The sequence below is a fragment of the Gopherus flavomarginatus genome, chromosome 6, assembly GCF_025201925.1.
Source record: "Gopherus flavomarginatus isolate rGopFla2 chromosome 6, rGopFla2.mat.asm, whole genome shotgun sequence".
In the NCBI taxonomy this organism is placed as follows: Eukaryota; Metazoa; Chordata; order Testudines; family Testudinidae; genus Gopherus; species Gopherus flavomarginatus.
In genome coordinates, this window is record NC_066622.1 from 131,484,752 (window position 1) to 131,628,930 (window position 144,179).

Consider the following 144,179-nt stretch of genomic DNA (forward strand, 5'->3'; position numbering starts at 1 on the left):
CAGCCTGCACTTTTGACAAAGACCCATTCACCTGTCAGTCACTAGAAAGGGCATTGGTTCTGCTGGATAGTGAGATGGCTGAGTAATGCGGCATCTGTCTATCCTTCCATGGAAAACTGTACTGGTCCAGGATGCAATGGTTCCTGACAAAAGCAGCTGTTTTTCTCTGTGTGCGGAAGAACAGAGACTGGAACTCTTACTATAAAACATGCAGGACCTGACCTTGAGGAGGGTGGCCTAGGCATAGACTGTCCTTAACAGCGCTGTGGTTGATGTGAATGAAAACACCTTTAAAAAAAAAAAGCGCTTAAAAAATGATGCATCAGACATGGGGGTATGTCATTAGCCAAACTTTAAATGGCAAATCCACTCTCCCTTTTACTATAGGAAAAGTCTCCACCATAAAAGCATTTTGTCACTAGCCATTTTCTCTGAAGCGAATGTCGAGCAGAGGGCTGCCAAAAATGAAACAGTGCAGGCTGATCCACCATTACTGTAGAAAACACCTCTGCCTCAATTAAAGCTAGCTTGTCTCATGGGACCTTTTAAAAAAAAGGTAAAACTAATTGACATACTGGAACTCCACATGAGTTATGTGAAAGTGATATATTCTTGATCACTTGAACTGCATTTAGGTAATGTACCTTTTCCCTTCAATGTGCTCTTAATGACTACTTTTCCCAAGCTCGACAGCCTTAATGCACTTGGCTGTGCTATCAAGCTGTCAGTACTGTATTAGTACAGATAAGTGTCTTGTTAAAAAAACTACATGGGATCCTTCTGCAAGCAGAATGCTATAAATCACTCCTGGACTCTCATGATGGTTGCAAGCTGAAATGGGGGGGGGGGGGGATTGAAATAACCAGAATAGAACTAGAGCTGACCAGGACAGCACTGCTAGTAAATATCAGAGCAGTCACCACTTTGGCAGGTCCTGTCTTACCCAGGGCCAGCTCCCGGCACCAGCTAAAGAAGTAGGTGCTTGGTGCAGCCAATACAAAGGGGTGGCACAGCCAGGTCTTAGGTGGGAATTCAGCGGCGAGTCCCTCTCTTCCTCTTTGAGCTGCTGCCGAAGAGGAAGTGAAGGACCTGCCACCAAAGAATGGAGCGGTGCATGCTGCCAATGCCTCCCCCCATCACCACCACTTGGGGGCAGCAGAAAACCTGGAGCCAGACCTGGTCTTACCCATTAATTTTAATGTATTTCTGACTTTAAGCTTGGGTTGACAGATGCAGAGTAGTAATAAAACCTACTAGGTCTCAATAAAATTTCATAAAATTTATTTGTATGTTTTAAACAAGTTAATACAGATATCCACAAACAAAATTATTTTTAAATCATGAAAAATGCAACATTTTTGCAGCACTATCCCCATGTTATAAACAGAGATGGAGTCAGCAGCTGTGTTTTGTTTCAAAGACGGGCTTTTATGAGTCAGCACCAATCAATTGTGTGGTGTTCTTTTTCTCAAAGTAGCAAGTGGCTATAGCACCTGTGTAGTTACAGCACAAGAAATAAAATGTTCAGAGGAGCTCAGGAAAAAAAAAACCTCATGAACACTGCAACAATCACAAATAAACTCACATTGTTAGATACACCTTAGAAAAATATTTTTCTGTCAGCAGATACACATTTAATTTCCAAACTGCATCTCCAGAATAGTAAGATAGCATTATGCTGACACATAAGGGACTGTGTATGTTTCCCATCTTAAAGCACAAATTGCTACAGGAAACCCATAATCTAGTACAGTCTAAAACAGATTCTAACATGCAGATTGTAACCTATTGGTAAAATTGTAACAGCACAAACTTGACTCACAAATCAGAGAGATGGCTCTGTACATAGGGAGAAATATTTATGCTGTATTAGTAAGAACCCACTTCTATTTCCCTTCCAAGACAATAGAAAAACTCCCATTGGCTCTATATGCATCACTGGTTTTTGGAAAGAATAGCAAATTTAAATTCTGTGGAGGACAGTACTAGCCTCACGTCAGCTAGGTTTTTAAAAATAAAACAAGTATTTTTGTCAGATGCTTCAAATATTGAGAACAAAGCACTGAGGCCCTAGGGGAATCATATTGGCTATTGTAAATTTTATGGTCCAGATACACATCCATTCCTTTGTTTTCTAACTATGCCAAAGTTTGATTGTCACTTGACTTAGAGGTCTGAAAATACAAGGAAGGCCCTTGTTCAGCTTATAATTAAGTTTACTACTATTCAGAGCTGGCTGGAAAAAGATGGAAAATGTTTATTGGTCATTGACATTTCTCAACCAGTTGTATTCAGCACTTAAATGGTTAGAAATATCTTGTAAAACTCACTCACTTGTGTTTCGATCACTGAAATAGTAAGTATGGGACAATAGGGTTTCTCTTTCCCTTCAAACAAGTCATGCTAGAATATAGATAACTTGGTGCTCATATTGCTCTTTGCATACTTTTGATTGCTGGGACTGGATGATGGGATGGATCACTCAATAAATTGCCCTGTTCTGTTCACTCCCTCTGAAGCATCTGGCAGTGGCTACTGTCAGAAGACAGGATATTGCGCTAGATAGACCACTGGTCTGACCCACTAGGGCCATTCTTATACCTGCTTATAAAAATATTTTATTTAATCTCTAAATGGGTTAGTTTAAATTCAATATTGGCAAAGTGTTTGTGTAATATGCTAAATTATATGCATTTCTATCATCCTGCTGTTAACGAGATCTGCTTAAGCAACGTATTTTTAGTGTAAAAATATCAACACAAAACTAAACCCCTGGAGATGGTGTGTCATTTTATAACGGGACACTAGCACATAGCTAAAGTTCAATATTTAACCTACCTTACCATGATCACTTGGTCAAGTTAGGCGGAGAGAATGTTTATCAGAGGAGGTGCAAAGTTTTACGAAAACAGTTGTTGATGGAACATGCTTGGAAATAATTTTTCAAACACTTTGGGAAGAGGAAGCAATTTTTAGACCAGACTCAGCTAAGGCTCTACTCCTCAGTGAGACTATGCCCATGCTAACTTTCAAACTTGAGGTGCTTTTGTTGCAACCCTGTTAAAGTGTGGTTCATATGTTTCTTTTTACAAGGCAATAAGTGTATATTTTTGCACCCTCACATCACTTCAGAGGAGTTGGAGGGATTTTTCTCAAAAACTTCCAAAAAACAAATACCCCTAAAACAACCAACTGACCACCATGCCACCAGTAGGGAGAAATCAAGTTTGGAAACTTACACCCAAAAAAAATTTGAGGGGGGGAGGGGCTTCAGAAACTTCCTGTTTTGAGGAGAGGGTTAAATGGAAACTTTTCTGAACATAACCACAGTGAGTGCTATGAGTTGCTTGCTAGAATACTATTATCCCAAAGCAAGTTCTCTACATGATCTATTACCATTAAGTCTGTGTGGAAGTTGAAACCATGATTGTGACGTTAAAACCACCATGAAGATCAGCTTCTATTGTCCATTCTTTGGCTTTCATCTTTACAGCTAAATGGGAGAGTCTGCAAATGTTCTTGGAGGTCACAATTATCTGGCTGGGCCAAATCCATCCCTGCTGTAATGTTAATCTCCATGGTGTGTTATAGAAGGGATGAATTTGGCCTATTGTGCATTTAGAAAAATGACTTTTGTCTCAGTAACATTTCTTTTAACAGTAATTGGAATCAAAGGCAGAACAGAGAAGAATACAAGATCTGGTTGGTCTGAAGATTGCTATGTTGCTCTCTTGGGTCCTTTGCTTGGTCAGATGTACTGGGAAATGTGAAAGTGTCCTCTAAGTCAATAAAATGGGGCTTGAAGAAGGGAAGTTCCATATAACCGTATGCTTTAAACTCCACACCACTACTGCCCCTAGCGTTTGAACTAGTGGGACTCATTGGTTTTTACTCTTCTCTTCTCATGTGATTGCTTGATTTTTGATCCATTTACACTGTATTGTTCCAGCATTTCTGAGTACACTTCACAAACCCATAATAGCTACCGGATGTTTTGCAGTATGGATTCTAAATCACCAAGAAATATGCTGACACCAATCAATGTCACCCGACTAGCTGAACAGACTAAGTAACATTTAGCGCTCGCCCCTTCCCGCCCCCCGAGTAGTACTTGTTCAAAGCACTGTTCAAACATTATCTTAATCCTCACCACATGGCTTGATGTAGGGCAATATCTATATTTACAGATCAGGAAACTGAGGCACAGATTAAGTGATTCACCCAAGACGAAAAGAGTCAGTGATGTGCCCAATCCACTAGACCGTGCAACCTCCTTTTAGCAAACATGATGTTCATCTGCAGTGGAACAAACTTGCAGATTAGGGAACTTTTCCACCATTATGTGGTCCCAAGAAAGTCAAGAGGCGTGCTCATAAATGGCAGCAAAAGAGAAGTATAAAGACAGACTCCTAACTGGAAGCACCACAGGGTAGGCTAGGTGAAAAAGATTAATTTCTGATGCAGGAACCTGAGGTACATCCCTTCCGAAAACAGGAAGGTCCCGTCCTTGTAAAATGATAATTCAATTGAACAATGTTTTCAAAACGAGAATGCTTTCCATGTCTGCTGACCCCCCTCACATCCCATCAATCCTGTTTCCTACAGCAGTAGGGAATCAGCAATCACCTGGCTCCATCCACCCGGCTCCATCCACCCATAAGAAGGGTGTAGAATTCTAGGTGCAAACTGAGAAAGATGTGGTCAGCAAAGGACAATGTACAGGCTCATAAACATGAAATTCATCCTGCCAGCTATGTTTCACAGAGCATGCAAGATATTGCAATAAACAAGAACAAAGAGAAAAAAGAGGAGCACTGGTAGGGTTATCAGTAGGGCCCTACCAAATTCACAGTCCATTTTGGTCAATTTCACAGAGATAGGATTTTAAAATTTGTAAATTTCATGATTTCAGCTATTTAAATCTGAAATGTGATGGTGTTGTAATTGTGGGAGTCCTGACCCCAAAAGGAATTGTGTGCGTGTGTGTGGGGGGTCAAAAGGTTATTGTAGGGAGGGGGTTGTGGTATTGCTATCCTTATTTCTGCACTGCTGCTGCTCCTGCATGAATGGCATGGTATGGTGCTGCCACCCTTACTTCTGTGCTGCTGCTGGCAGGCCACTGCCTTCAGAGCTGGACACCTGGCTAATAGCCGCTGTTCTCCAGCCAGCCAGCTCTGAGGGCAGTGCAGAAGTAAGGGTGGCAATACTGCAAACCCCCCCCCCACCCCCCTTGCAACTCCCTTTTGGGTCAGGACTCTCAATTTGAGAAATGCTGGTCTCCCCCATGAAATCTGTCCAATATAGGGTAAAAGTGCACAAAAGACCAGATTTCATAGGGTGAGACCAGATTTCACGGTCCGTGATGCGTTTTTCATGGCTGTGAATTTGGTAGGGTCCTAGTTATCAGCCTTCCAGCACACAAGATACACAGTGTCCGGCCCCAGGTCAACATTTCTAGAACTCTCCACCAGAGGGACCAAACTTAATACACTCTGTATCTACGGTCCCTACACTGCAAAGAAAAAACCCACAGCACCGTCTCAGAGCCGAAGTCAACTGACTCGGGCTTGAGCTGTGGGGCTAAAAACAGCAGTGTAGACATTCCCACGCAGGCTGGAGCCTGCGCTCTGAAACCCAGTGAGGGGGTAGGATTTCGGAGCCCAGGCTCCAGCCTAAGCCCGAACATTCACTCTGCTATTTTTATTCCCACAGCCCAAGAAAAGTGAGTTGGGCTCTGTGACTCGGCACTATGGGTTTTTCTTTGCTGTGTAGACACCCCTCTATGCTACCTCAGAACCTCAATCTCTCTGTCCCACTAGTAAGATACGGCAACGCCCATTTTTCAAGGGGAGGTGCGCACAGAAGTCTGGATCAAAGTTATTGTATTAGCTTCAAGTAAGCAGCCTACCTAATCTTTTAATGGTGAGCTTCTCATGCACATCTCTACTCTGGGGGTGAAATCCTGGTTCCCTTGCCATTGACTTCTGTGGGGTCAGGAGATCACTCCTGGGGACTGCAGCTACTCCCAGGTTTCAAGGAGAGGGAGTATGCCACGGAAATACTGGAACTCAAACATAACAAAAGTTATGACCCTGACAAAAATATTATCAACTTAGAGCAAGTAACTACGGGCCTATCCTGCTCCCACTAACTTAATTTTGAAAACTCTCATTCATTTCAGTAGGAGCAGCCCAGGTCCTAAGGTAGTTCAAAGAATGAGCAGCACAAATGAAGTCTATGCATACAGCACAACAAGCAACCTAAGAGAAGATCAGACAACAAGGTGCTGGAGCTTGCAGCTCAGAAGCAGACCTTGCCAAACAAACAAGAAGGTCAGAACTAAATTCCTCTGCACACGAGTGTCTAGGATAAAATTTAGTTAAAAAAAAATGTAAGTTAACTCCATTTTTCCCTACCTACAGGTCTCACAAGATAGATCACTTTGAGGCTACCTTCTGTCAATGACATACCTCAAATGGAATGGGCTTTAAAATGACCTCCTCCAAAGAGTAATCATACCAAATGCAGCAAGCCACCCATCCCCCCACCTCATTCTCGGACACAAGATGACATGCTGTAATGTATTGTAATGTATGTCAAAAGAGGGAAAATACTGGATCGCCTTTTTAACAAGTTTTTCTGTAGCACAAGGACCTTTTAGAGACCTAATTTATGCGTAGAGGACTCACCAGTATGAGCTTCTGGGGGAGGCAGCATATGTGGAGGGTAACACGGATGGGATGATTAAAGGAAAGCCACCTTATTTCTGTAAAATTTAGTAGAGGATGGATTTGGAGCTTGCACTAGAGACTGTGTGGTTCACAGAATCTACAAGCCCAAGTAACTGCCACAACAAAAAATAACCTTATGTAGGAAACAAGCCTGGAAAAACATCAAGGAGGACGGCTGGTCAATTTTATGAGGACTAAAGAGATAGTTTGTGACGCAAAGTGCTATGTGATGAGAATAGGCAAGTTTAGATGGAGGAAAAGGAAACGTGTGTCTGCCATGTGGTGGTAAGCAGAAAGCTGATACTGCCGCTAAATGGATTAAAGTGGGAATAAAGTGCTTTGGATAAAAAGGACTCAATTCTGTTCCCACTAAAGTTAATGAGAGTTTCACTCTCTGCTGCTAAGGGACTAAGATAAGGCTTTAGAAGAAATGAGATAATGATGCAGTTGTTTATAGGGACAATAAAGGACTATGTGATTGGCATCATAGCAAAGGGGGCCTATAAGATAACTGACATCTTCTAGTCAAGGCTGCACCTTCACTTGACTCCATGGATTCCCCTGCAGACATACCAAACCATTTGGTGCCTGACCTTTCAGGAATGAACAAATTGCATAACTCCCAATCTATGCTACTAACCTACAATTTAAGAATTCCTGATCACAAATGGATGCACCACCAGCTCAAAAGGCAACACTGAAGCACATGTATCAGAGCTACATCCTCACCTAGACACAGGCATCCTTGAACTCTAAGGCATGGAAAGCACAGAAGGTTTTGAAGTAAGTCTGAAGGAAGTAAATGTAGCTTCATTATCAACTTTTTTGTTGGGCAGGAGCTCGTCTAATGAGACTTTCCTGCTCATCTTATTGTAATTCAAATACCTCAAGACATGCATGTCTGACAACATCTTCTAAGCCCAAGAGTAAAAGTATCTTACTCTGCTGTATCCTCTCTCACTTATACATGTTTCAGTAGCATCAAAGGTCACCCTCATCTGATGCTCCAATGAGGAAAGAACCTCTAGCCATAAACTAAGATTATACTTGACCAACATGCCTTATTTGCCATTTGGGGATTATCATTCACATAAACTCTGTTGAAGGAGCTGCACGTACCCAAGTTACAGTCTTGGGCACTGAAACCGTGGAGTTTTCCAGGCTCAGGGCCTCAATTACCCAACTCTGAAGGGGAGAGTGGGTATAACTAAAAGTGGTGTTCTGGGGTGGAAAGTACCTTTGGGACAGAGTTCAGACAATGCCTTAAGGAGGTTTATGTTGCAGAAATTCATTCTGGAATGGATTTGCTGTAGCTTCTCAACTTGGACTTAACCATATTGGTTAACAAACCTATGGAAACTATATGGACCCATCAAAATTCCTGCACCTTCTGCTATGCTTCTAAGTATGTAGCCAATATCTGAAATGTCCTCCAATCTCTCTTTTTTTTTTTTTTTTGGAAAAAGAGCTGCTTGCACAAAGAACAATCCTGCTCTTCTGGGGGTTGGATCTGATTTCTAAAATGCAGAAAACTAGACAGGGGGGGGGGGGAAGTCAGGATGTCAACACACACATAAAAGCCTTGATCCCAGACTTATGTTGACATAGTGGATTCTCGGGACAGTAACTAGTCATGGAGTTCCATCCAAGTGTGCTAGCACAGACGGGTAATATTAAAGGCTCAAATGTTTCAGCTTTGGATGAACAGTGTCTTAAGACAACAAATGGGAGACTTTCAGGAAGAACTGCATTACATAAGTCAGCTGAAGAAATTACTGCTATCTCAGTAATAACAGAATAGTACATGAATAGGTACGAAGACCAAAAGCTTTGGGGGGCATTTCTCAGTTCTGAAGAATGGGGAGAAGTAGATGCATAATTTTGACTTGCTTTGCTGTTCTGTTGGAGCTAAGTGCTTTGGTGGAACCAAGGATTTCTCTACACACCCTGTTTTGTGAACTAGTTACATGCAGTGTTGCCAATTTAGTGATTGTTTGGAAATTTGAATGGCAATTAAAACATTAATACACACTTTCAAAGCATATACAGTGTATGATAAACTGTGTATCTGAAAAATTATAATAGATTTGAAAAGTATGAACATAGACTAGCTTTCTTATACAGCTGTTGTTTTTTATGACAATGTCAGTGCATTCATTTCGGTGATGTTGGCCAACCTAATTTCAAATTATGATTTGTAAGCAGAGTCTAAATGAGCTCTAATCTGACAGCTAGTGATGATCTGGGGAAAAGGCTTCAGGACCAGATTATATTTACAGTCACACCTAATCTACCTAGGTATTCAGAAAACAGACCTGTGTTCCCCAAGTGATAGATTTTGGCTGGGGTTGGGTTACAAATTACTTTTGTGGGGTGTAATTAAATATTGTTATTCTTATTGTATGAGTAAAGGGCAGTAGAACTGTACTTAGCCTGTGCTGATTGAGTGCATCAAGAGAGAGCATGGGATCAGGTGTTGTGCTTGATGGTCTCCCTGAGTCACAAGTACGATTTGACCTGCTCCTCTCCACTGTTTAAAGAAAGAGCTGATTAAACTCCTTAGACAGTCTTTTGTTTTGTTATGTGACCATTACAGCTAAAATCACTGATAATCAGGTCTAAGCAGACAGTGTTTCTGTGGAAGAGACAGCCCAGTCTGCACTAACAGTGAGGTTCCCCCACTGAGAGCTCAGCTGAAATCTCTGAGAGCTGGGTGGAACCTCAAGAGACCAACTCGCAGAGGTCACAGTGGCAGGTGACAGCAGAAGGTGATGGCGCAGGGCCATTGGCAACAGAGCCGTGGAGTTAATAGTGGCAAAATGAACAACAGTGGCTAGAGCGAACAGTGAGCAGCTGGAGGAACGAGAAAGGTGCCTTCTTGCCCCCGCCTGGGAGGTCAACTCATGAGAAAGCACCTCTGAGCTCTGAGTCTCCACTGACCAAGGACAATACTGGTGAGTGTTAATGAGGCTGTTAAGAATGCTGGAGACACAATGCAGTTCATTCAAACAAACATGTCTGTGGCATCATACTTTCTATTTAAGCAAGAGATATCACACACTAAAAACTGGAGGCCAAGGTGAAATGCATTGTCACTTGTTCATCCTGAAGTTGAACACTGGTTCTGAACAAGACCAGCAAACGCTCACTATCTTTCTGCAAGACACTCAACTGACTGGCTAGAAGCATGTGGTGCAACAGCGAAAGACTCAACAACTGAAAAAGTGAAGAACTCTTTCACCACAATCAAAAAATTTGCATACATGGCTGATGAATGCACTGATGCAAATAGGCATAAGTATTAGGGCACTGCGTACGTTATCTTGATGTCAGTGGTAGGCCAGTAGATGCATTTCTAGATGTTCAAGTTACAGAAGAATCGGTGACAACCCACATCTTAGAATTAAATGCTTGTCAACTGGACCCCAAACAGATGGCTGCTTGTTCATTTGATGGAGCTGCAAACTTCTCTGGAAGACATGGTGGAGTACAAGCTTTGCTCAGAGAAAAGTGTAACCCTAATCTCTCCTATACACACTGCAGAGGCCATCTATTCCAACTACTGCTAGTACAAGCTGCAGACTCTTCAAAAGACATTTTAAAAGCTATAAATGTAATGTCTTCATTATATTCTTTTTTCAGCAAGAGTCCAAAAAGACTGAGTATCTTGGAAAATACAGAAGATACACTGGTACTCAAGTTCAAAGTAGTCCAACCTGGGAAAACCCTCTGGCATTCTCATGAACGATCGTTGGCTGTTGTCTTAAAATTACTCCAGCCATTATTACTGGCTTTGGAAAGTATCTACCAAGATGGGATGGATCTAAGTAGTGAGGCTGGTGAATTACTTTCACTACTACGTTCGTTCTCTCTCTTGTAAGTCTACTGTTGAAACCACTTGGGTCATTAAACAATGCCATCCAGGCATCTGCTACAAAATAGTAGATCTTTGTCCAGCAATAGAAGCTACATTTGGATCAGAGAGCTATCCATTGAAAAAGTACTGGAAGATGCAAAGACTTCAGTCCAGAAGTTGACTAATGAAGGCATTTATATTGAATCCTTAAGTGAAGAGGACAAGAAGTGTTTGTTGACAACTGAAAAAGTACACAGACTTGATTCTTAAAAATCTACAACAGACACTTGTAGATTCTACTCAACCTCTATGTCACTTTTACAGATCCCTGTCCTATAAAACACCAACAGTTGGGTGGAGTGAGGCACTACCAACAATGGGGCTGCCATATGCTCAGGACAGGAGAGAGAATTTGAACACAGAGTGGAATATCATACGACGAATGAATGAAGATTTGACTTCAACTTCTTTTTTATTATCACTAGTGGTTCAACTCAATCTTTATGCTATATTTCCTGGGATGAAAGAAATAGGAATTCATCTCTTGCTACTCCTAGTCACAACAGCCACAGTTGAGCATTCTTTTTCATTACTGAATAGAATTTTGCATTCAGAAAGAAGTCACCTTCTGCCTGATCATGTGAATGAACTAATGAGCATATCAACCGAAGGACTGGAAGGACTGGACACATGAGAACCCACCAAAGATGAACTCATTGCATTCAAGAAGTTCATTAACAGAGTTGTGCAAAAATATAACAAGAAACCAAGAAGGATGTAGATGTCGTGCTTCACAGAAGACTTGAGAAGCCAACTTTAATTTGTGTGATGATTTTAAAACGAGTTAAATCTAATAAAATGGTAATGAAACGATTTTCAGTTTTTACTACGGTGCCATACAGCCCAGCTTCACCCTCATGGTCTCACCCCTCATCATCCCTGACACACACACCTCCCGTAAATTCAAACACCTCCCCTAATTTCAATTCCTGGGGAAAACAAGATCAGACATGCTTCCTTGGATTTACATCTCAAGCTGATGACTCTGTTTGAAAAGACAGAAGGGAATTTAGCAGCAACTGATATTTTTAAGGCTGGTGGTGATCTTTAAACAGATCCAAAACACTAGACTATTCTGGCTTATCACAAAGGGGACGATTACTTTGATTTTTATGTTTTATAACCAGAAGGGACCGTCACCTAATCTGATTTACATAATATAGGCCAATTAGTTATGATGATCTGCTCGATCATTGATGGTGGCTTCTCTGGGCCAATCTGCTGTCTTGGACATTCCGATGCAAAAGGCTAGAACAACAAAACAAAATAACTAACGTTAGCTTAGTTTTTAGAAGAAATTATAAAGAAAAGCTAGTGCTAACAATATAGTATTAAAGCAATGAAAAAGGGATTGAACCAACATCACAAAGCAGCTGTGGAAACATTTCTCTCACACAGCAGATCTTCCACTAATGTCCAGAGGTATGAAAGGAACTGAAACAATGAAATCCCTAGAAGGGACTCAATCACCAATAAGCAGCCAACTTTTGTCATTAACTACTATTATAAAGATTTGTAGGATAATTGTGTTTGTCCTTTAAAGGCTCTCTCTATGAGGACACTGATAAGTGACCCACCCAATGAATCAGCAAGTAAGACAGCATAGATGGAAGCTACCAAGTGGATTACATTTCCCTCCCTTCCAGCTGCACTATTTGGAATTGAAATTTCCAGACATTTCAAGACCCTTGACTGCACTCCTAAAGATGACAGCCAATATCAAAGTGATCCCAAAGGGCATACAATGGGTGGCTTTACTGGAAAGCCTTTCAGAAAAATTGGTTCCAAGAACACACTCTGGGATAGCCCTACTCTGCCAGGACTGCCCAACACTGATTTTCTTCCTTTACAAAAAAAATTAAAATAGATAAAGTTCTCTAACTTTTATATTTCTCAAATGTGATTTATTTGCCAAGCAACCTTTTTACCATCGCCCACGTGTACTTTTTGATCCAAAAAATACACAGCCAAAAGAGGAAGAACCAGAAGGCTGTCCAGGATGGCTGGAGTTCCCTAGTGATCGTGAATAGTGGGACTCATCTCCAAAGAAGCTGACCACCACAAGAGTCCATCGACAGTAACTGAAGATCATCCTCTGTCTGTGTTAAATTCTTTTCCACCATTTCATTGCTGCAGTGAGACTGCCACAAAATAGTGGCTATCAGAGCTCATTTGAACAGTGTCAGGTATAAATTCCAACTGTTGATCATTCTAGTATGGGCAAACATTGGTAGTTGTGGGGGCTCAGTCAATGATTATCAGTTCACACGTGATCCTTCAATCTTTATGCACTTGATTTCTTCTTACTAATATGAGTAGCCCCATTGACGTAAGCTGATAAATACATGTAACAATCCATAGCTGCCTACATACAGGTTCTAGAATTGTTATCAAGGATCAATTCCATGATATGCAGCCTGAAAATAAAACAAAGAATCTCCAACCCCAATTCAGCTGAAGGAATAACTCCATTAACTGGCCGGTTTGTATTGCTGCTGAGGACAGCCATCAAAGCATGGAAAGATTATTCCTCCACTCCATGAAGAGGGATTTTGTCTCTCATACTGTATGACGTCATATCACAGGGGGGATTTGGTAACATAGGAATGTTCAAACACATGCAATTTACAGAAATTAGACAAAATCTACATTAAATGATTCAGGATCTTCTTTTCGCGGGATTAAAGGGGAATACACTTTTTTCCCCTCCAGGTACAAGAAGAGCCCAAGAATGAACATGTGTATGCTAAAGTCATATGAGCAACCAAGACGGAGGAATACAATTCATTTCAGATCCAGAAATATTTAATGGTGTTAAAGTGCTACTTTAATGTGGGACCATATTCTAACATATAAACACAATTCTACTGCACTGCTAAATAAGGTTGTCTTCATTTTTTTTTTTTTTGCCCAGCCCTACCAAAAAACAATAAAAAAAAAACAGGACTGAAATTAACAACCCATTCAAATCAGCAATAAGTTATGAATTTTATAAAGCATTTTTTTCCTTTTATTTTTTTCCTTAGTAATGAGAGGGTAGTTAAATTACTTAAAGGTATACAAAATTTCAAACAATGCCATTGGTGAGGTCTCTGTAAGAAGGTTTTTAACCTGGAAAAGAAAAATATAATTCTCACCATTAAAAAAAAAAAAAAAAAAAAGACAAAACAAGAAAGCAAAGCCCTCAAAGTGCAGGTTAGAAATCTCACCTCCAAGAAAATTATAAAATATTCGATACAATAGCTCTCAACAGCAACAGCACCTGCACAGGTGAGATACTGGATACACATGGGGATGTGCGCAGGCCAAATGTTACATTAAGATGAGACAAGTGCTGAGCTTAACTATGTTAACTATTGAACTATGACTACTGTAGGGGATCAGGTGCCTTCAAAGTTTGCAAGGGGAATGACTAAAAAAAAGGAAACCAAAAAACTCAGCAACCCTGACCTTTCCAAGCCAGCACAGACCTTGTTTGTTTTGTGCACGGCAAAGAGCATTTTTGTGTTTCACCAGGTCAAGTGCTGCATCAAAACAGATACCTTTTCAGTGGCGTTAATCCATTATAAAAGACATCTAAAAAGACGTGTCACATTTGGAGTGTTTTTACTCCCAACACATTTACAAACGTTTATCAAAAGATCTTTAAATAAAAAAGGTCATAGTGGCTCAGAATCTGGGCATGACTTTCCACACGCTGGTTTCTTTCTGTCAGAGAGACAGAGAGAGAGAGAGAGAGAGAGAGAGTCTCTCTCTTTCTCTCTAGGGGAGCACTGCTGTTGGACTCCACAACGCAGCCCGCCACGTGCTGGTGGATTACAGTTTAGTACCCTAGTGCTAGCAGTGTGATAAAGGTACTTGCTTTAAATGATGTCCAATAGAACGTTGAGCTGAATGGTGATTTCTCCTGAAAAATCTTCACTGTTGCCTCTCTCTCTGGGCATGAACTGAATACCTATTATTATTCATAGGTTGTGTGATACGTCTTCATGGCCAAGCTGCTGTGACTTCCTGCTATGTTACTATAATGCCTGATGGTGATCACACATTAGGACAGAGTCATTTCAGGACCAGGAAAGTTCCAGAAGGGTCTAAACCAAGTTGTTCTATCTGAATGCAGTATGAGAAAAACTGGACGTTTCTCAGATCTAATGACAAATTGAAAGAGAGAGGGGCTGAATCTCCACTATCCTCTTTCAAATAAACAAAGTCAAAGCAAAGTAATTCATCATGTAAGGGCCAAATCCAAGTCTCACTGAAGCCAACTGGAGTTTTGTCACTGACTTCAGAAGGGCCAGGGTTCAGTCTCACTACACTAGGGGAAACCAGGCTTCTGCAATATGAACCAATGGACATACATGGGTTCCTATGGAGGCCTCCTATTGCCCAAGGGGTACATATATATAGGTCTGTTCCGGTCTAGCTGTTGACATGTCATTTCTAAAAGAGGATACTGCATCTAGAATCCAGTCTGAACTCCGATTACTCCAGTGGAATAATCCGCCCTGCATTGTTGTCTCACTTTGTTCTAGGAAGCGAACGAGAGTTTGACGCTGGCACTGGAATAACCCTCGTCACTTCCAACACTCTGCAAGCTGCTATGATCATCAATGTCACTGATGCTGGTTGTGCTGATATCGTCCACTTCTCCATGGGAGAACTCTGTGCTTTCAACATCCACTTCAATCTCCTCTGCAAAGAAAACGACACACATGCAGGTTAGTGTCATCGCAGGCAGCTACGCCTTGAACTCTACAATCCACAAATGATCAACACTCCAGGTATAAAATAAGCATCACACGGTACAATTCACAATGATTTCCAAAAGCCGGGGGTGGGGGGGCAGAGTGCTTGTTTCAGCAAGGAGGATGCTGTCTCAATGTGTTTCAAAGGCATTACTAAACTTTTTTGCTGCCAGCCAACCCCAAACTCCCAAGCTAGGAACTGGGTTCAAAAAGGAATTAGACACGTTCATGGTGGATAGGTCCATGAATGGCTATTAGCCAGATGGCCAGGGACATAATCTCATGCTCTGGGTGTCCCTAAACCTCTCACTGCCAGAAGCTGGAACTGGATGACAGGGGATGGATCACTCAATAAATTGCCCTGTTTTGTTCATTCCCTCTGAAGCATCTGGTAATGGCCACTGTCTGAAGATAGGATACTGGATGAGATGAGATCCAGTATAGACATTATGTTCTTAAGATGAAGAACTCAGCAGAGTTTGGATATATCATTAGTCAGTGGCTCTGCTCTGCAGGGCTGTGGAAGAACCTGTGTTAAGCAGCACCACAGCGTTCAGCCCCGGTGCATGGAGTCTAGCTACTTTGCCATCATTGCCACCCTGGTTCTGCGGGCCTGGGCATTCCCCCAAGCTTGGATTGACTTTATCACCATGAGAGCAGACTGCTTTCAATATCCTCTGCAACTCAGATATCAAGATGATGATAAGCTCTTCCAGGTCAGGGGCTGTCACTTTCTGTGTTTGCACAGTGTTTAGCACAACACAGATCTGGGTCTTTCAGAGACTACAGTGACAAATAGCAGCACCGGGAGACACCTTACAGTTGTGATAGCTGAGAGAGCTATATAGGGTACTGTAGTGTGTTTCTGTAGGGATACAGAGTACCATGTTGAACAGCACTTTGGTGACTTTGGGCCATCAATGTCAATAAGACTGAAGCTCCCAAGTCACTGAAATGCTTTTGAAAATTTTACCCACAGACCTTAAAAACAACACCACTAAAAAATAAATGAAAAATATTGGCAAAAACAGTGAAGCTCACAGATCACTAATAAATAGATGGACAATCTCTGTGCTCTTTGTTGGTTCTTTATGATTAAGGCTATGATTTAGGAACGGAGGTCATGGAAGTCACAGATTCCATGACTTTACTGGACCTCTGTGATCTCTTCAGCTGCCCGCAGCTGAAGCCAGGGCTGGAGCCATGGTTGGGGCAGGAGCCGTGGCTATGCTCCCCACATAGCCCCGCTATGGGGGCTGCAGGTGGGCCATGTGCTCTTGCTCTGCAGCGGGGGTTGCATGGGGCTGCGCATCTCTGCCACGTGGCTTGTACAGTTATTTTTAGTAAAAGTCACAGACGGATCATAGGCTCCTTGAATTTTTGTTTGTTGTCTGTGACCTATCCGTGACTTTTACTAAAAATAAATATGACAAAATCTTAGCCTTATTTATGATATATAAAGGAAGTCAGATTTTTTTTTAAATACTTCTGCTTCATCTTAATATCACACCTCCAAGTCTTCTCTGCCCTTTTTTTCCTGAGAGAGACTTTTATGTCCAGTTTGAGCACTAGTAGGATTATATCATCACAGATACCAAGCAAGTGGTTGAGTAAAACTTTATGGTTTTGTTAAAAACATATTTAACTGCAACACTTGCCACACAGTTGGGAGAAAAAATCTCTGTGTAAGATTCAACATTCCTCCCCTCCCTCCCCCCTTCAGGGTAGGGAGGAGAAAGCACTTGCTTCATATGCAAATCCTTCAGAGGAATTGTCCAATAAAATGGGAAAGACAAGTCCTTAACTTAGAAATAGCAGGAACAAGCAGAAAATGGAACTCTGATTTCTGAAACTTCCTTCTAGGCATTCGTTTTACATTATAAAGAGGAGGAGCATAATCCATGTTTATACTTTGAAGCATGTGTTTGGTTACTGACTTGGGATCATGGATCTTTGTTTTTAAAACAAAGCGTTTGCATTCGGACAACTGTTCAAATACAGCGGTCAAGTTCAAATGCCACAAGAATCACCTGAATCCACAATCACGACCCCTTTCCTCAACTTAAGCAAGACTGACCAATAACTGAGGCAGAATGACATGACAAAGCACACATCTTTTGCTCGGCAAATACAGAGACCCATTCAATGGCAAAGCAAAGAGGCAAGTTTAACAGGAAGAGCACAATGGAAGGAAGGAATCAGTCGCCACTCTCTCAAATTTTCAGGAGAGTTCAGTGTTTATCCTGATGCATCCCTTTTTGTAGATCCACAGATTCTAAGGTTAGAAGGGTCCACTGTGGTCATCTCATCTGACCTCCTGTATAACACAGGCCATAAGATTTCCCTAATTAATTCCTGTTTGAGCTAGAGCAGATCTTTTTGAAAAGTATTTTAATTAAGCTGGACACATTAGAACACCTACCTCGCTCTGAATCCGAGCGATCAGAGGAAATGGTTGAGCCAATGCTGTCCATTCGTATTCGTTCTATCTCCTGAGGACCCTGCAGTTGTTCCAGCCTTCTCTTTAAGAATCTTTGTTCTCGTTCCAGGTGTTCAAGCTGGTGTTGGCTTCTCCTCTCGGCCTCCTCAAGTTTCTGACATGATAAAATATGACTTGATTATGACTTTAATTCTTGTTTTCTACAGCGCAGCCATATACTTTGCTTCAGATTTTCCCATGTTCTGAAAGGATTTATGCTCAGATAAGTATCGGATCAGACTGCCCTTCAGTCACTAGTAGAAATGAAGTCTACTTGTGTCTTTGTTGGTTTACACCTTTGCTAGATCTTACATAATTGTACAAGGAGGATTTTGAGGGGTGAATGAATACAGGATTTTTTTTAAATTGTTGTTCTTTATAAACGTGAAATTAACCAATAAGCTGCATCACTGAGTTCATCCACCAGGGGGCCTCAATTCCCTTAATTAAACAGATTCTGCATTTGTTATGATCACTTGTAACACAAAAATTTACCCTGGGATGTTTGGCTTTCTTGTTGCTTGGTTTAGTAGGTACTTCTCAGAAGCAGTTTTCCATTTAAATAGCAATTTATGTAACCTGCTACAGACTCCTTTGATCACAGCTGGGAAATCTACCAGACCAATGTTTTTTGTTTCCAGATGGCCAACCATTTGCATAAGATGGGAGTCATTTCAGGCTAACCCTTTCCTTTAAGCAGGGCTCCCTCCCTTACCAACCCGGAGCTGCAACAAAGGATATAGGTATATTCTTGATCCCCACAAGACTGGATTTTCTTTTTACACTTTACTTTGCCAGAAGCAATCTACGAAGGGCTTTGGGAAGGTTGGAGAACCACAGATGAAAGACGATGGAAACAATAAGACATCAACCCTGTTTCACTCTAGAGGCCTATACTGATTTGCCAGCAGGGGGAACGCACTGGAGTGACAGAAGTTACTGCAGCCCTTCAATCACATTAGATGTGTTTCTACTTTAAAAAAGAGCAAGATCTGCTACTGTCTTTCCCCAATCATAATACAGAACAGGTTCCTTGCTTCCCTAATCAATCATTTCCAGAGTTAACAGAGTTTATTATGGACTCTCCGAACAACCCATGTTGTAATAATGGATGATTTAACCGAAGGAGCAATACATTTGAGAGGTATTAGTCTCAGTGAGAGCTGATTTACCTCTGGACAGTGGGTGAGTGATTGGTGCAGTTAAAAACAGTCCAGATAGAAAGCATCTGGGAAGCTTGGGAAAAGCAGTGCTTACCTTGATGTGTGCTTTGGCTTTGTTAAGCAGCCCAAGGGTTGTGTGCCGGGTGCAGTCTGGTCCTAGTGGTATCAGAACCTTTAAACGTTCTAAGCACAGGCGTAGGTGAGCACGTCTGGAGGGGGAGAGACATTGATTAGGAGCTGCAGCCTTATAAAGGACAAAAATCAAACTCATTTTCTCCCCAGGCAGGCTTGATTTTCCAGCATCACCCTGTTTCCCTCAGATACCTTATGCCCTGCCATTAAATGTTTATACTGCAAACACTAGTCACTCAACAACATTAGCCCTATTGCTAACCTCTGACAGACAGTTTATTTCCTTGTGCTCACACCTGATAACCTGTCTCGGCTGGATGAACTTTGAGGAGAAAAAATGCACTGAGGCAACAGTAGTCTGCTTGGTTTCACATAACTTCAAACTGACAGCTATTTGCAGTCTACTACACTGTGTAGACTTGTATATCAAGGCACTTTCAAGTGCCGAATGGTGTTACACACTAGCACATTACTGGTTAAGGAAAAAACCTAACTTTATATATTGAACTATGTAACATTCACTGCCCATCTTCCTCTTTTTCCAGCCACATCAGGCAAAAAGGAAGCCTAACTTACTGCAGCAAACTCCTTACCGCAAAGTGACTGAATTACAATCACACTCATTAAAGGGTCAGATCTGCATGCTTTGGACATTCTGACTGCAAGGAACACAGGGCTGCACATTTCCTAGCCTGGTGTTTGAAATCTTGCTGTCAACACAGGTTCTCTGGGAGCAGAGACCCTTTGCCTATTTCTGCTTCCAGCCCTTGCACTATATTCATAGACTCTAGGACTGGAAGGGACCTCGAGAGGTCGAGTCCAGTCCCCTGCCCTCATGGCAGGACCAAATACTGTCTAGATCATCCCTGAAAGACATTTATCTAACCTACTCTTAAATATCTCCAGAGAGGGAGATTCCACAACCTCCCTAGGAAATTTATCCTACAATAAACAACCCCAAACAGTACAGTACTACTGTGACTATTTTGTTTTGGACCATTATTACAGAACACTGTAGTTTTGTTTGTTTTTTTAAATATGGGAAACTGCTCAGAGAGCAATCTCAAAGCATAACCCCACTCAGACTGCAGTAAAACTAGTTCTGTTTTCTCTCATGCTGAATTATGTATTCAGGAATTAACAGTAAATTTATGGTAAACAGTAAAGTTATTTTTTTCCAGACCCTACATTAATGATTTATGTCTGAATTTGTAATCCCAATCAATAGCACAATGACATCAGATGATCAGTCTATACTCAAGGTATCCCAGTGCAAAGATTCTTGAAAGCCTTTACTAGCCCTGTTTGGACACAAAGGGATGGAATCTAAACTCAGTCCATCTGAATGCAGAAAAACAAATTAGTTTGGACGGTTCGTTTACATTTTGTATTTGAAATTCACTATTGTTTGCAGTTTGAAAGGGATGGGGAGAGGAGTCTGTAATCATGCAATTATGTCACTGACAAGCAAGGATGATTAAGGGTAGAAGGGTCAGGGGTTTAGCTGATGAACTGTCAGTACAAGAGCGGCACCCGCTAGCACCACTATAGTTATGGGTTTGTCAATGTTTCCATTATAAAAACCTCTTACAAAAGGTCTATAATTCAGCCACAGTAACTGCCTCTGGGCTAAAATTTGGACTTTGGCTGAGGAATGTGTGTTTCTAATGAAATATTTATTAAGAGATTTGATTTTAAAAGTGTCATAAACATAAAAAAACCAAACCATGTCAATGTCACCCTCCCGCTCAGCTTTTTCTACAATGAAACCCGCTGGCATTTAATCCTTATTGCTGACTAAGAGTTTTCACTACTTGGGAAAACCAATTTCAGTTGACAGCCATTTCGTGTAGATAAACAGCTCTTGACATGGTCAGCAATGGGTGCTCTGCTAATCACATTACAAGGACGTTTCAAACCAATGCTGGGCAAACCTGCAATGTAAGGATCAGCAGGGCTCACACTGCCACCAGTCTGTAACCTCATCTGACTGTCTCCAGTGACCCGCAGAGGTTGTACCACCACAGGAAGTTCCGCCTCGAGCTAAATTGACTGACAGTTGTCTTAGCAATCCCTTACACAAGTCTATGGGGTGTACCAGGAAGTGTTCAGGCAACAATGTGGATCCCCAGATAGCTACCATGACAGTCCCGCATCTCTGCCTCTGAGATCCCAGTATTGACCTCGGCTCCAAATTGCATCTGGACTCCCGACTGATCCCTGGAATGCCAACACTGATCCTGATACATGGTACTGACCCTCAGCCTGATTCCTGACCCTCAGCTTAACTCTTGACTACATGCCTGGCCCTGACCCCTGGCTTCTGAATTCCTGCCACTAGTCCTGCTTACTTCGTCCAGGATCCTGACATGAACAGGTTGGGAAATGGACTTTGGTTTAGTTTGGCATCCAAAAGTCTGAATTCTGACCTGAAGCTCCTGCAAACTAGCCTATTGTTTATGAACCCACAAAACTGGGCTGGACATTTTGCAAGATACCAGCCTCTCAGGAGCTGTCAACCACTGCCACTTCCTGTTACAGCTGGAAAAGCTCAGAATGGCCTCTCTCATAGCATTTCACCACTGCACCAGAAAGGAAGAGTGGCTTTATAACACCTTTTCATGTTCTCTGTATGGGTATATATATCACCTTACTATAGGTTCCATACTATGCAGCCGATGAAGTGAGCTGTAGCCCACGAAAACTTATGCTCAAATACATTTGTTAGTCTCTACGGTGCCACAAGTACTCCTGTTCTTTTTGTAACTAAGGCACTGGACTGGGACTCAGGGGAGACAGAGTTGATTCCTCCTTGTCTTCACTGTAGTGTTAGCTTGAGTTATCTACACTTGAATTAACTCCTCTCAAGTAAACCTGGTTCAACTGAGAATGAGCCCACTACAAAATGACCCTGGAGCTGCAGAGTGTTTGCATTATCAGCACCTAGTAGCCATGTCCTCACTGCAGTACTAGCTCCAACATCAGCAGCACTTGAGCTTCAATCCATCCCCCTAATGGGACAGCTAGGTTGAGGTAAAAGCACCAGTGAGAGATGTGCATGTGTGGATGGGGATCAGATTAGTGGCAACACTCAAGTTAGACCTTAAGTTAACAAGGCAGTGAAGGCAGGTCTGTCTGTGGTGTCCCACAGGGATAACACTACTTCCTTTCTCCCATCCTTTACTCATCTTTAACTATTTAGACTGCAAGCTCTTCTAGGCAGGGACTATGGGCTAGTCTACATGTCAAAGGCCTTTACAGTACACCTATACCAACAAAGGCCCCTCATGGAGATACAGATTATATCAGCAAAAGGAGTTATTTTGCTATTATAGGTAAACCATCTCCTCAAATGACATAGGCTATACCAACAAAATAACTCCTTTGTTAATATAAGATGCATCTACGTGGTGGGGGGTGGGGAAGTGTGCTGACATAGCTATGCAGGAAAACCTTTGTAGTTTATATCCAGCCTCTCTCTCCCTATGTCTCTGTACAGAGCCTAGCACAAATGGGTCCCAGTCTTGGTGGGGACTGTATGTGGAGTTATCAAAATTGAGGTAACACCAACTGCTACCACCTCCAGTTCCATTCCTAACAGAAACCTGAGGTCACTGTCCCAGAACAAGGATGTTCTAGATGGTTTACCCACCACGGCTTAATACGCACAGGTGGGCCTGTCCAGGTTGCCATACAAACTCTGTGCTATGCATCGTTACTTAACACTCCTGGGGAAGTTTGTGTTCTAAACCCCCGCCCCCCCTTTTTTTTTTTTATTGCCAGGATGAACCTAGGAAAACACTAGAACTGTGCTAGGAACCAGTGAAGAGTGTAGACACACAAACTTCGAACATGTGCCAGGCAACTGCCTCAGTACCAGATATCCCTGATGGCTGGGAACAGGATATCAATGTTTGACTTCTCAATAACCGGTGAATTTCAGGAACTCTCAGACAGGCCTTGGCACGATATACCATGGCTGTTAGCAGGGGGAAAACAGAATTACACAAAATTAAGCAATGTAAAAAATCTCAAAGCCATGGACACTGAGATGACAACATTTTAATTTCTTTCTGCCCAAGAACAGTGGAACACAAATGAAAGCAGCTGCTGTTTGGAGACCTTTACAAGGTCTTATGTGGGATAAAGCAGTCTGAGGACCTGTCCACATGAAAAAAGTTACACTTGGATAATATAGAGGGTGTGAATGTAAAGCAACAGAATCAAACTGGTGCAAAAGGTTCACAGGTCTTTTTAAAATTGGCTTCTTCTGGTTTAACTTGAGTCAGTTAGGAACAGGTTTAACTGAACTCTTATATCAACATAAGAGCAGCCACACATTGGTTTGCTCCAATTTAACTCTGGCTTGGTCGACACACAGGTTTTGTACCAGTAGAACTGAAAGTTAAACCAGTACAACTCCTAGTATAGATGCGTTTATACTGGTAAAACATTGCTAATACCAGGATAGTTTATTCCCCTCTTTCCTATGGGAACAGTAATCTTGGTGTAAAGCACCTAAATACCCATATTGCTGCATCACATGAGTGGGTTGCACTACATACTAGCACAGTTAAAACACTACAGTTTGTGCATGTGGACAAGGCCTAAATCAACTTAAAAACTGATTTAAGTTACACTGTGCAGCTGCCCCCATGTAGACAAGCCCTTAGTCTCAACAGGCCAATTGTTCCCACCTATTCAGCCAAGTTTTCTCCACTTCTCCCACTCTAGCCCACCTCTCGTAGCCTAGCACATTTTAATGGGGTTTAAAGAACGTGTCTGTTTTTCTCCGCAAATATCTTGCATTTCAGCTTCCAAATGCTGGCAGGTGCGTAACCTGTTAAGTATTTTTTGCTTCTGTGGGCAGAAGTCAAGCTGATCACTGATGTTAATTAAGAGACAAAATGTGAAAGCAGCTCTGATTCATTGATGGGAGGCTAAATAAAACACAGAAATCAGCTTCTATCAAAGCCCAACTTTTATCAAAGCAAGAAACTGACAAGGAATTTTATCTCAGCTAGTCAAACAGAGTTTACAGGTATCACTGTCCAATCTACAGTCCCTTATCAAAAAGTCCTGGAGTTTTACCTGGGCAGTTATAATCCCATAGTCTAGACAAAGTTATGTGTCTCCTTCCCCTTAATCTACCTGGTGCTTTATTGTAAGGTGGCTTTAACATAGCTTCGGGCTCCCTGGCACTTAGCGAAAATACCAGCACTGCCCAAACGTCACACAAGAAAGCCACACAACTTTCCATTTAGACCACCGGATCATGCTAATAACTGGAAAAACAAGTCTAGAAGCATTATAGCTTTATAAAGGGAGAATTAATTTACAGTCAGAGGGAATCCTTAGGGCATTAGAAGATGGAGATGAATCAGCTTTCAGGGACTGCCAGTTTCAAAGTAGATCTGAGCACATGTGCACTCATTGCAGGAGTGACAGGTAAAAGTGGAGAAGTGGGGGCAGAATCTTCATAGTCACTCCTGTCCCTAGGAAGGAAAGATGCTTCAGAAAACAGGGCTACCACAGAGGTTTCTGGTCCCTGTAGATGAGACGTAGTAATAGACATGCCAAAACCCTGACCCCGTGCCAAGATGAATGCATGAGTATGTGAGGGAGGGGGCTTTCTACTCTTCCTTAACCAGCTGGCCCTCTCTCCTTCATTCCAGTCTATTCTGGGGGACACGGGGAGGCCCACAGGGTGCGATGGCTTGTCTCACACAGCAACAGCCAGTGGGTGGTTTGGATTTGTCTGGCTGGAGACACAAAACCCACAACTCCTGGGAAGCAGGAGCTGAGTGCTGGGAGGACGGAGGGCTGAGGAACTTGCTCCTTTGCCTGGCCCAGAAAAAGCACAGGGCAACATTGCCTCTTACTTGTCAGGCTGGAAACACTGGCCTGGTTAGAGCTACAGCCCACAGAGTGGGGCTGCTTGCCTTAGCTTTTCCCTTTTGAGACGCTGGGTCAAATTCAGCCCTGGCAGAAGACAGTCCAACTGCACTAAATTCAACAGACTCTACTGTTGCTGCATTCAGATGAGCTGCACCCGACTACATCAGGGCTGAAGCTGGCCTGCTGTGGTCCTCCTGTGCAACTGTTACGTGCAAAGAAAGCAAATAATGGAATAGCTGGGGCTCAAGTATCAAGAGCCTGGCCTGTCAGGCTGCAGCCCTGGCCTGGGATGTGCTGCTGGAGTGGGAACGCCAGAGTCAGAGGATAGTGCCTTTCTCAGACTCACTGAGAGTGAAATTCACCCCAGCTCGGAGGGACTGGCCCCAGTGGGGAGATATGCAATAGCCCCAAACTATCCAGTGCAGAGATTTCTGGATAGGAGGAGGAGGAGGGGTCAAGGAACAACTCCAGTCAAACTCCAAAGCCCTGCATATATGTTACTGCAGCCTACTGGTGGGAGTATTAACCACAGAAGGGCTGCAGTACAGGGGTAGTAGTGTGCATGCGCACGTAGTCTCATTCCTTCTCTCCTCGTTAAGTGGCTTTCACAAAGGCAGGGAGAGTTTCACCCTCAAGGCTGATTGCATTTGGATTGGTATTTCACCCCCTCCTCTCCAAGCTCTAAACCCTCAGGGTAACTCCCCATCCCCTGTTTTGCTGACAAGTCAGCCGGCATTCTAAGCGACCCCCTCCAGACGCTATAAGAGTGTTCCCCCGCCTGCTGAGGGCTGTAATTTCAGAGCCTGCTCTTTGCAGTTACCAGTGACATCACTGTCTCTGATTATATAAAGCTCTGGTGGGAAGCATATATTTGTGTGTTTGCTTCATAGCTTCACTCATCCTGCTGTACAATATGCATCCAAGTCCTGCCACAAGAACTGCTTTGCCATTCCTCCCTCCTCCCCTGACCCAAACTGCAGTGTGGGAGAGAGATTTGGGGGCACAAGTCTCCAGGTTTCAGGGGATGGGTGTGTTTGCTGATACCCCGAGGGGTAGGGGATAGAATTCTACAGCAGGCACTCTGCAAAAAGCCTCTCAGGGAAGATCAGTGAGACTAGTTTGTCCCACACAGATACATGAGGGACTGAGGGCCAAACACAAGGGCACTCCCCACTCCACCCTACACCCAGAGAGCAGGCAGCCAGGATCAGAAATGCTCCTGTTATTCACCTCCACCCTGCCCCAGCTCTGTGCATGCAGACAGAAAAGCATGTGGTCACTAGAGAACAATCCTCCTTCCCCATGGGTGGGCTACAAGTCTGCTGAGACATGGCCCATGACCCTTCCCTTACAGGGGTAAACACAATGGCAGCAACCACTGCAAGGGAAAAGGAGGCTTCCCTCTGTGGGAGTCAGAAGGGAACATTTCAAATGGACTAGTCATGGCAGACACTTGGCAGGGATGGGGCAGGTGGATGACACATCAGGCTTGCCCCTGAATTTCACCTTGGAACCTGCAGACCCAGCTTTCAGCCTGGTCTAAGCTAGTCAAAAATGGGCTGCAAGAAAATCTTTTACTTGCAATCTCTGTACAACTCCACTCACAAGAGCCAGGCTTGGACTTTTTACATGAGGTCTTCAGCAGGGCTCTGATGCAGATGGTAATAGTTTTCCACTGGCATGGCCTGGAAGCCGTAGGTGCTGCAGATGCATCAGGTCAGCTACATCTAATTCCATGCCTCCCATTTGGAAATCACTCTGAAAGCTACTGGATGCTATGAGGGCAGGTGCTTCAAAAACCCCAGAATGCACTGGTACATGTGGATGGTTCCATCAAAACCAGAGTGTCAGTGCAGATGTGATATGGACAAGCGAGGCAACCTGCTATATCAGGCATCTACATCCCTGTGATGAGCTCCTGGAGTTGGGCCTGATTGAACTCCCACTGAAGTCAACAAAAAGATTCCCCTTGAATTCTCTGGGAGCCAGGTCAGGCCCTTACTGTAGATACACCCGCCTTTACTTGTGCTAATTTATTCCTTTTCATTACAGATGGGGGAAGAGGGGGACTGGGACTGAAATGAATAGAATAAAATTCTCCTCCATTAAGGCCCTGATCCTGCAAAAGCCCTTGAGCACATGCTTAACTCTAAGTCTGCAGGCAGTATCATTGAAGTCAAAGGGACTACTCATGCTTTAAGTTAAGCATATGCTTCTGTGCTTTGCTAAACCAGGGTCTAAACTCTTGCAATAAACAGAGAGACTTGGAACAGGCTACAGGCAAACCTCCATGGAAAAACCACATCTCACTCATGGAAGGAAAGGGGCCAGCAAAGGAGTAACTTTCTAGAAAGCAAAGAATTTCCAAATTGGATTGGATTGGATTGCATTGCATTTTCTTTTGATAAGAATTAGACAACAGGGATAAATGAAAAAGCCAATTCCCAGATCCCTAACGCCCTACTTCAACAAAGCAGTTTAGTTCATTCTTCACATTAAGCACATGCTTAAGTCCTTTTGAGGTTGAATCAGGAGCTTGCGCCTTTTAAAAAAAAAAAAAGGAGGAGGAGGATGATCTCCATGTGGAAGTGAAAAATTAATTTTATCCCCCCTCTTATCAATGAGTTGGGTCTAATTTAACCATGAAATTCGAAACCGGCAACTTTGCTTGGATTTCACAGTTACCAGCTTGTTTAAAAAATTCAAAGAGATCACTGTTTAAAGAAAACAATTCCAGGAAAATGGAAGTGACCCTGTATCAATAATTCATCAGGAGACAATGATTTCGGGAAGTAGTACCAAGAAGCATAGGCATAAAGTGGGGACGGGGGAAACAGAGTTTCTTTCTGTAAACAATTCGCAAGTCATATGCCTACTTATCTTTTATAGCCATCACATGACAATGTTTTTCCTCTACTCATGCCTCTAGCCCAAAAGAGAACTATCCCTCCCGCTACAGCCCCAACAACCTAACACCTATTGGCTGGGGCAGTTTCAGAGCTCCTCTTTATTGGATGATTCATCCTTTAGCAGAAGAAAAAAGAAATCTAAGATTTTGCCAAGTAACTAAATCAGAAATTGAAGGCAGTCAAGTGCTGGGGCCTGTATTTTCTTTGCTGCAGAGTGTTATGTAATTGCTCCAAGCCCTTGAGCCATGCACAGTAAAGCTGTCATGGCGTACAGCCAGTTTTCAGTAACTCCACACACACAATTCCACATGATGGCCGCTGGCACGTTACCCTACACTTGATATATATTTTTAAGAGAGAGACTCTGGTTCCAAAGGATATACTTAAAAACAAAACAAAAAAAAATCCTCACCTGTGTTACTAGATCTTTTAAACCAAAGAAAAGATTTTAAAAAACCCTCATTTACTTCTCACTATTCACAATGACTGTTTATCTTCTGTGTTTCACTCAAATAGGGACAAGAAAGACAGACTTAGTCAATTTCACTTCTGTTTCGAGTCAGTTTCACTTGCTGGTTCCCATGCATTATGAACAGTGGTGCTATGTGTTTGTGTTGCAAACTCCTCAGGAGAGTGTGCAAATTGTTATATATCTATATATAGATATATAGCTATCTGCTGGTCTTACGTTTTATAAAAGCTTGTTGTTGTTGTAGAAAAACAAAAACTAAACCCGACACAAATAAAGCAGCTCCATGGGCCAAATTTTCAGCTTGGTCTTAACCATACCTCATTTGCATGCACAAATAATCAATGTAGATGAGTATGTCCCTGACTGTAACTGCATCGCAGAGACAGGGTAAAGTTAAGTGCAAAAGAAGTGGTCAGTCAACAAAAGTCAGGCCTTGTGACTTCCCTCTTATTTTTTTAGGAGTAACATTAAGCCTACCAGGGAGATTTCTATTTGTACAGAGCCCTGAGTTCAGTTAGGACTTCCAAATATTACCAAAATACCAACAGTAATAACATTCTTTTAGTACATTTTAGGAAACAATGTACATTCTATCCATTGTAAACGCATGGGACTATTCTACAGATCACTGAGATCAGCAAGATAGAAGCTGTCAATACAAGGGCCAATTTCACAGCTGTTTAGTTTCCTTAATTCCACAGCTGATACAGAATTTTTACAATGCCAGATACATAACAGCTTCAAAAAACAGTATCAGTTTCCTCCAGGAAAAAGGGAAGTCCATTCAACTACTATAGAAGAGAACAGCACCTAATACAAACCCCTACTATTCAAACCCCAGAGAGACAATTCAGAAACTTTTGGTATTTGGTCCAGCAGGGCTTCTTTCAGGGTTTGGCACCTGAAGCAGAAAGTCTGCCCCTGGTCTCAACCGGGCCAGCAGCTTATATGGGCTCGAGGTGCTCAAGCACCAGGAATATTCAAAGCTGGGGGCTGTGCTCCACAGCTGGGTTTCTCCCCTGCCCCTGCCTCGGAGCTTCCCTGCCTGAAAGAAAACAGCCAGTGAGGGCTTGTCTACATCACAAAGTTGCAGCGCTGGTGAGGGGGTTACAGCGCTGCAACTTAGGAGGTGTACACATCTGCAGGGCATCACCAGCGCTGCAACTCTCTGTTTGCAGCGCTGGCCGTACTCCCGTTTTGTCTCGGGTGTAGAGGATCCAGCGCTGGTGATCCAGCGCTGGTAATCAAGTGTAGACACTTACCAGCGCTTTTCTTGACCTCCGTGGAATAAGCAGGTATCCCAGCATACCTGAGGAAGCCTCTGGTAATCAAGCTGGTCTCCTTCCCCGGTTTGCTCTCGCGTTCCCCGAACCCCGAGCAAGCAGGTCTCCTTCCCTGCGGTTTGCAAGGTGGTTCGGGGAACGCGAGAGCAAACCGCGGCGAAGCTGGTCTCCTTCCCCGGTTTGCTCTCGCGTTCCCCGAACCCCCGAGCAAGCAGGTCTTCCCTGCGGTTTGCAGGGGGGTTCGGGGAACGCGAGAGCAAACCGCGGTGAAGCTGGTCTCCTTCCCCGGTTTGCTCTCGCGTTCCCCGAACACCCCTTGAAGCCGCCAAACAGCGCTGCAGTGTGGCCACATCTAACACCACTTGCAGCACTGGTTGCTGTAAGTGTGGCCACTCTGCAGCGCTGGCCCTATATAGCTGTACTAATACAGCTGTAACAACCAGCGCTGCAAAATTGTAGATGTAGACATACCCTGATTGTGCTGCTTCTGCCTAAGGCTATAGAGAACAGCAGCAGACAGCCTCTTGGAGCACCAGGGGGAGGGGAAGAGGGAGAGAGGAGGGGGAAGGAGGCACACACGTGCTTGGGAGCTCTCTCCCATGCCCCCCCCCCGCCCCGTCACCCAGAGGCAGCAGCAGGGGTGGGGACGCCACACATGATGGCAACCCCCTGCCCCGGTACCCACCATAGGGGAGGTGAGTGGGCTTTCTGGACCTGAGAGAGTCCCTAGGAGCATGTACAGTGACTGTGGTGCAGAGTGAGTGTGCTGCGGGGGGGAGAGGAGGGGTCCCTCCCCTGGAGCTTGCTGCTGCCAGTAAGGATGGGGGAGATTCCTCTCTGGCCCTAGCCCTGGGGAAGCCTGTCTGCGTCCCAAGTTCCTTATCCCCAGCCCTGCCCCACCCCAGAGCCTGCGCCCCCAGCACCCCAACACTGAACACCCTGCTGCACTGTGAACCCCTCATTCCCAGCCCCATCCCAGAGCCCTCACTTGAGGGGAAAAACGTGCAACTTAAATTTGATGGTCAGTTTGGAGTATCATTGTGTTTAGCACAATACTTGATTATTTTACACCCTTTAAAGTATACAGGTGTTACAAAGTGGGAATGTTCTTAATGTTTTCTCGGAATACTGTGTGGGTGCCTAAGTTTCCCCTCTGCATTTCGCAAGGATCTAGATGGTGGGATAAGGGTGTGTGATTGTTGCAGAGTCCTAGAATGCCAGTGTGATGTTGTCTGCACAGAGAATGGCTGAAACCCTGTCTCCGAGCAACTGATGCCATTGGTCGCTCTCCTGCAAGGTGCTAACTGAAGGTGTTGGAGAACAAAGAGATCAGGTGGCCTCCTAATGCCTGGAAAAGAGACAAAGGCCAGAGGAGAGAGTGTCAGTGCCTGTGTGGACTTCCGGGAAGTGCATGGTGTGGAAGGGGATGCAGGGATGCTTTGGAACTACTCCATACAAAGCCAGTCAGGACTCTGGGGAAGCCTCCTCTCTCTGAGCATATTGGCTCCAGGCCAAGAAGCTTACCCCTTCCTGGGTCTGACCCCTGAGCATGCAGCATGCCCTTCCACACTGTGCGCTTTCTGCAGCGAGTCTGCCCAGGCAGGTCCTGGGGCAACCAGAGGTCCCTGCACCCCAACTCTGCAGTCAGACATGACTCTCAGCCAGTCGGTAAAACAGAAGGTTTATTAGACAACAGGATCACAGTCTAAAACAAAGCTTGTAGGTACAGAAAACAGGATCCCTCAGTCAGGTCCATCTTGGAGGGTGGAGAGCCTAGACTCAAGTTCTGGGCCTCTCCCCATTTCCCCAGCCAGCTCCAAACTGACACTCCCTCATCTAGCCTTTGTGTCTCTTCTGATCTCTTTGTCCCCAGCACCTTAAATTGGCACCTTGCAGGAGAAACTGAGGCACCCATACAGTATTCAGAGAAAACATTAAGAACATTCCCACTTTGTCACAACAGGTGCAACAAAATATAATACCGTATATTGAAGCAGGCAAGTGCTGCTTCTGACTCTCCACTTTTAATTGACTCTTGTAATCTTGTGGTGCCGACGCGTTGTAGCTTCATTTTATATCGGCTTACAGGGCGACAGCGGGGAGGGGGGTGGGCACCACCATTTTGGGCACCACCAAAAATTATACAAACTTGCTACCTATGGTTTCAACTTCAGTACCAGAAGGAGTCCCACACAGCCCCGAAGTGTTGGGAAGGGGGTCATGATCAGGCCAGCCAAAGGCCTGGTCTACACTACGCGTTTAAACCGATTTTAGCAGCGTTAAACCGATTTAACGCTGTACCCGTCCACACTACGAGGCCCTTTATATCGATATAAAGGGCTCTTTATATCGGTTTCTGTACTCCTCCCCAACGAGAGGAGTAGCGCTAAAATCGTTATTACCATATCGGATTAGGGTTAGTGTGGCCGCAAATCGACGGTATTGGCCTCCGGGCGGTATCCCACAGTGCACCACTGTGACCACTCTGGACAGCAATCTCAGCTTGGATGCAGTGGCCAGGTAAACAGGAGAAGCCCCGTGAAATTTTGATTTTCATTTCCTGTTTGCCCACCATGGAGCTCTGATCAGCACGGGTGGCAATGCAGCCCCAAATCCAAAAAGAGCTCCAGCATGGACCGTACGGGAGATACTGAATCTGATCGCTGTATGGGGAAACAAATCTGTACTATCAGAGCTCCATTACAGAAGACGAAATGCCAAAGCGTTTGAAAAAAAAATCTCCAGGCTACACAGTGCTGCGTGACAAGCGTAACGGGAAGCCAGAGACTCAAACAGACGCTCATGGAGGGAGGGAGGGGGTACTGAGGACTCCAGCTATCCCACAGTCCCCAGCAGTCTCCGAAAAGTATTTGCATTCTTGGCTGAGCTCCCAATGCCTGTAGGGTCAAACACATTGTCCGGCGTGGTTCAGGGTATAGCTCGTCAATTTACTCCCTCCCCCCACCACGTGAAAGAAAAGGGAAAGAAATTGTTTCTTGACTTTCTCCAATGTCACCCTATGTCTACTGAATGCTGCTGGTAGACGCGATGCTGCAGCAGTGAAGAGCAGTATCCGCTCCTCGCCCCTCCCTGGTGGCAGACGGTGCAGTAGGACTGGTAACTGTCCTTATCAACCCGTGAGTGCTCCTGGCTGGCTTCAGGTGAGGCTGGCTGGGGGTGCCTGGATGAAAATAGGAATGACTCCTGGTCATTCTCAGTAGATGGTACAGAACGGCTGGTAACCGTCTTCATCATAGCAACTGGGGGCTGATCTTCAATCAGCCCCCTCCCTTTCATGTGAAAAGAAAAGATTCTGTACTGCCTGGACTATCATAGCAGAGGGATGCTGGGCTCCTCTCCCCGACACTGCTCGATGTCCTGCCTGGACTATCATAGCACCAGGAGGCTGCCTCCCCCTCATTTTATGTCACTAAAAACCCAGTGTTTCTTATTCCTGCATTCTTTATTACTTCATGACACAAATGTGGGTGGGACACTGCCACGGTGCCCAGGAAGGTTGGGGGAGGAGGGAAGCAACGGGTGAGGTTGTTGCAGGGGCACCCCCCGTGAATGGCATGCAGCTCATCATTTCTGTGGGATCTGACACAGAGCAGCTGTACTCTCTGATACACTGCTTCTCTAGTAAATTTGCCCCATATTCTAGGCAGGACTGACTATTTTTAGAAACCATAAAGGAGGGATTGACTCGGGGAGTCATTCCCAGTTTTGCTTTTGCGCCCCCGGCCGATCTCAGCCAGGGGCACCCGTGATAGCAGCAGACAGCACAGAAGGACAGATAACTGTCATCTCGTTGCCAAATTACACTGGCAGCAGACGGTACAGAACAACTGGTAACCATCTCTGCTATCATGCAAAAGCAAATGAATGCTGCTGTGTAGCGCTGGAGTATCGCCTCTGTCCGCAGCATCCAGTACACATATGGTGATGACTGTAAAAAAAAAAAAAAGCTGAATGGGCTCCATGGTTGCCGTGCTATGGCATCTGCCAGGGCAATCCAGGGAAAAAGGGCGCGAAATGATTGTCTGCCGTTGCTTTCCCGGAGGAAGGAATGACTGACATTTACCCAGAACCACCCGCGACAATGATTTTTGCCCCATCAGCCACTGGGCTCTCAACCCAGAATTCTAAGGGGTGGGGGAGACTGCGGGAACTATGGGATAGCTATGGAATAGCTACCCACAGTGCAACACTCCGGAAATCGACGCTAGCCTCGGACCATGGACGCACACCGCCGAATTAATGTGCTTAGTGTGGCCGTGTGCACTCAACTTTATACAATCTGTTTTATAAAACCCGTTTATGTAAAATTGGAATAATCTCGTAATGTAGACGTACTCAAAGAGTGTGAATAATAAACAGTTATTATTGCCCTCCATTCTTCGCAGAGATAACCATTTCACTCTACAAGTCCTCGGGAGTCAATAGATTCAAGAACAGACCACATAAATATTCTTGCTGTGTGTTTTATTTTCAATTAACAACAAAATAAAAGATGAAATAGAATAAAACACACCAACAGCAGTCACAAACCATCCATCCAGGTTTGTTCTCTCTATCTTTAGGTCCCTTTAAAATAGCTCATGCAGGTCTCCCCTCAACTCGAAGATCTGTCTGATATAGGGTTGCCAATTTTGGTTGGATGTATTCTGGAGGTTTCATCCCATGACATAATCTTTAATTTAAGATTAGTCTTTAATTTCTGGAGACTCCAGGACAATCCTGGAGCATTAGCAACCCTAGTCTGGTATCACATGTTTTTATACCCATGTGACCATGATTTTCAGGATCCAAGACAAACCCCAGAGCAGACCTGAGTAGGGCACAAAAGTCCAGGAAGTTTATCAAGGCAATTCCCTACACTGCCCCTGGGCCTGGGTTTTCTGCAACAGTCTCGTTAGGCCCCGTAAGCCCGTCCCAGACAGCCCAACAGTCCTCCTGATAATAAGTCAAAGAAACAGTCCCCAAACCAAACTCAATAGTCCTGTGCCAGGCCTACCTTCCTTCAGAGAGCTCTGGCACCCATATGTCTGAGATCAAAGACTGCTTTGCTCTCTGGGTTGAGTCTGTGCTGCATTCCTCCTAGCTCTGCTCAGGAGACAGCACCAGGGCGAGGAGCAACACAGTCCAGTGAACAGGAGTCAGAAGACCTGGCTTCTATTTGCAGCTCTACCACTGACCTGCTGGGTGATTTGGGCAAGTCACATCACCTCTTAGCATTTCTGTTTCCATCCCACACTTTGTCTGTCCTGTCTATTTGACTGGAAACTCTTCAAGGTAGGGTCTGACTCTTGCCATGTGTACATGCAGTGCCTAGATCTTAGTAGAGGCCTCTCAGTTCTAGCATAGAACAACAGCACTACCAGTCCCAACTGTTCAAAAATTGTGAGTCAGGACCCAAAAGCAGGGCTGCCCAGAGGATTCAGGGGGCCTGGGGCAAAGTGGGGGAGTTGCAGTGCTTGTACTCACCCGGCGGTGGTCCAGGTCTTCGGTGGCATTTTGGCAGCGGGGGGCCCTTCAGTTGCTCTGCATCTTCAGCAGCACTGAAGGGTCCCCCGCCACCGAAATGCAGCCGAAGACCTGAAGCGACTGAAGGGCCCCCCGCTGCTCAAGACCCAGGCCAGGGCTTGCGGGGCATTTTGGCAGCAAGGGGCCCTTCAGTCGCTCCGCGTCTTCGGCAGCACTGAAGGGCCCCCCGCTGCCGAAATGCCACCAAAGACCCGGAGCGGCTGAAGGGCCCCCCACCACCAAAGACCCAGGCCAGGACTCGCGGGGCATTTTGGCAGCAAGGGGCCCTTCAGTCGTTCCGTGTCTTCGGCAGCACTGAAGGGCCCCACACCGCTGAAATGCCAGCCAAAGACCTGGACAGCCACTGGGCCAGGGCTCGCAGGGCCCCTGTGGGGGCCAGGGCAAATTGTCCCACTTGCCCCCCGGGCAGCCCTGCCCAAACGCCATGATATTAACTTAAAAAAAATGAGACTGTTTTCAAATACATTTAGGGATATTTTTATTTGCCTTGTGGATTCTGATCCTGGCAACATAATTTCAAGCTTTTCTTTGTAGCCAAGAAGATCTGACACTTAAATAAAAGCTGAAATTCTCATGCAATATCATGATTCCAGCAGCTGAGGCTTGCAGAAAATAATAACTCATAAAATAAGACTCATAATAAACTCACAAGATGTGCAAAAAGGATATAAATGATATAAATAATAAAGGACAATCCTAAAGTGAGGTGCCCTATCCCAGAACGAATCTCTCTACTTGCAGTAATATGACCACTGATGCTTTTTACCATACTTGATTTCTCTTTAGAGACAAGATGTGAAACTTAAATTTAGTTTCAACTCACTAGAGAAGGCCAGGTATTTTTGCACATTTCATAAACAGAAGGTGAATAGCTCAGTCCAAGTGGGCATCTAGAAAGGAGAAGACTCAAAGAAGTTAGTGACTTAAACAAAAAAAAAAGCACTTTTTCTCATTCAGTTCTAGTATAAAAAATTGTTAATGCTTTGTGTTAGAGCTGTATGAATAATGGATTTTTTGGTTCACTGATCATTCAAAAACATTTAAAACAAAATTTGTTTTGGGCCTAAACGTTTTGTTTTGACCACTGAAAAACCTTTTAATTTTATTAAAAAGCAAAGGACGTTTTTAAAGCAAAGTATTGTTTCAAATTAAAAAAAAACTCACAAAACCTGATTTTTTTTTCTGATATGCATTTAGATTTTTTTTTTAAACCAAATTCAGTGAAACTTGCATGTATTTTGGAAATGTTTCAGGGTCACCAAATCTTACATTTTTTGCTGAAAAAAAAAAACTGTTGAAAATTTTTGCCTAGCTGCAGGGTTCAGTTTCTCTCCCCACCCCCCAACCTCCCCGTCCACACAGAGTGTTTCCTCTTCTTTGTACACAGTGGAATTTGGACATCCCTGGAAAGCTTTGGAGAAAAACAGTGCATTATAGTGGACATTCTGGAGTGGAGTCTATTAATACCAAAGCTAAATGTTTTCCTAAGATTGTATACTGAGGGTCTACTAATGATTATTTTGGCTGTTAGCCAAGTGTTTTAATCACTGATTCTGATTAACTGAACATTATTGTACAGTGGTGTGGTGCAATATATGATGTTACATGCCAAATTCTTTTAGGCTCAGCTGCCTATTACAGTATACTAAACCCTATAGTGATCATCGGCTCTCAATGCTCACTGCATCATATTGTTTTTCTGATCTGAAAACAAGGCCTAGTTCCTGCTGGTATGGTTCATATTGGTAAATCCTAGACAAGACAATGTGGCACTAATCCTTGGTCATGCACTCCTCTGATAATGCAAACATTTTCCAGCAAGGTTCTGGAACTATGATACAGTTACATCCAGGCATTTGGCTGCTTTACATGCTGTAGAGGTCTTTATCCTTAAAAAACAAACCATCTTGCAAAGCAAGCATTAAAAGGCAATATGGAGACTACCCACGTTAATTACAAAGCCAAGATTAGACTAATAAAATTCTGCCTTTAAGTTAAAAAAAGAGGAGTGCTCTTTAAATAGCCAACTCTGTTTTATACCCTCATTCTTGCTAATCCCATTATAATTACTCTCCTCAGGATGCACCCAATGCTGTTAGATGCAAAGCATGACAAACACTCACAAACGGCAGGAATTTACACCTCTCCTCCACCAACTGCCCAGCAAGGCATCTGTGCAATTCTACAGAATGCTGCCAAATCTGAGCAAAGATGAACAACTGACATTCATTAACAAACCATTCTGTCACCTCTAGACATGCAACTTTACTGCCTCAATGAGGTCCCAAGTGACAGTGGCCAAGATTTTCTGAAGCAGCTAGTGATTTTGGGTGCCTGATCGGGGAGAGCCTTTAAAGAGACCTGATTTTCAGACAGTGCTGAGCCCCTGCCCTCTGCAAATCAGGCTCCTTTAAGGTGGCACCTAGAATCACTAGTTGCTTCTGAAAATCTTGGGTGATGAGCTCTGTGGAGTGGCTGCCAATTTGGGCAAGGAAGACGCCACTAGCTTGGTACAACCAGCAGTCTCTTTGAAAGGAGCCTAGGACTGGAAGAGGCATGTTGCCTCTTAGAACTGAAACACATTACTATTGGTGATCTGTGGAGAGGCTCGAACAGCACCTGTGTGTATCATAACTGATTCAATTCAATGCTATTAGTCACTTTCCGGAGCATGCTTACTCAGCCGCACTAAAAAAGCCCAAACATTGCAAAATTTTCTACAAAACCCACAACACTTCTCAGCTTATCGCCCTGTATTCTCACAGTATTCTCACACACAGTATTTCTAGTTAGAGTCTCATTTTCTTAAAAATATTATCAAATGGATCCTGGTGTTTTATGCATAGACATATAGAAAACACACACTACACATGCCAGAAGCAAAGCACACACAACGCAAACATAATTTCAGACTTTTAAAATAATATTACTGTTAAAATCAATTTAAGCAGCAAGGACTTGCTCTATAATAGATATGTGACTGCTGATGAAAGAATAAAGGATGCTATCAGCCAATAATTTGGGTGTATTCATATTTTCAAATATATTTCCTGTTTTGTAAATTACAGGTAAGGAACATGCAGAGTATCACAGTTATATAATGACCTTGTATTAAGAGTCAATGTCTGTAATATACACAAACGTGGATAAAAAAAGTGTGCAATTCTCTAAATTACAACGCTAATCAGCAACTTTGAAAGCCAAGATGTTGTTAATGCTCATTAATATGAGACTCAAGATTTACCCCTTCTTTTATAAAACCATATTTGGTCATCTTCAATTGGGGGATGAAAAAATATCACAATTGTTTGATCAGAATAACTACAAATGCGGCAGCTGGGAATGTCTGTTTACACCAGCAGTTCTCAAACTGTGGGTCGCAATCCTGTTTTAATGGGGTCACCAGGGCTGGCGTCAGACTTGCTGGAACCCAGGGCCAAAGCCCAAGCCCCATCACCTGGGGCCAAAGCCTGAGGGCTTTAGCGCTGTGTGGTGGGGCTCAGGTTACAGGCCCCCTGCCTGGGGCTGATGCTGTGGGGCTTTGGCTTTGACGCATACCTCTCCTTCCCCCTCCACATGGCGCATGAGGCTTGGGCTTGGGCTTTGGCTTTATTCCCGCCTGCCTGCGGCGACGGTGCTTGGGCAGGCTCAGGCTTCAGTCCCTCCCCTAGGATCGTGTAGTAATTTTTATTGTCAGAAGGGAGTTGCGGTGTAATGAAGTTTGAGAACCCCTGGTTTACATATAGGGTTTTATACCACAAGGAAAGCATGTGCTCTTAATCCAATGCCTCTTCACACTGTCAGAAATATTTAGGTAGCCGTCAAATATCTACTGTACCATTTGGCTGCAGAGGGCATGCATCTGGAACAGACGAAGCAGTGCATGTAATCTAATCTTGTAGCTATAAGCCATCCCAGGAGAAAAAAAAAGGTTACCAATTAAGAGAAAAGCACCATAAATATAGCAAATGTGTGGTTGAAAAACAGCATTGTAATTGGGCAAAGGTATTTAAAGAGACCCTAATACCATTATCTCCTATTAGCTATGGATTTCTGTAGATGAATTAAATCAATGAAATACTGATACTGTATTTTAAGAGTCTGGAAATTCCTCACACTCGGTGCCATGTTCAGTGCTGATGTTAAGTTACTGCGCATATTACACAACAGGGGAAGCCAAACAGAAAAAAAGACACATCAGTGGCAAAGTAGTGTACATCGCACCACTTGTACAGGAGATCAGGACCTAGTGCCAAAGTGTGTAAAGCCTTTGATAAAAACCCCTGTGACCGAGAACAGAATCTGGCCTAGTGGATCAAAAAATGCACATTACTTTTTTGTCATTCCCGGGGAGCCAGTTTCAGACCTGCGTGCTGGTGCAAATGGGATCAGTACTCCCAAGAGCTGAATTTGCCACCAAGAAAGTCAGGAACTATGTGGATCTAAGCAGAGTTCTATCTTATTTAATACCCATCTTCTTCTGCACCTTTGACCTGCCAAGGGAATAGGACTAAGGCTGCCTCCTACCATTGCTCCAGCCTCAGAACAATGGAAATGCGTGAAACTGACCATCTGGGAATCATTTTCTTGGGCAACAAGCAAAGCAGATGTATTGATGGGAAATGAAAATCAGTTGTGTTGACTTTGTTTTTTCTGCTCAACAATCCTTCCCATGTGATTCAAGGAGTCACTTTATTAAGAACAGATTCTTGCTAGTTGAACCCTAGATCTGCTGTATAAGGTTACTCAAGGCCCTTGTATCAGTAAGTGATACAGTGAAAGACCACAGTTCTAATTACTAAAGAACAAGGACAGCTGTAGTCCACACCACTAACATTTGTGGAAAGATTAGATGCCATGTGTTCACTTGCTCAGTACCCATCCTGCAATGCAAGGGTCAGTATTCAATCTGGGAATAAATCAGGAGACGATTTTGGAAAGGGGAAAAAATAAAAAAGGAGCTGTAACATGTAACCCTTATGTCTGTTTATACTTGTTCAGTATCAAACTCTGGGGTAGAACTTATCAAACAAAGCCACATAAGTTACAACTACAGAACTATCTTCAATAATAATGCATTACATATTACACACACCCTGTAAAAGTAAGGCACTGGCAAAGCACATTACATACTTCTGTACTGCTCAGGAGAACCTCCAAGTAGTGTTGTTAATTTGGAACACAAAAATGACTCTCCATACACTACCACCATTTCCATGCACTGCCTACACTACACCCACTCCCTGCATGTATCTCAACTAAATCTGATTAAAAAAAAAACAAAAAAAAACCATTAAGGAATTTTGATTGAAAGTCATCCAATCAGGAACGGCTTTTAATTCAGTTTGATGTGCGGCTTACCATCATGAAAAACAAATAACTAATCTCTGAGTGCAGACTTATAGCCTTTCCCAGCAAAAGTATGACCCGTTTGGCTGGATTCTGATGTGTTTTTAGGTCATGTAAAGTGGCAACTCCAAAGAGCAGAATTTTCAGCTGACTGCATGGTAGAAAGGAAGCATGATCTAGTGGAAAGGGGCCTGTTTTCAATTCCCAGCTATGCTACAGACTGCTTATGGGACCTTGGGTAAGTCATTTAGCCTTTGTGTGCCTCAGTCCCCCATCTGTAAAGTGCAGCTAATACAAATTCCCTACCTCACAACAATGTTGTGAAGCTTAATCCATTAATGTCTGTCAGATGCTCAGACAGTACAGTGATGGTGGCCACATATAAAGCACCAAGAGAGAGATGCATGGTTTGAAGTGTTAATTATTTAATTCAGTATTCACACGCCAGGTTAATAACCAGCACTGGGTGTGCATGAGTTTTAACAGATCAAATCCAAATTAACACTATAAAACACACACAGAACTATACCAACCTCTGAAAAACCTCTTCCTGCAGGCTGTACTTAGGTGGAATTTATACTGAAGTCGAAGGGATCAGTCTGGACTGCACGATCAGGCTAATTTTGCTGATCCAGCAACCATAAGTATTTACAGAGCTTTTCTTCTTTAAACTACCAGTCTTCCCTGCATTAATGCCAACCCCTCTTGTCCAAAAAATAATGAGTCATCCCCATCTCAAAGCCATCTTATCAGATTGGCTTAGAGAGTCGCATGGTTTTTAAAAATAATAAATGTGGGGATCTTTTTAGTTTCCTTCTGGGTTTTGAATTTTTAAGTTACATTTGAGTCATGTGTTTATGCTTTTCTCTGAAGCCATGAGAGCAAGAAATTTTTTTTATTTTTTTTTTTTTAAATATGAAAGCAGAGTTTCTCACTTAAGAATGCTTGAGTCCAGGCACTGGATCTTTAATAAAAGCAGCAAATATCAGACTTAAGATAAATATGAGAGTTGGCAACACTGACATTATCTTCATTTAAAATCCTTTAATTGTTTTAACAAATGCTCTTTATTTTATTCTTTAAAAACTGGAAAATCCAATCTGGCTACCCAGAATGACTTAGGGATGAGTCACTAGGCAGCACTTCTGGATAGCACATTTTAAACACCAATGACTCTGGTGTGGAAGGTTTATGGAAATCCACTGCTTCTGCTTTGTGCATTTTCAGAAAGCTTGCTGCTTTAGCAAGTGCTGATTATTCACAACCCTGCTCAGCCCACACCTTAAGCCCTCCTACGCCCACAATACTAAGTTTTCCCACAGATCACTGGGAAAAAACTTTCCATCAACAAAACCCCAACTTGAGTGTGTGACTCAAGAGGACCTTATCAAGGCTTTGTAAAACCACAGCAAATAGAGGCTGCCCTCCCTCCTGAAATCTCTTTGCCGAAATGTATCCCCATATGTGCTTTATCCAACAAACATCAAGCCTGTAAGCTGCTTTTCTAAGCCAAGAAAAGTTTAGAAAGGGTCACGGTGGAGAGCACAGTCACTGCACATTTCCTAAGAGGGTCATATTACCCAGAATATCCTACAGGGACAAAGTGTTCTTCTGATCTGGATTCCTACTTCTTCAGGCATCAAGTGAGGCACGGGGAGAGGAAGGGGCAGGGGGTGGATGTTGTGTTTTGTGAAACATCTTCAGTGTCTAAATGAACATTCACACTCATCCTTCAAAAGGTAATTATATTTGCTCAATATTCAGGCCTTTCCTCTTAAGGTACGAAAGACATACGGAGGTTGATTTTTATCCTGATAACCAGCAATGCTAAAGCCATTCTCTCACTGAACCATTGTGCAAACTTTAAAATACAGCTCAATCCAGAGCCTCCCGTTCTCCATCTAGTTTACAGGATCTGCAAGTGCTACAAAGGCAGCCTGCTGAGACTCTGGAAAGTAAAGGACAGTTTTGCATCACTCAGCTGTGACCCCACCAATTGACAGAGAGGCAAATGATTACTTTGGAAAGGGAGTTCCACCTGACCCTCCCACAGCTGGAAAGCAATGATGCATGGACGGGAGTAGGGAGATTGAAGTAAGGAGGGGTAGGGGAGAGGAGTTTTTCAGTGCCTTATGCTAGATGCAGCTTTTTTTATGAAGAGAAAAATCCCTGCCCTTAAAAGCTCACAACCTAAACAGATGAGGCAGACAAAGCTTTGTGGGGAAGGGATATGACACACAAGCAAACTGAACACTGGGATGGTTTGTGAACATCACATTAGCGCCAGGATTTTAAATTTTCTGGGTGGGATTTTACTGGGATGGAATTAGCTAAAGAGAGACTAAGGAAAAGAGGGGACACTGGAGTTGGGAGCTAGATAGAGTGAAGCTGAAGTGAAGAAACTGAGTTGGAGCAAACACTCAATCAGTACAGAGGAAAAAACATCCAGAGAAGAAACTGGAAAAAGCAGTTGGACACTGACGACATCATCAGTGTCTGAAGGTCCCTCTCCAGTTGCTCCCATTCATGATCACACAGACCAACTCCCCCTCCCATCTGTGATTGTACAATGTCCCCAGAGGAAGAGCAGAAATTGGTTACATCAAAGTATTTTGTGTATTTTTAGCTTCTTTTAATGCAATTTAACAGCTGGAAGCAAAGGATAGCCAGCACCATGTGACCGGCCAGCTCTCTACAAACCACCAGCAAGTTTTCTGCAGGCCACCAGTAGCTTACTGATGTACAATAAACCTAGCACAATGGGGCCCCTGGGCCTCAAGGTGCTACTGAAATAGTGGGAAATAATTATATTTTCTGAGATCGTTTTAGATAGTGGAAAAGCAGGGAAGCAGAAGTGCCATCACTAAAGACATTTAAAACCAGACTGGACAAAGCACAAGTAAATATTCTGCAGGGAGCAAGTCTGAGTTAGCAAGAGAAAGCACTAGAAGACCCAAGAGACCAGATAGCCTTTTTTCAAATGAACTATATTAATTTCCTACCTTTTCTTCTTCAAACTCACTCCTGCCTGAAATTCAGAGACTCAGCACTCCCCACATAGGAACTGGCTAGTAACCACACTCACTATTGAGCCAAACCCCAGTGTATTATGCAGAGCAAAGGATTCAATGCGCTGAGTATTTAAGCAGCGTGGGAATGTCTCTCCTGGGAGGAGGTAGTGCAGAATGTACCATCCATCAGCCTCCCAAGTGCCATGTTGCTGGGAGAGCCAAGCAATCTCCGTACCACAACATATCTGTATTTGTGAGTGCGGGGAAGGGAAAGTAAATACAATTATGCAACAAAGGAGAGGTCTGGCTGCCTAGAGAGCCTCAAAGAGCACTGCTCTAGGGCCTTGATAGAGCTGCAAAACATAGTGGTTGCTTAGTTACAGCTGTTCCAAGTTCTGAGGAACTTACAAATTCCCCTTGTGGAGACATACTAGCTTCCAAAGCGCCTCCTGTTGTCTTCTCCCATTCCTACCTCTCAGCCCATAGCTGAACATCTACCTAAACTCCCCCTACACCTTCAGAAACTTAAATCAGACCTGGCTTAGTCCTTAGAGATATCAGTACTCTTCTTCTCCAACCAGCCAGTCAGGTTGGCACAGACTTCTGCTCTTCTTCATCCCCACAAAACACTGGTCCCATTCCCCTTCATAATTAGCACACCCCCTTCCTTACACCAACAGTGTCCTCTCCCAACATGGCCACATCCCACCAACTCACAGATTGGGGATGGGAAGGCAGTAAGATAAGACATGTAGATCTGGGTTCCATCCCCAGCTTCTGCCACTGAGTCACAGTGTAATGTTGGGACCTTTTCTGCCTCACTTTCCCCTGATCTGTATCCATTTTCTGGGAGGTAACAATCTCTACCTTTGTAAAATGCTATGAGACCTACAGATGAAAAAAAGTACTATATACATAAATTATACAAGAAAAACATTCAATACTTCACTGGACAGAGGCTTAAATCAATGGTTTTCAACCTTTCCAGAGTACTGTACCCCTTTCAGGAGTCTGAAGCCCAAACCCTGCCACCCAGGGCTGAGGCCAGAGCCCCACTGCCTGGGGCTGAAGCATGTTAGCTTTGTGGGGCCCCTGTGGCATGGGGCCCCAGGCAATTGCTCTGCTTGACACCCCATAATGCTGGTCCTGCACTTGCGAACCCCCCCTCCCCAAAACCCATCCCATGACCCCCAGGTTGAGGAAGTCTAATCTAGATGAGTGGATGTAACCCTTAGAACAGAGGTGACCAAACTACGGCCTGTGGGCCACATCCAGCCAGGCAGCGCGGCTGCCAGTCCTGCTGCTTTGAGCAGCATGGTAAGGGGGGGGGGGAGGAAGTGGGGGTGTTGGATAAGAGTAGGCGGCGGTTGGAATAGGCAGAGGTTCGGGGGGGGCAGTCAGGGGATGGGTAACAGTGGGAGATGGATAGGTGTGGGAGTCCCAGGGGGCCTGTCAGGGGGAGGGGTTGTGGACAGGGGTTGAGGCAGTCAGGGAACAGGGAAGGTTGGATAGGGGGTGGGGTCCCGTTAAGGCAGTTAGGGGCAGGGGCAGTCAGGGGAAAGGGGTGGATAGGGAGCGGGAGCCAGGCTGTTTGGGAAGGCACAGCCTTCCCTACCCGGCCCTCTATACAATTTTGGAACCCTAATGTGGCCGTCAGGCCAAACAGTTTGCCCACCCCTGCCCTAGAAGATCTCTGTGTACCCCCAGGGGCATGCATACCCTGGTCGAGAACCGCTGGCTTAAATTAAGGCATATTCCCATTAGGAAGAATTGTGCAATTAAAAAGAACAGCAGAAAAGGGTATTCCTGAACATACAGGTCACAACTACTTTAAATGTAAGCACATCAGAATACAAGCCACTCTCTTTCCCTTTTTACGCCCCCCCAGACCAATGTTCTCTCTCATGTCATGTCCTTCCTTGTCTATGCTAGTTTGTAAGCTCCTTGGGGCAGGAATCGTGTCTGCGGTCTGAGAAGGATCAGGCATAACTACGGTGCTGTATAAATAACAGGCATGTAGTTTTCAGAAGTACTTATGTGATTTAGAAGCATAAATCCCTGTGAAAGTCAAAAGTCAGTGGAATGCGTACTCCTGAGGGTGCTTCTATATTGCAAGAAAAGAGGCACAGCAGCACGTCTCAGAGCCCAGTCAACTGACTTGGGCTTGCAGGGCTCATGCTACAAGGTTAAAAGCAGCAAGGTAGATGTTCTTGCCTGGGCTCTGAAACCCAGGGAGAGAGGAGGGTCTCAGAGCCTGGGTGCCAACCCGAGCGATAACTTTTACAGCGCTGTTTTCAGCCCTCTAGCATGAGCCCTGCAAGCCTGGGTCATAGCCAAGTGGTTTTTGATTCTGGTTTTTTTTGCAGTGTAGATGTATCCTAAGTGACTTAGGTGCTTTGAAATGCCCACCCTAGATCAATAATAGGTCTAAACACACAGACAGTAGATTCTACTTGACTTTACATTAATATCTAGATTCAATGCAAATGTTTTATTACTTACAATTATAGTACGTAACATAGCAACTTATAAGAAAATGCATTTATCAGAAGTAGAACATGTGTTAACCCAAAGATACAATTCACAGCAGCTATTTCTAGGAAGGCAACACTGTATTTCAAGCTTCTATCCTGTTTCCTTTGGTGATTTTAGCATGTTTGCTATCTAACTTTACTTCTATTGATTTATCAGTCCAAGTGTCCTGCCACAGGGTTGCATTACACAGTCAGTTATGAGTTGGTATAAACCCCCCACCTCCGGAAAAGCGTGTATGCTAAAGCTAGTCTCGCAACTTTCCCCATTCACCACAGTCCCCCTCTCAAGAAGCTAGGTCTTCAGCCTAGATTCCTGGGCAGAGTAATAGCAAAGTCATCTGATGCCTGCAAGAGCATTTTTTTAAAATAATGCATGCTGTTTTATGTATTTTCTCTCAAAGATAAATAATTAACAGGTGAAGAACAATCTTATTTATAATCAATCATAGTGAATTTCAGGCAGCGTAAACTACTTGATACAGGCCACGCTTGAAAGGCTGCCACAAATATTTTAAACTCAACACACATTGGAAGAGACACATGGGTCTATGCACAACACTGGGATCCAGGATGTCCCGAGTTTTACCCAGGCTCTGAAACTAACACTGTCCATAGGTTCGGGCAACTCTCACAACATCTGTGTCTTAGCTTCCCTTCTGCAAAAAAGAGACAATACCAACCTCCCAGGGGCATCATGAGGATTTATTAAGTGCTTTGAAGATAAAGAGCATTGGGTAAGTGATAATACATGTTTCTGGACAAATAAAATCTCAGACAGACAGTTACAGAGCCATCAGCCTTCCCTATCACACTCTGCTGAACGCCAGGTGGGGATGTGGCACTGGTATAGGTATGGCCTGTGTTATCGGATAGTTGCCCTTGCTAATGCTGCAGGTGGTCTCCTCGGCACTAAAGGATGGGAGGAGAATTCCTGACCCTTAACTGCACATTGCCCATTTAATTGTTTTAATGTTGTTGCATGTGCTGTTTGGGAATCAACCTGCAGGGTCTGTTTATCCACAGTTGTGCAAACCGCTTTTGTGCGAGAAAGAGTTGCAGGTAGTGATATGGAGACACAAAGATCAGGGAAGGACAGAGCTATTCACAGCCAAACAACCTCAACTAGACTAAAATAATGTTAAGGGGAGGTTACTTCTCTCCCCCGCACTATTCCAAGAATCTCAGTTACAGGGAGAGTTTGCTTAGATACCGCAGCTCACGGGATGCATAAACCACCCAAATTTTTGGCCCCCTAATAAGAGGACAAGCTCAGCTCTAGCATCTAGACCCAGAGGCTTCATACTTGTTCTCAGCCAGGAAAAGAACCGGTGTCCACTCATGGCCAAGAACAGCTAAAATGGGCACATAGGATGGAGGACTGCTCAGGAAGCACAAAGGTGGGGGAGTCTTTGGGTCAACTGTAGCCCTGTGGCCCCTGGTAGTGAAGGAGGAAAGGGGACTCAGGGGACAGACAGAGACGCAGGAGGAACATAAGAACTGTCATACTGGGTCAGATTAGTAGTCCATCTAGCCCACTATCCTGTCTCTGACAGTGGGCAGTAACAGAGATTTAGGCAGAGTGTGCAGAACAGGGTAGTTGGAGTGATCCACCCTGTCTTCTCCTCACAGCTGGGGTTTAGGGTTGCCCCAAGAAATGGGCTGCATCCCTGACCATCTTGGGTAACAGCCATAGATGGACTGATTCTCCATGAACTTATCCAGTTCTTTTCTGAATCCAGCAACACTGAGTCCTGTGGCACCTTAAAGACTAACAGAATCCAGTTATCCTTTGGACCATCACAACATCCCATGGCAAAGAGTTCCACAGGTTAGCTGAATGCGTGGAAAAACTACTTCCTCTTGTTTGTATTAAACCTGCTCCCTATTCATTTCACTGGGTGACCCTGGTGTTTGTATTGTGGGATTGGTTTAACAACACTTCTGTATTCACTTTTTCTAAACCATTTATGATGTATAGATCTCCCTCATATCCACTTCTACCTCCTTAGCCATCTCTTTTCTAAGCTAACCCTAATCTTTTTAGTCTCTCCTTGTACAAGAAGAGAACGAGAAGGAAAATAATGAGGAAAGGAGAATATTTTAAAGAGGGAGGAGGAGCGGTGGTGGTGAGAGGTATGTAACAAAGAGAAAAGGAAAGGGTTCAGTTATGGTAAGCGTGCTAGCCTGGGACATGAGAGCTCAACCTCTGCTCCACCACAGACTTCCTGTGCAACCTCGATTTAGTTACTTAGAGGCTGCTCTACACTGGAAAATTAGATCAACGCAGCCACATCACTCACAGATGTGAGAAATCTACACCCAAGATATATAATTAAGCTGACCTAAGTCCCCATGTAGACAGCGCTAGGTCAACAGAAGAATTGTTCCACTGACCTAGCTACCATCTCTTGGGGAGGTAGATTTACTATTGCGACAAAGAACCGACAGTTGCACCGCTGCAGCTGTAGCATTTTAAGTATAGACATAGCCTAAGTGTCTCTGTGCTCCTGTTCTCCATCTGTACAATGGGGATAATAGCACTGCCTATATCACAGGGGTGTGGTGAAGATCATTGAAAGATTGTGAGGTGCTCGGACATTATGGTGATGGAAGCCATATAGGCACTTCAGATAGAATAAAACAAAAAGGAGAGAAAACTTTCTTGCCTACATTTTCTTATTCCAAATTAAATCCCCTTGTTATCACATACATGTGGGGTAGCTGCATTAGGGATATTACAATTCCCCTTGGCATTTTTGTTCTGCGCTGCTCTTATTATAAACAGTGGCACGCAATCCTAACTCCTGTCAGAGCATACAAAGCCCTTAAAGTTGTAGTTAACTGGTAGCCCATTTCAGAAATTATGTTCATTACTTCATCTTCTCTGAGGCAGGAGTTCCCGTGTGGTTTTTAGCTAGTGCCGCTTATGGACCCATGAGTAATATTATTCACTTGAACAAGGCAAGTCATTGCATCAGAATCTCTGACTCTCAACACTTCAACAAACAGCACTTCAAGCTATATAGGAGGAAAAAGCCTGGGAAGCCTCTGGAGACGGATTTGGGAGAGCCAGAAGAGATGCCTGTCTTCCTGTATTATTTCTGTGCTTGCAAAACTACACTTGGAAAGCAGATTGCTCATCTGTGTATCTAGGGACATACTTCCCTAGTGTAATGCTATCAAGTTCTGTGAGGGTTCACCATCAATGAATTTGGCCTTGGTCTTCATTTTTAGGCCCATCCATAGATGTAACAAAGACAGGAGTCATCCTAAAATAAAGTCTTAGCAACATGCTTAAATGGAAACTTGAAGATTCAAGTTTCGGCAGAGATTCAAGATTCTTGATCCAGAGCTGGCTGTGGTGCATTCCAGGTTAGATACCATCTAGGTACAGATTATGTCTTCCATTTTTCTCTACACAGCTCCCAGGCCTTTCCTGGGCCCCTTATGACAATGAACAAACAGCAAGCCACCATTTCATACTTCTATTGACTGCAGCAAAAATTATATCTAGAGTGCTTTCAATGCAAGAAGTCAATCCATAGGAGGTTCGTGCTTTATAACTGCAGGTTTCCTCCAAATGTGTGGGCTCACTTCTGGGACACAAAAGAGGAATGAATATATTTTCTACACCAATTCCTCACAGGAGCGCTAAGGAAGTGGTGGTAACTTTTCTTTCTACATATTTGCCTTGACTTGATAGTCTGGGCTCGGTATCTCTGAATGGTGACCTGAAGCAATCTAAGCCAGGTCTCTACAGTTACTGTTTTGGAAGACTAATCACAAAGATTCCATCTAGGATTTGGGAGAACTGTAACCATAGGAAGGTGCTCTAGGTTACATCTCTAGCTCCCAAGATCTGTGCATTATTCAGTAAGGAGATGGAAGCAGCTGTGCAAGAGCTCAGGAAAGAAAAGCCAAAATGAGGAGTCTCCTAGTCAATAGCTTTATTTGCTCCTTGTCCTTGATGATGTATAATAAACTCCTGAAAGGTTCCCGAGAGAGCAAGCTCGCTCATGTTTTTGCTTACTTTTAACTTTTAAAGCATCAGTGACATCAAATCTCACCTTCCCCATTTTTAATGGAAGTCTCTTTGGAGGATCAGAGAACAGGTGCAGAACCTTTCAGAAGGCCTCAATTTAAAGGGGTGGGGTTACTGAATGTTTCACCAAAATGTATTTTCTTCCCCGTTTGTCAGATGTTTATTTTTGCTACCAGCTACTTAACTCAAAGTATGGTTAATAATTCCTTCCCCATTCACACTCTCAGTTTTACTCTCTGGGTATTTGTTGTACCTAGGGCTGTTGATTAAAATCGCAGCTAACTCATACAATTAACTCAAAAAAATTAATCGCGATTAAAAAAATTAACTTGTAGAACACAAAAATTAATTAAGGTTTTCTTTATATAGCATTTTAACCAACATGCTTTACAATAGTTAGCTAATGGTACAAACAACATTTGGAAAGATCATTAAGTGGTCCGCTGACACCCTCAGCTACTTTCAAGTGGTCTGTGAAAAAAAAAAAAAGCTTGAGAACCAATGCTCTATGCAGATGAGGACACAGATGTTCCAACAGATAATGACAACACCATGTTGGTTTACCAAAATTGCCACTTTACAAAAAAGCAAGGAAGTCATCTCACAGCCATGAAATCGTTCGTTTACACCACAGCAACCACATCCTTCCAATAACTCGAGAGACTAGAAATGTTTAAAAAGTAGAATGTCAGTTACACCTGCTGTCTTTATAACATTAGACTTACTACTAAGCAAATCTAGTTTATTTTTTACATTTAAGTCTGAGAAACAGAGAACGTACTTTCACAACTGGATCCTAATAAACTTCAAAGCTCAACAGTCAGCTTTTCAACAGTTTTTTATTCTGCAAATGACCATTCTTTCCTCAGGGCCAGAATTTTAGGGGAAAAAATAAAGGAACTAAAATGTGCTGCTAAAACAACCACCTATGCGTTCTTATTTCTTTAAAGGGGATGCTTCTTTTGAGATCAACATGCTTTCACTGGGAATCTCTTCACACTTCCATTGCACAGCCTTTTGGAAGTGGACTAGTTATTTTAAACACTCTTCACTATTTGACAGCCTGGGGGCCAATTCCTGAACTCTTTACTCTGGTTCTAATTAAGGAAAAAATCTCCAATCAAAAAAGCACTTAAACACATATTTGTGTCCCACTGAAATCAAAATGCTTGGTATTGTGCATATTCTATAGTATTTCCTGACTCAAGTCCTCGTACATTTGGAATTTAGGATTTGATTGTGTATTATTAATTTCTTGAACTCCAATTAAGCTACAGCACTCGACCCAAGGTTTAAGAATCTGAAGTGCCTTCCAAAATCTGAGGAGGATGAGGTGTGGAGCATGCTTTCAGAAGTCTTAAAAGAGCAACACTCCAATGCAGAAACTACAGAACCCGAACAACCAAGAAAAGAAAATCCACCTTCTGCTGGTGGCATCTGACTCAGATGATGAAAATGAACATGCATCGGTCCGCTCTACTTTGGATCGTTATTGAGCAGAACCCGTCATCCGCATGGATGCATGTCTTCTGGAATGGTGGTTGAAGCATGAAGGGACATATGACTATTTAGCACATCTGGCATATAAATATCTTGCGATGCCGGCTACGGCAGTGACATGAGAACGGTTGGTCTCACTTTTCAGGCGACATTGTAAACAAGAAGTTGGCAGCATTGGCTGAAGTAGGACTGAATGGACTTGTAGGTTGTAAAGTTTTACATTAAAAAATAAAACAATGCAGTTATTTTTGTACATAATTATACATCTGTAAGTTCAACTTTCATTATAAAGACACTGCACTACAGTACTTGTATTAGGTGAACTGAAATATACTATTTCTTTTGTTTTTTACAGTGCATATATTTGTAATAAAAATAAACATAACATGAGCACTGTACACTTTGTATTCTGTGTTGTAATTGAAATATTTGAAAATGTAGAAAACATTCAAAAATGTATTTAAATAAATGGTATTCTATTATTGTTTAATGGCACAAATAATTTTTTTCATCGCTTGACAGCCCTACATATAGTTAAAGACAGGGATTCTTTAAGTTTCCTAGCCACCGAAGACCCAGATATATTACAGAAGCCCAAAACAACTATACCAGGGGTCAGCAACCTATCAAAAGTGGTGTGCCGAGTCTTCATTTATTCATTCTGATTTAAGGTTTCCCATGCCAGTAATACATTTTAACATTTTTAGAAGGTTGCCTTCTATAAGTCTATAATATGTAACTAAACTATTGTTGTATGTAAAGTAAATAAGGTTTCTTATAATGTTTAAGAAGCTTCATTTAAAAATAAATTAAAATACAGAGCCCCTCCAGACCGGTGGCCAGGACCCGGGCAGCGTGAGTGCCAATGAAAATCAGCTTGCGTGCCGTCTTCACGTGCCATAGGTTGCCTACCCCTGAACTATACCATAAGATTACCATCGCTGCATGCTCTCTACAGCTTTTAAACCTTACCACTGAATAATCTGAGGGTAAGATGTACTCTTCTATTGGCTGAACCTTGCTGCAGATAAAAAACAGTAACTGGTTTCCACTTTATATGCAAGATATGATTCATCTCAAAGGGAAACAAAAATACTCACTTATTAAATAAAAATGCACAAACACAAATATTTCCAACATGGGTATTAAAGACAGGTAAGTACAAATTAACTTTAATCTTTCATAAATAAAAAACCACCATCACCCCGACAAACTTCAGCACAATCACTTTACGTAAGAAACCAAATCAAAGAACATTAGGAAGGTAAAGATCACTTGAGCATCAGAGTTATTTACTTGGGTACCAAATCCACAGCCTCCTTATCAAATCTCTGTGGTATTTTTGGACCATTCGCCCTTCCAGAATAAAGTAATGTACATTCCTAGCTCAAATATTTTCATTATGCTTTTAACATTCAAATGCTTTCAGACATAAAAGAGAAACAAGACTATAATCCAGATATAGTTTAATTTCCTCTGCCCTGCAAAAATTGAGCTAGAGAAACACAGTGTATTTAAATGCAAGGATTAGTAAATGTTCTCTTTTTTCAGCCAGTACTCCTGTCCGCACTTGAAAGCAACTCTGTTTAATTGCTGAATAGGTTAAAGTAAAATTTAACCACGTGCTAGACAGACTGCTGTTAGGAGGGTGGAGGGGAGAGAACCTGAGTAAGGGACCTAATAGTGGACAATTTTGAAAATTATAGTGTGTATCAGTAATGGGAGAGAACACTGAGATTCAAAAGGAATAATCTGTAATAACAGAAAAAAATAGCAATGGTCAGCAACAAAGCTATTTGTACCAGGGCATTTACCTTTGCCATAGCTAAGTCTGGAGGTAGTGACATGACAAACTTAGGGTACGTCTACACTACGGGATTATTCCGATTTTACATAAACGGGTTTTATAAAACAGATTGTATAAAGTCGAGTGCACGCGGCCACACTAAGCACATTAATTCGGCGGTGTGCATCATGGTCCAAGGCTAGTGTCGATTTCCGGAGTGTTGCACTGTGGGTAGCTATTCCGTAGCTATCCCATAGTTCCTGCAGTCTCCCCCGCCCCTTAGAATTCTGGGTTGAGAGCCCAGTGGCTGATGGGGCAAAAATCATTGTCGCGGGTGGTTCTGGGTAAATGTCGTCACTCATTCCTTCCTCCGGGAAAGCAACGTCAGACAATCATTTCGTGCCCTTTTTCCCTGGATTGCCCTGGCAGACGCCATAGTAAGGCAACCACGGAGCCCATTCAGCTTTTAAAAAAAAACAGTCACCGTATGTGTACTGGATGCTGCGGACAGAGGTGATACTCCAGCGCTACACAGCAGCATTCATTTGCTTTTGCATGATAGCAGAGACGGTTACCACTTGTTTTGTACCGTCTGCTGCCAGTGTAATTTGGCAATGAGATGACGGTTATCTGTCGTTCTGTACTGTCTGCTGCTATCACGGGTGCCCCTGGCTGAGATTGGCCGGGGGCGCAAAGGCAAAACTGGGAATGACTCCGAGTCAATCCCTCCTTTATGGTTTCTAAAAATAGAGTCAGTCCTGCCTAGAATATGGGGCAAGTGTACTAGAGAACCAGTGTATCAGAGAGCACAGCTGCTCCGTGTCAGACCCTGCAGAAATGATGAGCTATATGCCATTCACGGGGGGTGCCTCTGCAACAACCCCACCCATTGCTTCCTTCCTCCCCCAACCTTCCTGGGCTACCGTGGCAGTGTTCCCCACCATTTGTGTCATGAAGTTATAAAGAATGCAGGAATAAGAAACAGTGACTTGTTAGTGAGATAAAATGAGGAGGAGGCAGCCTCCCGCTGCTATGACAGTCCAGGCAGGACATTAAGCGGTGCGGGAGAGAGGAGCCCAGCATGCCGCTGCTATGATAGTCCAGGCAGTACAGAATCCTTTTCTTTACACAGGAAAGGAAGGGGGCTGATGGAGCTCGGCCCCCAGTTGCTATGATGAGGACGGTTACCAGCCGTTCTGTCTCATCTACTGGGAATGACCGGGAATCATTCCTATTTTTACCCAGGCGCCCCTGAGGCCAGCCAGGGGTATTCAGCAGTTATCAAGCACGGGCTGATGGTGACAACGGATAGCAGTCATATTGTACTGTCTGCCACCGGGGAGGGGAGAAGAGCGGATACTGCTCTTCACTGCTGCAGCATCGCGTCTACTACCAGCATTCAGTAGACATAGGGTGACATTAAAAGAAGTCAAGAAACGATTTCTTTCCCTTTTCTTTCACGTGGGGGGGGGGGAGTAAATTGACGAGCTATTCCCTGAACCACCCCGGACAATGTGTTTGACCCTACAGGCATTGGGAGTTCAGCCAAGAATGCAAATACTTTTCGGAGACTGCTGGGGACTGTGGGATAGCTGGAGCCTTCAGTACCCTCTCCCTCCCTCCCTCCATGAGCGTCCATCTGAGTCTCTGGCTTCCCGTTACACTTGTCACGCAGCACTGTGTAGCCTGTAGATTTTTTTTTTCAAACGCTTTGGCATTTCGTCTTCTGTAACGGAGCTTCGACAGAACAGATTTGTTTCCCCATACAGCTATCAGATTCAGTATCTCCTGTACGGTCCATGCCGGAGCTCTTTTTGGATTTGGGACTGCATCGCCACCTGTGCTGATCAGAGCTCCACGGTGGGCAAACAGGAAATGAAAATCAAAATTTCGCAGGGCTTTTCCTGTTTACCTGGCCACTGCATCCGAGTTGAGATTGCTGTCCAGAGGAGTCACAGTGGTGCACTGTGGGATACCGCCCAGAGGCCAATATCATCGATTTGCAGCCACACTAACCCTAATCTGATATGGTAATACCGATGTTAGCCCTACTCCTCTCGTTGGGGAGGAGTACAGAAACCGATTTAAAGAGCCCTTTATATCGATATAAAGGGCCTTGTAGTGTGGATGGGTACAGCGTTAAATCGGTTTAACGCTGCTAAAATCGGTTTAAACGCGTAGTGTAGACCAAGCCTCTGACACAGCAAATAGAATGTGATGAAAATCTACACTGGAAGTGAGCCTCTTCTTTCAGAAAACATTGCTTTGGAGCCCAGAAATATGTATTTCCAGGATGAAACTCATTGTCCTATTCCCAGTAATATATACTTGGATGCAATGACAGCTGCTAATTAGTTTTTCTATATCTGTAGCTATCTAAAGGATACCCAGTTATATGTAAGTCACTGAATAAAAACACTACCTGAATGAGAAACTAGGAGCCCCTAAATAAACATGCACCAGTTTTCATTCCCCGTGACAATTTACATGCCACTAATATTTAAAATAGGTGTTCTTGATCCACGTGTCCTTTAACTTGCCCATCACAGAATCTTCCACCATAGATTACAACAGTATTAAAAAGTGGCCTATTGCTAGCTCAGTGTCAGCTTCCAGGGGAATAGGCTCTCTCATGAGTTCAGAAGGTTCTCACAGGAACTGAAAATACCACAAACAGGAGACGTAAAAGCACCGCAGACATGAGACATACAAAGCATGGTGGCAGCTACATATAGAAGGGCCTGCTCAGAGTTTGCTTATGTGCACTAGTCCACAAGGCCATTCTTCAGTGGTTCTTTCTCTAAAAGAAGAAAACCATGCGGCTTGCAGTTTCTAACATGAGCAGCCCTGATCTGCACTGACTAGGGAAACAGTTGAAACACTATTAGTAGATTTTCAGAAAAGACTGATTTTATTATGGTGGTAGCTTTCATCCTAGGGGAGATGGGGAATACGGAGTGTAACTTTGGCACAGCAGAACGGGGGTGATAAAGATCATACCCTACCAAGGTGGAATAGTGGGCAATAAGGAAGGTTTGAGAGAAATCACAGGAAACCAGCGTGTGATTTACAGAACAAAGAAAATTAATTCTGCAGATAAAGAGAGGGGAAGGAAACAAGGGCAGTATGTACTGTGAGGTGGCCCTACAAGGGACCCAAGAAGGTGGGGGGATGTCATCTCTATAGGTCTGGTTGTGACACAAACTTGGGCTGGAGTTTCCTAGATTAACCATACCTCACCCCCATGCTCTCCTCCATGAACTGACGGGATGATGCAGCAACGAGAACTCGTCTGTACACTCAAAGTAACCTACCATGTGGGTTTTTCCACAGGACAGGAGCAGCTAGCCTAGAAGACACTCTCTGCTCCAACTGACAAAAAACCAAGATTAATTTATAATGGAAACCCCGACACAACCTTAACTATAGCATCCTGACTGCAATGCTATAATCTGATCTGCGTGTGAACTAACTCCCATCGTCTCAATAGTATTTATCTTACGTTAACTCCTGTTACAAAAGGGTTGAGTCATATAGCAGAGCTAGCCAAGAAATAAAACTGCAGGGCTTGCTAAAACTCTGACTCAAGGATAAACAGGCTCTGTCCTAAAACAGGTTATGAGAGCGACACTCCACAGGAGCATTGTTAGCCAGACTTCAGATCCACTAAACAATGGCGTTTTCTTTATGCTGTAGAGAGTATTACAGTCCTGCCAAGAAAGTGGTGAGGGGAGAAGCAAACCACTGCCCTTCAGTTCATGATAACACGTATTAACCAGTGCCTGAGAAACCAGATACCTTAGCAACCTCATGTAGGGACAATGACCCAATCAGATTTCAGTATCAGGAGAAGAGGAACAGTATTTACTCTGCATACAGATTAGTTGCAAAACTGGGTCACTTCTTGCCTTTTTTTTTTTTTTTTGCGGGGGGCGGGGGAGGCGGGGGAAGGCTTCTTTTTCAAATCTTTTAGAGTCTTTGCCTGGACTTTAAACCTACTTGGTGCAGGGTAGAAATCCCCAGCTGTCTGAGCTGACGAAATCATACCTGCATGTGTAATGTTAAAGCATGTTACATTGACTGGGCTTTGTATTTCTTAGAATTCAGCTCATTAGCTACTTACCGGTTCTTCTCCAGTTCGTTGTGTGTAGACCTGGAAGACAAACAAAAATTTGGATTAGCTCCCTTCAGCCTCCCAGCACAGTAATCCAACTGCTGCAAGACAAACATTTCCAACAGTACAACTCAGCATATAGTCAACCATTTGTATATATTAGAATATTCAGCCATAATTCTCCACTCTCTCTTGCTGTGAGACACACTTCCCATGCCAGGTCTATATTTACTTGCTGTTCTCAGATGCATTACTGTAAATTTACATGAGATATTTAAAAACATCCAAAACCCAGAATTGAGACAATGGTGAGAGCAGAGGACTGGGAGTCAGGAGCCCTGGGCTCTATTCCTGGCTTTGCCACTGACTCCATGTGTGATCACAGTTGAGTCACTTAACCTCTCTGTACCTCAGTTTGCCCATCTGTCAAATGGGAATATTGATACAACCTACCACACAGGGCTATAATAAGACTTCATTCATGTTCCTAAAATGTTTTGAGATCTTCAGATGCAAGTTGCTCTGTAACGCAACGTTGGACAAATCATCCAAAGAGTCACTATTAATATCTTTCCCACTTGCTGCCAGAGCCGAAAATTTGCCCAGCATTTGGGTATGTGAAGGTGGGACGTACATACAGGGATAGGGGTAGAGGAATGCTTCCTCTACCATGCTTGCAAGCACTACGGGATTGAAGCAGTGCTTGCGGGATTCAAATATGGTTCCCCAGCTCACCTCCAGCATCTCTCACAACTGGGGATACTAGCATCCTCACAAGACTCACAGTAGAGCATCTGTACCCTAAAAAGGTACTTAGCCTCATACTTACATCACTAAAAACACCTGAAAATGTGTGTTCTTGTCTTTATACCTGTATACCATCAAGCACACCACTGCTATTCAAACAATAACTCACAACTGGAAAATTAAAGAGTGTAAAAACAAAATGGAAATCGACTAATCTGTTTTCACTGTTTGTGTGATGACAATGTGAATAGACAAAGTTAGGTGATGTGTACACTTGAGACCTTACAGAAGCACAGCTGTACTGATGCAGCTGTGCTGCTGCAAGATCTCTCATGTAGCCATAGAGATCTCCCGTTGATATAATTAAACCATCTCCAATGAGCAGCAATAACTAGGTCAGTGGGAGAAGCTCTCCTGCTGATATAGCACTGTGCAAACTACCACTTATGCCGGTGAAACTTATGTTGCTCACGGGGGTGTTTTTTTCACGGCCTTACATATTAGTGTCTTTTCATAAGTGTTTATGATCTGCAGTGTTATTAACAGCCCACGTAATTTTATTTTAAAATATACAAATTTTAATCTAACATGTCCCTTTAATGTAAGGTCATCTTAAAATAGGAATAAATGAGCCAAGAGCTTAATAAAAAGGATCTATTTTCTGTAATTTGGCATCACATTTCTTCCGGAGCTCTGAGAAGATTATCCTCTATCCCCCATCTGGAGAATCCTGACAACAATTCTCCAGTTAGGGAACTGAATGAAGGTTCACAGCTCCACGGGAAACCCTCTAGTAATTAGGTGCTTCCCAAAAAAGGAGGGAAAAAAGTGCTGAATGGGTATTAGGAGTTCAATAAAGACCATAACTAAACCTGTAGACATTTGAGAAATAAAACAATTTTACAGAAACAAGCCCTGAAGATTAAAGCTTAATTAGCCATGGTTCAGAGCCTATAAATAGATGGACAAAATCTTTAAGACATGTCAGTGGAATGTGTCTGATTTGGTATTGGACACTGGTCTCTCAGGGTGTATCTGCATTTCAATCTGGAGGTGTAAATTCCAGTTTGAGGAGATACACCTGCACTAACCTGACGAGCACATACCCACTTGCACTGGTGCAGCTACATTCTACTTTTAGCAGGCTGGCTTGTTCAGTGCTCCAAGGCTGGAGCACTCACAGAGAAAATTAGCAGGTGCTTAGCACCCACCAGCAGCCAGCTCCCCTGCTGCCTCCCCACTGGCAGCCCCCAACCACCTCCTTCCCATCCCTCCCAGCACCTCCTGCATACTGCAAAACAACTGTTCGGCGGTGTGCAGGAGGCACTGGGAAGGAGGGAGAGGAGCAGGGACAGGGCACGCTTGGGGGAAGGGGCAAAAAGAGGCAGGGAAGAGGCAAACTGGGGTGGAGTGGGGGTGAGGCCTTGGGGGAAGGGGTGGAGTACAGGTGGGAAGAGGCAGAGCAGGGGTGGGTGCTTGGGGAGAGGTGAAGTGAGGGTGGAGTATGGGGCGGAGTGGGGGTTGAGTACCTCTGGGAGAAAATTAGAAGCCGGCACCTGGGCCGCCAGCTCAAAGTGCAGACATACCTTTAAAGGCACAGTATACTACACAGACTCCTGAAGCTAGACAAGCTCCCACAGTAACTGTTTTAATTTCCACATCATGCAAAGCCCTAAAAAGGGGTCACCCTCAAAGTGAAAGACAAGCAGCAACTTTTTATTCTCCTGGTTAAATGATCAACTAATGCTGGATGTTGAGTGTACATTTTTAATTTTATTTTTACATACATCTTTCGACAGCTGATAAACCTAAACACTAAGGATCAAGTTTCAAAATGTGACCTTCACTTGGCCATGTGTGACTGTAGATAGGCAAGTCACCTGCATGCGTATGGTTAGTGGAAGTCTAAGTGCCTGTACTACTTAAACTTCTGCCATGGAGGGGGTCTCTGCGCCAGCCCAATGTAGGCTGGCTTAGAGAGTAGCACTATTTAGGACAAACAAGGAGCTGACAGGTTCATAATTACTTGGATACAGTGGCCCTAGCAGCTTCAGTAACTGACACAAAAGGCATAAGTCTGCCAATTACTTTATAGACTAGAACAACTGCACTGCAGCCTTGTGCCCTGGCCCCAGGTAAAGGGGCTCTCACACCTTTTGAGTCCCCTTACTTCACCTACATGAAGCCTGATTACTTGTTGGGTGAGTGAGAGTGAAGTGGCTTGCACCCTTTTTTTTATGCAAGTGATAATTTAAACCAGCAAATCCCATCTGCTCATGCAACTAGACTGTAAATTCTATCATTTACACATCAAATGACAGTGCTCATTAACTATTTGCAAAAAACAACCTCCCAGAGACTGGGTCAAGGCCCCTTTAAAAGCTGACCCCAAATTCTTTGGAACGTGTTACAAGTTTTATTTACGTATGTTTCTGCAGGAGACTTTGCAGTCTTCCTGGCTATTCCATTAACAGTTATAAAGCCAAAGATATGCAATGAATTCCTATATTATACTGAGCCAATTATCAAGGCCAGCACAGAAAGAACAAAGTTTGGCTCACTGCTGTGAACAAAATTAAAACAGCAGGTTCCTGCGATTCCTCTCACACAGGAAACTCTTTATTACCTATCTTCTTTCCAATGAACAACACAATTCTGAGAGGTCACAGTCTTTTCATCAAGTTAGGAAATTTATGCTGTGACTTTTAACCATATCACCTGCAAAAACTTTCCCAGCACAAATGAATTCGAATAAAAGCAGCTCAGCAAACATATATGGATCTTGCCAAGTTGTTACCTGTGCTATTAGCACCAGCTACATTTAAGCTAACTACAAACATTTTTCAAAAGTCTGATATCCTCGTTATCATTTAGACTCACTTGCATTTTTATATTTACTTAAACTGGACAATAAAAATAGAAAAGGCAGTTTCGCTTCTCTTTATAGTCAGTTTCACTTTCTGTATCTGGCATGATTTTTCTATCTTTGGGTTGCAATCATTACAAAGATTTATTTGGATTTAAGTAAGACACCATTGCCATTGAAATGGAAAAAATAAAAATTCATGACCATGTCTGTTAATATTAACTTTTCTAACAACTTTAAAAAAAAAATCAACCACAAAATATTCAGTCTAAACTGACTGCTTTTACTTAAAAAAAAAAAAATAAATAAAAATTTTTCTCTTCTGATTAATATCAACCAGAATCTGGACATAAACCAGGCTATCGACTGCTTTTTAATCTGACAGTTAAATATTCAGAATTATAGAACAGCGTCAACTTTCTGATCCAATAACATGGGTACAAGAGATACCATCCACTGGAAAATCTGAACATTTTGTAAATTGTTGAAAGTAGTCCAAAAATTACACCAATGAGATTAGCCATATTTCTCTTGAATTTTTGTTTTACTTCATATATTTGGCAGTACTCTGGATACAGTCAGTTTCACTGTTGTTGATGGTCTGTTGCATTAGGATGATGCCTCCTGCATTAGGATATCACTCTCATGCACTGATCTGAGGGAGCTCACATACATGCTGTCACCCAGGCTATGCCAGAGGGTGTTTACCAGTAGCTGAGCAAAACTGAAACTGAAGAGGCAGGATCAGAGAGAGAAAGGGGAGGGCCCAAGCAAGGTTGCTATTGTTTTTCTCAGCCTGTCCTATATCTTCTGCTCAAAAAGACCTTTCTAAGCATCAGCAGGTGAGGAGAAAAAGCCCATTAAAATTTAAAAATCCAGGACATCCTACTCAAAGTGGGCTCAATCAGAAAGGTGATTTGTTTTATACATTAATCATTTATTGAAAAAAAATTGGCAGTGTGCCTTTAAATTTAATAAAGTGTCACATAAATGGAAGGACTGTTGTGATAATTGGGCTACAAATTTACTCTAACTATGAGTTCAACTCTAAAAAGTATGTACAAGTTCATAAAATGTCAAAATAACCTATAACAACAAATGTTAATGGCAAAAGGTACAAAAGAGAGACAGAATAACTGAATTAGTCTAAACAAAAAGGCCACATTGATAGGATTCAAGGACTGTGTTGTATGCATGTTAAAAACAGGAGGCATGGAGCTGGAAGTTAATAAGCCAAAATTGGTATGCCAGGTATTAGGCCTAACGGGGGAACAAAATAATAGGTTATTCCACCCATGACTCCCTTTTTGGGTACTTAAAAGAAAAATTTTGTGGGGAAAGAATGAAAGAACAAAACAAAGACTGAAAGGACAGAAGCTACTGAAGCGATCTTTACCTTCATGGTTGCCATCTCCCACCATATCCTGGCACCCCAGGACTTCATCTTCCCGATTCTGAGAGATCTCATGGCCCAAATGGGCTAGAGAGAGTGTGACCCAGACGACATCGCCACCCCTCCTGGCTCCAGATGAATCCCAACCACCACCTGGGATGACAGTTATTACTATCTTTAATACACTCTAACTGCGGACGAAACCATGCTATTGAACGTTACACCAACTGACTGTGAAATCCTTCAACATCACATCTGTGACAACTGCTCCACCGCTAAGGGGACAGATATATTGTCCCTGTAACATAACCACCAGATGACAAAAGGGAGAGTACCACAGTAGTCCTCATCCATTATGACTGTTAACGAGGCCAACCGACAACTCTCTGACACCACCTACTATAAAGAACTCAAAGAAGACTCCACCCCACAATTTGCCCAGGAATTTAAGGATATCATCAAATCCTTCCCCAAACAACTCCAAGAGAAATACAACAAACTCATCCTCTACGAACCCACCCCAGGACCTTCTACATATTTCCCAAGATATACAAACAAGGGAACCCAGGCAGACCCATCCTAAAATATAGGGTCTCATAGAAACCATCCTCAAACCACTCAACACACAAAGGGCCAGCTTCCTCCAAGAAAAAGGTGACTTCCTCAATAAATTTCGCAACACTAACAACCTCCCTCAGACCACCATCTTTGCCACTATGGATGTCACCTCCCTATACACCAACATCACTCACAATGATAGCATAGCTGCCTGCCTCAAATATTACAAGACAGCAGACAACCCAATGGACAGATATCCACCGCAAGCACACTGTCAAACTCATCCATAACAATTTTACATTAAACAAAAACACATTGTCCAAACCATGGGAACAGCCATGGCTACTAGGATGGCTCCCCAGTATCCCAACCTCTTCACGTATGCATTGTTGTTGTAGCCGTGACAGTCCCAGGATATGGGAAAAGTACAAAGAATATCACAGTTAATACAAGACACTGGATTTATAACTTATTTTTTCCCCAAAAAGGACAGTTAATACCATCTTTGATACCATCTACAAGACAGTCAAACAACAGGGTTTTTTCCCTAACTAAAATTGTCTATAGCTAAAGGAAAACACGATGTTGTTCAAATGAAAGTCTTATTTAATACTTAACATTTCAAATGCTTTAACTGTTTTTCCTTCTTTTCTGTGTCTTTAATTAAAGGTTAAAAGGATTTTTAAATGGTGTTTGCACCTTAGTACTAAGCAGGCTGAGGTCTCTGGATACCAAACCCCAGACCTAGTTTAAGAAAGTTTAATGCTAGACACTGACTGGGTTATGTTAACACCATTAGCCTATATATTCCATCAAATTAATAAAAAAGGACTCAATGTAAGATATTTTGGAAACAACTCATGAAGAGATCAGGAGTTATCTTTAAAAGAGTAAAGCACGAGAAGTTCAGGAAACTATATGACAGAAATAAAGGAGCAGTTAGCCAGTTCCCCACAATGTTTGTTTTTAATATGAAACCAGAAATGGAAACTGAAATAAGAGCGTCCCAAAGCCGCCTTCATAGAGATGTCTGCAGCCATATGCAAAAAATAATAAAGCATTATATCCATATAGAAAACGTGCAAAACAAGGACTATAATAATCCACTATAGTTTAATACACAATAAGCTACTACACTCCTATAAATAACTTTGTCATTCCAGACCTTTTCTAATAACATGTTACTGAAATATTAAGCTACACCAAATTATCTCTAAGAGTGAGATGCAGTAAATACTACATCGGCTTAGCCCAGTTGTTTTATTTAAATAAAATATGTTTTCTCATGGCATAGGAAATTAACTTGGAAAAGTAAATGCCTATAATCAATACCCAGTTCCAATTAACTCTCTTCAAATCAGCAGTCTCATGAATGCCTAAGGTTAACACCAATAGACAAGGTGGGTGAGGTAATATCTTTTATTGGATCAACTTCTGTTGGTGAAAGGGACAAGCTTTCAACACTCACCGATGTACAGCAAGAAATACTTGACAGTATAGCAGCTTTATTGCTTTCCTGGGAATTCATTACAAATCACAGGGATTTCTTTATACATGTTGCATCTCCATCTGAACAGCATCTCATCCCAGCCTCTCAAAGGAGCAGAAATTACAGTAATGGCTGCAATCCTCTGAGTATAATAGTTTCAACAAAATACACGAATGCAAAATTCTAGTCCTTCTGGCCAAAAAGTCACTTCTAATACACAAACTGAGGAATTGGGTTTTATGTGGTGAACAAAGCAAGGTTAGGATAGAGAAGATAGAATTTGCTCACAGACCCAATCCACAGGCAGGTTATGTGGCTGTGACAGAGATTATCCCATGGAAAGCTGACTCTCCTATGGGGAAATTTAGGGCTCTGAATCTGTATGAGCATGGACCTTCAACCTAGACCACTCTACTGTGGCAAGGAGACTACCTCCACAGCTTATGGGGGGTGTAAAGGCTCACTATGCCACCACTCTACCCTAAGTCCCACACACAGCTCTGCCATGAGGTTTAGGTCATACAACTAGCTTTCTGCTATGCCTTCACAATAGAGGGAATTTCATCCTCAGGGAGAAATTTTGGGCTGTTAGAAGAAATAAAGTATATAGTTCAGCTTTGCAAAATTAGCATTATTATTTGTATTACTGTAGCACTTCAGAACACAGTGGTCCAGGACCAGATGTGCTAGGTGCTGTAAAAACCCAAAAGATGGTCCTTGCTCAGCAATCCTGACAAAAATCTACTCATCCCTCCCTTCACCATGAGGAGGCTTATAATGAAAGATATTTTTCTAGCCCATAATGTAGTTACCTTGACTGAGTTTAGAAAATCCCATAATACTATATTAATAGATACTGGAACTGCCTGTATGCCCTATCTGTCTTGCCAGTGATTCTGGTCACATCACCCTCACCCCTTTATGTCCCTCCACCAGCTGCCCCTTCTCTAGATCATCAAATATAAGATTCTTGTTCTTAGTTTTACAGCCCTTCACAACTTACCCCCCAAATGCTTATCCCTGCTGGTATTCTACTGCGCCACGCCTTGGCTCTGCCAACTACTGTAACCTTTGATCACCTGTCCATCTACTCCTCCAGCACACACCCTGCCATGCTACCCTGTGAGCATGGATCATCCTCTCAGAGCTAGTACATCAAATGCTGACCCCTTCTCCGTCAGATCTGTCCTCAAACCTACTTCTGCTGGAAAGGTGCCAACTGACAGTGGCTAGGCAGATAGAAAGTTGGAATGTTCAACGGTTATTTTATTGTCTCTATTTTTTTAAATTAATTGATCCAGAGTCACCTAGTTGTGTACATAGGCCCTGAACTAATGCCCAGTGAAGTCAATGAGAGTCTTTCAATTCGCTTCCAAAGGCAGTGGATCAAACTCATAACTAGTCTATGAAAACATGGGCCTGATCCAAAGCCCATTACAGTCAAAAGAAGGGTTCCTATTAACTTCAGCAGGTTTGGGATCAGGCCCTGTGCACTTCCTATGAATGTTACCCTCATCTTCCATCTCCCTTTTCTTCTAACAGTTAAAATGCAGTGAGTTTGTCTTAGATTAGAAGCAGTTCATTAATATAGTGCATGGGTCGGCAACCTTTCAGAAGGGGTGTGCCGAATCTTCATTTATTCACTCTAATTTAAGGTTTCACGTGCCAGTCATACATTTTAACGTTTTTAGAAGATCTCTTTCTATAAGTCTATAATATATAACTAAACTATTGTACGTAAAATAAATAAGGTTTTTAAAATGTTTAAGAAGCTTCATTTAAAATTAAATTAAAATGCAGAGCCCCCCGGACCAGTGGCCAGGACCTGGGCACTGTGAGTGCCACTGAAAATCAGCTCGCATGCCTACCCCTGATACAGTGTGTTAGCCCTCTTATATCAGATGATAAAATGCTTGGTGCAGTATGTGGGGGGTGTAACAGAGCCTGTTGGCTAGACGATCCATGAAGACACACTGCATGTCCTCACAAATTCTATGTTTTAGATAGGACTTTTTAATCTCTGTCTTACCATTTATTGTTTGTATAGCAGTAGTGCCTAGAGGCCATAATAGGGGAATTTAGAGCCCTGTTGTGCTAGGCTCTGTGCACAAATAAAACAAGACCCACCCTTGCCCTTAGGAGCTTGCAATCTAAGTATCTCCCTTGGACATACAGAGAGAGTACAACCAGGCAACCATGACTTTGAAAACTGATCTAATATTTTGTGCCATAAACTAACAATCGTGGGAATGAGTGACAGGGACTGGATCACTTGATGATTACCTGTTCTGTTCAATGCCTCTGGGACACCTGATATTGGCCACTGTCGGTAGACAGGATACTGGGCTAGATGGACCTTTGGTCTGACCCAGTATGGCCGTTCTTATAACTATCTATTACCATGGATCACCTAGCACAATGGGGCCTGATCTTGGCTGGGGCCTTTAGGTGCTACAGTAATGCAAATCATACTAATAGTACAGCCTGTGCATGAAACAACCAGATCTTTGGTTAAGCTGGAGGAGCTCATGACTATGATTTTCAGAGGAGCTTCAGGGAGTCAGCTACCCAATTCCCACTGAATTTCTATGAGATTTGTGGATCTAAAAGTTCTTTGGAAAAAAAATCACAGTCCAAAGTCACAAATGCCACATACTACAGTCCCAGCTCAACTTCATTTATCAGTGAACCTGAACACTTTCTGGTGGGTAGTGCAACAGCCATAGGTTCTTTTCTAATGCAGCATTTTCATCCAACATTATTTTCCAGTCCCCACAGATGTGCTGGCCTTGGTATCTGAAGAAAAATGTTTTTCTACAAGGGACTAAACTGAAAAGGCAGAATAGGCTAGGGTTCACGTCACTGGAGTTGCACCACATTAATGTGGCCCCAAGTTCTGGCTGGTTCCTTTGTTACTCTTAGACTGACATCGGAATCCTTCCAAGGCACTGATCAAAGCCTTTTTCCCAGGACCAAACGAGTCCCCTTCCAGAGTTCAGATTCTCAGTCTCCAACAGAGAAGCAGAGCAGGGGACACAGAGTCTTTGGCATCTGTTACCATTTACTCATACTTGCAAATGAAGCAATAGCCATGCAGATAGTCTCAGCTACTAATCAGGGAAAAGACAGACAATGGGGAAGAGACCCTCAATAGGGAACAGGATAGTGAAGTCTTCAGACACAGACACTGTGAACAGTGTCCTACTGGGACAAAGCGTCAAACAAATCACAGCTAGGAACTCCACTGACTTTACTTTAAAGGCCTGTAGAAACACTGGATCCCAGCTTTATAGAATTAAAGGGTATTTTCAAGCCCTGTTTTTAGCACAGAAGCCAGGGTATCCCAAGGGGTCACAGGTCAAAGCTGCGGTGATGCTGGCATCGTCTTATACTCAGCACTAACCGGAGAGATGGTATGTACGGCAATGTAATCAATCCATTACATGCTTACACACTGGGATGCAGGGCTCCAGAAAAAGGGTGCTCATCCTACAGTCTTGCCCTTAATATCTGTAAAAGAACCATTCCATTCCATCTGGGCTACGGGGAAAGGGCAGGATTTGGCCATACAGAACCAGAACATAAGATCATAACTGCTGAGTCAGTCCAACAACTCATCTAGCTCACTACCCTGTCTCTGACAGTGGGGAGCATACAGAACAGGGCAGTTAGAATGATCTCCCCCTCTCAGCTTCTGGCTGACTTAGAGTCACCCCGAGCGTGGGGTTTGCATCTCTGACCATCTTGGCTAAAGTCATAACAGCAATTATAGGAAAATCTGGATTTATCACATAGCCCTGGGATGACGCATGCTCCGGTGTTCTGTGGGGGTGGTGAATGTGAAATTGAGCCGCAAGAGCAATAAGGGGCTCGAGCATATTCAGTGAAAATAGAATCTTCAAAGTTTGGGCAGCAAAGCTCTTGCAAGTCTCAACCGAGCATGCGTTAACTGAAAACTTTAAGTCTTATAAATTTGCCAAATTTGAACAGATTGTCACAGGAACAGGAAAATATATCTCCAACATTAAGGCCATACCCTGACTAATTTCAGGTCCATGCTGCAAAGCATGGGGCCATTAGAGCTTCCCAAAAAATGGTCCTAAGAAAATAAAAAAAAAAAGGGAGGGGCGGCGGAGGGGTAAAACATCATTTTTTTTTTAGCCTTATTCTTGGAAACTGCTGAACCGTTTGGCTGAAACTTTCAAGAAAAATTCAGCTGGACACAAACAACCAGTACAGACAATTTTATTTCAAATAGTTAAAGTTTGGCAAAGTTACACGTAACTGAAAACAAGGTCTTAGAATGGGAAGTATCAGGCAACCTTAAAATAGGCATGCTACTAGCCTCACCTACAATATATTCAGAAGAGGTCAAGACATCTCTATCGTCCTCCAGTCCAATGGTCAATACTAGAGATAAACATCTCTCCTGCACAGAACATTCCTAACATTGTCACACACTTCCTTTCCAGATCTCTACTGGGAGCCTCCTACAGAAGGATGAGATCAGCTTGTGTAAGTGTACACTACACTAATCACACAACCAAACTTCACTATATGATAAACAGAAAGATTAAAAACAAGCAAACCAAAACAAGTCTAGAAGTAGGTAGCAAAAGTAAGTCTTTAGCTATGGTTGGTTTCATTTTTAAGGGAATTTAGCGTTGCTGAACGGTATCAGACTGACAGTTCCAGAAGCTAAGAGGCTCTGTTTATTTATGACATGGGCAGCATCATCATCATGACTTTATTAAAATCCCTGACAGGGTGTGAGTACAAAAGCAGTAAGTATCCAAGAATAGAACTCAGTGGAACCCTCCTAAATCACAACTAAAGAGGATTCTGCTCACATACTGAAACAAATGAGCAGAAAGGATGGACCTCAATCATTTGAATGGTAAATCTTGAAAGCCAAACCACAGAAGCTAAATAATGTCTAAGGATTTTTATGCTCAACAGTTCTAGCGTCTAGTGTCAAAGACTCCTGGATAAACAAAGTAAAATGAAAACAGATCAGAGATCTCAAGATTTGCAGAAATAAAGTAATTACCAGCCTTAGCCAAATAATCCAAATAATTCGGACCATTCAAGCCTAATAGTCATGAAACAGCAACCAAGTTTTTCTTTTGGCTGTTGAATATTCAAGCACACTGGAAACCAACCTAAGGCCTGAACCAATAGGTGCAAAGCAGGGTATATCAAAATGCACCAGTGAACTTTAGTACATGGCAGCTGGGTACACACAGACCCTTAGAGAGCAATAGGATAGTGCGGGGTAGATTTACACCCCACTTTGCTGGAACTAAATGTTTGTGCAGATGAGCCCTCTGGCTCCTAAGTGTGTAAGTCACTTTTGAAAATGGGACTGGTACTTTGAAAATTTTACCAATTGTCTTCATTTTCTAGATGGCAGGATTTGTAGATGTTAAATGACTTGCCTACGGTCTCACAACAAGTTAGTGGCAGAGTCAGGAATGGAACTCAAGACTCCCAGTCACATTCAGAAATAGCCTCAGAAATGTTCACTGCAATGAAAAATTCTGTTGGGAAAAACCTATTTCACCATGCTCAAACTGCGAGAACTGCTTCTTACCTTGGGAAGTTCCCTCATACAAGAGCGATTTCCCTTGAGAGAGAGCTGGAAATGGGGCTATTTGATTCAATATGCCACTTGGTTAAGCACAACTTTGTTTGAAGAGAAAATAATTGTTCCAATCAGACAAGATTTTTTCCATTTCCGCTCAGAACTGTGAGCTGCCTGTCTCATTGGATCTATTTAGCCATTAGGTTACCTACAACTCTAGATCTCAGAGCACATCACAAAGAAGGATACCTATCATCATCCTCACTTTACAGTTGGGGAAACAAAAGCACAGATGTGCTTAAAATCACACCAGAGGCCAATGACAAAGTCAGGAATAGAACCCAAGTCTTCTGACTCCTAGGCCTGAGCACTATCTACGGGAGCATAGTATCTCAGCACTTAGGAGACCTATAGAAAATGAAGGCAAAGAAACAGGTATATTTTGCTTTCAGTTACTGCTGATTTACAATGGCATAACAGAGGAATCTGGCCTAGCGTTACTAAAAAAAAAAAAAAAAAAAAAAAAAAAAAAGGGTGGAGTGAGGAGAATCTAATAGAGCAACTTTAATCAACGTGGCAGAAAGAGCAACATTCTAAAGCTCAGTCCATGCCAGCTTCGTAAGAAGAAAGCATGATACAAAACAATAGATTAAGATCATGTTTAAAATCATCCAGATTAATTCAACCTAGACTGGTAAAACAACATAGACTGAAACAAAATATCTATGAAAATCAAACTAGAACCAAAGAATGGATGTAGAGTAGAAACCACAGAAATAAGAGTTGGGAAAATATCCAGAGGGATGGAAAATGCGTGACTGTTCCCTACAAGATCAACAGGAGAGTGTCTCAAGATCTGGGCAAAGGCCAGTCAAATACACAGCTCTGAAGACCCCCAGTTTCCAATCAAGAGAGAGTCCAAAATAGTCAACAACAAAAATACATTGTTGGCTCAAAGGCGGTGAGAAGGAGTCATGTTTCCCAGAAAGATTTTTTAAAAGAAGAAGCTAGTCTTTTAATTTAGGCACAAGTTTGTCAGGAGGGCCTGGTAGATAATGAACAGTGGCAACTCCAAAAAACAAGACATTTAACTCAGTAGCTTGATATGAAAAAATGGACTGGACGCTCAGGCCAGTAAAGAATCAGATCTTAAAGCTCAACCAGGAGCCCAAGGTAAAGCAAGTACACTCGCTTCTCTTCACTGCCTTCAATAACGAGGAAAAGGATAAAACCATTAAGAGTCAGGGCAGCCAACTCTAGAGGTATCAACCAAGTCTCTGCAAAAGCAAAGGTTTAAACTTTAGAGACAGCAAGACGGAGTTAACACAAACTTGAGCTGTGGACAAAGCTCTTCAGACAGAAGTAGACAAAGCTGGGGTGAAATGAGGGCGAGACAAAAAACAAACAAGGAATACTAATTAAAACTATGGAATCAACTGTGTGCTGTACACAATATAAACTTATTTGTGGAAACATGAGAAAACAGACAAAGAGGAATTCAGAAAATAACAACATAGGCTAGCCAAAATATCAGTTCCATTGTCCCAGAGCACTAATTCTTCACAGCAGCAGGGGCTTGATATCAAAAAGCCATGAAGCTAACAAACACTTACTGAAATCCGCCATTGCTCTAGCACAGGGGTGGGCAAACTCTATAGCCTGAGGGCCACATCTAGATATGGAAATTGTATGGCAGGCCATGAATGCTCACAAAATTGGGGGTTGGGGTGCAGGAGGTGTGGGCTCTGGGGTGGGGCTGGGGATGAGGATTTGAGGGTGCTCTGGGCTGGGACTGAGGGTTCAGAGGGTGGGGGGGGGATCAGGGCTGGGCGCTGGGACACGGGAGGGGGTCAGAAGTGCAGGCTCTGGGGGATGCTTACCTCAAGCAGCTCCCAGAAGCAGCAGTATGTCGCATCTCTGGCTCCTACACAGAGACACCACCAGGTGGCTCTGCACACTGCCCCATTTACAGGTGCCACCTCTGCAACACCCATTGGCCATGGTTCCTAGCCAATGGGAGCTGCGAGGGCGGCACTTGGGGCAGGCGCAGCAGGCAGAGCCCCCTGGCTGCCTCTGTGCGTAGGAGCCAGAGGTAGGACCTGCCGCTGCTTCTGGAAGCTGGGCAGAGCAGGGCAAGCCCCCGATCCTGATCCCCGGCAGGAGCTCAAGGGCCGGATTAAAACATCTAGAGGGTCAGATGCAGCCCCTGGGCCGTAGTTTGCCTACCCGTGCTCTAGCACCAGTGCAGCTTCCCCAGTGTAAGCAATATAGATTGGTCACTAATGGTTTTAACATGCTCCTCTGACCACGAGCAGGGCTAGAGAACATGGTGCCAAGAATGCCTGAGTCTTGTCTGCTAACAGTTTTGCTATGGCACCTGCTGTGTGGTGCCACTTCTAGAGTAAGCACGGGATGTTTTGCTAAAATGACCAACATACCTAAGTTCCTAGTGGGTTAATGGGCCTTTGGCCACAGAGAAGAATAATTTATAGAAGGTAGGCACAGCGCTGTAAATTATATACACAAACCAAACATATGAGCCTGATTCTTATTTACATTAGGGCCCCTTTATAACACATTAGTGTACAGGAGCCTTAAATGATATTACACCCACTTAAGTGCCTTAGTATAAATGACAATTAGGCACAGAGTCAACAATATCCCTGCTGTGTTACTGACAGTAGTGTTTTTCCTATGGTGCTGGTAACAGTGTGCATCAGCTTCTAAGGGCTCCTGAACCGCAGGGTAAAGCACTAAGTTAGTTAGATTCATTCCTGGTGTCACTCTGTTCAAACCAATGGAATTACAGCAAGGAATCATTTGGCCCATTGTGTGTTTGGAATAGCTCACCTATTGTACAGGCTGTGTACATTTATGGTGCATAATAATAAAGCACAATCAGGAGAGCACTCATTGAAACTCTGCAGAATTCTCTCACATGGTGGGTTGTAAAATGAACAAGATGATATAGGATATCACAAGTCTCGCAATCGGAAACCCTACTAAATCCAGCCTAATCTCACCTATAAAAGGTCTATTTACTTTTTCTGTACTGTGATTTACATTCCTGAATGACTTTTACCGGGCCTTCCCTCTTTTAATGTATTTTTCCCATTTACATGACAATTGTAGATAACAGAATAACAAGACTAAACTCTGCTTAGAACAAATCGTGTATGAGACCTTGTCTATACTGGGAATTATCTTCAATATCAGCTATCAGGTTGCAGCCACTTGTGCAAATCCCAAGTGTAGACAAGGAAAGCAATAACTTGCATCAGTGGAACCTACTCTGGTTTCAAGCACTCTAGCAATGTAAATGTCTACATCTGCAGTTTGTATTGATGGCAACCACAAGAAATGAGGGGAAATCACCAGGTAGACAAGGCCTCAAAGACCAGATTCTGAAGACATTCACATTTGTTAATCCATTGAGATCAGCCACCAAAATCCCTAGTATAACTCTGTCAAAGCCAATGGTATTACAGGAAGGAATCATTTGGCCCATTGTTCATTTGGCACATTCACCTGCTGTACAGGTGGTGCACTAGTGGTGCTATATTACTGTATTAAAGCGCAAAACATTTTCCGGAGGACACCCACACTCCTGTACTAACATAAATAAAATAAATATATATATAACTGAAGATATACCAATCTCCTAGAACTGGAAGGGACCTTGAAAGGTCATTCAGTCCAGCCCCCTGGCTTCACTAGCAGGACCAATTTTTGCTCCAGATCCTTAAGTGGCCCCCTCAAGGACTGAACTCACAATCCTGGGTATAGCAGGCCAATGCTCAAACCACTGAGCTATCCCTCTGGTTCCACCAGAGAGTGAATTCACCTCCAGTATTGACAATTTAGATCTTCTCTCTTTGATCATGGCAGATTCAGAGGCAAAATTTACACCAGTCTGGTCAAGTTGAACTCCATCAGGGAAAGGGAAGGATGGGGGAAAAAATCAACAACCCATTCTCGGACTAGAAGATTCAAAATAATTTACTCAAAGAAAAGCTCTTGTAAACATTTGGCTGTTCTCTTTAGAGCCTACCATACTGTCTTAGAAGCCTTAAATAGAAGGCTGCTTTTCCTAACAGTTTGGTCCTTTTCTATTTGACAAATCATGATTTTCTTCCCTGATCCTGCAATGGGATCTGTTTGTAGCGGGAAACCAGAATATCCACCTGGCTCCCATTTGCAGGATCAGCTTCTTTGTTTCTAATAGAGCTTGGAAATTAAGGGGACCATGTGAAGGCTGTGAGACAAAAGAAAAAGTGACCTCCTGTGACAGTGGTCTCAGATCCTCTCCTTGTACATGGTCAGAGTCAAGTACTACAACAAACTCATTTCAGGTCATAAGCAGAACAGATAAGAACATGAGAACAGCCATACTGGGTCAGACCAGTATCCTCCCTTCTGACAGTGGTCAATTCCAGGTGCCCCAGAGAGAACGAACAGAACAGGTAATCATCAAGTGATCCATTCCTTGTCGCTCATTCCCAGCTTCTGGTAAACTGAGGCTAGGGACACCATCCCTGCCCATCCTGACTCATAGCCATTGATTGACCTATCCTCCATGAATTTATCTAGTTCTTTTTTGAACCCTGTTATAGTCTTGGCCTACACAACATCCTCTGGCAAGGAGTTCCACAGGTTGGTTGTGCATTGTGTGAAAAAATCAAAGTGGATAAAAATCAATGATTTAAAAAAAAAATCAGATTTTTTTATTTAAATCAGATGTTTTTGATAAAATGCTTTTTGAGGGAAAAAATCCCATCTAAAGATAGTTTTAATTAAGACACATTATAGCTGAAAGATCTCTCATCATGGAATAGGGATTATAATTTCTAATTCTATAGTATGAGACAATATATTCATGTAATGTTTAAGAAAAGTTTTGTAAATGAGTTCCAATAGTTCATGGATTAGGGACACAATCTATGGGGTTCTGGGGGCTCCTGTATAGATTATTTAGGTTAATCATTCTATCTACCCACTGGGACTCAGTGCTTAGTCTAGAAGATACCATCAGAGATGCTTAGTTTTTCAGTTTTCAAACTGTGGATTTGCGTCTCCAGAGAAAACATGCTTGTTAACATAAAAAATGTTTTTAAATAAATAAATAAATATATGGAAGTGAGACATAGTTACATAAAACAATTTAGATGTCTGCCTGGTGATGTTTTCCTCCTAATACAGCATGGCAAGAAAATCTTTTAAATATTAATGATTAACCTGTTGAACTGGAGATAGTTCACTTCCCAATGACTTCATAAATATCTGCTTCAATTACCTTTGGTAAATGAAATAACCAAACAATCATTTATTTTCTGATATAGCTGTAAAGCAATCTGAAAAGTTTTCAAAATAAATCACTTTTAAAATATCCAGTGTATACCTTCTAAAAATGAAACCTACATCTATCTCTGAGTTGTGAAGAATATGTATTAAGGATTTAAATCAAATCCACTCTGGAAAAAATACTTCCTTTTGTTTGTTTTAAGCCTGCTGCCTATTAATTTCATTTGGTGACCCCTAGTTCTTGTGTTTTGAGAAGGAGTAAACAACACTTCATTATTTACTTTCTCCACACCATGATTTTATAGTCCTCGATCATATCTCCCCCTTAGAGGTCTCTTTTCCAAGCTAAAAAGTCCCAATCTTTTAAATCTCTCCTCATACAGAAGCTGTTCCATACCGCCTAATAATTTTTGTTGCCCTTTTCTGAACTTTTTCCAATTTCAATATACAGTAACTCCTTGCTTACTGTAGTCACGTTCCTGAAAAATGCAACTTTAAGAGAAACAATGTTAAGTGAACCCGATTTGCCCATAAGAATTAATGTAAATGGAGGGTGGGGTTAGGTTCCAGGGAAATTTTTTTCATCAGACAAAAGACTATATTTTAATATATAACACACACACATATATATATATATATATATATATATATATATATATATATATATATATATATATATATATATATATATATATATACACACACACACACACACACACACACACACACACACACACACACACACACACAGAGTATAAGTTTTAAACAAACATTTTAATACTGGTACACAGCGATGATGATTGTGAAGCTTGGTTGAGGTGGTGAAGTCAGAAGGTGGAAGAGGGTGGGATATTTTCTAGGGAATGCCTTACTACTAAACGATGAACGAGAACTGCTGAGCCCTCAAGGGTTAACACATTGTTATTAATGTAGGTTCACTCTACAAGGCAGCAGAAATGGAGGGAGGGGAGACAGCATGGCAGACAGAGACACACACCATGTGTGTCAGAGGGATAGACAGATGTGCATTGCCCCTTTAAGTACACTGACCCCACTTAAAGAACACTGCCTTTTTAAGTAGATCAGCAAGTTGAGACACCAGCTGCTACCAGCAAGCTCCTTGAACTACCCAGCAACTGATAGCCTGCTGGGTGGCTGCTGCACAAGGAATTTAGGGGTGCTGATAAGGGGGCTGCCAGTCCACCCTAGTTCCAAGCCCGCACCAGCTAGCTCCAATGGGCTCCTCTTCTTGCAAGCAGTGGAAAAGCAGGCAGCTGCCAAACATTGTTATACGGGAGCACTGCACAACTTTAAACAAGCATGTTCTCTAATTGATCAGCAGTGTAACAATGAAACAATGTTAACCAGGTCGACTTTAAGTGAGGAGTTACTGTATCCTTTTTGAGATGTGATGACGACATCTGCACACAGTATTCAAGATGTGGGCGTACCATGGATTAGAGGCAATATACATGATATATGATATGATATGAGGCACCTCACAGTATCAGCCCCTAAATGTCTCCAAGATACCTTAGCTTTGCAGTGTGTTTGGGAAATCAAATATAAATGATGATGGTGATCAAATATTATAATTTAATTTCCGATCTGTAATAAGTCTTAACTTCATTAAACTGATTACATTTTGGTAAAATCCCAGTTAGCATCCATCCTTACTTTATTTCCTGTTCATACCACAATTTAAACTGATTAAAAAACTTTTGATATTATTCTTCAAAATTTATAAATAAAAAAGTCAGATATGTCAGGCCTTCAGTATAACGTATCTTTCACATAATCAGGGTCTAATCACTTTCATTGATATGTGGAGGATCCACAAAAGTAGATCCCAGTAATACCAAAGACAGTAACCTCCTGATACATAAATACAAATATACCATTGGAGGTTATATTTCACTCTCCTCTTACAAGTTCTCAGAAATCAACTGTTGTCCCACAAATGTTTGCTTCCTAACACATGGTAAATTATATAAATGACACTGCATGAAAACATGAAAAATTACTATTTTTCACCTTCATAGCGAACTTGAAATCAACATAATCTTGTTAAGAATGTGTAAAAAAAAAATAAATAAAATAAAACCCTCTACGTTAAAAAATGCTGGGGATTTAACTAAAGCAAAGGAAAGAGTTAAGCATCACAGCACTTTGTTTTTAAACTTCTCCCTTGTTATAGGTTCTGCAGCACAGACAGCCTCACCTGCAGATACTTACACAGGTGCTTAACTTTAAGCACGCGAGTAGTCTCACTGAATTTAACAGGACTAACTATGCAAGTAAAACTAATCATGTGTCTAGATGTTTGAGTAGTGGGACGTTATTATATACACCTCTATCCCAACACAATGCTGTCCTCAGGAGCCAAAAGAATCTTACTGCGTTATAGGTGAAACCGCGTTATATCAAACTTGCTTTGATCTGCTGGAGTGCGCAGCACCGCCCTCCCAGAGTGCTGCTTTACCACATTATATCCGAATTCGTGTTATATCGGGTTGCGTTATATCAGGGCAGAGGTGTAATACAAGTCACTGATCCAAGACAACCTTTAAAATACCTATTCAAAATAGACATAGGCCCCAATCCTGCAAGCAACATTAACTTTAGAGGGACTGCCCCACAGCCACAGTAATCTGCCTGTGTACCATCAACTACAGGATCAGAGCCAAAGTTGGGGAGAGAGGCAACACACTGAAAGTGGTATTCTGCACAGCACATAGTACCACATAAGACACACCTTAGACAAGCAGGGCAATTCAGAAATAAACTACTGAATTCCAGGAACATCTCTGCTTCATGTCGACCACAAGGGGCTTTCCACACAATGGGGTGGAAACAAAACACACTTCAATTAGAGGAGGAACTCCACTAACTGAAATGGGCTTTGAATCAGGTTGTTCATATATTATCATCATCTAAAACAGGACTTCATGTCTTTCAGGTCCAATAACTCCCATTTCCACCACAGCCAGAAAGCTATACAACTGCAATGCTAATGCAGTGCCCCACACTCTAAATGACGTCACTGTCACCTCACATTTGCCACTGGAAGTGGCTCAGGAGGCCACAGAATCTACCTTTGTTTGTTCCCTTTTTTGTTTCATTATATATAGAATGTTTTTCTTCGTTATTTTATTTACATTTGAGGTGTAACATTAAAAAACTCTCTCACACTTTGGAAGAACTTGCACATTTTAAAACGAGAGACTGTATCACCAGTCCTATAGGCTGGCTCTACATTCTTCTGTGTTTCTCTAGTAACTGTGCCATGACAGGATGGAACATGCTGGAAGGGAATAGCTGTGATGTCTGGGTTGCAGATGCTGCAGCAAAATGTTTGGATTTTAACTATATGTATTTTTTTTCTCTAATGAAAACAAGAACATCCAGGATCTGTAGCCATCTAGCCCTGCATGTTTTTTTTCTAAATGAACCAAAGTGTTCCAATTTAAAGACACACAAAGTAAGCAAAACAAATTCAGTGTATTTCATTAGAGGTGCTTGAGAGAACTTTTTGTCAATTGTACTTTCGATTTCAAAATGTAACACTGTGCATTCACCTACAGGACTTCCCATATGTTTGTTACAATAAAAAGATTTCTTTTAAAAAAAAAGATTATATATCTCATGAGAAAAATAAACCTACCACCACAGAACTTAAGTTTTAATTCATAAACCAGTACCAGGTTTTGAATATCAAAGCTTAGACGACTTGACTAGACAGTTACTCGACACAGACTACTGAAGTGACCCTTTGATTTTAACAGAAAGGGACTCAATGAACCCTATTTTAACTAGTGCTCATGCTGCATTCACAAAGCCATGCAAAACAGATTCTAGAAAATCTGGGGTCCCCTAGAACTGCACAGTTGTCACCATACTGCACATCATAGCCATTCAGAACTCTGATCATTTCATTCCAGAAGCACTGGCTGGCTATGACTTGAGCTAAAAGTGAAACCCCATTATCTATAAGTCGGCTTGGAAGGACTAGATTTTTAAATTGATAAATGTGGATTTCACCATACACAGACAAACTGATGAAAAAAATATTTTCAGCAATGATCACTAAAATTTACCTACAAGTAAAATAAAGAATATTGTGCTTTAGTTTGATTTAAGGCTATTGAATTTATATATTTTGACATATGATCTTGACAATTTGTGTTTTAATGGTTATAAAGCTTTAATGTTTTGTATCTCAACATCTGCTGTCATTAAGTATTCTCTGCCCCTCAACTGTTTGAACCGCCATAATTTCCTGCAACTCTGAAAACTGTAATTGATAAAAATTAAAAAATGCTTAAAACCCATAATTTTGTGCAACTGTGAAAATCTGACAAGATACACTTTGAAAAAAATGCTTAAAAATAAACATTGATATTATTCATCTTAATTATAAAAAAAAAAATCAAATTCTGCCAAGCCTATCCATCAGCAGTATAAGGCCTATGACACACAGTTAAGCAGGTCCAATTCCATTCAGTAGAGGGCACTATTAGACAAATACCCTAGCCAGTTCATGACAAGCTCTCATGTATGCATCAGCTTTACAAAAATCAAAGAGTGCCAACATACTTCATGTTAATACCACAACCAAAAAAGAAAAAGCCTATATCCTCTGTACTAGGCATACAAAGGAGGTATTAAATAAGGCTACAAAACATTGTCTCTATTTTCTTGTGGCCTTGGAGATTTTTATTTTGTACATGTCCTGCCCACTAGCATACTGGTCTAATATCATATGCTACCACATGAGGCTGCATATCAGGGCTCTGTACTGGCAGGGTACGCAGAGCATTCAGACTCCAGGGAAGGGAGTGCTTTTCATAACTCTATAGAAGATGCAAACACTGGTGCTAAGAAGTTCCCAAGGGATCTACTTCTAGCCCCCCTTGTCAGAGGCAAGGTCGCCATGACAACGGCCTTTGAAGGAAAGTGGTGCAGGAGGAAAAATGGTGAGGGGAAACTTTCGGGCTCCACTGACCCACTCTATGCCAGGCAGAAAACAGATCTTAATGCTGCACTCACAATAATTTTCCAGCACACACAGTAGTTACCGTAGATCTGGGATTGGGATCAATGTGCAGAAAAAACATGAACAGATCATGCAGCTACGCAATGCAGCAAACTAAAACATACTCCTCTCTCAACCACAGGAAACAGTCCAGGATGATGCTGATCCTGATGAGGAAACTTTCTCTGTAGCAAGTAGTTCCAACACTACTCCCAGCCACATTATTACCAAGTATGTGGAAAGTGGAGTTGGGAAAATAGAAGAGAATACACAAGAGCACCCCAATCTACCACCCTTTGTCATGCTCTTGGGAAAGCTCTATCCCTTGAAGAGCCCTCCTTCATTTTACATATCATGTAAGCCTCATTGTAGTAAGGCTGAGTTCTGTTTGAAGAATATATAGCTAGTTTGGAAGTCTCTTGTTTTAATAATAATTCTTCACATTTCTGTAGTATCTTCAACCCAAGAGGTCCCAGTGAAAATGGTCCACTCTCTCAGGGATGAGAGAAAGTACCAGAAGAGCCATTAAATCTCAGCTGGAAGGAAGAGAAGGTGGCAGAAAGGAATCAGAGGCAACATGTTAGGGCTGCTGCTGGTTCTCTCTCCTAAATTTACTAGGCCAGCAACCCAACCAACACAACATGGTTTCCTATAAAAAAAAATCCTAAACTCGAATTCTGTGATTGGCAGTCAGAAAGCAGGGAGCTCCTTATGGAAAGGGGACTGAAACTCCAACTTTCTGAAAGCCAGGAATCTGGGTGAAAGACAGCCAGAGATTTTCTAGTATCTAGTTTAGTGTGTCATGTATAGAAGCCAGTTACGCCACTCTGTCATTTTACAAGATGCTGATTTAGTAAATATCCAGATCCATTTTGGGGATGCCGTTTCCTTCCTTTGGCTGACATTTATCATTACAATCCCAAAGTGCTACATTTGCTGTCTACCTACTGAAATGCAGCAAATTTTTGAGATGGGAAGGTAGCATAAAGCATAAGAGAAGAAAGAGGGGACACCTATTGGCCATACTAGTATTGCTGTCCCTGCCCAAGAACTCACTATGATCCCTCTCTTTCCTGCTTCAAGTTTGTGATGTGGAATCAGGTGGCAGTGGCAGTGCCAAGCCACCTACAGCCTCTCTGTGCCTCCTCTGCTCCCAGCATCAGGTCCCCAGCATGGCAGCTACCAGCTCTGGATCCCCCTGTGCTAAAACTTCCCCCAGTTTTCCAGCAGGGTACCTCTCAGTAGCAGGCACTGTCTCCAGCCAGAGGCTTTCATCTCATCTCCCCTTTTTCCCCCAGCCCTGGATTTCATTGCACTCCATGACTTCCCATCCCTGCCTCCCAGTGTGGTACCTGTTGGCAGTGCTTGTACTGCTGCCCCCGCTGCTGTGTTTCCTCACTCGGCTCAGCCTCCGCATTGGCTTTGGATCCTGCAGTCCAGGGCTTGGTAACAAGGGGAAGGTCGAGGCATAGCCATGCTCACACTCTGCACAAAAATCAACAGATAAGAAAAAGCAGTGATGAAAGGTTAATTTACTTGAACCCAACGACATAAGGAAGAAAGACCAGAGGCATGAAATAACCCAGTGCGGGGGATGAGGGGGAACAAGTGACCTGCTATAAGCAGGAGGGATGCAGAACTCTGTGGGAGAAAGGAGTTAGACTGAGCCATGCCATTGTGGGAGATGGGGACTATTAACTCAGTACCAGGGGACGAGGTTTAAGCCCCTGTAAACCTTGGGGAGAGGACCCCAGATCCCAGAAAACACTGAAAGCTGACAGAGTGGCCTGGGCAGCTTGGTTCTTTGGTCCTCGATCAAGCTGTGTGACCGGGACACAGTGTAAAATAGGCATTTCCATTGCGTTTTCAGGCTCTTAGCAGCCCCAGACCTTCCCCCTTTCTCTCTGTGGGGAGCTCACCCCAATCCCAAAGAACCGTTCACACCAATCTCCACCTTTTCAATTGTCTCTCTCTCCCCCCAATGTTCCTCCTCAACAGGGATCTCCAACCCCAACATCCATGGAAACTCCTCACTCCTATCCCCACCTCTTCAGTCTCCCTTCCTCTATGGGGATCTCTCACCACCAACCCCAAGGGTGCTTCTCCTCCATACACAGGATTCTCTCACCATAACCCCCCCTCCCTTCTCACCCCAACCACACTCCTTCCACTGGGAGCTGTCACCCCAGCGTCCCTCCCCCATTACCTCTCTCCCTTCGTTCCAGATACTCTGCCGCCTCCAGCAGCCGCTGGATGTTGATCATCTGCACCCGCTCCATGGCCCCCGGGTAGGTGGCTTGGGGAGGGGGGTTGCAGCCACTGAACCACCACGCCCCAAACCCCCACCCGAGGCAGCCGGAGCTGCCAAGGGGAGCGGTGACAGAGCTCCTCTCCCCGAGATCTGGACTCTTCACATCAATGACAGCGTCCCCAGGATGCGCCTCCGTCAGGGAGGGAAGGATGAGGGAGCCACACAGGACTGGGGGCAGTCCCGTCTCCTGCTGCCTCCAGAGATCCACTGGGGCAGGAACAATGTGCAATAACAGAGAATCAAACAGCCAGATACCCCTGCCCCTCCCCCCACTCGCTGCCCTCCCTAGCCCTGCTCCTGCCCCCCACTCTGCCTCCTTTCTAGACTTGGTCCTGCCCCCGCCCCGGTGCTGCGCCTACAGCTCTGCTCCAAGCCCTGGCCCTGACCCGTCCCCTCAGCACCCCATAGCAAAGCCCTGCAGCGGCGTCCAGCACCCTCTCACACTTTGTTTACCTCCGGCGACCGACCACGGGAGGGGGAGGGGACACACGGCCACCGCTGCCCCACGGCCGCCTGGGAAATGTAGTTCCCGGCCGCCGCCTGCCCGCAGGGGAGGGCCCCGCGATGCATGGTGGGAAGCGTGTCTCTTCCCGCCTCTCCTCAGACTTTCGGGGCGGAGTCAGACCCGCGCGGGCGGCCGTTGGCCGGGCTGCGCGTTCCCGCGCCTGCCGAGGGGAGGGTGGCGCGCGCTGCCCCTCAGCGGCCATCAGGCGCTTTAATCTCAGGTTAGTCTGGTGCCCGTGGAACGGGCCAGCCCCGGCAGGATCACCCCACGGATGGGCCTCAGGCAGCCCCGCTTCGAGGCGGGCCAGAAGGTAAAACCTGCTCTGGGGCCCGCGCGCTGCTGAGGCCGGCAACAGGGATGACAGCAGCCAGGGTCTCAATCGGTTTTCTAGCCAGGATTTGCCCCTTCCTTCTCCCTACATTGCATTGTTTAGCTGCCTCGCGTGCTAGGGGCTGTGCCCAGAAGGGCGGTGCTGACTGGTTTTCTTAAAGCACCAACTCCCGGAGTCCTGGGATGACGTGAGACTCACAGTTTGCCTTTTTTTAATTTAAAAAATAAAAGCGTCTGGCCCTTCTGCAGGAGGAGGAAGAGAAGAGTTTGAAAATAGTCCCTCCTTAAAGCTAAAAGGTAAATAAATCCCCCACACTTATTTTTTAAAACATTTGTGATTTTTAATCCAGTCTCACAGAAGTGGGGGGTCTGGTGCATGAATGGAGTTGGCAGTGCAGCATACACCAAGTAAAAGATCTTCCACCCCTTTAGCATCAGAGGGGTAGCCGTGTTAGTCTGTAGCCACAAAAACAGTGAGGCGTCCGCTGGCATCTGTAGAAGTGGGTTTTTTACCCACAAAAGCTTATGCCCAAATAAATTCATCCATTTAGTGTATATTCTAAATAGACAAGAGTGCCACAGGGTAGGAGAAGGGTTGTACAGATAGGAAACCAAGGCTCAAAGTGTTTTAGGATATGTCTACACTACAAAATTAGGTCGATTTAATATAAGTTGATTTTTTTAGAAATCAATTTGATACCGTCAATTGTGCAGGTCCCTACTTAAGACCATTAAGTTGGCGGAGTGCATCCACAGTACCGAGACTAGTGTTGACTTTTGGAGATTCAGCCCTGCCTGGAATATCAGGCAAGCCTACCAAAGAACTAGAGAGGCAAACTGCAGTTCCGGGTCAGAGTCTCAGACATCTCGCTTCTGTGATGAGCTGCATGCCATTCTAGGGGGTACCCCTACAACTACCCCACCCTTGTGCTTCCTTCCTCCCCTACCCCTCCCGGGCTACCTTGACAGTTATCCCCTCATTTGTGTGATGAATTAATAAAGAGTGCATGAATTTGAAACAATGACAAGCGGAGATCAAAGAGGGAAGAGGAGGGCAGTTGGCTTACAGGAAAGGAGAGTGAACCAAGGCGGCAGGTTTTCATCAAGAAGAAACAAACAGAACTTTCACGCCATAGTCTGGCCAGTTATGAAACTAGTTTTCAAAGCTTCTCTGATGCACAGCGCACCCTGCTGCGCTCTTCTAACCGTCCTGGTGTCTGGCTGTCCTTAATCATTTAATCTTTTAGAATGGAGTTCTGATAGCACAGATTCATCTCCCCATACAGCGATCAGATCCAATACTTCTGGTTCAGTCCATGCTGGAGCTCTTTTGTGATTCTGGGACTCCATGGGCACCTGTGCTGATGAGCTCTGCATGGTCACCTGTGCTGATCAGCGTGCCATGGTGGCCAAACAGGAAATGAAATTTGAAAGTTCACAGGGCTTTTCCTGTCTACCTGGCCAGTGATTCTGAGTTAAGAGTGCTGTCCAGAGTGGTCAATGGAGCACTTTGAGATAGCTCCCGGAGGCCAATACCATCTAATTGCATCCACATTACCCCAAATTCGACCCAGCAGGGTCGATTTCAGCGCTAATCCCCTCATCAGGGAGGAGTATATAAATCAATTTAAAGAGTCCTTTAAGTTGACAAAAATGGCTTTGTCATGTGGACGGGTGCAGGGTTAAATCGCTCTAACGCTGCTAAATTCGACCTAAACACGTAGTGTAGACCAGGGCTAAGACTGATTCTACAAACTGCTCTGAATGGGCAGAACCTAGTAGGGATCCACGCAGACACAGGGTTATGCTGAAAGGAAGCAGCTCGGAAGGTAGAGGCTTACATGACACATCACACAGGGAGCCTCTGTTAGAGCAAGGAACTGAACAGCTCTTCTTGTGCATTGCGAAATTTGACTAAGAATCACAAATTCATTTCACATAGGCCACATAACAAACACCAGACAGGAGTGACTTTCAGGCAACCGTGTCCCTGCCTTTAAAAACACTCCAAATATTGCACATTAGTAGGCCAACTGCTATAACACCACTAAAGCAGAGTGTACAAAGTGGGTTCAGAATGCTACTAAATCAGAATGGTAGCATTTTACATCTGCTCTGGGCAGCTCTGAAATACTGCAAGGTACAAGACAATGAAGAATCAGGCCAAGAGTGGTTGATCTAGTATTTTATAATAAGAGGAATTTAGATCTGAACCAAAGATGCAGGACCCCGTCAGGGTTGTTTTTTATTGTTGTTGGTGTTTTTTAATAGCCCTTTTCTTCATACCTTTCAGCTTCCCTGCTACTTAGATACAAAACAGGTTTAGCCTACGTGTCTGTGTGTCAGGATATCAGGGTTCTAGTCACAGCTCTGATACGACTGGCTTGCTGCATGACATTGGTTAACTGGTTGCTCCGTCCCTCATTCCCATTTGTAGAATAGACAAGGGCCCTTACCTACCATATAGAGCTCTGAGAGGCTTAGTTCTTTGATGTGTGTAAAGTTCTTTGAGATCCATGTATAAAAGGTGACACGGAAGAGCAAAGTAGCACTACATAATGATATTACAGTGTTTTGTACATTTGAAGCACTATATAAATGTTAAATAGCAGCAGTGTGAAACAGACCATGGAGAGAGTCACTGCTGCACAGGCTCTGCAGCCCATTCTGTATTGTACTCAGTGCACTTAAAAATATATATTTTAGTGTTTCCCTTTCTGTAAACAGTGACAAACGATCATGGTAAGCGTGCAGGACTTGAAACTCTGTCAGCATCTTTTAAGGTTACTATGGTGGAGCTTGAAATCTGCTAATGACTGAACGTGTGACACCAGCCTTGGAAGTTGAACAAAGACCCAAAATGAGAGACATGGCAGAGAGCAGATGCAGTATTGCCAACCCCAAACATCCAAAAGTCATCACTCTGACACTTCCCCCCCCAATTAGAATGGTGTAAAAATCATGTTGTTTTTTAATGACTTATTTTCATTTGCTTTCTGAGTCTTTAGGATGCATCTAAGTCACATTTTCAAGCTTTCCTCCACAACCAGGAGGCCATTCATTTTTTAAATGAAAGCTGAGATTCTCACATCATCACCTGACTCCAGGAGCTGGGGCTATAACAAAAACAGCAAATATCATGAGAGTTAGCAAAATGTTCTTCACCCGTCAACATTCCTGAGCTAGGCAGTGCCACTTTTTACTTATCATATTGCTCCCTAACCTCCAAATAAGTCTAGCAAAATCTAAAGGGGAAAGGGCTCTGTTGTTTCTCTGTTAAATTACTTTGAAATAGTTTTTTTTGCCTCAGGTCAAATGTAGTATCAATTCAATATCTTATAGGGTTCCTCCATCAGGTGATTACATCCTCGATCTCACAAGCATATGACCTCAATGATCTAACTCTTTTTTATGGTCTTGTACTATGACCCTCTACTGCATGACCAAAATCAGGACTTTTTAAATAATATTACTTTTTTTAAAGAAGTATCTCACTGTATCAGATAATTCAGCATCTTGATTCTTGGTTGTCTAAACATATCTAGGAGAATTTTTCCCATACCATTTTGCATTGGTTTAGTGCCCCCAGAGCTCCTCTGATCACTTCAGCTGGTTGCTGGTAGGACCCTTAAGAAACAAATAACATGCCCAGTTTCACCTTCTGTGGCCCTGATTCTGGAATCTGTTCCATTAATCTGGATTCCTATATCTATGCAAAATTCATTAGAGTTCCATACAAGTGCAGGAGTCGTCCTACACTGGTCTGATTGCAGGACTCAGGCCTTTATCATCATTCACGGTGAGCCTCTTTTCAGATTGCCCACGGTGGGACTTACAGTGCCTCTAAGAGAACGCTGTTGAATTAAAATGGGGAGCCAGTGATAGGTTGCAAAGGGGGTAGTGTGGCACGTGTGGACACAAACTTCTCTCTCAATCACTTGAAATCCATGTTCCATAAAGTGGGAGCAAAGACAAAATAAGAGAAACAAAAGAGTGCAGTAGTGTCATAAGACAGTATTTCTAATGCTAATAACTTAAAATTAACCTGAGAGAAAGACCACGGAAGATCTGTGCATGGTAAAGGTAAATTTGGGGCTAAAAACGCAGGACATCCTTCAGAATGAGGAGCATTCGAGAAGTATGCAAGCTGTGTTACAGAAGCATTTGAAGAGTATTTCAGCTGTCATCTCAAGCTCTACTGTGGGTAGGGTCAGTCTACAAAATGCCAGATATGTACAAGATAGAGACAAATGTGGGTGGGAAATGAATGACAAGAGGCAGCTTCCTTGAGAGGGTTAGGGCTGCTTGATGTCATATACATTGATACCAACTAAAAATCCAGAGTCAAATTAAAATGTAATCAAGCAATACACATGCAAAGCTGGGGAGGGAAAGAGGAAAGGGTATTTTAGGGGACAGTGAGATTATTTAATTTAGTGGCTCAGGATGATCTATAAGTACAGTTTTCTAGTTATAAGTGCTTGCTGCTTGGCATCTCCTCTGGCAGCTGTGATTCACTTTCATTGTGTTCTGCAGCTTAACCCTTTAGAAAGGATTTTTTTACATTTTATTAAATGGCACTTCAGCAGCCCTCCATTTCCAGCCTTAATAATGGATTTGTTCATCTCCCTGATGACCTTTCCCTCCTTCTTAGCAACAATTTAAATCCAAGAAGAAATCTGCAGTGCAGGAATCAGTTAATATTTACATCTGAAATGCTGCTTTACTATTTTATCAAATAAAATAGATGTAGTTTATAGTAACAATACTTAATACTTTGACCTAATGTAGCACCTTCCATGAGGGACTCTCTTAGTGCTTTACAATAAGTAATTAAGCTTCAAAAGATCCCATGGCTTTAGATTTTCTTCTCCCCGTTTTACAGACGGGTAAACTGAGGCACAGAAGGGTTATATGATTTATTGAAGGTCACACACTCAGCCAGTAGTGTAATCAGGAATAAAACTCATGAAGCTTGATACCCGAGCCCTAACTCTAACCACTAGACCACAGGCCCTAGAAAATACTGTACTTTGCAAACCTGAAAAAAATCTTAAACATGGGCTGTTATTTTTTTATTAAAATCAACTGGTGTTCCATCCCTGCCCTGAATATTTTTTTATTTTATTAACCCTTTCTCTCTCCATAGTTATTGCAATCTCCAGAAAGACCACAGAAATGGCAACATTATATATGTACATTTCTCGTTTGCCATAGCTAACATATAACTATTCCTCTGTATTTTAACAATACATATTCTGCAAGAGTAAAGGGGTAATATTTTGAGCTCCTACCAATCCTTTGCAATTTTTAATCCTGCCTTTGAAGCATTATATTAGAATCACCACCCTTGTGCCCAAGGAGGAGTGGACAGGATCCAGAAGGGTCACCGGTGATCAATAGGGCTTGAACACAAAATGTTTGAGGGGCTTAGCTCTGTAGCACTTACAGCTCTTGGTAGCCTGCAGAAGAAGAGACCAGGAGGACTAACATCCAATTGTCCTGCATGCCAGTGAGGACCATAACTACACAATCATCGCTCTTTTATTGATAGCTTTGAACACTGCCTGAAGCAGAATTTCTCTCACCTGACTGGAGGATTTTCAAGCACAGCCTGCCACCTGCACCCCTCTAGTTGTTGCAGTGCATTCAATAAAGGACTTACGGTGCCCTTAAAATATGGTTTGTGTTTCCACTCTTGAACATTCTCTTGCAAGGCATGACACAAACAGCTTCACCAGATCTGTTTGAATCCCCTCTCAGAAGAGGATTGAGTCTCCTCTGAGTTACACTACTTGTGATACTCTGTCCCTCCAACAGGCTGCAGTTGTAAAGAGGTAAAAAAAACAACGCTGTTGGACCTAAACATGAAATCTAATTCTGTACATTTTGACTGGAAAAGGCAGAAAAGCTCAGCTCCTCAAAGGTTGATTTCTGTGGCAGTTAGAAGCATAAGGATCCAGGCCAAAGTGTCAATAGGATATCTCACAGCAGGTCAGTAAGTAAACCCCCAAAGCCAGATATGCTTTTCAGCTGCCACTTTTAGGTAGATTGGAGAAGGATGCTTTGCTTTCAGACTTGCACTCCTCCACAGGTTATTCTAATCCAAGATGAGTCCATAACTCACCTCATGACTTTGGTCAAGTCACTTGATTGACTTGTGCCTTGATTGATCCAACTGCAAAGCTAGGTAAGAGCAGGATCTTGCTTAAAAAAGGATGTTATATCCAAGAAGCGAAAGCCTAATGTAAGATGCAAGGAAGCTAACCTCTCTGAATATGAGTAAATAGGGCATTTCTTTAGAGGTTCTCAAAATGCTTTACCATTGAGAAGTATGATCAATTTGCAGTGGTCTTGGTTTAGGATTTTACCTTTGAGTGCCCTGTTGTATTTCTCTTGCTGTAGCCTCCTCATGAACTTTGTTAAAAGGCCCAGGCAGAGTGAGGCACAGTAATCCAACCTGGAGGTGACCAATGCATAAATCACTGTGGCCAGATCAAAATCTGGGAGGAATGGATGGAGACTCCTTCCTAGCTGGCTGGAAGAAGAGCTCTGTACTACTCCATTGACTATACTGCTTTAAGTTCTAAGACCACATTCACTGCCCTTGATCCATACGTAAAGCTCTCATTGATTCAGTGGGAGTGGTGCACACAGTGAAGTTAAAAATTCTGTCTTTGCTAAGTACAGCTTGGCAATACGTATTTGCATCATTACCTCTGTATGATAAAAGGATTAACAGCCAGTGGGAGGAGTTGCATTAAAAAGATGGTGTTGATTCACCTTCAAGGATCAATTTTCCTCCACCTTAAATTGCTGTTCAATAGCTAGGGACAATTCTGAGGTCACTCGTTAGCCATTCCCAGCATGCAAGGTCAGTAAACATAGCTAGCAACTGAAAGCCAGGCTTATAGTAAGTTGTAGTTATTTTCTGCCAGAGGATAAAGTCAACTGTCCCATGAATGAATACCTCTGCAAGGCATCCAAACAAGGACGTTAGTGTCCCAAAAAAGTGTTCACTTGCACTCAAGCCTTTGAAAAGGAGCTGGGCAACAGGTAGCCATTTGTGTAATAAGCATAGTATATACTGTGTTCTGTACCTATTACATATGTGGACATTATATCAAATGAGGTCATTGAATGCTTGTGCGACTCCTATTGACATCAGGAGGAGTCCCATGTGTACATGCTAGTGCAGAGCTGGGTGCATGTTGTTGAACACAGATCATTTTAATTCACTCTGTGTCCTAACGGTCTTTTTATTCCACAATCCAGAGCAGTTATTGCCTCAATCCTTCAGCCACTTTTGGGTGCTGTAATTTATTTCCAGTTGTCATTGTCTTTAATGTAGAGTTCCAGAGTTTACAATATGCCAACAGGATTGCCCTTAGCAGGCCTTTGATTTCTGAAAATAGCCATTGGCATTTTTCACAGAAGGTTTCTGCCCCTTTCAAACCAAGGTTAACTTCCTAGGAACAGGTCATCTTGAAACCCGTACCGAGATGTGTTGGTCCTGAGTTTTTGGTGGTGGTGTAGTGAGAACTATGCCAAACAGCCAGTCAGCAGTGTGACTCATTTCCCAAAGCCCGGTTGGAAAAACAACAGCTCAATTATATTCACAGTTCAAATACAGTGTTTTAAATGGATAAACAGATCTTTCTAATGAAGCAATAGCACACTCTAACATGGCTGCCTCATGCACATTGTTTTGTGGAGAGTTAAGATCTTTGATAAGGTAAAGTGAATTTAACTACTGGAAGGGATTCTAATGCTGGTGACAGGTGCTGGACTGTGGAGCTCTCTAGTTAGCCCCAGGACATATGCAGCTCAGGTAATGGTGATGCCAACATCTCAGTACTGCTCCATGGACACCTCATCTCTGACCTGAAAAGATCATCAGTGGGAATAAACAGGCAGTACCATCTCCACATGACCCATTTGATCCTTGATTCCTCGGCTATTAATCACAACCATGGTGATGGTGTCTGGGATTATAAACATGTCTAGGAAGAACTGCAGAGAAACCATCAACTCATTTCTCATAGGCCACTGAACTGCTAGCATACTACCAACCTGTCCTACAGGTTAAAGGCTCCATATCCCTGAATTATTAATCCCCTGTGAAGAAAGTTTGTGACAGTGTTTTAAGTCCATGTAATGATTAGTTAAGCACTAATTAGCTTGGTATATCAGGCAGGGAAGATGATGACAGAGAAGAATAACTGGCAAAATTGATCTTGCTGCTGCTGAGGTCATCTTCTTGGCTCATGCACTGAGCATGCTACCCTCTATTAAACTCCCTCCCATTGGCTTCCCTTCTTCCACTGCAGATGCAAACTTCTTGTCCTTGTCTTATTACTTTCAAAGCCCTTCACAATGTAGTGCCTGTCTTATCCTGCCCTTCACTCTGCCCATGATGCCAGCCTCCATCACCTGCCTCTCCACCTCTCCCACAAGCACCATCACGCTTTCTCCCCTTTCACATGAGAAAAATTCCCAGCAAAATCCATAGATCCACCACCTTACCCTCCTTCATGCACCCCTCAAAATGCACCTCTGCAATAACACAGAGAAAACTGCCACCTGATAACAGCTACGTAGATGGTGAGTTATGATTACTGCTCCTGACTGGCCAAGAATTCCTATTATTTTTTATCATCCCATCTCCTTCACTCACTCTGGTCTGTTTGTTTGTCTCATCCATCTGCTATGCCTAATCTTTTAGTGGGTGGGCTTTTGGGGGCAGGGACTGTCACTCTATATGTTTGTACAGCACCTAGCACAACGGGGCTATGACCTAGTTGTCCTTTAGAGGCTAGCATAATATAACCATTAAATAATAACAATCTGGTCAAAAAGAGTGGGAGAGGTCCAGTGACATCAGCATAATGCAGGGAAGGGGAGACGTTGATGTTCATTACCTTGAGTTTTGCTGCAATATCCATCATTAGCATCACACTTTCTGCACTTTTCACCTATGCTATTGCTGGTTGGTGTGTATAGGCTGTGAAGATACATGAGCAGACATCACCAACGCCTTTGTCAGCTGGTCAGCAAAGGGTGCACAGAGTAATAGTTCCTGCTTTGGCAGGCTAAAGAGCATAGGATCATTTTGGTGCAATAATATGAGTTGAGACCATAAATCCCTGTCCAATAAGACTGAGAATATAGTTTTAGATACATCTCTTCCTGCTATACCCCTTCTTTAGTATATTAGGGCCTGTAATGCTGAGAGTTCATCTCCTAATTCAGGTAGCCTTTTTCTTTGTTTGAGAGCAACACACTAACTGCACAATCCAGCAGTATTATGACAGTCGTATTTTAAACTGCAAATAGAATACAGCACAAGGTTGTTGCAGTTCTTGAATAATGAACCATTTATTGAAAGGGAGTTTAGGCCTGAAATTTAAACATTTTAAATATAAAAAATGGAAAGTTTTTGCAAAACCTACTACTAGTGGTAGAAATATTTTCATGATTATTAATATTATGGAAAATTTCAATGAAAACGGGTTTTTTTCCCTTTGGTTGTTGGTTTGTGTTTGTGTTTTTTGTCTGGATATAAATATTCCCTATCAGATTTCCTCCAACCTATGTCCTCCAGTTTTGTGTCAAGCTGGTGCTTGAGAGAGGGAAACTGACCTGTCCATTTTCATGTTCCCAGCCGAGTGAAATGCAGAAACTAAACAAGAAAATTGATAAGAATTACAAAAAAAGAGGAGGAGGGGAATAAAAACAAACAAACAAAAAACACCCCAACCACTAGGTTTTATGAGCCACAAGAGTAAGGAAATATCTGTTTTAAAAATACGTAATGTTGACAGTGTCCCTTTAAGATAGATCCTGGGTTTTTTGTTGTTATTTTTAAAAAAGCAGCATAATAGTCATCCTCAGGGTTTTTTACATAAGGAAATTGTTCTTGCAAGGTACTGTGTAGGTTTCCTCTACTTGATATCTAGATTGTTTATATATCCAGATGTTTTGTCATTTGTAGAGACATGTAAAGAAATAAGTGATTTTATCTATTTAAAATATGAATATGCACTTTGTTCTTTCATTTATTATTAGCAAAACCATATTTTAGCACTTAGAAGCTGTAGCTTTCAATTAATGCCCCCTGGGGCTTTGATAGAAAGGCAGCTTCTCTGAAACATGATCGTTTTATTTTGCAGCTTATATGGATAAAACTGTGCCTACTAAACAATGGCATCTTATAGTAAAAAATCCATGGCAAATGTGCAGCTGCTTAATGACAGTGACCACTAATAAGAGCAGTCTTCTCAACGAAAATATACGGTAATTCATTTGTACAGTTCCATTCACAAGCATTGTAATGGCGTCACAAAATTAAAACAAATGGAAAGCACAGCAGATTTTGTAAAGAGGGGGGACACTTTAGTTTTGAGTCTTAAAATGATGATCATGTCCAGGCGTACTACTCGAGTAGGGGCGGGCAACTTTAACCATGATTCCAAGGGCTACTCAGACAGCCCAAAACTGTAGTTTTTTTGCTGATAATAACTTAGAAATTAACTGACAGGAGCACTGTATCTAATTCCTATATAAGGAAAGGAAAATATATACAAACACCAATTAATGCCATATTTTAAATTCATATGTAAATTTAGAACAATCAGGAGATAATATAGCAAGATATTCCTAAGCCTTGAGATACCAGTTTTGGATCATTACTACAGATATCAGAAACCTAAGTTTGATACTTTGTATATTATCTTTAGTAGAAATAAATAAAATCTTACTTTCTCTAACAGACACACTCTATTACTGCCATTATATACTCTATTTTAATCAACTGTTTTTCATTCCACTAAAAACATTTTTATTTAATTTTAACATAATTCTATGATTCTAAGGTTTTTTCCTCTTTTATTAAGAATGGAAATTTATTAATTATTTTGGCATGTATGTTTACCAATCACAGTCATATATGTGACTCATTAACATTTGATTCCATCATTACTATTAGTATCAGACTTGGAACCATATTTATTTTTGTATGAATTTTAAGTTATTTTACAGATATAACTACATCTACAATTTGAAAATAAGCAACCACCTGCACAGTGTCTAAAGTTATGTGTTTACTAGCTATTTTTTTAAACTGGTACTACTAAGGTGATTACAAGCTAAATTTACATTTTAGAAGGATACTGTTATTTGATTGTACCATTTTAAATAATGAACAACAAAGCACAATATGGTAATAAAAGTAATAATAATTACTCCATCTAGGACAGGTTAGGCATTTTAGAACTGGCTATTCAAATAATTAAATTTAAACATAATATAGAAATAAAATTATGAAATGCACACACCAGTCAGAAAAATAACAGTACTGTAATCCTTAATGAACTTTGAAAGAATACTGTTACAGAGAATAAATTGCATTGTGCATTTTGACAGGTAGTACCAAGTAACAACAGTGTGTGTGTGTGTGTGTGTGTGTAGAGTGTCAGAGAGACTCTGTATGTGAAAGAGAGAGTGGAGGGATGTGTGAAGAAGATTGTGTACGTGTCTGAGTATGTCAGTGCACTGTCTCTTTAAGCTGAGTTCTCAGGAGTCTGAAGGCTTGTTCAGTATAGCAGCCCCTCCAACACCCACTCATGAGCCCCAGGCAGCAACCAGCACAGATAGGCTCCCTGTATCCCCACTCCAGCGGAGACTGGGTACGGGGAGGGGAACACCAACGCTACACAGCAGATCAGGAGGCAGTCTCCTGGTCAGAGCAGCTTAGCCAGCAGCGGGGGAGGGGAGAGCTACTGCAGACGGGGCGGAGGGGAGGGGCGGGGCAGCATCTTCCCTCCTACTGCAAACTTCACCCAAATGTGTACGAAATTCAGGGGGAGGATGGGGCAGGTGCTCCCTCCCTCCGCCCTCCCTAAATGGCTCTCCTGATCATCTCTGACGAGAGAGGAAAAAGACCCCCCACTAGATGGGTGCTCTATTTTTCTCCCTCTGCAAAAAATCGTAACTAGTTCACTCTCCCCTCCCCCTAAGACGCGTCCAACGGAAGTACAAGAACATCGTGCATTTGAGGAAGAACCATTTGCACACACACAGGGTGCATAAACACAATTTGTTGCACAAGCATAAAAGGACACAGGCCAGCTGTACCACAAAAGGCATTTCGTCGCCTGTTTTGTACTAATATGAAGGCCCAAGTAGATCTTGACGGTCCTAACCTGCTGTACAGAACAGGATGGGGCTGGGATACACCTCGGCAGTCGCCCATCATTCCCTTCTGACAGCAAAGCCAACTTAGCAGTACAATGTTCAGGATTGTGCCTGCCACTTTAAGCAGCGACTGTGACATCTGACTATAACTCCCAGCAAAAACCACAAGGAATCTGGTAGCACCTTATACCCAAATAAATCTGTTAGGCTTTAAGGTGCCACCCGACTCCTTGTTGTTTTTGTGGATACAGACTAACACAGCTACCCCCTGATACTTAACTCCCAGCAAGTACCCTGCTCTGCTGCTAGTGCCACCTAAGCTGCAGGCTCAGCAACGCGTGACGTCAGGGAGGACACAGGCGCTTCCCATTGGCAGACAGGCCAGCCTGAACCACGCCTGCTAAGTTCGGTCATGTCCAGTCAGATGAGAGGAGTTTGTCTCCATGTGGAAACCATGTGGCTCCTATTGGGAGGAGGAGCCTATGATCAACTGATGAGGGGAGCTGGCTGTGTGATGCAGGTAGGGAGACAGAGTGCACCTGGGGTGGCAGCAGCAGGATGGATTGTGGCCTCAAAATAAACTTTGGGGAAGGAGTAGGACAGGAAAGGACACAGTCAAGTAGCCGAGGCCCAATGTTTATGTCTTTTTAAAAAATAATAAACCCTCCAGCTTAGAAAATATATATACACATATGTTTCAGTGACCCCTGACTTCCGTGTAGATGAAAACATTTCCCTGGGAGCCTTGCAACCCCAAACATTTGCTGCACTGGGCTAGTGCATCAGGAACAAGCAGTGAAACTGGCCAGCCTCATTTAATGTCCAACCTGAGCAAACAGAGCAGAGTGAACCAACCACAGAAAAAAACAATTCACTCTCTTTTCATCATCTGAGGCATTGACACACAAAGGGTAGTTGCTTTGGGTTTTCTTAAATCATATGTACTGATTGCAGTTGTAAATACAGAGGGGATTTTTGTGTGTATTTTTAAAAAATACTAATTCAACAATGCCCCCTTTTAAAAGAATGGCTCCTGTTTTAAAAAAGTATTTTTTGAAAACTGTTAGCCACATATTAGGATGTTAAGCAAGCCATTTCCCCATAGCATGCAGAATACATTTAACTCTTTAATGCAGGCTTTATCTGCAGATACCTTCTCCCCGCTCCAAAGAGGTATTAGGGATGGAGGTGGGATTTTCTGACCGCAGTTTAACATTTAATATTTCAAAATGCATAATACTAGATAATTCATACAGCCCTTCAGGAGATGCACCAGATCTCTCAGCAGACAGGGGCTGTAGCAATATTTTGCATGGTATCATGCCAGAGAGAGACAGAGACCAGAAAAGGAATATCATCAGAGGGGAATTCTGTCGCTTCAATTGTATCTCAAGTCCATATTTCTGGAGCCTAGCTGTACAAATGTATCGATCCTTCTTCAGTCTGTGTCTCTCCCATTATGCTTTGACAGTCATAACAAAATGAAGAAAGAGGAATGATTAAAACAGGGTAAAAAATAAGTGCCTGGGTGGATATTTAGTGTGTGTTGTAGAGAGCTGCATGCAATTTGCCCTGATTCAGAGACTGGGAAGCAGGTCTGATCCAGTTATTCTAGTTACTTGCACTACCACCTGCGCTAATGAAATGAGGTGACCAATAAAGTGATTAACCTCGCTCTAGCCAAGTCCTTTATAGCGACATCCACCTCGCACGTTTTTCTGCTGGCAACCTGGCTAGTTTTGCTGCTTGCCTACGTGACTGTCCCCATGCGTAGGGGAGAGAGAAAGGAAAACAAGGACGTGTCCCTCAGTTAACTACACTATCCTTCCCCACTTTGGTGACTCCCCTAAACTGGTAAAACGGCCCTGGATCAATATATGACCCCTTGTTTTGGGAGACGAAACTGCTTTTGTTGCACTTCCCCTCCCCCCGTAAGAACTACTTCCATTGATGCCAAGGCATTAGCTAACATTGATTCCATTGATTGATTCCAGCATCAAGCTTCCATTGATTCCAAGGTATTACCCCTCTTCTTAAAAAGCCCTATCACACCATCCTTTTAGGAAACAATTCTCTATTTACACACACAGTTCCCCCACTCCACTATAAAAGAGACTGCGATCAACAAAGGCTTGGCTGATTTAATTGCGATTGAAACATGAAAAGATCATTGGGGGGGGGGGAATGACACTTTATCTAAGGAACATTTCCCCAAACCAAACAATCCCCCCCCCCCTTAAATACAGATCAACAACTTAAATCGGAAGGGAGCTAAGGTTTGGATTAGATTTTTTTTTTAATTTTATTGCGGAGGCTGACACGGTGCATCTGATCATTTATTTTCTTCCTTCGCTGACCTTCAGTGTTGTGAGGCTAGATTAAACACCAGCCAGGCTATTTATTTCCTGCTGTTATTGTCTATTAGTTGTGCTCAGAGACGTTGCAAACGTGTGAATCGTTCTGGATTATTTATTTTTTGCTGACGAGTACTACCCAAGGTGGTGGCGGTGGAAATCCCTTACTACATATAATTATTCCCCCCCATTAATTTGTTATTCGGATCAGACTGCTTTTAAAAAATCTGGGAGAGGAAAATAAAAACGTTCGCTTAGCTTTAGGGGAGAGTTGAAATATGCACAAGATATTTAATTAAGCTCTCGAACTGTTTATAATTTGGCTCCCTGCTTGATCATAAAGTTTGCTTCAAACTGGACCCCCCTGTTCAAAGACTAGTTTAGTTCATTTTTTATGCATTTTACACTTGTCTTTGTATTTATCGGACTATGGCTGGGATGAAAACATGCTTCTCTCGATATAGATACACATAATATTGTGGACCACTGTTCCTGAGTCTCTTAAAAAACAACTAAAAAAACCGAACAACCAAATCAACTTTAGCCTAAGCACATAATTTTAAATGAAGAAATTCGGTGCATTTTTAAATGGTTTGCCCCCCAGCCCCTCTCCGAATATCACTGTCTGGTTGTCATGAAACTAACAGTTTAGCCTCATCTGGCAATCAGAACCCAAGTAGCTCTCTCTCTTTGTTACATCTTCATACGCATTTTCTGTTGTCATCAAACATTCCTGCCTTTTTCCTCTTTAAGGAAAAACAGAAGGGGGGAGGGAACCAAACCAAAACTTACTTTTATTCTCCTTCTCGATTTTCTCCAAGTAGCTGGCTGCTTCTAGCAAGATCTGCACATTCTGCAGGAAAGTGTTGATCTTTTCCATGGAGTCCCCACTACTGCTGAAAATGTCACTGAATGGGCACCTGGACATATCTGCTGCTGGCATTTCTTGCTGCTGACCTAAAGAAGGATCCAAAACATCACCCTCGCATTTCAGTTCTTTCCTCGGCCGGCCACGTTTCCCCATTGCTTTTGGAAATTCAAACTTTAAAATTTAAAGCTCTTTCCTCGACTTCTCTTGTTCCTCTGCCCTTGTTGCAGTTTGTGTGTGTCTGTGCGTGCGAGAGAGAGAGATTGAATGAATCAAGGGACCTCCTGACTTTGAGACTCCGCTGTGGTCCTAGTGCTAGTTGAGTTCTAAACAATAAAGGGGAATGGAAAGGGTGACTTGGTTTTATTTTAATTTAAACTGTTCTTCACTCGCCATTTAAGTTTATGGAAATTTTGCCTGGGCAGATAGTAAGTACATCATCAGGCCCTGTAAATTCAGGCTAGACTACACAATGTTAATCCTGCTTCCAATCAAAACAGCTATTTTTTGGGTGGGGTGGGAGATGTTTGGATGGGGTGAATTTAGGTTATCTTGTAGTTTGACTATTGAAGACTAAAACTGCTGCCTCATCCTTTTCTCAATCCTACATATTCTGGGTTCACTTTTCAACTGCAAAGTTGTTTGTTCTGCCAATTGATAACGTTTCACTATATAAACCCCTGAGGTTTTCAGCTACCATCTCATACAATTATAATAAAGAGAGGAAATATTTTCCCTACTGGGCCAGCTATATACAGCACTTTATATATTCTTTTGAAACCTACAAAAACCAGACCCTCCCAGTTGCTTCTGCTCTTTGTATGGATACTAAAGGTTACTGCCTTTGTCTTGGCTTTTGGGGCAGGGATTGACTCTTACTATGTCTTTATACAGTGTTCAGCACACTGGTACTCTGGTCTCAGCTGGCACCTCCAGTGTCCTGTTACTGTACTACATACCAACTGTGTATTTTCCATCCCAGAGCTGCCCGCACTCAAATGGTGTTTGTATGGTGGCTGGCACAATACAGCCCCAATCCATCAGTGACTTCTTTGTGCTATCACAATAAAACTAAAGATTAATAATGATTTATGGTGTGAGGAGCATGTTATAATAATTTATAGTGAGAAGAATGTTAGAATAGTGGGAGAAGCATGTTAGGGTTTGCTTTATAAACAAAAGGATTCTTAGCTTTCGAACAATGTTTCCATACGTGCCTTCTCCATTGTACTATTTTTAATCTTGAAGCAACCTGAAAAAATTGTTTGTGAAACTGATTGAAGTATAGAACAGATAGGCAGTGTGCAGGTGGCACTTCTGTTCTTTCTTTCAATGATACCTCTGCTAACACAGCTTGGTTCTGGGCAGTAACACACCTGCTGTTCCAGACTTGGGCTCCACTGATTAGATGCTACTTTTATTCTCACCCTGTTTTATGTTAGGTTTTACAGACAAACATCACCTAGAGACTAAACTGAGACCACACTTGTTAAGTGGGGGGAAAGGGTTGTACAGAAGCACACTAGAACAGCTTGGCCTACATTTGCAAAGCGATTAGTGATCTTGGGTGCCTCCATTTTTGGGTGTCCAATTTAAGACCTGCTTTTTAGGTGCTCAGCAGCCAAGATCAGACTCAACCCCTCTCAAGACACAATCATTCAAACACTTACGCACCCAGCGACAATACTGACAGCTGTAGAGCTATCCAGTTAACTGAAACCTGCACCCTGATCATTTAGGCTCTGATTAGGCAAGGTACTTATGAACATGCCTAACTTTACACATGCCAGAACTTCCATTGCAGTAATGTGCTTAAAGTTGGGCATATGTTTAAGTACCTTGCTGAGAGACTAAGGGAGTTAGTTTTTAAAAGATTTGCTATTACTACATAGTAATGGTTATGTAGAACACTACAGTGTCATTGAAGGGCCATACACAAGTGGACAAAGCACCGGAGAATAGTATATACAATAAAGGTTGTGCAATGGCAGCAGACACTAGATCTATGATCTAATAGGTATCTCCTATCTCGTTTCTATAAATTTATGCATAATATTTACCCAGTTTTATTATTTGTATTGTGGTAGCCCCAGGAACCCTAGTTATAGACCCGGGTCCCATTGTGCAAGGTGCTGTACAAACACAGAATAAAAAGACAGTCTCTGCCCTAAGGAACTCCCAATCTAAGTATAAGACAAAAGGTGGATACAGACAGACAGGGGACCACAAGGAAATGATGCATCAATTACCCTCCTTTAATTCTTTACTAATCCAGTCCCTTATTAGCTGCTCCATTATCTTCCCTGAGATCAATGTCAGGCTGACAGACCTCTAATTAGCAGAGTCATCCTGTTTATCCTTTTAAAAAATTGGCACAACATTACCTTTCTTCCAGTTTTCTGGAACTTCCCCAGTGCTCCAAGACTTATTGAAAATCAAGATTAATGGTCTACCAAGCTCTTCAGCCAACTCTTCAAAAACTCTTGGATGCAAGTTATCTGGACCTCTGATTTAAACATGTCTAACTTTAGTACCTTCTGTTTAACATGTATTACCATTACCATATGATGAGACTACATAATCTGTTTTCCCCCCAGTGCAGAACAGAAATATTTATTGAACACTTTTGTATTTTCTGCATTATCATTAATAATTCTACCATTTCTATCTAGTATTGGACCAATACCATTGTTAGGATTCTTTTTGTTCCTAATATATTTTAAAAACTCCCTTTTATTGTCCTTAACTCCGCTAGCCATAGTTTTCTTCTTGTGTTCCTTTGCTTCCCTTATCAATTTCCTGCAACATCAGATTTATGTTCATGACTATCAATTTCTCCCTTCTTCCTTTTGTTATATATTCTTTTTACTTTTTTTATCTGCCTTCACTTCCCCTCTAAACCAGATCAGCTTTTAACAAGTTGTGGGATTTGGGCTTTTGGGGTATCTAGTAGGATGCTCTTAAATTACTCCCAATTATCATTCATGTTATGCAGGAAGAATCCATAAGATTTAGACCCAGTTTGCATGTGAGGATCTAGAGAGAGGTTTGAGTCAAAGATGACTCCCGCGGTTATGAGCTAGAGGAACAGGGAAGATGGTGGTATTGTCCACAGTAACTGAGAAGAGGGAGCAGGCAGGGCTAGAGTAGAAAAATTAAGAGCTCTGTTTTAGCCATGGTTAGCTTGAGCTGGCAGTTGGACACCCACAAGGAGTTGTCAAAGAGACAGGCTGAGATTTTAATTTGGACAGATGGAGACTGGTCCAGAGTGGAGAGGTAGATGTGAGTCATCCACAGAGACATGAGAGGTGAATTTGCATTTGAAGAGTTGTTAAACCCACTTGAACATGCCAAGGGGTTTTAAAATGTAGTTTTTATTAGCTGCAGTAACTGAGATAAGACCCAGTCCCTGTTTTACAAATGTGCCCTGAAAAACAGTCACATTAATACATCAGTCACAGAGACTATTGCTTTCCAACCACAGCATGAATTGAATAGTAAGAGGGAATCAGACTATTGCCATTTGGATCCAGCACTATCAACATCAGCCTAAGACTCAGCAGCACACAGAGGAATACAACACACTAGTAAATCTGAAGACAACTTCATATTTAGGAATTTTACTATAGTTGTTCAAACTCAGTAAATGAGTTTTCCATCACTGAAGGAGGATTGAAGGGAACACAGCAAAGAAAAAGTGCCTACCAGGAAAATATTCTATTCACTTGAAATCATAGAACTTATAAATCTTGGGCCCTCTCTCCGTAGAAGGCAAGAACATTTGTGAAGATCCAGAGCAGAAGAGCCTCACACCTTTTACAGCAGATCACAAGCCCACTCCCACCTTCATCACATCTGTTGGTTCTCTGCATTCACCTGAGCTTCCCCCTCCGCTGAGATTTTAAAGGCATGTTGGGTGAATCAGTGCTGACAAGGGGATCATTAATTTACACTGCTTTTCCCAATGTAACATCCACAGGTGTGAAGAAAGAATCATAATAATTGTGACCCTGGCTCTCCTGCTTCTCATCTGACCATAGTCCAGTTTTTGCTGTGATTCATGGAAGTTATGACAGGGAAAACAAAATGATCCAAACTCCAATTATCCCCCAAATAGTTCATCCCCAAGTTCCTAGAGAAAACGCATTTTGTTCATGCAAATTTCAGATTATGCAAAGGGTCTAGATGTCCCTCAAGAAACTTGGATTGTGAGGCATATTTTTTCAACAACAAGTAGGGGACTATGGGTGCCTCAGTGTTTGGGAACCCAACTGGAGACACCTTGAAAGGCCCCGACTGTCACATGGTGGATGCTCAGCATTTTTGAAAGTAGAACCCTTTTAAGGTATCTGAAGCAGGGCACACAAAAATGGAGGTGCCCAAAATCACTAGACACTCTTGAAGATTTAAGGCTGTATTTGTTAAAAGTAACTGCTGAGCACCAACACTATGATCAGCATTATATACACCTGGTCCTTACCCCAAGAAGTTTATCATCTAAGAGACAAACCAAAAAGACAACAGGTCATTATAAAGAGCAGGTTTTTCTCTGCTGTGGGCAGTGTCTGTGAGGACCCAGAACTCTTCTCTGTCCTTTGTATTTACCACTTGGAAAAGAAGAAAATGCCAATGGCTTCTTAGGATTTTGGACTCCCCTGTGCACCTGTCCTGGCTCTACCTGCAATATCTCCTTGACACCTAGCCAGGGTGCAGGGAGTGAGCAGAGATTCCCCTGCAGGGACTCTGCCTGGATGTTGGAGGCATCGCTGTGGTGCTGATATTGACCAGCATGTGGGGGTGGGGGGTCATGGCAGTGGCAATGGGTAACCCTGAGGCCTTGCCAACAGAGGGCATGAATGCAGGGGTTGGCCACCAGGCAGAAAAAACCCAGTGGTGGGGATGGGCTGAGGGGGTTTGGGGTCATCAAGGGGAACAGACTGGAGTCGGGGGACCAAATAATGGGATGGGCTGGGGATGAGGGACCCCCGCTTAAAAGCCTTTTAATTTGTACCCCCCTTCAGCCACCCTCCCCAGCCTGTACCCCCCCAGTGGAACACTGCTTCCCTGGGGGAAGGATTCACCCTTCAGCTGCAGTTTGGCTCAGTCCCTCCACACCTGGCTAAACTCAGCATAGAGACAAACCTATCTAGCCTCCTGGGACCTGTGTGGGTAAATCTGCTACAGCTGCCTATACCTTAGCTGTCTAGTGCTTCATTAACAGCTGACCCATAGAAAAACTGTGTGCGCAGGGCATGGGGAAATTAGGCCTGAGCCCATCTGCTTTGATAAAAATGAGGCTGAATGGTAAAGATTTTGGGGCACTCTGACATAGAGGGACTGAAGCATAAAAAAAATGCATATATGTTTGTACCATTGGAGTAATCATGGGAAGACTCACGGAAAGAGCCTGTGGGGAGAATGATCTGGAGGAGTAAGGAGTAGACATGTAGCACACAGGCATCAGGAGTGTGTTACAGGCACAGGGGCACTGTGCAAGAAAGCAGAAAGAGACAAGTCGGGGGAGAAGATACCGTTTGAAGACATAAACACTATAACCACAAAACAGATGCAAACCATTGTTAAGGCATGAAGTGTTGCAGCACTGCTAACATCATATGTTTAAAAATCATGAGTCAGGCCCCCACAATCACAAGATTGGCTTTAAAATCATGGCATTTTAAAAAATAATAAATGTTGGGCTCTTTTTATTTGCCTTTTAGTTTCTGAGCTCTCACCAGGACCCTGTTTTCAAGTCTTTCTCCACAGCAATCGAGGCTAGAAACTTGCTTCTTTCTAAAATGAAAGCTGAGATTTGCATGCATTCTCTTGACTCCAGCAGCTGGGATGCTCAGAAAAACACCCAATATTGTGAGACCCACAATAAGATCGTGAGAGCTGGCAATACTGTGTTGACAGAGCATTTGCTCTGCTGCCTAACTGGAACATATCCTGTTCAAAGAGCATATTGCTTCAGCATTACTTATCTGTGCTGGAGGTTCCGGGTCCCTTTGAGCAACAACTTGTGCCCATCTGTTTCCCTCCGTATTGTGCAACAGAGGGGAGCGTGCGTCTATGTAACTGAAGATCACAGACTAAGGTCAGAGAGCCTGTCTCTCCTCTCAGCAAGGTCAGTTTTACTCCTCTGCACATCAGTTAAAATTGGCTGCACCCAATTTACGGCAGCGTAAGTGGAAAGGGAACCAAGCTCAATATTTTTGGAACATATCACGTAAGTGGTAAGTTTCCAGGGGAGAGTCACAATAAATAAAACAACAACATAAAGTGTCTTTATTATAACTCTAGCCAGTTTAGAAAGTTTAATAGTACAGGACAATATGTTCTTAAGTGCAAATCTAGCAGACACCATGAGATCTAGAAACCCAAGGATTATTGTGTGCCTATATTGATTTTGAATGGCATGCTTTACTGTTCTGTGATTTTGTTTTTTCATATCCTACTGCATAATCATGCACAGCAACTGAAAACAAATCCATCAATTTGAGCAAAAATATTGGGCCAGGTCAGTGGCTGGGGTGAACTGACCTAACTCCACCTGAGGATCTTTCCCAGCATCTGTAGTTGTAGCACAGATGTTTTTAATCCAGTTCAACAAATGCACACATAAAGCTCTATTCAGTGCAATGGCAGCGATAGATGTGGTGGTGTTTGTTCACTGGGCACTAGCATTCAGAACAAACATTTGTATTTTTTAAAAGAATTTCTTCATGGAGTGCCAGGCAGCAGCGCTGGTCTCTGAGCTCTGTAAAAAATAGAAGGCGGGGGCTACACTTGAGCCTGTTTTCTAGTTGGAATAGTGGAAAGCTCTCCCCATTCTTAGCTTCCAGACCTTTGCAGTATTTTTCATTCAAAGAATGAAAGCAAGCCTGCAAAGTATTCCACTTAGGAATATTCACTTGTTTTTGTGGCAGCCATTCTAACTTCCTGATCCTCGCTGATGCCATCTTGGGTGTAAATGGCTGGTATGAGACACACATCGCAGACTTTGAAGGGAATATTTTAAAGTATGTAATTAAAAATGACTGTGGATTTTCTGTCAGCAGAGGATCTTTGATGCACCTGTTCTCTCTCTTGCAGGGATAATCCCATTCTAATCCTTTTTAAAAATTTCACCTGCCTTTAAAAGTCTGTTGCTGCCCTTTTTGAAGGACGGACCTGTTTTTCTAGTGATGATATACTGACCATCTGCCAATGGCAGACATTTCACTCCATGCAATAGTGATAATATTAAGATGAAAAAATGAATTGGTTTGCGTTGCTGTGACATCTATTTCCATGTTTTTCTGTATATTAGTATTCATATGGTGATAGAGTATTATTACTGCTATTATTATTTTGAAATAAACTTCAGTCTGATGATTTACCAACATCAATCTATAACAGAAATGTAGTGACTCCTAAAGGGATCAGAAATTCACTTGACCTTTAAGTGCATGGCCTGATCATGCTCCCATTATTATTATTTGTAATGCAAGCACATCTAGTCATGCTCCAGGACCCCACTGTGCTAGGCACAGTACAAACACAGAGCAAAAAGATGGTCCCTACCCCAAAGAACTGATCTGTGCATGTAGGAGACCCTGCATATATGGCCTATAGCACTTCAACACGGAAAGTGGGGGTAGAGTGACCTTAGCTGACTCTACAGCAGGTTGAAAGCATTGTTATTATTTGCTAAGAACAATAGCCAGGATAAGCATTTATTTTCTGGGACTTGTTTACACTGTAGCTGCTGCCTTTCCATTTCCAAATTGATCGATGTCTTTATTTTATTTTTTTGTTTCTAACAAGAGGTTCTGAGCATGTGTACAAAAACTTACTGTCTAGCTGCAGTGTTCATTGGCAATGTCACACTAAATGAACTCAGGCCTGGATCCTCAACTCCCACTGATTTCATCACAGCTAGGCCTCTCAATATCTTTGAGAATCTGGGTCTCAGTCTCCATCCCACATCCTTCATTGTTAGCCTCATCTTTTGCTGACATCCAGTTGTGCTTACCACTGTACTGAAGATGGATGACACATGACCTCTGGCTCATAGATCTGCCAGGCTATGGCCCTTAACCTGCCTGTTGCTGCATGTTAAGCAGACCCCTATGCCCACATGAAGTCCATTTGATCTCAGTGCGAGTCCACACAGGCACATAGATCCACTAGCACAGAGCGGATTGCTGGATTGGGGTCTAAATAATTTCACACCCCCTTCCCGCAAGACATTGAGGGCCAAATCATGGCTCTACTGAAGTCGATGGCGAAATGCCTATTGATTATAATGGAATTAGGAGCAGATGAAATTTACACTGTGCCCTAAAAGACAACAGACTTGGGCTCTGACAGACCAGTGGAAGAAATGAATTCCAGAGTCAAGGGCCTTCCACTGAGGGCACCCTGGCCATGGGCCCCTAGAGACTATTATTATCAGCAGTGCCACAACTGATGTCTAGAGTCATGGTGGTGCATAGAGAGAGAGTGGGAATTTCCAAGATACTCAGGACCACGCTGGCCCTTTAACTCTGTGCAACCCAGTCCACATTACATCTTGGTAACACAGTCTATTCTACTAACGCTACCCTGGCTGTAGAGGTTTACTTATGGGAAAATGATATTATTAGTCAGTTCTTTCCCTTGTTAATCTGGAAAGGCTGCTGAACATAAAGTAGGAACAAACAGTAAATGGATGAATTATTTAGAGTTAATAAGAGGTATAGAGAGATAATATTTTTACAAGCTTACACCAATGCTGTTTTCTCTTTTTTCAAAAAAGCACAGATAAAACCCAAATATTTTCCACCTCTAACCAGGGAAACACACAAAAGAGCAGCAGTATCATCATTTACTTTTCTTCTAAAAGGTATTCATTCAATTTCTTCCAAAACCTTTAGGGATAAATTTCCAACTCGGCCTCTAAAGCTGAACCCACACATCTTGCACAGGTTTCAGAGAGGTAGCCGTGTTAGTCTGTATCAGCAAAAAGAACAGGAGTCCTTGTGGCACCTTAGAGACTAACAAATTTATTTAAGCATAAGCTTTTGTGGGCTAAAACCCACTTCATCGGATACATGCAGTGGAAAATAGAGTAGGAATACTGCATGCATCTGATGAAGTGGGTTATAGCCCACGAAATCTCATGCTTAAATAAATTTGTTACTCTCTAAGGTGCCACAAAGACTCCTCGTTCTTTTTACATTTTGCACAGGCAGCCATTTGGCAGAAGAGTTAGCAAGTGGGATTTTAAAGGTCCCTTTGGAAATTCGCTATTGAAAGTTGCTCATTGACACACACACACCTTAAGCTCTATCTACACTGGAACTGTTCCCCAAATCCAGCAATCGATTGCCACCTACTAATGTGGCTCATTTCCACTTTTGCCAATACCCAAGTGTCAACAAGGGAAGGCAGGATTTGCACTGGTGGAATTTATCTTGGTAGCAGGCAGGAATAAATCCACCAGGACCAATCACAGCTTTCCTTGTTGACACTTGGGGGTTTCCCTCATGGAGTTATATCAGTGGCTGAAATTCCCAGTGTAGACAAGACTTAAGTAATACTGTACAGTGGGCCAACACAGGCCAATTCAATCCTGCTTAAGCCCTCAAATTATGATTTAAGTGGTACTTAAGTGGTGTATAAGCCCTCTGCACAGCAATGAATTTCATCTATAGATGGCAAAACAACTGTTCCGTTACCTGATACTCCTGAAACTTTATTTTATTGGCACGCCGTGGTTTTCCTGTGTAGTTTCTTGTATCCTTACTTTTTTAGGACCCTACAAGCTCATATCAATGCTATTTCTCTTTTCTTTAATGCACAAAATGTCACTCATAGGCATTTCTGGGTAAAGCGAATAACAGTCTCCTCACCTTGGATACTTGGTGACATCAGGGAATTTCTTTTGCAAGCTCTTTTCTGATTCCAATGAAAAAAGAAAAGCAAAGTTTTTTTTTAAAGAATTTAAAGGGAATTTGGGGGATTTTTAGAACATCATGCAATAATGGGTTTTGAGGGCCTGATCCCAAACTCAGTGAAGTCTTTCTGTTGATTTCAGTGGGCTTTAGATCAGGTACAGTTGCCAATGACTCATTCAAAATGATATAGGAGTTCTTTCATTTTCTTTTCTTTCTGGGGCAAATGCAGCCCAGGCAGAAGTGGGCGCAACTCCATTGACTGCAAGGATGTGGCAGCAACTTTACACCAGATCTGGTTCTATGTCACGAGACGATCTTCAACTTGCACAAGAGCATTTTACTCTAGCGTATACGATTTACATTCTTCTCTCACCATAGGAATGTCAATGCTTTCAAAAATAACTTACAAGCACATAAAGTCCTGGAAAATTAAGTTTGCCTCCTCGCCCCCCGCCTCTCCATCAGCTTTCCTCCACTCTGTCACAACACTGACCTCAGCCCATTGTCTGGAGGAAACTTCTTTTCAGGGAGTGACAGGTAATTTATTCTCCATCATGACTCATTCCTGGGCATTTTGAAGAACAGAGAAAGATCACCCCCGTACTCCAAATTGTGACAATGCACACTATGGAAAGTGTTAATGTAATGCAAATGATTATAATCTCAATGCTGGGTGAACTTGAACTGCAGCCCCAGAGGTGAATGGACAGGTCTTTTTCACCTAAACCCCTGGGCCTTTTGGATTTTTTGCTTGTAAAGTTGATGGGGTCTGTTCCTGCAGCCCTTACTTATGAAATTAGTCCTCACTTGGGTGAGTAGTCCTGGCATCTGGCCGTCTACTAGCCCAAGGCAGGTGATAGAAATGAAACTCCAAGTGGTTTGCTTTCATTATGTTTCATACACGCCGGAGTTAGTAGCATGCCTACAGTCCAATGAATTGAGTTGTCCTGCAAGAGTAATTAATCTTTCCTCTGTTTAATTGCCCCTAAGAAATACTTTCAAAGTACCCCCCTCCTCATACTGGCACATTCAGCCATCCAATATGGTTTGTGGCACAGATGAATTTGATGCTGGGCTATATTACTATCATTTTCATCTCATCGTAGTTGTACATGAAACCTTAAGTTGTTCTTGGTTTGAGTGGATTATGTGCAGTTCAAAAGTTACTTGGACCCAGGGGTTGTCTCCAAAAACCAGAAGTGAAGCCCACAAATGTTGGTTGTCATGTTAACTCTGAAATTGTGTTGTCTTAACTCGTGATACAGCTGACGTCTTTGGGAATGGCCAGCTGGGAACTTAAGTTCATCAGGGACAAAAACTGAGATTTTGATCCCCATCCCCCCCTCACCACCATCCTCCCAGTTACTCAGGTGCCATCTTGGACATGGCCCTTTACCCACACGTCCAGCCCACATCCAAGTCTTCCCCCTTCAATCTGCATAACATTTCTCAGCATTAGCCTTGTCCGTATGGACTGCCAAGGCTCTTGTTCAGGCCTTTGTCCTGTTCCCCTTAACTACTGCAATCCCTTATTTAGCCTTGTAACCTGCCGCTTTGTTCCCCTCGGGTCCATTCAAAAGGTGGTTGTTACATTCAGTTTCCCTGCTCTTTGTACTGACCACTTCACTCTATGCTCTGTGTTCCCTCATTGGTTATGCTTTCAAGGCCTGCATTTAGCCCCACCCTACCTATATCTACTAGCTTAGTGAGATATCAACTTCTGCCTTCACTTTGACAGAGGGCAGCTTCAATTGCCCACCTGTCCACTTCTCCCTCTAACACTCCTGCACATGAGGGAAACTCCCCTGCAGTATTGGTAAAGCTGCAACCTCAGTATGTTTTAAATCCCTCCTTGAAACTTACTTCTGTTGTGATGCCCCAAAACCTACTCCTGTCTGGCACAGGTAAAGCATGTGGCAAACTGACTTCTGCTTTTATGATAAATTATTTTTATGGCTACCTCATTCACTTAATTCCCCACTCCTATTCATCTCACTTTTGTCCTGACACCTAGACTGTATTCTTGCTAGACTCAGGTACTGTTATTTTTATTACTGGTCCTTCCATACCTAGAACCTTTGGGCCCTGATCCTTGATTGGAGTTGTTAGGCACTACTATATATAGATAATAAACAACAATGTGCCTCTTTCCATCCTTAAAGGGAAAGCACAACTGAGTCCTCATGCTGTAATGCACCGGCAGGGGAGAGGTACGTCTTTTCCATGGATGGATTAGCTGCTGAATATTCCAGACAGGTCCGGGTGGCTCTGCATGACACAGATGGGATCAGCTATCTTTTTAGGTAGATGGAATGACACATCAAAAGTCCTCAGATCATGTCCCTGGTGGGATGGGCCAAATGGAGGATCTAGTTCTCTAGCCACTGAAATGTGAATTTTACACCACTCTTAGGAATACATTGATTGATCCACTGTCTAAAAACAAGTCTAGGCTGGCGGCTAAAGAGAAGGTCATTTGACATTATCAGTGCAGAAAGAACCCAGACTATTTTCAGCAAGCAATTTTGCACACAATGTACTTGAGTTCTTATATCAAGCCCAATCACTGTGGCATCCATGCATCTAAGAGCCAAATTATGCCATCAGATTTACACCTACCACTCACACTAATTCTAATGGGAGCAGAATTCATTCCTTAGCAGGCAGAGAAGGAAGAAAAAACACACACTGTATCCAGCGCTGCCTTAGAGCCAGTCCAGTTGCCTTACTCATCCGAGTTGTCCCACTGAAGACAAGGGAGTTGCTCGGGTGAGTAAGATAAGCCAGCGTTAGCTCTGAATTTGCCCCTTAAAATATGGGTGGGCATTCATAAAATTTTAAGTAACACTTTCTTCCAAACTATAGCAATTCCTGAAATGCCTTGCAGTGGTTTTTTCAATTTTTATTGGAATGTACAAGAGTTTTCCTGCTTTATGTACCATCCTGTGCATGATGTATTGAGGTTTTGCATACACCGTAATATAGATACTGAGTGGTACAAGGTGTAACTTGCCCATTCTTCACTCTAACCTTCAATGGGCTTCCATGGGTCCAAATAACAGATTTCAATTGATTCCCAGGGAGCACCAGTAACAGATAAGTGGACTGAAGAGCCAGTAGCAAAGGGGTTATTAAAAGAGGCGTTCTTGGAGGCTTTACAATGCACAAGTAAATCATTTGGAACACGATAAGGTTGTGTTCAGGGAAAAGTGTGGAAGGAACGGCTTATACCCCAGAGGTGGATAATCATTACCTGAGCCTTTTCTGATTTTGACTACCTGATCACCCCAACTGATTGCATATCAAATCGACTCCTGGCTGGTACTCCACGATGACTGAGACTCTGTGCCAACCCCATTAAACCAAGTTTCCTTTATGACTGTAAAGGAGGAGCTTGGAGCCCTGGTGACTGCAGTGTTGTGTCAGCTGCTGCCACAATGATTAACCCAGCTATTTTTATGTACAGTGCTGGGTCTGAAACCACACACACGCACACACACACAGGTTTTAAAGGGACAACTCATATGAGTAAGAGCTAGAGGCCTGGACCTTTATACAGTACAATAGAGTTTGTACAATGGTTCCTGATCCGTAGAGAAAAGGGAGTAGAGTGTACTATTAGGATTTGAAATTACTGTATTAATGACTGTGCTTTCACTCTTGTTCAGTATGTTTCACCTTCAAAGCATTTACAACCTTTAAGTAACTAATCCTCACAATTAGTTCTGCCCAATTTACAGATGGAGAAACTGAGGCAGAAATGTGCAATGACTCACCACAGGCCAAAGAGGAAGTCAGCATCAAGGGGCCACATTAATCTTTGGTGTAACTCCACTGAATGAGTGATGAATTTGGCCCAAGCTATTTCTTTTCACATTGACCTCTCATAATTGAGGATCCACATATAAGACTTAAGTGACTCATTCATTCTTTCAGTCCCTAATTCAAGGTAGACTGGACCTTCTCTCTCTCTGAGGTAATTGGTGATGATGGGAAGAAAAACAATCTATAGAAAGAAAAGGCAGCAGTTCTCTCAGAAGAAAATATACTTAGACAATTCCAGCAATGCTCTGCTGTTAACATCATAGACAAAACTGGATTGATGTTTCGGCACTGGGCAGGGTTTACAAACATCCCTTAGTGCACATGCTGGCCATGCTATTTGGAACCTATGCTGGAGCTGTATTTGCTCTGTATCCAGCTTGATCAAACAAAAATCAGAAAGCGTCGCCCATCAGTTTGTGTTGGTTGTCACTAGAAATCTGAAATCAGGCATGTGAACTCTGGCACTAGGATTGCCAAAAAACGAAACAAATTAAACCCCAAAACAGAAAAACAACCACAGCCTGGAGATTTCCCCCTCAAATTGTATGCATATAGTTTGAGTAATCCAGACGGTCTCATCTTGCTGTTCATATGTGTTTTGTTCTTCTAGTTGTGGCAGGAGTTTATTGGTGGTGGGTTGCATTTATGACAGGAGCATAGTTAATGTGAAAGCATATTCACCTTCTAGTTTATCCATTCGTATTGTTTCCTATTTAGGTGCTGCAATTCTTGGAATCCCTGCACCATGCTTAAAGTCTCTTTTGTACTAGGGACTGTACACATGCAAAGAGTTCCTGCCCCCAAGAGCTTACCCATCAGGGATGGTCTAGACAGTATTTGGTCCTGCCATGAGGGCAGGGGATTGGATTCAATGACTTCTCGAGGTCCCTCTTCCAGTCCTAGAATCTATGAATCTCTCTGCATTGTATCTGTTTTTCAAGCTCATGTTATAAAGTCAGTAGGAATCCAAACGCATGACAAACGTCAAATCAACCAACCAAAGAACAACAATTAAAAGACTTTCCTAGGGTAAAGGCTTTCCTAGGGTAAAGGCTTCAGTAAAATGATGGAGGCATGGTTTGTGTTTTCTTAATTTTAGCAGTAGTTTGAGGTTGTCTCCCTCATGTAGACTTTCCAAGTTGATCAGGTTTTCCATGACTCATGTGGCCCATTGTTTGGCCATCCAAGTTTTAACATCAGTTGTTCTTTCTGTATTCAGTAAGATATTGCAGCCATCCTGAGCTGGGAATTCAGTTATTTCCTCAATGCCTGATCCCCTAAGAAAGATTGCAGGAGTCTATGGGAGAGAGTGACTGCTGAGATGCAAGAACTAAGCGAGGGTATCCCCACCAGATATGCAGAAAGTAACCTGTCTCCCCATATTTTCATCAGCCTCTATTCATTTTTTAAAAACTATTTTTAAGTGCAACTGTTCTTTAAGCTGTGTGCTTGCCCTGTTGACTACAGCGAGCAAGTAATAGTCTGAATAAGGCAGTCATCATTACTAACTCCCATTCAAATCAAAGGGAGATATGTCCGAGTAAGCACTGAATACAAAGCGAGAAAGGACCTCAGGATTTGGGCCAATAACAGCATCTAATGCTCAGAGCACTTTTTATGCAAAGATCCTGAAGTGCTTTACCAGATCAAATATTATCCCCATTGCACATATGGGGAAACCGAGGCACAGAGCGGTCATGTGATTTTTACTTGTCACATGGCAGATCAGTTAGTGGCAGAGCTAGGAACAGCATTCATGTTTTCTGATTCCTAAGCTGCACCCATGAAACAATATTGCAGCACAGGGTCCAACAGAGGGGCAAAGGGCTGAGAAATCCTCTGCTCTCAGTAACAGCACCATACAGGATCAGGCCCAACGAGGTACCTAGACTCAAGTTTTTACATTTCTGGCCCAGTTACCATTATTGGCTCACAAATTTGGCCTTGGAAATAGAGAAGAGAGGAGAGGAGGGGGGAAGAGAGTTCTTAGACATGTTGTCAATATCTAAGCATGAGAAGGGGGAAAACAGCCCTTGGACACAGTGTCAGTAACTAAATAGGAGATTGTCTCAAAAAGAGCGTGTGTTGCTGACAGACATCAAAGTGCTTCCATTGAAAGGAACTTACAAGAAAACAAAACCTTGAGATCAGCCTGTGTCATTAGCTACCAAATGGTTCCGCTTTGTTATTATGTAAATGACATATTGAAATACAAATTGGAAGCCTTACAGTGTAATTATTGTTGCGTATTAATTTCCTTCATTTCTTACCAGCATTTCCCGCTAAACCCCTCTTATCTAACATTGGTGAGGCCGCTTTGTTTGGCTTGTTTTCTTCGTCAGAAAGGAAAGAACAGCCATGGGAAATACAGGATTTAATTAAAAGTTTCTATTTCAATCAAATAATAAAACAACACACATTTCTCTGGCAGCTTTCATTTAAAACAACAAGGCTTACTTATAGTACTGGAACTCAAAGCACTTTACAAAGACGTCAGACACATCCCCGTGTAACAGACAGGGACAATGAGGTGCAGAGAAGGGACTTGGCCATGTTATAAAGCTGGGAACCAAACCCAGATCTTCTGAGGCTTGGTTCAATGCCCTCTCCGCTAAGCCACGCTGCCTCCCTGATAAAGGAAATCAGCAGTTTCTTTACTAGTGTTCACATTCCTGTATGCGATCCCATACGTCACTTAGGTCCTCAAAAGAAGGGTTAAACATAGGCCTTGTGCTGGGGTCCCCTGCCCGGCGGCTGAATTTCACGCACAGGATTTCCCTGATCTGCAGTCCCCTGCATTTGCCACTAGATACCACTCCTTCCTCATTGGATTTAGCTACCATTCCCCAGAGTGCCTCCAGGCTGAGTGATCCACTATTATTTTGTTAAAGGTAGAAGACTCCACGCAAAAGCAGAGGTGTTACTCTGTCTCCCCTATGGTGCACTGTTACTGTTAAGTAAGTGGGCAGCATGAGCAAGGCCCAAGCCAGTGCTCTCTATGGCCAGAGGCAGCAAAACGACTTTGATGTTATTTACTCATGGAAATGTCCCAGGACGTCTTTGAACAGCGAATGGTACATCACAGGGAGAAAGAAAGAACCACAAGGAGAGAGCCTTGAGGAAATGTGTAGCCTTTTATTAATCTAACCAAAAGAACAGTGGGAAGATCTTCATTACTTGATTTGAAGGTTGCAAGGCTCTGGGTTATTTAAACTGTATTTCAGGGGTGAGTTTATGACCACAGCTCAGGGAAGAGTACAGAGAGTGGATTGTTATCTTACCTTTGAAGCACGCAGGAATTGCCAAACGACAGAACAAAGGGAATATTTAGAAAGATCAAAGCCTTTCTAGGTTTTTTGATATTGCTTTTAAGTGGATTTTGAAATGTAGCTCCTCCTTCCCTGACCTGCACTGCTGCTCCTCCTTATTTCGTGAGCAACAGCTGGACAGCAGAGGAGATTGTCCAGCTCAGCAAAGACCTAAATGGTGCAGCACATTACGCATCAGATGCAAGTGGGAAAGCAGTGAAACACACACCAATTTTAAACACAAAATGGCCTCTGTCTCTCCAGACAACAGAGGCCTTTGAGATTTCAAGATAAAGAAGGTGGCCGTGAGTTCTGAGACTGAACTCTCTGGAATAGGGATTGTTTTATTTGTTCAACGTCATCCAACACAGTGGGGCCCTGATCCTGACCGGAGGCATCTAGATGTTCCGGGAAGTCAAATAATAATGATAATATTGCTAAACAAGCCACCTCAATCAAGGTGTGGAAAGTACCATTAGGGGAAGCCTGATAATATACTGGCCAGAGACCTTATGGCCCAATGTTCCACAGTTACCGGTTATGAAGGACAAGGAAGAGACTAATTCACGTCATACACAAATGCTCTGTGCTTGGCAGGCCATAAGTCTGGAAGCTTCTGTTTCTTTATGGAACTGAATTCTGCCCCCAAAACTGACCTAACTCCAGGCTCAGAGCAGTATTAGTAAGATAAAGGAATAAGTGTGGTTACCTACCTGGCCTCGGAAAACCTTGCTCCAATTTAACAAGTGTTTCTTGTGGCAGCACTGAAGCGGAGAGTTCTGGGTGTGCTGCTCATTTGCCAGCTGTGCGGTTCAGATCCGAGTTTACACTTCTCCACAGTTTGCAGTGTTCTGAGCCAGGGTCTGGGTTTGGCCCTGCAAGCTCGGAGACTGAGGTGGCAAAAACAACACAGGGACCAGAGCTCACTTTAAAGGATAATGTCAAGATAGGCCCAGTTGTGGATTCAGCACAGGCCAAGGCAGTTCCTCTCCTTTCTGCATCCCCAACAGCCAATATATAGTCCTTCCCTGGAGCACTGGGTGCAAGTGGCAATGGTTGTGAGAGGTTCCTTGCTCATTAGTGATCAGAGAGGACACGCTCCCCGCTGCCACACGACCCGTCTGTAGCTCCCTGCTATTTCAGAGAGCACTGGGGTCCAAGCTGTGGGAATACACAATGAAGAAAAACCCCACACAAATATCTTCCCAAGATCTTACTCTATGCAAGGAACTGGCCACAGCAGCAGGCAGCCCTGCTATGTCATTTTCAACAGGACTTACTTTTAGGAAGGTAAATTGGATAACCCTGTAATTGGATCTCCTCTCATTACACAAGTGGTATCTTCAGACCCAAAGGGGATAAAGTATTTATGAGGACCTGCTGGGGAACAGCAAAGAAACACAGCTTCAGTAATAGCAGGATCAGGCACATGATACTGTATTTTAATGTGCCCCCATCTACCCAAGCTGAAATTATTTGTAGAGATGGGTGAAACAAGGGATACTTCAGACCTGAGGTATATTTAATCAGAACCCTCAAAGTTCAGCAGGGTTTGGATACTATTTTGCTTCTGTCTGGTTACTTCAGATTATGTAGCTCATCATCTTGGCAAATCCCAAAGGGACATAGCCTCCTGACAGATCAAATGCTATGCAGGTTGATCTCTGGTTAGGTCCTTAAAACTGAAAATCTAGCCAGACCATCTAATGTCCGTCATTTGGAATTTTATTTTGGTGAACACATCCGTGCTCACTGGCCATGGAGCCGCATTCCTTGTTAGACATGCTTTGGAATTCATTGGTCTTTCATCCTAGTAATATGCCTGTACCAAGAAAGCCACTGAAACTGCTGATGGAGGTGGGTTTGGCTACAAAAATCCTCATTTCTGATCTTGTCCTGCCATTTAATATGAAGCAGCTGAGGAAGATGATAAAAACAATCTGGTGTTCTTCACCTTCCTCCATGCCCACATTTCACTGCTGTATGATAGCATTGATGCAACCGTGGTTCTATAGATCCAGACCTTCGTAGCAGGCTTGATGTCTCCCACAGAGGCCACCAAAGGGCCTGAAACATGGTGGTGGCTCATATGTTATTAGAAAAGAGCTCACATTATTATTGAAATATAAATAAAATACGGTTCAGTGACTTATAGCGACTTTTCTTCGAAGGATCTCAAAACACTTTATAGTGCACTGAGTCTCACAGCATCCAATGGAATAGGCAAATATCATAACTTGACAGATGGAGGTACAGCATCCAGGGGTGTGGCCACTTTGCATCAGCTTCGCTGGCATAAAGTGACCACAGACTGGGAGTCAGAAGTCTCCTCGTAGGATATACCCTGGGTGTAGGGGCCGCTCCAGAAGATGCAGAGTTGGTTCTGTGGAAGATGTTCTGAAGTGGGATGTGGGTTTTGTATGAGAACTTGGTAGCAGAACTGGACAAGTACCTGAAAAATATTTTCCATGCATATTGGAAATAAAAAGCAGAATTCGCTCTGGATACATTTGTGCCTCCTTTTTGCGTTCACTTTCTGTAATTCTCCTAGTGATTGAGTTTGCAGGCATGAAATGTACATGGAGGTGGTGAATTTTAAGTAACTGTCCACAGAAAGTGAATTTTGAATATGTGAACTGGAGTCAGCACTAAGGAGCACATAGGTCAGGCTCAACCAGCATGGCTTATAATTCAAACACTGGACTTTAACAACAATTTGCTCATGAACACTCTCTGGGCCAGGGGCAAGTCAGTCACATTAACTAGCAATAACACATCAATTTGAGAAAATCAGCAGCTGGTTATGGACAATTTGTGAACAGACAGAATTGGAATACATTATTTGCTAAGAATTATTCACTATTTGATAGCGCATGTAACTTTCTATGCATATCTTGGGCACTTTCATTCAAGACTTGCAAAATACTTCATAAACACTAATGCATTAAACCTCCAAAGACCTATGGTAGAGATGGATCCAAATGGTTCCCCGTTTTACAGATTGGTGAACTGAGATGCAGAGAAGTGACTTAGCCAAGGCCAGACAGAAAATCAGTGGCAGAAACAGGAATAAGACTTAAGAATTCTGTTACTTTATCCTTGCTTCAGCCACTAGAGCACACTTTTTAGCCAAGCTCATTGCGATAGAGGGTTTAGAAGGCTGGGTAGCCTTGTGGTTAGCACACCCAACTTCTGGCCATGCGCCCCTCTCTCAGGATGGTAATGGTGCCTGTTCCAGACCTTCAGGAATCTTCAGTTTTCCACCAGCATCTGGGCCTCGGCTCTTAAGTGGTGTGGTAGGGGGACCCAAACCCTCCCTCTACACCCAGTTTCAGCTCGGGGACCTGTGGGAAGCAATACTGTCTGGGTCTTCCATGCAGCAAGTCCAAGTTCACTTCCCTGGGTTACTTCTTACCATTAGGTCCCTTCAGTTTGGGGCATGGCCAAACAAGCAGTCTCTCAACAAACCACACAAAAGTCTAAAGGAGCAGGGCCTCAAAAGGGGTAGTGGTGATAGACGAAACTGCTTGTAGGCCTTATCTGCTCTATAGTCCCTTCTCAGGCTCAATCTTCTGTCTGGCTTCCTGGAGGAGGACTCCTCTTTCCTGCACCCTGTCCACTACCCTTTGTCTGGGCTTCTGAGATCCCTTTTAACTTGCTCTTCCAGTCAGAGCATGCTTGGCAGGCCCGGAGACCCAGCATTGCCTTTTAATGCCCTCGGGCTCAATGTGGGGTTTATATAACCCATCATACATGTCTGATTGTAAACATCACTTATACAGGTAACATGCCTAATTCAGCCTGGCTTATTAGCACCCAGTCTAAACTATGTCGTTTAGAAGAGCTCCAATTCACCCTGTGCACAAGCCGGCCTCCGAGAATACATGACTCCAATCCTTCAACATTTGTCAAGCACCAGTAAAATACTCAGCACTGTAGAGGACCCAGAGTGAGACAGTCTTTGCTCCAAAGAGTTCACGGTCTAAAAGATATGGAGAAGATGGGATTTACTGGGAAGCCAAGAAGAAGAAAGAACTCACAGGAGAGTTTTGATGTCTTAAAATATTTGGCACAGTTCTCTTCTTATGGGTATTGTGGGAGACGTGAAGTGAATCTTAAGGAGGGACTTGCATGTGACATAGGTTGGGGCTTGGTGAAGAGGAAACTGCATTGCATGCATATGGAAATTATACTTGTGGAAATACTGGACACGCCTGCCTTCACATCCCTTTCTTATGTGAAAGTTCAACCCAGTGATAAACTGTGGCTCCAACAGGAGGCAAACAATCACGGATGGTCTCAATTCATGATTAGTTTACAAGGCAACTAAATTCCTGATGCCCACAGAGTATCTGGGTCTGGAACCATAGAACTAATAATGTAGAGAACTCTCATGCAGGAAATGGCTTTAGATCTAGGATTTTCCAAAGGGCCTAAGTGAGTTTGACACCGCACTCCCAATGAAAATCAACTAAGGCTTAAGGGCCAGCATCTGTTGAAGTCAATGGAAACCTGTCAGGACCCCAGTCTCAAACCCAGGCCCACTGCATTTTTGGGAAGCAACAGCGGTCATTGTGACACCCAACACACCGGATTACCAGCAAATTCCTTGGCTAGGTCAGCGTCCAGGGCTCTGCAACTCACTTCCTGATTGGCCACAGTCTTGACCCTGATTGGCTAGTGGTTATATATAAACTTCCTTCTTCCTTTCTGGACTTGTCTGTGCAACAAGCAAATTCCCGTTAGTTGCTACTCAGACCCACCTGACTGCCTTGTCACCACTCCTGACCTTATGTTGCTGCCACACCTAACCCTACCAGTTACCTTGCTGCCCCATGCCCTTGGATTGGACCTCCTGGCAATCAAACCTCGTGTGTGGACTCTGATCACTGATAGGACGTGCCTTACAGAACTTTTCCATTGACTTCAGTTGGAGTGCAACTCTGCTTGTGCTCATGCTCTGATCCAATCTCACTGAAAACAGTCCCACTAACTTCAGTGGACACTGGATCAGACCCTTTAGTCCTAGTTTTATCATTCCGTGGCATTCAGACTTTTAGTGGGATGGGATGAGGGGCCCAGTGGGCTTTTCATACTAGAAACCAATCAAAGCCAGAGGACTTGTCTGGACTGTAAAATTAAGGGGCCACTAAATGTGTTGTCAACCTTTGGTTTACATAAACTGGTCCTGAGTGCAGTCAGACTTTGAGTGGGGATGAGGAAAGACTATGCTTAGAATTTGAGTTTCAGCACAATAGCTGAACACAGTTTCTCTGTGTCTCTACCTGCGTCTTTAGCATGCTCAGTAGCAATTCAGCCAAATCACTTACTGGCAGTCGTGCTCAGTAGGGGTTTAAGTTTTGCCGTGCAGACAATGCTGGCAAGACAAGACAGACAGACAGAGATAAAATGGAGTTGAGAGAAAAGCCATAAGTAAGAAGGTTAATATTTTCTGACTGTCTCTCCCAGCTGCCACGTGGATTATGGCTGCTTCTCCTCAGCCCTGTTGGCTGGGATACCAGTTTCACTGGTATTTAATTGTCTGCGCCTAACTATACATTACACAGAGTGTAATTTAACATTGCTGGCCAGATCGTAGAGATAAGCAAGGTTTACACAAACAGCTACCAGAGCAGAGAATCGTTTCTGTCTAATTCTAGAGTCCTTTGTAGTTAGTGGCTCCAGACAAGGGTGGGACAACTGTATTGACATCACATCTTCAGATGTTTCTGAGAGTTGTAGGAAAAATCTTGTAACACCGGAAGAAAAACTTTTAAACAAAAATTAGGGTAAAGATCCTCAGCTGCTGTAAATTGGTGTAGCTCCATTTCAGTTGCCATAGCAATACTGATTTACACCAGCTCAATATCTGGCCATATAGCTGTATGATTCAGTTTATCCCCTTTAGCAATGATCCGCAAAAGGAAAGAAAAAAAGAGGATTGTGCCCCCGATTTTATTACCTTATTTATGTATTGTTACTTTATCACATACGAAGGACATATTTTTTCACCTTAGCAATATAAGGAATGTCAAGCCTATTCTTCCCTGCTTTTGTTATAGGACTTGGAAGGGAGTAGGGATAGTCTCAGAGATGTGGATTAAAAGCTCCATTGGCTGAAGGGACCAAAGTGTTGATTCTTTAGCAAAAATATTTGTTTCAAGAGTTGTTTGGGCAACTGCGTTAAACAGGAGTGTACAAGCAGCAATCAAACCCCAAGAATTCTAAAGATCCTGACTAAAAATTACCTCCTCTCTCAATTAATCTGATTTCACACTTTAGTTCTGCACTGTCACACTCCTAACAGTTCTCTGGTGGTCCAGAGAATATTTCGGGGTAAGGAAGCTTTGAATTTCTAATAGAAGAATCAAGAATGCTGGGAATCATTAAGAAAGGGATAGATAAGACAGACAATATCATATTGCCGCTATTTAAATCCACAGTACATCCACATCTTGAATACTGTGTGCAGATGTGGTCGCCCCTTCTCAAAAAGATATATTGGAATTGGAAAAGGTTCAGAAAAGGGCAACAAAAATTATTAGGGGCCTGAAACAGCTTCCATATGAGGAGAGATTAATAAGATTGGGAATTTTCAGCTTGGAAAAGAGAGGACTAAGGGGGGATATGATAGAGGTCTATAAAATCATGACTGGTGTGGAGAAAGTAGATAAGGAAGTGTTATTTACGCCTTCTCATAACACAAGAACTAGGGGTCATCAAATGAAATTAATAGGCAGCAGGTTTAAAACAAACAAAAGGCTGTCAAATGATTAAAAAATTAATCACATGCTCTTAAACAATAATAGAATACCATTTATTAAATGTTTTGGACGTTCTCTACATTTTCAAATATATTGATTTCAATTACAACACAGAATACAAAGTGTACAGTGCTCATTATATTTTTGATTACAAATATTTTCACAGTAAAAAAGAAATAGTATTTTTCAATTCATCTAATACAAGTACTGTAGTGCAATCTCTATCATGAAAGTTGAAATTACAAATGTAGATTTATGTACACAAAAATAATGGCATTCAAAAATAAAACAAGGTAAAACTTTAGAGCCTACAAGTCCACTCAGTCCTACTTCAGACAATCGCTCAGACAAACAAGTTTGGTTACAATTTGCAGGAGATAATGCTGCCCGCTTCTTGTTTACAACATCACCTGAATGTGAGAACAGGCATTCACATGGCACTGTTGTAGCCAGCATCACAAGATATTTACGTGCTAGATGCGCTAAAGATTCACATGTCCCTTCATGCTTCAATCACCATTCCAGAGGACATGAGTCCATGCTGATGATGGGTTTTGCTCGATAACAATCCAAAGCAGAGTGGACCGACGTACGTTCATTTTCATCATCTGAGTCAGATGTCACCAGCACCAGGCTGATTTTTTTTTTTTGGGTGGTTCAGGTTCTGTAGTTTCTGCATCAGAGTGTTGCTCTTTTAAGATTTTTGAAAGCATGCTCCACACCCCGTCCCGATCAGATTTTGGAAGGCACTCCAGATTCTCAAACCTTGGGTCGAGTGCTGTAGCTATTTTTAGAAATCTCACATTGGTACCTTTGTGTTTTGTCAAATCAGCTTTGAAAGCGTTCTTAAAATGAACATGTGCTGAGTCATCATCTGAGACTGCTATAACATGAAATATATGGCAGAATGTGGGTAAAACAGAACAGGAGACATACAATTCTACCCCAAGGAGTTCAGTCGCAAATTTAATTAACGTACTATGTTTTTTAACAAGCATCAACAGCATGGAAGCATGTCCTCTGAATTGGTGGCCAAAGCACGAAGGGGCATATGAATGTTTAGCGTATCTGGCACGCAAATACCTTGCAACACCAGCTACAAAAGTGCTATGTGAATGCCCGTTCTCACTTTCAGGTGACATTGTAAATAAGAAGCAGGCAGCAGTATCTCCCATAATATAAACAAACTTGTTTGTCTTAGAGATTGGCTGAACAAGAAGTAAGACTGAGTGGACATGTAGGCTCTAAAGTTTTACATTGTTTTGTTTTTGAGTGCAGCTATGTAACAAAAAACTACATTTGTAAGTTACATTTTCACAATAAAGAGATTGCACTACACTACTTGTATAAGGTGAATTGAAAAATACTATTTCTTTGGTTTTTCATTTTTACAGTGCAAATATTTGTAATAAAAAATAATAATATAAAGTGAGCACTGTACACTTTGTATCCTGTGTTGTAATAGAAATCAATATATTTGAAAAAGTAGGAAAAAAATCCAAAATATTTAATACATTTCAATTGGTATTCTATTGTTTAATAGTGCGATTAATCGTGATTCATGTTTTTAAGTTAATCACATGAGTTAAGTGCAACTAATTGACAGTCCTAGAAATTTTTCTTCACACAACACACAGTTAACCTGTGGAACTCTTTGCCAGAAGACATTGTGAAGGCCAAGACTATAACATAGTTCAAAAAAGAACTAGATAAATTCATGGAGGATAGGTCCATCAATGACTGTCAGCCAGGATGGGCAGGGTTGGTGTCCCTTTTCTCTCAGTTTGCCATAAGCTGGGAATGGGCAACAGGAGATGGATCACTTGATGGTTACCTGCTCTGTTCATTCCCTTTGGGGCTCCTGGCACTAGCCCCGTTGAAAGACAGGATACTGGGCTACATGGACCTTTGGTCTGACCCAGAATGGCCGTTCTTATGTTCTAAGCAGGAAAAAAACCTCAAAACAATTTGGGTTAAAAATAGAATATACAAAACAAAAATCTTCCCTGGTCCTTCTTTATGGACAATAAAGAGGCACATAAAAGAGAGGCCCAACCCAATTTTTGTTTGATTTTGCAAGTGACCTTTCAGTCAGGCTGAGTGTGATTAACTAACTTGGCTTGTCAAAAAGCAACTAAGTGGCAGTATGATAAGCATATCAGGACGAAGACTCTGTAATTCAACCAGTTGTATGCATCTAGTCCAGACAGGTAAATTCCAATATGTAAAGTATATTTTTCACCCTCACTAAAAATGTATTTGCTTTTTATAAAGATTAATCTTTAAGTTAATATCCTGGAGAAAAGGAAAGCCATGTCACTTGCAGACAGCATGAATGACATGTGCCTTGGCTTCTATTAGTCACATACAGAACATTCACTGGGTGTTCCATATGTATCAATCATGTTATTAATCATTGCATTTGCGAGACCACTCAGTTCTTTACAAGGCAAAGGAGGGCTGCTTAACAAGCGGGGTGGGGCTCAGCTGGCCAGCTAGCTAAACTCAAACTAAATTCATAAAAGCAAAATGGCAAGAAGGTAGCGGAAATAATCAGGTTATTAGAAACCCAGTGGTTGATTAGTGGACTGGGCAGCAGCACAAGGTGGCTTATGGAAGGGCGGTTTCGTTATATATGGAGATTACAACAGTCAAAGTAAATTGGGTTCCTCTGTCTAATCACTGGCCTTGCTGGAGGTTTGCCTGGCTTTGTGTCACCTGCCCTGAAATTTGCCATCATGCACAAACACCTGCTGCTCCCTCTGGTTTTAAGTCTTCACACTCCCTCTTTGAATCTTATGCATAAGGGGCATACTCTGTCTTCAGCAAATCCTTCCACTTCTTCTGAATTACAGACACACAGCAAAGCACAGACTGAGCTAAACAGCACTCATGATTCTTTGCTTTGTGGGTCAGGTCTCCAGAGGAAAGGGCCCTGAAGGTCACTAGGCCCTGAAGTGTTGGAGTCTGTCCTGGCAGAATGGGAAGGAGAGAAGAGAGTGTTAAACTGAATAAGGCCACATGAGAGGCAGGCAATGAAAAGTTGAACTGGTGTACAACTTCAGGGGAACCGTGGGAAGGTTTCCTGGGATGCAGAGTAGCCAGAGATAATCATGGGAGATCCTCTTCCCACTTATAACCCATGTTTGACCTCTCCAGAGATGGGGACTGAGAGGAGTAGCTGTGCCCATGTCTCGGGGGGTGGTGGGGGGGAACTCTACCCTCTGGGATCTTTGGGGCAGGTTCTGAGATGGTGACATTGGAGTGGGTGGATATTGAATCCAGTGGCTCTAATATCACATGCAACTGGCTCAGGCTGGGGAGGATGGAGGGCTCTGACTGTGAGGAGGGGCTGTGACCATAGGATAAAATAGCAGCTGTTGCCTCACTCCCTGTCATAGGCTGTAAGGCGAATTTCACCTTCCCAGACCTGGCTCTCATCACACAATTAGCTGGGCTGTAGGCAGGTGAAGTCAGTTTCAGTGAACATGTTTTTACATCCTAACTTTATACCATGCCACCATTAGTAACAAGGCAGAAGCCACACATCCAATACTGATATAGAGGTAAACATGGTTGCACAGATAACTGTATGGATTTTAATATTCCTTAAATATTTACACATTCTAAGTTGTTAGTCAGTGTCACTTTAAATAACTTTAGATATCAACATCAAAATAAGCCTTAAAACAAATCAGACATAAGGGGTTTTGCTGCTGAAATTCATTGACGAGTCATCTGGTTTAAAACAACTGTCTGTGTATATTTTAAGGTTCATTTAGAAAGGGTCATAATTTGATCTACAGACTAATTGCAAATATTTAGTTCTTACAGAGCACTTTCCATCCCAGAGATCTAAGTGGTTTATAAATGAAGTGTAAGTATAGTTTATCCCCATTGTACAGAGAGGGAAACAGACGCATAAAGAGGGGAGCTGACTTGGCCATGGTCACACAGCTGGTCAGTGGCAGAGCCAGGTTACAGATCTCTTAGGATACAGCTATACAGCAATAGAAGACCCACAACACTGATCCTCAAGGGATGTCTATGCTGGAATAAAAGATCTGTGGCAGGGCTGTGGCTGGCCCAGATCAGCTGACTCTGGCTCCTGAGGCTCAGGCTATGGGGCTAAAAACTGCTGTGTAGACATAAAGGCTCAAGCTGGAGCCCGGGTCTGGGATCTTCCTGCCTCATGGGGCCTCAAAGCCCAAGTGTCTACACAGTAATTTTACAGCCCCGTGAGCCCAAGTCAGCAGGTCCAGGCCAGCTCTAGGTGTTTAATGGCTGTGTAGATGTATCCCCAGCACCCAGGTCAGCTGACTGGGGCTCACGAGGCTCGGCCTGCGGGGCTAAAAATTGCAGTGAAGATGTACAGGTTTAGGCTCAGCTGCAGGGTCTACCCTGTGGCCGGAGCCCCAGAAACCAGAATCAGCTGACCCAGGCTCAGACTTGGTGCTGTGGGTCTTTGAATGCTGTGTAGAGGTATCCTTTTTCTTCCAACACAGTGCCCCAGAATCATCTAGGTGCCCAAGGCTATTCTGTACCATAATCTTGCATTTTCATTTTAATGTCACCCATGCATGGTAAAATCCACCACTCATTCATTAATATATATTAAAACACACACACACACACACACACACACCCCACCCCGAAAACAAAAGGTTAATTTATGTAGGCCCTTATGAAAATAATATGCTCTTGTGTGCCCTCTGCTAGTACTGCAGCAGCAGCTACTTATTAAACCCTGTTCCCAGAGGTGAGGTGATGTTACCAAATGATGTTTGAACACAGGGAGGAAGTAAATAAACAAAGAAAAAGGATCGCTTTTGTCTCAGGCTGTTCTAGAAGAGCAGGAAAGCAAGGCTTGCCAAAATGGAAAAGAACAAAGCCAGTGGAGAAATAGCATTTATTTTTAAGCCTCCCTGAGAGTCATTGCAAACAATGGGGAGTAGGAAAAAAAATTCTAACAAACCATAAATGATGAAAAAATGTGATAAGAATCTCTGTCCTGGGCTCTGGCTTCCGTTCATGGGTTTGCTTAAAAGAGTTCTTACAATGCCTGGCTTATATTAAAAAACCATCCAGCCTTGTACTTGGGTTCCCTGCACTTAGGGTCTCGTCCTATCTGTCTAAGTACCAACATGTCCTCCTTTACTATGGTATCAAAGCCTCTTCTAATTATTAGCAGCTTTTGTCCTCAGTCTCTATGAGGTAGGGCAGGGCCATTATCTTCACTGTACACATGCAGAACTGAGGCACAGAGAGACTAATTGACTTGCTCAAGGTCACACAAGAAGTTTGTGACTGCGCAGGAAACTGAACTCAGGTCTCCTGAGTCCCAGTCCTGTCCCTTTGCCACAAAACCATCCTCCCTACCCTAAAACAAATTGATAACAAAGACTCCTATGCCCTTAGTGGTGCCGGATTTTCACCCACATACAACACAATCGAGCATCTGAAAGGCAAGTGTCTTAGAAGAACAGGCAGCAGGTAACTCAAGAGAAAGGAAAACTACCTCTTCAACAGACTGACATGAGCTATTCCAGCTGTAACAAACCTGGTGAGAATACAGAAAAAAGTTACTTGACTGAAACATATCTGAGATACGAAATATAAAAAGGGATTAACAGACAAGACCAGAACCAAGCTGAGCTGGAGCAGGAATAATTTGATCTTAAATATATGATTATGAGCTGGATGAAACCTTGGATATGTCTACACTATGGGGTTAGGTTGGGATTAGGTTCTGTATTTTAGCTACTAGACCACACTCAACCCATGACTGTAATTTAGAGATAACACATCAACAAGAATAAAAATTAGATTAGATGGTGAATACAAGAGAACAGCAGGACTTTCTTATATAATAAAACATTTATCAATTAAGAAATGGTCTCTAAATCAAAGGGACTTAAGCACATGCTTAATGTTAAGTACACCTCTACCCTGATATAACGCTGTCCTCGGGAGCCAAAAAATCTTACTGCGTTATAGGTGAAACCGGGTTATATTGAACTTGCTTTGATCTGCTGGAGCACACAGCCCTGCCTCCCCGGAGCACTGCTTTACCGTGTTATATCTGAATTCGTGTTATATCAGGTCACGTTATATCAAGGTAGAGGTGTATGTTTTTAAGTATTCTGCTGAATAGCAATAGACTTATGCATTTGCTTAAATGCTTTTTGAATCAGGACTCAAGGCCTCAGTCTAGCAAAGTACTTAAATACATATTTAACTTTAAGCATGTGAGTAGTGCCATTGACATCAGTCAGGTCAACAACAAGCTTAAAGTTGAGCACACGCTTAAACATGTTGCTAATTGGAGCATATGTGAGGAAAGGTTGTAATACCAGGCCCTAATCACCCAGGGCATTAATTTTATTTTCTTAAATGCAGCATTGAAAATATCAGGTGTATTTTTTTTTTAATCTTATGCAAAAAACTAATTTTTTTTAAACAATAGTAACAGCTGATGGAGATGAGAAACCTGATGGAAATAATATGAAGTGGGAGCTGCAAAGATGCTCTTAACCAAGAATTCTAGAAGCTGCAAAAAATGTCCTAATTTTACTATTCTTTTTAAATAATTGCTCCAGCAATTGTAACCAAGTGAATGCAAATAGTACACAGAATTAACTAGGCTATCAAGGTAATTCATACAGACAGAAAATAGATGCAACACAACGGAGGAGTAATGGAATAAAAGGAGATGTCAAGAAACCGACATTATCTCTGCCCAGAAAATGTGTGGGATTGTTATATCCAAGTTCCTAAGTCTATGCAGCTGGCTGGCCAGTAGAAATATCCTTTTAGGTTGCTGAAGACAGATAGCAGGAATAAAGGGCTAAATTAGCTACAACTTTGACAGCCTTTTGGTTAACAAAGAGAGTTAAGGAGTATTGTAATTCCCTTTAGGCCAGAGAAGTAAAGATGGCTAATCCTAAAATCAATCCCTTAATCACATCTATCAAATTAGAGGCAGCTGTCAAAAAATAACACACTCAAATGCCTCACTGAGAGCATGGCTGAGTCCACACAACACAAAGGTCTTTAATCAGATGCTGGAACAGACTAATATGGAGGAATGCTCCATGCATACCAGAATTTCTTCTATCTTCTTATGGGATGCTGCCACGTTTAATTTAAATTTTCTGGGTATTAAGCCAGTTGTGTGCTTCAGAAATTTGAGTTAAGGCAGGGAGAATTGTCTTTGTGGGCTTGGCTGGCAAACGAAAAGCTGGTCAGACCCAAACCATGGGTCTGATGAATTTGCCCTTTTAAAATCCAGCTAAAAAATTAGTTTGGAAAGTTAAGTCTACTGGACATAGTTTGGCCCATGCTCCCAAGGGGGGCACAGATGTATACTGCAAAGTTATCCTTACTGTGTATCTGTAGTCTGGTCAGTGACTGCTCATTGTTCACGTTCTCCATACAGAGATTCCTCCAAGAGCACATATCTGGAAGCAGAGCAGAATAGCTATTCCTGGGTCAGGTGATGTAAGCTTAAAAGCTCCTTGAGCATACAACCAAATCCAGTTACACACACTCCTGCCAAAAAACAAACAAAAAACAAAAACGAAAAAACCCAACCCTATGCCACTCTGGGCTTGCCTGTTTTCTGGCAAGTACTTATGGTCAGTGTTCAGATACTATGCTGATAATTGCACTGTGAAAGATACTAACACATCAGAATTTGGTCCTAGATCTTCTAAGCATGACTGCCAAAATATAGTAGAGTGGATGCATATTTTAAAAGGTGGAAAATAGACAGAAGATGGACACAAAAAATCATGTCTGGCTTCAGGAAGTTGTTCCTTAGAAGGTTTTTCCTTGTGGTTTATCCAGGAGATCTATAACTGGCAGTAATGACAACAAAACTACCCAACTTGAAAACAAACTCCCAAACAATGCAATAAGCATCATATTTTGACAGTTTCAAAACAAAACATTTTAATTTTTTTGATTCAAGATGACTTGTTATGAAATGTCCTTCAATTTTATTAAACATAACAATGCCAAAAACCTCAAAATGGAAACAAAACATTGTTTGACCTGAATTTTTTTAATTCTCCAGTTTACCAAAAAATAAAACATACACACATTTTGGTTCGACCCAAAATAGCCTTTTTTTAAATTTTTGAAACGGCCAGGAAATTGAAAAAAAATCAGTTATTCACCCAGCTTATCCCTGAGTCATATTTGGCAGTCAGTCAAAGTTTTACTTGATTACACATCACAGATCTTGGCTCATAGTCACTGAACACTAGCAAGAACTACTTTTCTCTCTCAAAAATTCCCTGAACTGGGATAATCAGTGAGTGGAGCCTCATTTGCAGATTTCAATAGACATGAAAGGCAAAGATTACAAAAAAATTAAAAAACTGTTTAAGATCACAAATTAGTAACGGAACATAATGTAGGTTGGTGGTCTAAAAGTTGCAAATAGACATCTAATTCACTTACCTGTCTAGACTGGATTGCAAGATTCTGTGCTTCCTCTGCAGAGAGTTTTGTGGTGTATGTAAGCTTTGTATTTGTTATGAAATTGTTTTGCATACTGGACCTTTCCATTTCTAGAAGCCTGCTGGAGGCAAATACCATTTTGTGTTCAGTTCAGGTACAGCCTTTTACAGAGGAGATGCACAAACTGTCCTTTATTTCTGGACATTTACTTTTGTTCTTTCTTGTTTTGTTGTTTTCCCTTAAGAATATGCCTTGTACATAGAAAATATTGATAGCATCAGTTGTATCCAAATGAGAGCATGGACTGCTTTTATCAGAGGCTGCAGCTCTGCTTTAGGTGGTACCACCAGCTAATCAATTCTTGCAGAGAAATCACTGTGATGGAACTCAGTACAATATTACCTCACTCACTTCGTCTCTCTAGCCAGCGTTTCTCAAATGCGGCCACCAGGGACTTTTCTTGCAGCCACAGCCTCCTGGGCTGTGATGGGGGCGGGGGAGGAGGGGGGGGGAACAACAGCCCCCTCCCCTAGGGCTGCCAGCAGGGGTTGGGCCCTGCCCATCTCTGGAGACAACAGCTGCAGGAGCAGGCAGCCAGTGGGTTCCCCACCTTCCCAGGACTGGTGGGGTCAGGCTTCAGCCCTTGGGTGGTGGGTGGCAGGTGGAAGTCTCCATTCCCTGGCCGTACAGTGGCAGGCTCTGGCCCCAAGGTCACCCTCCTCCCTGTCCAGTGCCCTGGCCCCCTCTGCTTCCATATCCGCCTCCCCATCCAGGGCTTGCCAGGGCTGAGTAAGTCTGCTGTGAAAAGTGATATATGTGTATGTTTGTTAATATTGCTTTTCACAGCAGACTTAGTAACTAGCACATCTTGGGAAAAAAAGCAACCGAAAAAAAAAAAAGGCAAAAAAGTCAAGAACATACAAAGCACCCTATTTGTGTTTGTATTCTGTTTCGGTCCAGGAAAGAACAGACACAACTGTACATTATTTTTATTATTGAGGCTTCAAAAAAAATCCTACATAAATAAATTACAATGATGGTGCTCAGATCCTCTTGGCTGCACGATGTCAAAAGATCTTGGTTTGAGATTGTTCTGGGCCAAAAGATACGGAGGATTTTTCTGAGGCATGTTGTACAGAATGAAGACAGTTTGGACACGTCATACTTTCTCATTCCCCAGCATTCTGCACTATAAAGTAGTGTTGAAAGTATGCAGCTCTGATAAATCTTGAGTTTGGTTTTGGTGTTGTATTTTGGTGATTTCCAGACTGTATTTAAGCTCCTGAAGATGTTCCTGGCTGTCTTGATTTTGTTACAGATGTCCTGGCTTGTTCCACCATCCTGGCTGATGGTGCTGCTCAAGTATGTGAATGTTTCTACCTTGGTGAGAACATGATCCTCCATCTGTACTGGTGATGGGGAGGCAATATTAAAGGTGGAGATGGATCAGTCATGTGCTTCGGATGGAAACTGATTCCATTACCAGAGTAGCAACATGATGGACACCTGAAGGCAAGTGAAAACGAGGCTGACTGAAAACAACATGGCGAAGAGCTGTGGAAGCCGAGCTGAAAAACCTGGGGCACAGCTGGGGAACCACTGAAAGACTTGCCAGAAACAGACAGGAGTGGAGGAGCTTCGTCACTGCCCTAAACGCCAGAGGCATAATAGGGACATGATCATGATGATGAAATTAATTACAATGATTTGGACATGGATAGGTGCATATTTATTTGTTTTTTAAAAGCTAATTAAGTATTTTAGGAAAAATTGTCAGGACGGCCACCAACAAAAGATGGTGGCCACATTCTGAGGCCACCAAAAAAATTGTTGTGAGAACTCCGGATCTAGACATTTTCCAAGTGCAGAGAGGCACAGTAGCCTCCCTCCAATCTTGATGCGGAGGAACCACTCCACAGCCCCTGGAGGGTGGAGCCAAGATAGTCCCGCCCACTGCAACAGGAAGTATAAGAGGCGGGCCCTCCAGCTCAGTTGGGCTGGAGCCAGGGAAGGAGGAAGATATCACTGCCTTGCTGCGGAACTCCAGACCAGGGATCGAGCTGTCCAGCACCCTGCCCCGGAGGAGACCTAGTGTGGAATGGAGTTGCTGGGACTTCCGTCTACCGTTTACTCCGAGAAGTCTGAGGACCCAAAAATTATGGAGCCACACCAAGGAAGGGGGGTAGGAAGTGGCCCAGGGGAACCAGTCATTAGTCCAGTGGTGTTGCTGGGAAATGAGTCAACATGTTTCAATGACTTCCCCACTGACCCACTGGCGGTAGCACCCACCACTGTTAGGGCCCTGGACTGGGACCCGGTAGAATAGGGTGGGCCCAGGTCCCCCTACTGCTAACCCCATCCCTGAGGTGGCGGTCTGGTCACCCTAGGCTGGAAGACCTGTGCCTTTTTTGTGGCTTATAGACTCATAGACTCATAGACTCATAGGTCAGAAGGGACCAATCTGATCATCTAGTCTGACCTCCTGCACAAGGCAGGCCACAGAACCCCACCCATCCAATTTTATACAACTCCTATCCCAGGACCGAGTTATTGAAATCCTCAAAAATGGTTTGAAGACCTCAAGCTGCAGAGACACCACCAGCAAGCGACCCGTGCCCCACGCTGCAGGGGAAGGCGAAAAACCTCCAGGGCACCTGCCAATCCGCCCTGGAGGAAAATTCCTTCCCGACCCCAAATATGGCGATCAGCTAAACCCTGAGCATGTGGGCAAGAGTCACCAGCCAGCACCCAAGAAGGAGTTCTCCGCAGCAACTCAGTACCCATCGCATGCAACATCTCCCCGCAGACCACTGAGCAGACCTGTCTGGTGGTAATTCAAGATCAATTGTCCAAATTAACGATCCTATCATAACATCCCCTCCATATACTTATCAAGCTTTGTCTTAAAGCCAGGAAAGTCTTTTGCCCCTACTACTTCCCTCGGAAGGCTATTCCAGAACTTCACTCCCCTAATGGTCAGAAACCTTCGTCTAATTTCAAGTCTAAACTTCCTAATATCCAGTTTATACCCATTCGTCCTCGTGGCTACATTAGTACTAAGCTTAAATAATTCCTCTCCCTCCCTAACGTTAACCCCCTTGATATATTTATATAGTGCGAGCATATCCCCCCTCAGCCTTCTTTTGGCCAGGCTAAACAAGCCAAGCTCTTTGAGTCTCCTTTCATAAGGCAGTTTTTCCATTCCTCGGATCATCCTCGTAGCCCGTCTCTGAACCTGTTCCAGTTTGAATTCATCCTTCTTGAACATGGGACACCAGAACTGCACACAGTATTCCAGATGGGGTCTCACCAACGCCGTATACAACGGTACTAACACCTCCTTATCCTTGCAGGAAATACCCCGCCTGTTGCTCTGTCCCACCCATAGGGTCAAAGCCCCAGACTGTGTTTGCTGTCTGATCCAGCCCGAAGTCTGCACCTAAAGATTGCTTGTTGCTTTGCCCCACCCAGAGGGCCAGAGCCCCTAGACTGTCAATTGCTGTTTGCCCAAGCCAGAGGCTGGACAATTGACTGTGTGCTACTCTGCCTGACCTGAGGGCCAGAGCCCATGCCTGCTAACTGACTGCTTGCTATTTGACATAGTGAAGTGGAGTGGCCTCCCTCTGAGCCTGATGGAGAGGGATGACCACTGAACCACTACACCAAACAGAAGTAGAACAATTTTCCCCACCCATTAACCACATGTGAATGTGACTACAGGACCAGGATTTACAGTATTAGTCACGACCTCCAGGTAGCAAAATGCACACACAGATTCAAAGCCCGGTCCTGGTCCTAGTGGAGGCAATGCCATGAGTGACTTGCCCAAATCCTCATACAGTTAATGGCACAGGAAAGTTAGAACCTGATTCCCGCTCTGTGTTCAAGTCACTAGACCATGCTATTATTCCTACTTATTACTTGTACTGCAGTAGGGTCTGGGGCTTCAGCCATGGACCAGTACACTGGATAAACACAACAAAAAGATGGTCCCTCTCCCAGAACGCTACCCTGAGAGAACTTTACAATCTATGAAGATGAATCCTAGTTGTTTTAGGACACCGACATTCAGGACAGACTTTGGACAATGTTAGAAAAAGTGGCATTAATATGGTTAGCTATGAAGATTATACAAGCCTGTTCTAAGACTAAGCTTTGAGCAGAGAGTGAATTGACCAAGAGGATTTACTGTGACAGAAAGATGGCCCAGAACAGTACAGAAGTGACAGATCTTTTCCATGTTGTACGCAGTGCTGTTTTAGCCGAGTCAGTCCCTGGATATTAGAGACCAGGTGGGTGAGATAATACAACTTCTGTTGGTGAGAGGCACAAGCTTTGGAGTGTACTCTGACCCGAGGAAGAGTTCGGTGTAAGCTCGAAAGCTTGTCTTTCTCTCCAAGAGAAGTAGGTACAATAAAAGATATTCCCTCTCCCGCTTTGTCTCTCTAGACATTTCCCAAGCAGAAATAGAACAATTTTCAAAACTAATTCCCCACTCATTAACCCCAAAACAGCATCTCCGTGTCACTGGCAAAACAAAAAAAATTCTGATCCTTGACTGTGATCTATCTTACTGTTTCTTGCCCATTCCTAAACAGATTCCATCTAAAAGCGATATATTTCTGCCGGGCTGTCAGCTCAATTCACCAGCTATAAAGAAAATTTCATTTTAAAAAGGTGCTCATTCAAAAGGGCCATTTGTACTGTCATCTCCTTTAAAGCCAACACATGTGATTTAGCACAAAGTGAGAACTCGTTAGCTTAGCCATGCATGCGCCGTGAGGTCGCAGAGCAGACAATGAGTGCAGATGGTAGGGGGCTGCAAGTGTATTGGGATCCACAGCTGAAATGCACTGTACTGTGTCCACAAGTGCTTGGGATACTCTCACAAACTCAGCAGGGTCAAGGGAGAGCTCAGACAAGATTATTGTCATGCAGATTAAAGGTGCTGATCCCCTTTGTAAAACAGACTGGTTCCTTGGGCCAAAATTTTATCTCTTTTATTAGCCCGCCTTGCTTGCTGTCTCTTGCTAACATCCAATTTCCCATTTAGCAAGAAGTTATCACTATATATACACACACAAACGTGCACAATCCCTCTACTCCATCCATATACATGTTTGTGGGTAGGGGGCATATAATATATTGAATGTAATGTAATTATTATGGCATGGGAAACGTTTTTTAAATTATCTAGACTACAGTATTCATTTACACACCATTTATAATATAAATAATCAAATTAACATTTCCACTTCACCACTCAGACAACAACTAGGATTTTGGCAGAATTTAAAAGCTACTGTCTTTCCAGTTTAAGTTATATGGTGGGGGACAAGACTGAAAGGAAAGGACAAGAACAATCAGACTTCGTTACTAGCTGTAAATTGCATTTAAATCTGAAAAGGGCTGATGTAGGACAAGTACATTTCCCTCCTTCCCACACCATTTGTTTAAAAACTTAACAGAAAAGAAAAACTGCTTTGTGGTACTTGTTGAATTTTAATAAAGATTCAATGAAAACAAACATATAGCTGCTTTTTCAGTACTAAATGATATGCATGGTACTGTGTTATCCTGATGGCACAGAACTAGTCAGTATGCAAAGCTCTTCATGGTTTCCATCCTCATACTGGACAGACAGTCAAGATATCTCAATCATAAAGGAACCTACAGCCTAGGAATTAATGCACATTCAGTACAGCTTAAGTAAGCCCCAAGCAGCATCTGGCTATCAGAAGCCACTTGAGTAAAGATAGGTTAGCTTCTCAAATTACCTGAACACATGCAGAACAAAGTCTCCTAAGTTGCTCCTTTCAGGTAATGTCAGGATGTAACCAGATTCATCAAATCCGGGAAGGATCAACTAGTCTAGATGAAGGAGAATGAAATTATTTTGAGAATATACCAGAAGAGAGAAGAGAAGAGAGCTAGAAATGAATAGTTATTACTCTTACAGTTCAGTAGCTTTATAATTTCAGATAATGATTCATACTTCTGCTTAAGATTCAAAGTCAGGCTGGAAATAAGGCCTACATTTTTAGCAGTGAGAGTAATTAACCACTGGAACAATTTACCAAGGATCATGATGGATTCTTCATCACTGTCAATTTTTAAATCAAGACTGGATGTTTTTCAAAATATGCGCTCTAGGAATTATCTGTGGGGAGTTCTATGGCCTGTGTTATATAGGACGTCAGGCCTTGGAATCTATTAATCTATTTATCTATGAATTTCTTCTGTAAGTATTTGCACAATATCGTCCTACACTGCTTGAACAAAAAAAAAAAAAAAATCTGTGCCCCGACTCTAATTTTATTTTACAGCTGAAAATAAAAAACAGTCGGGGAAAGAAGGCTTTCAGTGTCAGTGGCTTAGAATTAAATGTGTAAGACATAATTGTCTATGTGAGAAATTGTTGTATGCTCACATACAGGAGAGTAGTTAAGATTTAACATACAAAAGACAGTTACTCACCTTTGTAACTGTTGTTCTTCGAGACGTGTTGCTCATATCCATTCCAGTTAGGTGTGTGCGCACCGCGTGCACGTTCGTCGGAAGATTTTTACCCTAGCAACACTTGGTTGGTCGGCTGGGCGCCCCCGGGAGTGGTGCCGCTATGGCGCCGGATATATACCCCAGCTGACCCAACCACCCCTCAGTTCCTTCTTGCCAGCTACTCCGACAGTGGGGAAGGAGAGCAGGTTTGGAATGGATATGAGCAACACATCTCAAAGAACAACAGTTACAAAGGTGAGTACCCATCTTTTCTTCTTCGAGTGCTTGTTACCTAAGCGGTGGGGTCAGAGTGAGATGTTGCAGAATGCAAAACTGCTGAGCCAAAGGCTGCATCATCTCTGGACTGTTGAACCAGAGCATAATGCAAAGCAAAGGTGTGGACCGAGGACCAGGTAGCTGCGCGACATATCTCCTGGATAGGTACACGAGCCAGGAAGGCAGCAGATGAAGCCTGAGCTCTGGTAGAACGTGCGGCGATGTGGCTTGGGGAAATATAAGCCAAATCATAACAAGTGCAGATGCACTCTGTCACCGAAGATGAAATCCTCTGAGAGGAAACAGGTAGGCCTTTCATTCGGTCTGCTACCGCGACAAAGAGTTGTAGCGTTTTACGAAAGGGTTTTGTCCGCTTAATATAAAATGCGAGCACTCTGCGGACGTCCAGGGAGTGCAATTGTTGCTCCCGTCGCGTTGAGTGTGGCTTTGGAAAGAAGACCAGCAGAAAGAAGTCCTGGTTAACATGAAAGGCCGAAACCACCTTAGGGAAGAATGCCGGGTGTGGTCGCAACTGCACCGTGTCCTTGTGGAACACAGTGTACGGCGGATCCACCGTAAGAGCCCTAGGCTTGGAGACTCATCTGGCCGATGTAATGGCTACAAGGAAAGCTGTCTTCCAAGACAGGTATAGTAGTGAGCAGGTTGCTAACGGCTCAAATGGGGGAGACATAAGTCTGGTTAAAACCAGGCTGAGGTCCCAGGCTGGGGCTGGGCGGCATACTTGGGGGTATAAGCGCTCCAAGCCCTTGAGGAACCTCGAAACCATAGGGTGTGAGAACACGGAACGGCCAGCTTCACCTGGGTGGAAGGTAGATACGGCTGCCAAGTGCACCCTCAGTGATGATACTGCTAGGCCCTGCTGTTTGAGAGACCAGAGGTAGTCCAGAATAGAGAGGATCGAGACCTCAGTGGGAGTAAGATTAAGCGTTTCGCACCAGCAGGAGAAACGTTTCCTCTTGGCCAGATACTCTGACTGGGTGGAAGGTTTCCTGCTACCCAGGAGAACTTGTCGTACTGATTCAGAGCAACGTAACTCTGACTGGTTTAGCCACGCAGCAGCCACGCCGTGAGGTGAAGAGCCTGCAGGTCTGGGTGGCGAAGTCTGCCGTGGTCCTGAGTTATGAGGACTGGGTGGAGTGGCAGGGTAATTGGGTTGGCTATCGACAGGTCAAGCAACGTGGTGTACCAGTGCTGCCTGGGCCACGCTGGAGCGATCATGATGATGCGTGCTCTGTCCCTGCAGAGTTTCAGCAGGACCTTGTGAACCAACGGGAACGGTGGGAAGGTATAAAGGAGCTGGCTCTTCCACGGCATCAGGAAAGCGTCTGAGATTGATCCCGGGGAGAGACCTTGGAAGGAGCAGAACATCTGGCATTTCCTGTTCTCGCGGGAAGTGAAACAGGTCTATGTGGGGAAATCCCCACTTCTAGAAAACAGAATGAATAACGTCTGGGCGGATCAACCACTTGTGAGACAGGAAAGACCTGCTGAGTCGATCCGCCAGAGTGTTCCGAACGCCTGGGAGAAAGGATGCTACCAGATCTATCGAGTGGGCTATGCAAAAGTCCCAGAGCTGGATGGCCTCCTGACAAAGGTGGGAGGATTGTGTCCCTCCCTGTTTATGTAGTACATGGCCGTTGTGTTGTCTGTAAACACTGAGACACAACGGCCTTGCAACTGTTGTTGAAACGCCTGGCACGCCAGGCGGACTGCTCTCAGTTCTCGGGCATTTATGTGTAATGCCAGCTCCTGAGATGACCAAAGGCCTTGAGTACGAAGGTGACCGAGGTGAGCACCCCAGCCGAGAGATGACGCGGCCGTCGTCAGGGACATTGAGGGTTGGGGCGGATGGAACGGCATCACTGCACACACCAGGGAGGGAGTTAGCCACCATTCTAGGGAGCCTAGGGTGCTCAGGGGAATGGTGACTATCGTATCTATTGGGTCCCTGCCCAGGCGCTATACCGAGTTGAGCCAAACTTGGAGAGGACGGAGGCGGAGCCTGGCGTGTTTGGTTACAAACGTGCAGGCAGCCATGTGACCCAGGAGACCGAGACAAGTGCGAGCCAAGGTCGTCGGGAAATTCTGTAGACCTCGGATGACTGTTGCCATCGCCTGAAACCGTGGCTGTGGTAAGGAGGCTCTGGCTAGATTGGAGTCCAGGATAGCTCCAATGAAGTCTAACCTCTGCGTGGGAACCAGAGTGGATTTTTCTATATTGATCATCAGGCATAGACGTGTGAATAGGTCCTTGACGATGCCCACATGCTGAGTGACTTGTGTCTTGGAGGCCCCTTGGATGAGCCAATCGTCCAGATACAGAAAAATGTGTATCCGACGTCGGCGGAGGTAGGCGGCAACTACAGCCATACACTTTGTAAATACCCTTGGGGCTGTAGAAAGGCTAAACAGCAGAACCATAAACTGGAAGTGCTGACGGTTGGCTACAAAGCGGAGGTATCTCCTGTGCAGAGGAAAGATGGCAATGTGAAAGTATGCATCCTTCATATCGAGGGCAGCATATCAGTCTCCAGGATCCAAGGACGGGATAATGGTCCCCAGGGATACCATGCAGAACTTCAACTTTATCAAACTGGTTGAGTCATTGCAGGTCTAGGATAGGTCTGAGACCTCCCTTCGACTTGGGGATTAGGAAATAACGGGAGTAAAACCCCTTGCCCCTTTCGTCCATCGGTACCTCCTCTATAGCTCCCATGGCGAGGAGCGTCCGCACCTCTTGTAAGAGGAATTGCTCATGAGAGGGGTCCCTGAAGAGGGACAGGGATGGAGGGTGGGAGGGCGGGGTTGAAATAAATTGGAGGTGGTACCCATACTCCACCATGTAGGACCCAGCGATCTGAAGTTAACTGGGATCATGCCGGGAGGAAGTAGGAGAGACGGTTGGAGAAGGGAGGAGAGGGATCCTGGCCTGTAACTGGTACGCCGCCCTCGGGCGCACCTTCAAAAGTTCGTCTTTGGTCCCGGTGGTGGTTTTGAGGGACCTTGATTTTGGCCCCCTTGGGGTCCTGACAGTCGTCTGTGACCACCTCGGCCGCGCTGCCTGCCAAAGTCCTGTCTTTGTGTAGGCACAGTGTGTGGGTGGTGAGGCTGGGGACGGAAAGGCCTGCATTGAGTCACCGGCGTATGCATGCCAAGAGAGTGCATTATGACCCTGTTGTCCTTCAGGCTTTGCAGCCTGGGCTCAGTTTTTTCCGAGAAGAGGCCTTTACCATCAAATGGCAAGTCCTGAATGGTATACTGCAGCTCCCGTGGGAGGCTTGAAACCTGAAGCCATGAGATGCGCCTCATGGCAACACCCGAGGCGCCTCATGGCAACACCCGAGGCCAGAGTCCTGGCTGCTGAGTCTGCTGCATCCAACGAGGCCTGGAGGGAAGTTCTGGCTACCTTTTTCCCTTCCTCCAAGAGGGCAGCGAACTCTTGGCGGGAGTCTTGAAGGAGAAGCTCCATAAACTTACCCATCGCCACCCAGGTGTTATAATTATAGCAGCTAAGCAAGGCTTGTTGATTTGCCACTCGGAGCTGTAGGGCCCCTGCCAAGTACACTTTGCAGCCAAGTAGGTCCATTCGCCTAGCCTCCTTCGATTTCGGGGCTGGTGCCTGCTGGCCATGGGGTTCCCTCTCATTAACAGACTGGACAGCTAGTGAGCAGGGAGGAGGATGGATATACAGGTACTCGTACCCTTTAGAGGGCACCATATATTTACGCTCGACTCCCTTGGCCACAGAAGGGATAGAGGCTGGGGACTGCCATATAGTATCGGCATTCGCCTGGATGGTCCGAATAAACGGTAGGTCCACCCGCAGATAGAATGTCCACTACCAGGTCCTCTACCTCCGGGACCTCCTCCACCTGGAGGTTCATATTGAGTGCTAGCCTCCTTAGGAGGTTCTGATGGGCTCTCAGGTCGATTGGAGGAGGGCCAGAGGAGGATGTTCCTGCCACCGCCTCATCTGGAGAAGAGGAAGAGGAGATGCCGGCGACGAGCGGGTCCTGTGTGGCCTCTTGCTCTTGGGCGACCTCCTGCTCCAGTGGAACCTGGGAGTCCGGTGGGTGAACTGGGGCTTCCTCCGTAGCAGTCGGAGGGGGACGGCTAACTGTCACCTCTGGCACTCGGTGCTCTGATGGGACAGAACGAGACGGAACTACTGGTACACCTTTGGCCTGGTGGTATGCCCAAGGTGTCCAGAAAGTCCACTGATGGGGTCCTTGGTCCTGGTCCTGGGTCTCTTGGAAGACTCTGGTGGGCACATCAGAATCGTGGTCCTGAGCATAAGAGTTGTCCGTGTGGGACGACACTGATGCGTGTCTGGATGGCCATGGAGGTGCTGAAAAGCCCTGGGCAGAGTCTCTGTCTCTAGCGGACCTTGCTCCACTTGGCACTGGGGACCGGTACCGGGAACGAGATCGGGACTTGTGACTGGAGCGGTGCCGGGAGGTCGACCGAGATCTCGAGGCTCGACATCGGGAGCGGCTATGGGAGTCACGGTGCCTGGAGCAGTGCCGGGAGCTGGAACGGTGTTGAGAGTGGCAGGCCGGCGAATGGGATACCGACCAGTGCCGCGAGTGCGACTGGTACCGAGGAGGAGAATGGTACCGGGACTGCGAGCGGCATCGGGAGCGGGAGCACTGACGGGACCTGGAATGTCTGCAGGACCGTGATCGTGAACGGTGCCGCTCTGCTGTGCCGACAGAGGATGGTCTTATCAAGGTAGGCTTGCCGATAGACTGTATTACCCGCACCAGCGGTGCCGGGGGTTGAGGCAGCGTCGACTCTGTCATGGCAATCAGATCCCTCGCCGTTGAGAACATCTCTGGCGTGGATGGAATAGTAAGCTCAACCATGGCTCGCGCCAGGGAGCTGACAGGCACCGGACTCGATGGCCCTTGTGGGACCAGAGTCGACGGTGCCAACGTCGTTGGTGCCGCAGCAGGTGTCAGTGCCAGGCGATCCGACTTAGATGAGCTCTCTGGGTGCGGCGCAGGTGGCATGGAAGCAGCAGGAGTCTTAGGCTTTCTCGACCTCGGGGAGAAGGAGCAGTGCCGAGTCGACTTCGGTGCCGGCGACGGCCGGTGCCGAGAGGCCTTGGCAGTACCGGTGTGGTCCGGTGCCAAGGAGGCGCTTCTACCCGCCGATTGACCAGCGCTCGGTGCTGAAGGCAGAGGGGTAAGAGCCGCCTCCATGAGGAGCTGCTTTAGCAGAAAGTCCCGCTCCTTTTTTGTTCTCGGCTTAAAAGCCTTGCAAATATGACACTTACCTGTCAGGTGAGATTCCCCGAGGCACTTAAGGCAGGAGTCCTGTGGATCTCCTGTCGGCATCGGCTTATGACAGGCTGAGCACGGTTTGAAACCCCCGGTGAACAGGGCATGGGCCCCGGCACCGGGTGCGGGGAAGGGGCTAATCCCCAAACCCCTCTTAACTATACACTAACTATGAACGATAAAAATTAACTAAAACTATATAACTTTGAACCACATACACAAAAAAATAACTAGAGAACTACGAGTAGCTAGGGAGGTGGAGGTCAGTACAACTGCACTCCACTGTTCCAACGACCGACATGGGAGGTAAGAAGGAACTGAGGGGCGGTTGGGTCGGCAGGAGTATATATATCCGGCGCCATAGCAGCGCCACTCCAGGGGGCGCCCAGCCGACCCACCGAGTGTTGCTAGGGTAAAAATCTTCCGACGAATGTGCACGCGGCGCGCACACACCTAACTGGAATGGATATAAGCAAGCACTCGAAGAATATATTTTACTGTACAACAGAAAAGCAGTGTAATTTACTGGCGTTAGAGCTCGGAATTGGGATTAAAAGTTTCTGGGGGTTTTTTTCCGAACTTTCCTGTCTTGCTGCTTAAATTTAGGCAAGTCACTTCATTTCTCCATCACCTAGTTTTCCCCATCCATAAAATGGAGATAATACATGT

The 144,179-nt window shown here is 43.3% G+C and overlaps 1 protein-coding gene and 2 long non-coding RNA genes across 4 annotated transcripts; 1 reads left to right on the forward strand and 2 right to left on the reverse strand.

Annotated features, from left to right (window-relative positions):
- Window positions 1-1,264: 1,264 nt before the first annotated feature.
- MXI1 (MAX interactor 1, dimerization protein) lies at window positions 1,265-83,465 on the reverse strand. The gene is given in 8 exon segments (XM_050958192.1): window positions 1,265-15,339; window positions 17,815-17,986; window positions 19,129-19,243; window positions 57,621-57,650; window positions 81,937-82,069; window positions 82,791-83,072; window positions 83,075-83,102; window positions 83,349-83,465. Coding segments are annotated over 8 exon segments (1,041 nt in total). The 3' UTR covers window positions 1,265-15,175.
- Window positions 83,466-83,531: 66 nt separating this feature from the next.
- LOC127053474 (uncharacterized) lies at window positions 83,532-99,500 on the forward strand. 2 transcript variants are annotated; one of them, XR_007775040.1, is made up of 3 exons: window positions 83,532-83,710; window positions 93,903-94,026; window positions 99,104-99,500. It is a non-coding gene; the product is annotated as an uncharacterized LOC127053474 (long non-coding RNA). The 2 variants fall into 2 exon arrangements; XR_007775039.1 differs by lacking the exon at window positions 93,903-94,026.
- Window positions 99,501-116,028: 16,528 nt separating this feature from the next.
- On the reverse strand, window positions 116,029-117,577 carry LOC127053481 (uncharacterized). The gene is made up of 3 exons (XR_007775049.1): window positions 117,484-117,577; window positions 116,917-117,093; window positions 116,029-116,374 (listed from the first exon to the last, which is right to left on the reverse strand). It is a non-coding gene; the product is annotated as an uncharacterized LOC127053481 (long non-coding RNA).
- Between the last annotated feature and the right edge of the window lie 26,602 nt (window positions 117,578-144,179).